Source organism: Paramisgurnus dabryanus, chromosome 15, assembly GCF_030506205.2.
Source record: "Paramisgurnus dabryanus chromosome 15, PD_genome_1.1, whole genome shotgun sequence".
Lineage (NCBI taxonomy): Eukaryota > Metazoa > Chordata > Actinopteri > Cypriniformes > Cobitidae > Paramisgurnus > Paramisgurnus dabryanus.
The window spans coordinates 24,934,002-25,049,360 of NC_133351.1; the positions used below are offsets into that span (position 1 = coordinate 24,934,002).

General features: G+C 39.2%; 1 protein-coding gene and 1 long non-coding RNA gene across 3 annotated transcripts; one reads left to right on the top strand and one right to left on the bottom strand.

The window, feature by feature from the left end:
- Positions 1–37,184: 37,184 nt before the first annotated feature.
- nrp2b (neuropilin 2b) lies at positions 37,185–113,422 on the bottom strand. 2 transcript variants are annotated; one of them, XM_065292865.2, is made up of 17 exons: positions 112,571–113,417; positions 105,243–105,417; positions 93,803–93,984; positions 86,432–86,659; positions 84,082–84,237; positions 82,942–83,111; positions 78,363–78,518; positions 67,352–67,496; positions 65,677–66,026; positions 64,957–65,101; positions 56,267–56,344; positions 55,496–55,639; positions 52,264–52,529; positions 51,905–52,001; positions 50,593–50,625; positions 42,978–43,040; positions 37,185–39,054 (listed from the first exon to the last, which is right to left on the bottom strand). In XM_065292865.2, the coding sequence occupies exons 1-17, from the start codon at positions 112,641–112,643 to the stop codon at positions 38,750–38,752; spliced, it is 2,766 nt and encodes a 921-aa protein (XP_065148937.1). In that variant the 5' UTR covers positions 112,644–113,417; the 3' UTR covers positions 37,185–38,749. The 2 variants fall into 2 exon arrangements, with proteins under 2 accessions (XP_065148937.1, XP_065148939.1); XM_065292867.2 differs by lacking the exons at positions 37,185–39,054; positions 42,978–43,040 and adding an exon at positions 43,279–47,602 and having other exon boundaries at positions 112,571–113,422.
- On the top strand, positions 40,313–42,634 carry LOC135782523 (uncharacterized). Its single transcript, XR_010545427.2, has 6 exons — positions 40,313–40,403; positions 40,849–40,961; positions 41,065–41,130; positions 41,231–41,337; positions 41,435–41,531; positions 41,612–42,634. It is a non-coding gene; the product is annotated as an uncharacterized lncRNA (long non-coding RNA).
- Positions 113,423–115,359: the final 1,937 nt, after the last annotated feature.

Consider the following 115,359-nt stretch of genomic DNA (forward strand, 5'->3'; position numbering starts at 1 on the left):
GGTGGCTGGAAGTAACTGTTCTCATCAGCAATGGGTGGAGCACGTCTCCCAAAAGAAACTGGCTCTTTTCACACATCTGCTCTGCTGGATAAACAGATAGTTTTCATGTGAGATTGAGAATGAACTATGAATTTGCCTGTCTTACTGCAATAGTACCACATGGGAAAAATTTAAGCAATTGGGATACAACAAATAGCTACACTTAAAATGCTAATTAACTGCCGAAAAGTGCTATGGTAGTGCTATATAAGGGTCCATGTTAATACTGTATTAGCTATTTTATTTATTTAATTTTTTTACACGAAGCCTGCCCTGCCTACCCTCAATGTTAAAAATGTACTGTACAGTCACTGTCTCATGGTACTTTCACAGATACCACACCAGTATAACTTATAGGGACACTGCACTTTTTTGAAAATATGCTTCTTTTCCAGCTTTTATAGAGTTAAACATTTGATTTTTACCATTTTGGAATCCATTCAGCTGATCTGCGGGTCTAGCAGTACCACTTTTAGCATAGCTTAGCATAATCCATTGAATCTGATTAGACCATTAGCATAGCGTTAAAAACAAATACGATACGGCCACGGTACTATTCAATGTGATACATTCTGATACGGCAAGCAAGGCAATATACTCAGATATTTCTTATATTGGGAATAGAATTTGATATACTGTACTTTTAGGGAAAGCTGTCATCAAAAACACACCACCATTTGCAAACCATACCAAAAAAATTAACTTGTGTGAACTTGCTTCAGAGTGAGTTAATAACCGAAGTGCAGACCCAAAAAATGCCATAACTGTAATACCCCTATTATTTGACAGCTGGACCAGGTTGGCACATATTTCACAGCACATTGCTAGTAAATCAGTCAACAAGTTGTAAAAATAAAACCTTGCCAGCAGCAAACCCTAGCAGCATTCTCCTTTGTAAGTTGCCTGACATATTCATACAATCCATATTATTTCTTTTTAAGAGCTTAATCCACATAGTATTCCAGTTTCAAAAATCTGTCACTGTGATGGGTGACTTTTTGTATCTTAATTCATCTTACATAAGGACTGTTTGCCTTTTGAACTATAATAATGATTGCTCTTTCAGTGCAATGGGCTCGACATTAGTATTGCTTATTTGTTACAATATCTTTGCTCAGTGAGCAAATGTATTTGGTATAAAAAGATGGTTTATTCATAAAAAAATAAGAGATAAAAGAGCATGTGGTCGTGACTTTTAAGACTGAAGCCAGCTGTTGTCAGTTGCCATAGAAACCGGAGGAGCGCACGAGGCTGGACGCTATAGCCACTGATCTATATAAATGACTGGATTGCTCATGACGTCACAAATGTGAAGCCACCGCCCGCCATGTTGGTATACCCAAACATTCTATAATTAACCCCAGAATTAACTATTATTTTACGTACACATATGTAAAGCGGGGGATATTAGATCATGTTTTTGAATGGAAGCTCGACGCCCTCTGCTTGTTGGGTATACCAAGATGGCCGCTCAAACTCTGCGCTGGCTTCACTTCATGCTGTTACGTTAAGCGTTCTATGCGCAGTCCAGTCATTTATATAGATCAGTGGCTATAGCGCATTAGTACTGACTTACTCTGATAGTGGCCTATTGTTTATGCTCGATTCGGATTTTACACAAATTATTTATCAGACCCAGGACCTGAAGTAACTAAACTAGGAGTGGAACCGACTGACCATTTAAAACAGGTCCTGTGCGGGTCTTGAAAATAGTCTTAGAAGAAATTCTAAGCTTACAAAGAAAAGTCAGATCACTGGCAGAGGTCATTTGACACCAACGTAGACATATTTTCGAATAAAGACATTGATTTTTATAAATATAACACTTAAAACTCTACTTACTGTCCCTTTAAGTAAGAGTAAATATTAACCATTACACTAAGCATTACTATGTACAGATGCTTGAATTCTTTCCTGGCTGCCAAATCCACACAGCGGTGATCCATGCTCACTGCCTCCCCTCGTCTTTTGGAAACCGAAATGGTTTAATTTTCCACAAGGTATTTGTTCCTAAGTTCAGTTTAGTCGCTAGCCAGACCGATAAACAAGCATAGACCAAAAGCTAACTTCGAGCCAGGCGTGTAACCGCAGCAACACGTGTGCATCTATTGAAACTGATGAAATGGCCTGCTGAGCCAATATAAAACATAGAGATAAATAATTAATTTGAATATAAACAAAAATCAGGCAGAAATCCAAGACATCCGTGGCGCATTTGAGCACTTTAAGAGGTTTTTCACCAGATTAACCAGTCAAATTATTTACAGTCGAAGTCCCCCGCTGTGCTGAAAAGAAGCTTGACACTTCATTTCCACATAAAATGCCAGCAGTTCCCCACAGGACAAACTCTTAAAAGACGGTCCGTTCATGTGTGTCACCCGTTCGTCAGGTCTGGCCAGCACCAGAATGGACTCTGTTGAGCAGACACCCCACCTTTCATCGCGAACCTCCAGCTGCTACCACAGCAACTCTGCGCAGCCCTTGTCAGTCACAGTGAGTGACAACCGATCCCCCCCCGCGTGACGTTGATTGGCAGTGCCCGCGTGGCTGATGGCGATAAAACTGGCTGGCTGCTGTTTGCTGCTGATGCACGCGCCCTTCGCGCGCTTCACCGCTGTCATTCCGCCCGCCAAAACCACGGCGCTATTGAATTCCGCCCGTTCATAATAACAATGCAATACACAGTGGGCCATCTCGTCTGTATTTATCCATCCGGTTGATTTGTTTATTTATCCCTTGACACCTTCGAAACGACTGTGATTTGAAACGTCCAGGGTGACATTTGAGGAGCACATTTCAGTATGTCAATATCAATAACTTTGCAATGACAACCGTGAGAGAGATTGGCGCTTTGAGCTTTATGTCAGTCTTCATTACTGTCTTGGTAATGAATATTTTCACATTGGGCCAGTGTAGTAGAGATATTGTTAACATTTAGACCTATTTATCCAAATTTTGGGTCATGTGACTGGTACTGTGGAATTAGGTCTAATTTTAATTATGAAATCCAGACTCTAAATTATCTTTAGGTTTATGTGTAAATGTTTTCATCTATGATGGCCTGTAATAGAGTGGCCACAGCTGTCACTGGCATCTCCCATCTTATAGGTCAAAATATGCTGGGATAGTCTCCAGCACTCCATGTATAAAAAATAGACGGATCTGTGAAATTATTTTAAAGATGGTTGAATGGGGACAAATACATTATCACTAAGTTTGAGATATGTGTTGCTACCAATTCTGCAAACATCTTCAAAGCTTACCACAGTTATTACAGATGAATAAAGCACAATGGCTTGTTTATTATAAGATTTAATTCCACAATATGAAGCATATCTGACAACAGCAATAAGCAACCATGTTTCATTACAGTTTGAGACCTAATGTCCTTTAACAATACCACAGGAAATACACCCAGACACTTTGCCATGCCTTCCACCTATGACCCATTCAGTCCCAGTAGGTTATACACAAAACATAAAGGAAGTCATGCATGTATGTCTAATCACAAGTTTTTGTCCCTCAATGAGTACAGACAGTGAGCCTATCTTTAGATCAGAAAGTCTATGGAGGATATTCCTATAGTGTTTGTATAATGTGCATGTCTCTCAGCACCACAAATGAACATTAAACAAACAAAACCTTGCATGAAACCGACAGGATTTCATTTAGACTCATGAGATACAAACAGCAGGACAGTGGTTGTGATGTCTAGATGCTGACACTTCCATTGTGTTCAAGATAGTTCCCAGCATGCTGTTGCTTTAAAGACAAGCGCCTGCCATTCTTCTTATATCTGTGTTTGGCTTGCTCACATCCTCTTTGAGCATAGTTCTAAAAATTTGACGTGACATAATTTCTCACGATTTTTCAATTTGCCTTAAAAACTCATGAAAAGCACGGAAGTGTTTTTCGCTCCAAGCTGAGCGTTCTCGCATTACACAGATCAAGGATGAGCTCTCCACATATCCGAATCCCAACCACATGAGGAAAATATCAAAAAGCGCTCTTGGATAAATGTAAAACAAAAGGACAGCTTCTACCCACACCATGCTTTTTCCTGGTGTACTCTTCATCTGTGACAAAGTGGCTACCAGTTTCTGTTTCCATAACAACCGTTACTGAGTGTCGATTACCTAAAAGAAAGAGAGATGAAAGAAGCTGCAGCCTTTTTTGCAGGTCATTTGATGTGACAATTCGACAGTTTAGAGTAGGTGACACAGCTAATAGTGTCTAGTCTAGAGATCTGATGCACTTTATAATGTATTTTGAAGGGTGCAACAGCAACTTAATTTTACGTCATTTTATACATAACAATCAATGCGAATCTCTCGCATTTTGATGCCTAAATAAATAACCATGGTTTTACTACAGTTAAAAAAACTATAGTTACCACAGATTAACTACTGCTACAAAAACACTCAAAGGCACAGATTGGTACAAAAGAGTGAATATTAGGACCTCAAAGGCACATGTTGGTACCAAAGGGTCATATTAGGACCTTGAAGGCACATGTTGGTACCAAAGGGTCATATTAGGACCTTGAAGGCACATGTTGGTACCAATGGTGATTAGGACATCGAAGGCACTTGTTGGTACCAAAGGGTGCATATTAGGACCTCGAAGGGACATCTTGGTACCAAAGGGTGCATATTAGGACCTCAAAGGCACATGTTGGTACCACAGAGTGCATATTAGGACCTCAAATGCACATGTTGGTACCAAATGGTGCATATTAGGACCTCAAAGGCACATGTTGGTAACAAAGGGTGCATATTAGAACCTTGAAGGCACATGTTGGTACCAAAGGGTGCATATTAGGACCTCAAAGGCACATGTTGGTACTAAAGGGTGCATATTAGGACCTCGAAGGCACTTGTTGATACCAAAGGGTGCATATTAGGACATTAAAGGCACATCTTGGTACCAAAGGGTGCATATAAGGACTTTTGAAGGCACATGTTGGTATCAAAGGGATCATATTAGGACCTCAATGGGACATGTTGGTACCAAATGGTGCATATTAGGACCTCAACAGGACATGTTGGTATCAAAAAGTGCATATTAGGACCATCTTGGTACCAAAGGGTGCATATTAGGACCTCAATGGCACAGCTTGGTACCAAAGGGTGCATATCAAGACCTCGAAGGCACAGATTGGTACCAAATGGTGCATATTAGGACCTCAACAGGACATGTTGGTACCAAAGAGTGCATATAAGGACCATCTTGGTACCAAAGAGTGCATATAAGGACCTCAAAGGCACAGCTTGGTACCAAAGGGGGCATATTAGGACCTCGCAGGCACATGTTGGTACCAATGGGTGCATATTAGGACCTCAAAGGCACAGATTGGTACCAAAGGGTGCATATTAGGACCTCGAAGGCACATGTTGGTACCAATGGGTGCATATTAGGACCTCAAAGGCACATTTTGGTATCAAAGGGTGCATATTAGGACCTCAAAGGCACATCTTGGTATCAAAGGGTGCATATTAGGACCTCGAAGGCACATGTTGGTACCACAGAGTGCATATTAGGACCTCAAAGGCACTTGTTGGTACCACAGAGTGCATATTAGGACCTCAAAGGCACATTTTGGTATCAAAGGGTGCATATTAGGACCTCGAAGGCACATGTTGTTACCACAGAGTGCATATTAGGACCTCAAAGGCACATGTTGGTACCACAGAGTGCATATTAGGACCTCAAAGGCACATGTTGGTACCACAGAGTGCATATTAGGACCTCAAAGGCACATGTTGGTACCACAGAGTGCATATTAGGACCTCAACAGGACATGTTGGTACCAAAGACTGCATATTAGGACCATCTTGGTACCAGAGGGTGCATATTAGGACCTCAACGGCACAGCTTGGTACCAAAGGGGGCATATTAGGACCTCGAAGGCACATGTTGGTAACAATGGGGCATATTAGGACCTCGAAGGCACATGTTGGTACCAAAGGGGGCATATTAGGACCTCAATGGCACAGCTTGGTACCAAAGGGTGCATATCAAGACCTCAAAGGCACATGTTGGTACCAATGGGTGCATATTAGGACCTCGAAGGCACATAATTTTGGTACCAAAGGGTGCATATTAGGACCTCAAAGGCACATGTTGGTACCAAATGGTGCATATTAGGACCTCAAAGGGACATGTTGGTACCAAAGAGTGCATATTAGGACCTCAACAGGACATGTTGGTACCAAAGGGTGCATATTAGGACCTCAAAGGGACATGTTGGTACCAAAGAGTGCATATTAGGACCTCAACAGGACATGTTCAGTGGCGGAGCCAGAGGGGTGTCCAGGGTGGCACTGGACACCCTTGACAGGTCACTGGCCACCCCGTGTGCCACCCCAAATTTAATGCGCTACTTTCACTTAATCCCTATGTTTATTTTCGACGTGCGGCAGCGCAGCACATTGTTAAAAACATTATGAATAGTAACCCTCCCTGCGGTCGCGGCGCAAACTCTTTATTTTTCAATCACTGCGCAAAGAGACTTGGATTACTCTGCTGATTTTGGACATACAGATATGATTTATACATCATTTAAAACGTTAAGGTGTCATTTTTTGTATGTCTATAAAAGCTGAATGTTGTGCTTTTCACAAAATTAAGAAAATATACATACTGCGCGTTCTGTTATCTCTCCATCGTGATGTCTTTTCAAAAACGCGTCAGAAAAATTACTGTAACTTAACGAATACTTTTCATACCATCAGAAGATAAATGTCATGTCTACATAATTGGAATCTCTTTAAAATGATGTAAGTGAAGTCGTACTTGCTAATACTACATGATTTCACCGTATATGCTGGAAGTGTGGTAATTTTCTTGTGGACTGAATAAAGTCTAAGATTGCCAATTCTGTTAACAACAAAACCCAGCACCATGTTTTCATTCTTGATGTGATATTTATAGGCTACTGTATGATTGTTAATTCGACTGGATTGGCACATTGAACTTGAAAGAGCGTTGCGCATATCTGATAGAGCGCGTGCACAGCAACAGCTTACGCCTTCATGCTCGCAACTTCGCGTCTTTTTGGTTTAAACGGACAAATGCTCATATGTCAAAATAGCTGTCTTGGTGATTTTCATACTAAACATTTGGTTACTGTACGTCTTAAACGAATAAACATTGTATTGCATTCGGTTTTAGCCTAACCTGTTGAAGTCTCTCTGTCATTAAAGTTAATTAAATATCAAAAGAAAAAAGAAAACTTTTGCATCTTCTGTATCTTCGTAAATAAACATCCTTGTGTAGAGCTCTGCTATTTGAAGTAAGTTTAAGGTTTATCATGGAGTTTAGATTTCCTGATCTTTTGCTTCATTCAAGGGATAGTTCACAAAATGAAAATAATTTTTACATCCTTATGTTCTTCTAAACCTGTACGAATTTCTTTTTTCTGATGAACACAAAAGAAGATATTTTAATAAATGATGGTATCCACACAGCTGTAACCATTGACTTCCATAGTAGGAATAAAAACAACATGATGGAATTCAATGGATATACCATTAATTGTGTGCTTACCATCATTTATCAAAATATCTTCTTTTGTATTTATTAAAATAAAATACAGGTTTAGAACAACATAAGGGTGAGTAAATGATGACAGAATTTTCATTTTTGGGTGAATCCCTTTTACAGACAGTAAATCAGATGTAAGAAATACAGTAGAAAGATTTTATTTAGATTGATTATGTTTACATCTAATGCGATCAAAAGATTAATTTATGCTTTCTTGATACATGGTTACACGTCATTTTCTTTTATGGACTATGGACCCCCTAAAGTAGCTTTGGCCACCCCCTGGCCACCCCATTAAAAAAATTCTAGTTCCGCCACTGGTACCAAAGGGTGCATATTAGGACCTCAAAGGGACATGTTGGTACCAAAGAGTGCATATTAGGACCTCAACAGGACATGTTGGTACCAAAGGGTGGATATTAGGACCTCAAAGGCACAGATTTGTACCAAAGAATGCAAATTTGTAACTCAAAGGTACATATTGGCACCAAATGTATACATATCTTTACCTAAATGGCACATATTAGGACCTTAAAAAGGGTAAAATATTTACCATTGACAGCTTGGGAACATTTTTTGATGATTTTCTCTGACAATGCTAACTTTAAAACCATGGTTTTGCCAATGGTAATTAATATGGCAAAAAACATGGTAACCACAAAAAACATGGCTCACACAGTAATTCATCCTCCAAAGTTCTTACTGTAATAAAACTATAAAAAGGAAAGAGATCTTTTTTGTCTTCTGAGACAGTCAAAATGAGTTGTGGATGATTTTATGGTCTGTGTCACCCGCGGCAAGGGTTACTTATAAAAAATCTGAGACCATGCTTGGCCACAAATGAGATTTAAGTGCACTAAAAATGAAAGAAGACTAAGAGTAATATGACAGACCGAGTAAAATTTCTCCTGTCTGCTTGCCCTTCCTCAGGCAGGGATTAACCAGCTTTAACAATATCCATATTCTATAATAAAGCCACCTGACTGAAGTGAAGAAAGCGTATCTCCAACCTTTTCTCTATCTCTCTAATGTCATTTCTCCTCAGGTGCACAGCATGTAGTCAAAAACTATGATTCATTTTAAATTAGATAAGCCCCCTGTGGACACGTATATTGACCTGTCTCATTTGTAGACACTCTGTGAACTTTCCCTGAACGGATTGAAAAATGCAAAGCAGGGATTTTTGGTAAGAGAGACATTTTATGTCCAAGTCGACATGTAAGGGTAATATCAAATAAACAGTACGAGGCTTTTATTATGCAGCAGTACATTTTTTTATTGGCACAAGGTTATATCCATCTCCTATAAGTGGAAGATGAAGAATAAGTCTGTTCACCTGTTAGTCCCATAAAGATAACTCAAGCATAATAAGGTTTATTAATAACCCAAAGAGCTACGCTCACAAACATAAATTGATTACTTTAATGCATTAAATATGAGAACATTTCCCATATTCTGTTGTTTGTTCGCTTGCATGAAGAATATTTATAGATGAAGTAGTGTCGCAGTGTTATGCTAAATGCAGTTGTTTGAGGACCGATGCATAAATGCTTATTTTCATTCGTTTCTGGGGAGCTCGACTGCAGAGTCCCAGTTGAGTGTTTTGCAGAGCTGCCAGACGTGGCGAGAAGTCGAGTTTCACACATGAACACCATCCAAACAATTAGTCGAGTCCCGCGAGAGTGACGTGTTTTTGCTGCATATTGTCTGACAAACAGGATGTCATGTGGTCAAAACTATCATGGGGGTGTTTGAAGTGATTGGGAAATTTCTTTAGGATAAGGAAACATTCTTTGCATTAAATTCCTGTTTACCAAGAGTATCACAAAGTCCCAACACGTGTGAAAGCATGGACACGGTTGCATCACGTGCCAAATCCTTGAAGGTTTCAGAGAAGTGTAGATGCTCAAATCCTTCCATTTACCTCGGGGTATGTCCTTAATCTCACCCGACCACCTGTGAGTCCATCAAACGCTTGTATAAGATCCAGTTTGACCTTGAGATTGCCATACAGTATATACACATCCTCATGTGTATAATCTCTGGTATTATGTTCAGTCTGGCACATCCAAAAAGAAACACGGAGCCAAACAAAGACACAGAACACTGTAGCCTTTTTCTTGGACATTTTGCTAAAAACGGATGTGCACTGGCCTCAGCAATTCTCCATAGGAAACAAATTACCTCAAAATCACAAACATGTCTGCTGGCAGCACAAGATCTGTTGAGTCAGTAGGTTGACTCAAAGACAGACACATGGCAGGACTGCAAAGCGTTCTGGCGAAACCTTGCTTTTAATGTTAGGCAGGATGCCTTCCTGATATAGCCGTCTGTAAAGAATAGTGGTTTAGCAGTATGAAAGAGACAGGTGCGTTGGCAAAGGGTTGGGAGGAGAGAGAGCAGATGGGGCTTTTTATCTGGCCTTATGTGCAGGCCGTGTCTTTGCGGACTTCAAGCCAGGCCACAGTTAACATAAAACGTTCTTCAGTTGGCTTCTTGAAAATTTGTTTTATGAAGAGGAGGTGAAAACGGCATGACTCTTTATCTTTTGTTCCAGGCATCCATAGCAGCGCTTCCACAAACTTGAAAATCCCTTTTATAGGGAACGCCATGTAAGGAGTGAGGAGAAAGGGGGGAGGAGATGCTGGAAGCGACAGAGCTGAAGAACTGACACGCCGGAACGGTGAATTATTCCCGCCATCCTGACTGGCCTGAGAAAAGTCTGCCGTCGTCTCTCTCGCTCATTCGCTCCCTTTATTTTCCGCAGACGCGTACCAGCCCTCTTTGGCCTGCAGATATAAATATTTAAAAAGCGACTGCATTGTGTCATCAATCTACGAGTCAGTTGCCACTAATGTGAGCTACATGCAGATTTGTATTTGCTAATGGACACCAAAACAGGCATGAAGCCTCAGGGTCTCTCACATATTCACACATACACTTTCTCTGTTTGGGTGTGCACACATACACACGCTGGGGAACATAAAGACGATCTGCTCTCAAATTAAGACCTGTAGCTCCATTGCTGTTAATCCTTCCACCCCCTCGATGGCATACGGTGCCAGCGTGCTGCGTAGACCTTAATAAATGTTTCGGCGGTGAGCTGCAGTGAAATGTAGAGCTCATAAGAAACCAAAGAGGCTAATAAGTCAGATGCCATGTGGATTTAGCGTACAGCACATGGAGCAATGGGATAGCAGTCGCATATAAGACGTGCCAAAGTAATTGTTCAAATTCATCAGAGATAGAGCGAGGACGCTTGTAAGAAAAAACAATAAATTGAAAAGAAGAATCTTAATTTTAGCAGATGTTATAAATATAAAACATAACGTGCCTATACGCGCATACAAAAAGTAATTATTTTCTCAGCCTAAATTTTAAAGCGAATTCACAGAGGATATTGGATCATTGAATTGTGATGATACTGCATGGTGTCTCTGTACTGTGAGAGTATTAAAGCCTTAGTGAGAAAGTAAAGGTATGAACTGTGAGGAGAGAAGATGCCCTCAAATAACTTGGAGATCAATGGGGAGTGTAAGCATGGATTTGTGCCTCCTGATCTTGGTGGAAGGACTGGAGGCAACTAATCTTTATGTCCATAGCAAGTTTTATGACACAGGGCTGACAAGAAGACTAGAAATATATTCTCTTAAAGGCATATGACCATTATTCAGTACATTTCTGCACTTTTTTTAAAGGTGCCAAAGAATGCATTCAAATGAAATTATAAATTGTTCTTTAATATTTACATAGAAGGTATGTAACTTTATTAAGTGAAAAAATGATGACCATTTACAACCCTAGGATTTGTCCTTTGAATAAAATGCTCTATTTTTGCCCTATTTGGAAGGGTCATGAATAATAATATTGAGCTCTGCTCTGATTGGCTCTGCTCTCTCTGAGGCTCATGCCAGAAGCTTACATTTTGGGGCGTACATCTCGACTCTTACATCACAGTTGTGTTATGTTGAGATTGGCCAGTTTTCCAGCGGTCTTTTTCTATGTCATTACCAGGGGTGCACATAACTGGTGCGCAGGCATCAGTGTCTCTTTAATTTAATGTTGGAAGACAAGGAGAACAGAGAGAAAATGTATGCCTTCCCTAAGAATTATGAAATCTGTTGGGGAAAGGATAGTGCGCCTTATTGAAGGTCCATATTATGTCCACCATCATTACCTTTGCATGATTATCACTTTCACTGTCATGACCATTGTCACCATTAGGGCTGTAACGATTCCTTGAGTAACTGGAATAATAATAATACAAAAAAATCTTTGTTAAGTCCATTTATTACAGACAGAGAACTGTGTTTCTCCATGAAACATCATTACTGACACACCCTTTATCACATGCGCACTGCAGGCTCGTAGGGATGTCACAGTACCAAAAATCTAGTAGTCGGTACCAATACCACAAAAAGTACACGGTACTCGGTACCTAAGTCGGTACCGCAGTGTGTAAAAAAAGAACAATTATACTTAAATATTTTTTTTTTATTAAAACATTTCAACATTATAGAAAACTTTTAAGAGCTTCTGTTTAGGTTGTCTGTGTTAATGTTTGTTGACTTTTCTCCTGACTCTCTTGGTGTACATCCTCCTCTGGCTGATACTGTTAAAAAGAGAGAGAATAAGAAATACATTTTATTTATTTAACATACTGTCTGACAATGACTAATAAATCAGCTAAAGCTACAGGTGCTAAGGTGCACTTAAAAACACACGCACGTGCACATACACATACTCTGAATGCAAGCATTAGTTTAATATCACTCACATTGTTGCAGGATGAAAATAGTTATTAAAAACCCTTAACATTTTAATACTTCATCCAGTGACATTAGGCTACATTTTGCTGACAGGATGACTAAATGGCGATGCATGGTAGCACATTTATAAAGTTGCAAATGCAGCGTCATTAACAAATAACTGACTTACACAAAATATTAACATCTAGCATAAAGTTAGCTGGTTACACATCATTAATGCCAGCTGCCTCAAACAAACATAATATAGGGTCTGGGTTTCAGTATAAAATTAAAGTTTTACAGTTTGTATATAATGTTAGTGTAAATTAAAACTTAACTAGAATTCTTTAAAGAGATTTGAGTGTCTGTCTTTCAAGAGCTTTGCCAATTCTATGTTTGATAGCGACAAACTACTTTAGAGAGATTCCCGTGTGCTTGTCTGAGGCGTTCTTCCTCTTCTTTAACTCTTGTGGAGCGTCAAATACACACGCGCGTATATGCTGCCCCCATCAGTCCCGGAAGAGTATTGCAACCTTGGTACCTCCGGTACCAGAGAAAGCAGGTACCGGCATGTTTAAAAAATTTTTGGTATCGACTTGGTACCGAAGTATCGGTTCTCGTGACATCCCTACAGGCTCGACTGGCTTGTGAGACAAGAGCCGCTTGTTCGTTTGTGTGTGTTTGTAACTTTGTGAGAGAGGTTATGTTAATCAATGGATCAGCACTATTTCAATTTGTTTTGAACTTGAATCTTGTTTTCTCACTGTAGTGAGCTTATAAAACCTTATCATATTTCCGAAGCGAAATTCAGGCATAAGTCGTGATATGGATTACAAAGCTTACAAAGAAAAGTCAGATCATTGTCAGAGGTCATTTGACACCATGAGAACATATTTATGAATAAAAATATTTTCTATTGTATATTAAGAATCGTTCTTTATAAAATAATTATCCGATTACTCGATTAATCAATGAAATAATCATACTTGATTACTAAAATAATCAATTAGCCCTACTCACCAACATTACTATCACCATCATGACCATTTTCACAAGCATCCCTATCATCATCATGAGTCATGACCATTGTCACCATCGTCACTCTCACCATCATGACCATTGTCCACGTTTCCTGTATCACGCCCAATTATTGGTTCAGTCATTGAGCACTGCCACATTACCGTCACCTTTCAGTCAATCCAGGCTGGATTAAGGATGTATGAAAGAAGGTGAGAGGATACTTTATCATTCATATCCAGCTGTATGCCCATCCTTTCATCCTCTGCTGGTATTTTCGCATCTACTGTATGAGTATGTGTGAGCGTTAGTTCATAAGACCTGTCCACCTCCAGTGCCACATTTCCACCTGCAAATCAAACAAATCTCACAGGAATGATATTCCACTTAAACCTCACTAGTCTGCTTGATATACAATTCACACAATAAACTCAGACCTGAATGACATTCTGACTCAAAGTGTTAGTTATTTCACAAACAGGAGCGCCAAAGGAAAAATCAATTCAAAAGGCTTCATATTCCCAGGCTTGCCTTCTGTGATACAATGCGAATGAGATTTCACATAGGCACCATTCGGTCAAAAGCGAGGTCACTGCTAAAGCTAAAACAATTCTGTTTTCCATTCATTTTCCCACCTATTGTCAGAAATGTTTCTCTCACCTCCAACTGAAATCTCAGAGGGGACAGGCCTAAGATCACAAAAACTGCCCCATAATAGAGCTAGTGTGGGAATAAGACAATATTATAGTTTCTATCATTATAGCTCCACCCCTCTGACATCAGACCTTTCTCATATATGATAACCAAAGATACACAATACGAAAAAGGAATTTTACCCAAAGGCACACTTGGAGGAATTCACAGAGAATGACTTGTGTCTGCCGATAGTGCTGTATATTTACAGCTTGAGTTCAAGTCACACCACTCGGCGGCCATGTTTGCAACACCTCCGAGCAGTTATGTCAGTTATGCAAGATTAAAGTCCTAACTAATTATTTTAGAGAAGACAGATATCTTTAAAATCGCATGTTAAAATCACAATTAAACAACATCTCAAATTGTGAATAAATTAGTGCTTGGCCAGTGCCTAACATGACTCTGTATTAAGCCCCTTCCCCAGAAAATCAATATGTGATTTGATGAATGATAATAAGATTTAAGAAAAATATTTGTGGTGAAAAGAATCACAATGTCCTTATTAAATATTCATACCACAACAGTTTTCGGCTAAAATACATGCGTAGCATTGTTACAACTGTTTAGTGATTTCACCCCATAGATTAAATGTGTTTAATGGAGTGCATACTGCTGGAGCTAATGGTATGTGAACATACATATGCTCCCACACACACGCACACACATCCTGTTGTTTGTGTTGCATGCATAGTTGTATCTTTTAATATAGGCCTTTATTCATCTAACTGAATTGATTTCAAGCGGCTTGCACTGGGCATACAAAAAGAGAAAGTGCTGGTCTCTGTCTTCAGATGTTTACTGAGGTGTCACTTTTTATTAGATGTGTTCTTGTTGTTATTGGACAGTTTAATGGAGCTACCAGTCGGCAGCCCTTACTCATCTCAATGGAAAGCTAACAAGACACAGTTAGCCAAGTTATTCTGTTCACACTGTCCTGAACAGCATATCAGAAACACATTTTTCATAATGACCTAATCCTTTACTAAATGGCATGGTGCATACAGTATATTGAGATTTTTTGCATATGAGACATGTTTTGCATATACAAATTTGCTATATTCTTTTCCTGCATGCCTATTAGACCAAATGATCAATGTTCCTCTTATTTTCTGTTGCTTTGCGATGTTTGACAGCTGCTGTTATTCAAAGGATTTTAATCTCTTCCTTGTTACTCATAATGACCAGACAGATTTTGCCGTATGATCCTCTTTGTCTGGCTGTCTGGGTCAACGCAATGGGTTGATTTACAAGATAAAATCCATCTTTGTGGTCCGTCTGTTCACGGTTGCTAGGCAGAAGCCATACTGGGTTACTCAAGCAGGCAAGACTTAGACTTAGGAGTTCAGAGATTTTTGCAGTCAAAAGGCCATAAGTTACTTCACATGCTTGGATGGGATCAAACATATATCAAAGCCAGCTTTAATCACGGGAAAGCCAACCGAAGAGTTTTGAGGAGGCTGAAGTTGCTGCCATGGATTGTAATATATAGTAGAGTGTGGGGGCTGAGTCTCACCTGCATAAACCATAACTGATGGATTTTGAGTGGATTATAACTCAAGGATTTTGATTTGCAGATGGTGACTAGCAAATCTTTCTTAGAGTGTAAAACAACATTCTACATGATCTTAAATGGAATCGTTCAATGCCGTGATGATACGATGATGTAACTGATTGGCATAATGATGATAGTGTTCTGATTTTGTTGCTACGCATTTTCGTTTTCCACTCAAAACAGAGCATCCATAGGTTTTTATGATATTAAGTGGCCGGTTGTATAAACAATTTAGGTTAGTCTTACAAGTTAGTCATCCGTTATTTTCTTCAAAACTGATCATGACTGTTTTTAAGTCATTTACACCGTCTTAACTTGCAGACTATGTTTAGGGAACTGAGATACTGCACATTGAAAAATCTAGCTGACGTAGTAGTTCATCTGTATACTTTTAGCCTATTGTTTTTGATTACTGGGAATTCTGAAATACTACTTGCTTCGCATACACATTTCACCTACTATATCTACATATCTCAACATATCTTAAAGCATCTTGTTTGGTATCTAGGTAAAGTTAAGGTTAGTTTAGTTAGTTAAGTTAGGTAAAGTTGGTTTAGTTAGGTTAATTTAGGTTAAGTTAGTTTAGTTTACTTAGTTAAGTTAGTTAAAGTTAATGAAGTTGGTTAGTTTAGGTTAAGTAAGTTTAGGTAGGTTAAATAAGTTTAGTCAGTTTAGGTAAAGTTAGTTTATTTAAGTAAAGTTAGATAAAGTTAATGTTTGGTTATGTTGGTTTAGTTGGTTTAGTTAGTTTAAGTTGGTTTAGTTAGTTAAATTGGTTTAGTTAGTTTACTTAGTCTAGTTAGTTAAGGTATGTTTGTTTATTACATTAAGTAACTAAATTAAACTAACTAACTTAAGTTAAATAAAGGTAGTTAAAGTTAAAGTTGGTTAGTTAAGTTTGTTTATTTTAGTTTGTTTAGTTAGTTAAGTTAGTTAAATTGGTCAGTTTAGGTTAAGTTATGTTAGATAAGGTTAAGTTAGTTTAGTTTAGTTAGTTAAGTTAGTTTAGTTTACTAAGTTAAAGTTAGTTAAGTTAGTTTAGGTTAATTTAGTTTAAGTTAGTTTAGTCAGTTAAGTTAGGTAAACTTAAAGTTAGTTTAGTTAGTTTATTTGGTTAGTTTAGTTTAAGTAAGTTTAGTTAGTTTAGATTAAGTTAGTTTGGTTAATTTAGGTTAAGTTACTTCAGTTAGTTTAGTTAGTTAACTTAGTTAAAGTTAGTCTAGTTAGTTATGTTTGTTAAGTTAGTTAAATTGGTAAATTGGATTAGTTAGTTTAGTTACTTAACAAACTAACCTTACCTTTACTAAGTTAATTGGTAAACTAGCTTAAACTTAACTTGACTAACATAACCTAACTAATCTAACTTAACCTAACTAAGCTAACTAAACTCATTAATCTGATCATGTGTACAATCATTTGTACCATGAGACATTTCTGACTTATTTAAAATAAATATAGAACCAAAAATATATTAATTTATTTTTGAAAATATGACACGTTGATGTAGATGAAACTAACCAACAGTATATCAAATGAATCAACCTTAGAAATATATGCAAACAACAGAATAATATTAATATAAAACTTAACTTATAATACTAAAACAGTGACAAGAAACTTCTGCTAGATACATACTTATATTTATTAAAGGTTTTAAATGCCATAATTTTAACCGTTACAGGCGTGCAATGAATCTCGAGATAGTCTAGGCCAGTGTTTTCCAATCCTGATCCTCGAGTACCCCCTTCCAGAAAGCTTTAGATGTCTCCTTATTTAAAACACCTGATTCAACTCATCAGCATCCTTTCAGAATGGTTCACATGTCTCCCTAAAAAGCTGATGAGTTAAATCAACCTTCTGGGAGGGGGTACTCAGGACCAGGATTAGGATACACTGGTCTAGGCTGTGAAGGATCCATTCATTCTATCCTTAACAACGCAGAGATATAAGGACACATTTTAAGACTTCATTTTATGCATCTTTCGAATTGGAAAAACCTTACTTACTAGCCTTCAGTCGCGCTGATGTCGGTCTTAGAATATGTCCTTAGAAGTTTTAGGACATAGCTCATTTCTACCTCAAATAAGTTTTTTAAGTATTTTTGCACATATGCAATTTACAGTACACACAGACATTTACTATAAGTGGTTTCATCTGACACAAACGTGTTGTTGCGGTTACACACCTGAACCAAAGTAAACTTCCGGTCTGTATTTATTTATTTCATTAGTCCATTATTCAGGAAGCTGTGAATATAAGAACTAAAGCAGAGTCTCCATTCTTAATTTTTACTTTAAATAGCATATTCCTAAGAAAATACATCTAAAACATGTAAAAATGACCTCAAATCGTTTGAATAATTCCCAGCACGACATATCAGCCAGAAACCCTAGCTATCATGTATCAGTCCTGGTGAGAAAGGAAACCCAGAGCTACATCTCAGAAGTCCTGCAGCACTAAGATCTCCACATTTCCACATGTTCTTACTGTACTCCAGTTTTATACAACAAAACCACATCTACGCACAGCGTGTACGATAAATCACTTTCCTCTCTATCTGAGCCACTGATGATGGCTTTCACAGACCGGCTGTTGGCATCTGCTCTTACCGTACTGAATACCCAGGAGCTTAATTAGCATTGGATCCACCTGGATCTCTCTGTGGAGCGAACATCTGAAACAAAAACAAATTCGTGTAGAAAAACAACCTGTTACTGCCTGCTGCTTTATCACACCGGAAAACACAAGAGGGAAGGAGCGAGATCATTGCACACATCTGGTGGTGTTTAATAATAGCTTTGTTTTACAGATCAGGATGGAGCTAAAGGACATGACGATGATATTCTGACTGCACCACACATACCACAGAATGTTAATTAATGGTGACTATACAGTGGGTCATTTGTAGTGTGAGCGAATGTGTAAGGGATTGGAAAAGGAGTGAATTTGTGTGTCCATCCAAAGTATGTGTGTACTGTCAGCGTTAACTCTTATAAACAACAGGGAGGAAATGAATTTTGTCTTGCAATAATCGGGCAGACTTCAAAGCCAGATTACCGGACGCTATAGCATTGTAGAGAGCTGTAAAGAGTCCATTCCCAAAATACATTGATCTCTCTCTCTTTCTTTCCTTCTCTCTCTCTCTATCTACAGAGGACAATTATGTTTGAAGAACAGACAGACGGATGGATGGACAACACTTTAATACTTGGGGGTCACTGTATGTGACATGGATTTGCATGTGCAAATTTGAAGGTAAGCATGCAAGTTAATGGGTTCATGTTCTTGATAGAAACATTCATACGCATGCATGCGATAGTCGGTGTATGCATGTGTGTGTGGGCTTTACTCTGAGCAGCTGAGGCTGTCAGTAATTCCTGCTCCAGGGAGGGTTGTTATTTGACAGTTTATAGGACCTTCCAGAGCTCCATTCCCTGCCTGAGATACCACCACAGAGACCAAGGCAGAGATGGAAAGAGGGCGAACCGAACCACAGAGCTCATATGCCATTACAGGCTCTATTACAATCATCTGACACACACACAGTGGTCCTCGCTAATATACTGTAGCTACCGAGGTGCGTGCATGAGCTATCATTATGTTTTACAAGCACACACCAACACAAACACTCATGCAATAGACACCACCTGCATGCACACATTCACAGAGGCTTGACTAATGTCTTCAATAGGCTGTGATTGATAAAACATGTCTCGCAGCGCTTACCCACTGAATGAACCTGAGAGCGTTAAGGAAAGGTAATGATACCCCTCTATACCCACTGGAACTGGCTAAGCCGCCCTCTGGGTAACGATAATGTTTTCCTCTTACGCTCCTATGGCCATGCCGAAGCAGTGGAATGTTAAAAATAAGCCCATTAAATGGAGGGGAAAGTGCTGGGTGAGGGGTCTGTGTGTGTGCACATGTACAATAATATGAGGGCTAAAATATAGGAATCCAAGATCAAAAATTTGCTGAACCTTCTTTCTCTGTGCATAACACTGCATTTGGCAGATGCTTTTATTTAAAATGACTTTCTGTAAAATCAACCTGTAAGTTTTATCGGTGAACTCATGACCTGTTGCATTGGTAATACTGTAAAAACAAAAGCCACTCTGGTCACTTAACTAACTTATGCCAAGGGAATGAACCGCCAGCCACAGAGCTCCTCGACCCTTGGCTATTCTTTCAAGCTGGTTTTAACACAGTGAAGGCCTTTTAAATATCTATAAAACTAAATTGTGTGTCACTGGAGGCATATACAAGAAATCAATATACTCTACTGTCAAAGCTTTTACAGGGACTGTACATTAGAAGCAATTAATGAAATGCATTTTGATACCATTAGCAACACTAAACTGCATTAGCATGCATAAGTTATTATGGTTTTAATATATTGTTGAATGCATTAACAACAAACATTTCATTGTGCAACAGTGACCCATGTGAAATCCAGGCTGAAGTCTCATAATTTATTTATGAGATTGGAATTTCACATTATTTTTAATTTGTTATGAACTTACGCAGTCAATATTAAGATATCAAGGTTATATTTTCACAGAATGTTCTTTACATTATATAGGATGATCCTATGTAGAAAAAAGCAAATCACAGGGTTAGCGACTTTTCAGACCCCTTTTTCAAAAAGCGACTAGCGACAAATCTAGTGACTTTTTCTGGCGTTGTTGGAGACTTTTTGAGACTTTGACATAAAAGCATGCATCATTAACTCTTCACAACGCTCACAGGCGGCCTAGTCCTCGCGCAGCAAAGCATAGTCTCTCCTAGCTGCAGTCAGGGTAGGAAATGTTGTTCATCTCTCCGCGTTCATACGGGAAAATAAATAATTGTGCATTCGGAAGCCGGATCTGGCTGATCCCGCGATGGCTTACATTTATGGTGGGATGTAAATGTAAAATTATCTTTGAAAAAAATAATTACTGTACAAAAATAAATGTATTTGAGTGAGCTGAGCAGCAGCACATTCAGAACAGACCAACTCAACAGAGTCTGTGTACCTACAAAACAACATTTTACATCAATTATCAGTATCCTCATATGTTTTCAAACTGGACTGTTTAGAAATATAAACATGGATATATACACGTTTCATTTTATGAGAACAGAAGCAGAAATACGAACAAGAAAAAAGTGAATTAAGTGTTTTAAAAAAAGAAAACTTATTTCAAGGTTTTTATTCTCACCCCATTGGCAGATATTTTGGTTGTTTTAAGCACAAATTCACTTAAATTATATATATTTTTTTCTCTAAAAACTAGACTTATTTTCTTATTTCTATTGAAAACAAGACAAATACTAAGTAAGGAAGTCATTTTTTGCAGTGTAGTAAGAATGCAAATACGACGTGATGACGTCACTGTTATGCTATTGACGCAATGACGTAATCTAGCAACATTAAGGGTGGTGCACACCAAAGCTTTTACGCCTACGGGCTGAACGCTGAGAGTTGAAAAATATTCAAACTTGGCTTAAAAGCTCCGCTCGTCAATGTCAGTTCTCACATGGCCGTCCAATCAAAGTGGAATATGGGCGGGACATTACCACAGCAATCAACCAGCTCACAGCTGAAGAATCAGAGCTACCAAAGCACTCAGCTGAGGAAAGCTGGCACTCAGCTGAAACACAGCTGGCATTTGGCGTCCTCCAGGCGTTTAAAGGTTTTGGTGTGCACAACTCCTAAGCGACTTTCCAAGCAAGCTTTAGCTACTTTACATTGAAAATAGTTGGCAACACTGAGACAGAGTGATATAGCCAATTAGTAGGGGATGATTAGTACGCCAACGGCTAAGTTTTGCCAGGATGCCAGGGCACACCCCTGCTTTTTTTGAAGGACATCCTGGGATTTTTAACAACCACGGAGAGTCAGGACTATGGTTTAACATCTCATCCAAAGCACAGTGCTTTTTTGACAGTATAGTGTCCCCATCACTTGACTGGGGTGTTAGGACCCACACAGACCACAGGGTGAGCACCCCCTGCTGGTCTAACTAACACCTCTACCAGCAGCAACCTGGTTTTCCCAGGTGGTCTCCCATCCAAGTACTGACTAGGCTCAGCCCTGCTTAGCTTCAGTGGGCAATTTGTCTGGGCTACAGGGTGATATGGCTTCTGGCTTAATTTGTTATAGTGTACTTAAGTGTATGAGCTAGCAAGGAAAATAAAATATTTGCTGGAGGGTGTTAAATACAACCCATGAAAATTAGTTATAGTTATAGTCAATGTTTTCAAAATCATATCGGCGGGAGAACTGCGGTTTGGTGAGCTACAGGTACGTTTTTATTTAACTTGTTGATATCATCATGAATGGAAATGTGAAGTTGTTTAAAGGGATAGTTTGGCCAAAAATGATATTAAACCCATGATTTACTCACCCCCAAGCTGTCCGAGTTGCATATGTCCATCGTTTTTCAGACAAACACATTTTTGGATATTTTAGAAAATGTTTTAGATCTTTCAGTTGATTAAATGTAATGTTACGGGGTCCACCCATAGTCCACGACCTTCAAGTCCAAAAAAAGTGCATCCATCCTTCACAAATTAAATCCAAACGGCTCCAGGATGATAAACAAAGGTCTTCTGAGGGTAATCCGCGCGGTGTTGTTGTAGAAATATCCATATTTAAAACTTTATTAACGAAAATAACTACCTTCCGGTAGCGCCGCCATCTTAGTCGCGTCCGCATTCAGGATGAGAGCTTACGCAGCCTATGGAGGCTACTCTACTGCTGCTCTGTGCCCCCGCCCTCCGAATCTCTCATACGTCACTAAGAAAAGTGCGTACACTACGCTAATACTCTCTCCTGAATGCGGACGCGACTAAGATGGCGGCGCTACCGGAAGGTAGTTATTTTCGTTAATAAAGTTTTAAATATGGATATTTCTTCAACAACACCGCACGGATTACCCTCAGAAGACCTTTGTTTATCATCCTGGAGCCGTTTGGATTTAATTTGTGAAGGATGGACGCACTTTTTTTGGACTTGAAGGTCGTGGACTATGGGTGGACCCCATAACATTACATTTAATCAACTGAAAGATCTAAAACTTTTTATAAAATATCCGAAAATGTGTTTGTCTGAAAAACGATGGACATATGTAACTCGGACAGTTTGGGGGTGAGTAAATCATGGGTTTAATATCATTTTTGGCCGAACTATCCCTTTAACAGTCAAATCTACCAGAAGATTAACTTCTCTGTCTCTTTTGTCGCGTGACAGATTGACAGGTTAGAATGTGTTGTCAGTCAGGTTAACATTGAAAGCCGAATACATTGTCCAGTTCTTGCACCTGTGAATATGAATAAAAATCTATATTTATGATTCAAATATATAAACTTCCGTTATTATTATTTACATGGCTAAAACTCGTGAACAGCGGAGCTGCTCAATAGTAGGCTAGGCTATAAGTGGTTGAACTTGAGCAAGCCACGTGACCAGAGAGAGCAACGAACAGTTGATGTATAGACGGGAAGGCGTCGATGCTACATAATTACTGCTAAAGTCTTCTTGCATTTTTCTGTTAATGTATTGAGTTTTGTGTTTGAAGGGATCAATTTTAAACCATTAAAACTCTGCATACACACGTGCAATAACACAAAAGCAGCTTTCAGCAGCTTTTAACAACACCACACACACAGAGTTCTTATAGCTCCTATTAGTCATCAGTCAAAAGTTTGCATTTCAAAAGACAATCATTTCTCTATTAGTTCTTTTTAGAAAATAATTGGCTATTTTTCTTTACAGATTGAAATATGTTTCCGCTTCCTTCCAGCCATTTTGACTTCAGCTTGCTCTTTTCTTCCTCCACTGAAGAAGCATATTGATGTCCAAGCCAACACACTCAAGGTAACACTAACAAAACAAAACAATACATTATTCATGCTGCAATTAAATAGCTGATCTAAATGTTCACACGCAAGCAGCCCGATCTTCATTGTTCGGCTGCAGTTTTTTTTCACACGCACACAGATACACACATACACAAACATTGTCATTTTTCCCAGTGAGATATGAATTTGATTATCTGCTGAATAGATAATAAGCACCAACGATGATTTATAACATCATTATCGATGAAGGCACTTTTACAGCATCAATATAAACATATTTCATAAAGTTCATTCTCCCACGACAACCAAACCCAAAACTTTCCCCAACAATAGAAAACAATCAAAACATCCCGAATAATTACTTTCAAAACGATCATTGTGAAGAAAGAGCTGGAGAATGATTTTCAGTGAGATGTAATTTGATTTCCGTGGAGGCGGGTGAGTCAGATAGACTTTCGGAGCATGTCAGGAAGAAGACTGCAAAAAGCCAACTTTAATTTTCCAACAGTTATATGACTGGGCATTTTAACCTACCTTCATTTACATACGGAGGAATAATAACCCAGAGATGCAGGGCTACAGAATCAATGTGACGTGCGGTGTTAATTTCACCCTGGCTATGAAACATAATTGCTGCACAAAGGGAAATACGAGATGGATGAAGCCCCGTCTGATCTCAGCAGTAATTTGCATGCTGTTGCCAAATACCTCGACGGCGGCAGACTGTGCAGCGAGACGCGGCTAAAACCAGCTTTCATCAACCCAAACATCCCACTTATGGCGTTTTAAACAACCTTAATGGCAAACAGCGCCAACTGTCTCCTCGCTCCGAGGGGACGCAGGTCTGCCCAGGAGAAAATTGCATCGTTGCTTTCGTATAGCTCACGTGATGTCTTTATGTTTTATTGAAGTATTTACTTGAATCCTAAAACTCATTATACTGTAAGCATGAATGATAGAAACAAGTGAGATGGGTGTTGACACAATAAGATTAGAGAGCTATAATATTATAGTGTAGCTTTTTAGTCTTTGATGAGTTTAGGTTTGCATTGAAATTTCTTACTTTGCTATCTGCAGTCTTTGCTGTGTGTGATTCATAGCGGTCTTTTATTTTTGGACTTGTAAAACTGGAGCATAAAGCTTAGTTTGCTCTCTATTTAACCTCATATGAGAAACATATAATGCAATACCATTTGATTTATCTTTTCTAGGTGTCTCTCTTGAGTGTAGGTTTTTGAAAAAAATTCTTTGTTCCTTTATTTTGTTAAAATTTATGACTGTAAATTAGTTTTTTAAATAGATATTTACACAAGCTAGAGCTAAACTATGCAGTGTTGATATGATTCAGAAGCTGTGAAACTCTAGCTGCAGCATATTGAGAGCAAACCCAAAGGAATTTGATTGCTTACCATAACATTTTCATAGCTTATGATACTGTATGGAGTTGTGTTTTTAAAGCATCAACTTAACCTCGGCTAAGATGATTCTCCTGAAATTGCTTGGGAGAAATAGAAACAAACGAGAAATGACCTGTTAATCTGTTAAAAACAAACAGCACCTCCGTCAAAAATAAGATGAGGATATTAACTGAAGCTTCAAATCCGCTAATTCCAGTTCATTATTAAAAAACTAGTTAAACACCAGGTCGTTTTTTAGCAAAGTCCTCAAAGTGCGTGACAGATGATCTACTGTAAAATGTCAGTGAATTACATTTCAAATTTACCTTGTGGTTAGGGTTGCCAATTTTCTCACTCTAAAAAATATGGGACAAAAGATGGCCTTCCGTTGCCATTTGTCAAATGATAGCTTATCTCTTAATTAAATATTAATTTATAACTTTTATGCCTTGCCAACATACAGTAGGTTTATTAATAGATTAGTAAATTTTCTTAAAAAAAAAAAAAAATCCAGATAATTTCCTCACCACCATGTCGTCCAAAATGTTGATGTCTTTCTTTGTTCAGTCGAGAAGAAATTATTTTTTTTGAGGAAAACATTCAAGGATTTTTCTCATTTTAATAGACTTTAATGGACCCCAACACTTAAGAGTTTTAATGCAGTTTAATATTGCAGTTTTAACGCAGCTTCAAAAGACTCTAAACGATCCCAAACGAGGCATAAGGGTCTTATCTAGCAAAACAATTGTCATTTTTGGCACAAAAAAAAAATGCACTTTTAATCCACAACTTCTCTTCTTCTTCCAGCTCTGTGATGAGCCATCGCGACCTAACGTAAATGCGTAGTGACGTAGGGAGGTCACGTGTTACATATATGAAACGCACATTTGCTGACCATTCTAAACAATAAACTGACACAAAGACATTAATTAGTATCAGTCCACATACAACAATGTCAGAACGGTCCTCTTTCTTCACACTTGTAAACACTGGGGTGTAGTTTTGCATACGTCATCCGTGACCTCTTGACGTGATGACATATTATGTGAGGTCGCGCTGATGCATCACAGGACCGGGGGAAGACGAGAATTTGTGGTTCGTGCATATTTTTAATTTTTTAACTTGCCAAAAATGACAATCTGTTTCGCTAGATAAGACCCTTATGTCTCGTTTGGGATAGTTTAGAGTCCGTTTAAACTGCAATTGTAAACTGCATCAAAATTGTTAAGTGTTGGGGTCTATTAAAGTCCATTAAAATGAAAACAAAAAATCCTGGAATGTTTTCCTAAAAAAAAACATAATTTCTTTTTGACTCAACAAAGAAAGACATCAACATTTTGGATGACATGGTGGTGAGTAAATTATCTTGAATTTTTTATTTATTTACTAATCCTTTAACACAGTCCTTTAATTGAACCATTGCCTTTAATATCAAAACATTTGTGACTCCCCTTCATGTTAATCTCACATGTGACAAACTACTGTAAAACGAACATAGATTCTGTAAGCTAGTAAGTCAGTAAACATCAAATACTTTAATGAAATTGCCTAATGCAATGTTGTTTGGTCACGAGCAACTTCACGACCGTCAGCGTTTACCACAGAAAACAACAAAATACGGACTGTGTATATGAACGACGTGGATTGTTTACAAATACAACACTGAGCTCGCCGCGCACCACACAGGTAACTTCCGCTTTCTCAACGAATTTACCGGCATTTTGATACTGATGTGTGAATGATGTCTTACTGGTAAAAAGACGGAATGTATCTGCGTGTGTGAACAGCACATTTTAGGTTTTACTGGTAAATTACTGTGTGAAAGAGGCGATTGAAAGGTGTCTGCGATCCTTCTCAATTGTCGTGATCAACAATACTGATGTTGCTGCTTGTGGCGGCGTAAGAACTGACAGATGGATGACATCAAAGTACCGCGAGAACATTTCCATAGCAGTCTCCTGTGTATGAGTTCTCGAATTGCTGGCAACCCTACTTGTGGTCCCTTGTGAGTACTCGGTCCTGAACACAACCTGAATGTGGCAGTCACATGCATCACAGCGCCTCCCAATGAGTGTTTTTTTTTTACATTCTAACTTTAATCATTTGCAATGTTTTTAGTTGCTTCTTTAGTGATTTTGCAACTGTTTACTAGGTGTTGTCCAAAGAAGTGGATTTTTTTAGAAATGGAGGTTTTTGCCTCAACAAATGAAATGATTAAAGTGACATTAAGTGAAAATCAGGCATTTTAATTACTGACTAATTACCTTTTCATTGACATTAAAGTGAAATTAGTGAGCCCACTGAACCCTGGATTTGGATAAATTGAATTAACACTTTGGTACTAAATAGCACTAAAAGCTTGTAATGAAATGGGGAACCATTTTTAGTGCTATATACTGTAGCACCTGTAAAGCACCTATATAAAGAACCATCCGGGGGTGATATAGCATCACTATGGCACCAGATATGGTTCTATATAGCACAATATGGTTCTATACAGGTGCTACATAGAAATGATTAAAATGGTTCCCCTATGATTATGAGCCAGTGAACCACTTTTAGTGATATTTAGCAAAGTTTGTTTTTAGAGTGTAAAATGTAGAAATGTGTAAAGACATCTTTAATAATACTTTTGTGCATACATTTTCTATAAATATCTTTCAGTTTGCGCTCTATTTATTGTCATTGACGTCTAGGATGAAAAAAATGGCTGTTTATACATTAATAATTGAAATATTAAAGAGATGTCATCAGTGATTTTCTTTTTTATGGGTGTGCTTATAAACAAGCACATAGTTGGGCAGAAGCTCAGTGTAGCTCTCATACCATACAAAGGGACCGAAGGAAAGCCTCCCTTCTTAACAACATTCTGAAACATGATCAAATAGAAGATATGGAAAGCAGGTGTGGAATCTATTCACAAAAATTTGAAACAGTCCATCTCCTTTTCATCACATTTTCCAGTCCAGATGAATTCAGGGCAATAAGAGTCAAAGTATTGCCTTTTAAAGGCACAAACCCTTACAATCATGGAGGATATAAAATTGCTCTTAAATGGAAGGTTTTGCTTTGCCATGTTTTGTTAAATATTTTTGCCGTCACAGTTAGTCCTAAAGTGATAGTTCACTCAAAAATAATCATTTACTTATGCCCATGTTGTTACAAACCTGTGTAATTTCCCTGTTCAGCTGAACACACAGGAAGTTATTTTCAGAAATGTTTGTAACCAAAACGTTTTTGATCACCATTGACTTGTATTTTTTCCTACTATTAGAGTCAGGTGCTTCATTACAAATTTCTTCCTTTGTGCTAAGGAGAACTATGAAATTTATACAGGTTTGTAACAACATGAGTGTGAGTAAATGATGACAGAATTTTCATTTTTAGGTGAACTATCCCTTAAAATATACAAAAGCTATCATCATCTGTCCTATATAAATCATTTATACTGGCCTTCACAGACCACAACTCTCCTGTCCCCTATTGAAACTCACTACACAGCGATGATAATAGCAAATCATGTTAAAGTTACAGTACCACAAACATGTATTGTACTAGACAGACAAACTTCGGTCTCTTGTCACTTTTGCTTGCCTCCAGGCATCTGTCACTGGGAAGATGTTTGAATCCCCTAAAATGCCTTTATGATTTGACACATCTTCTGCCAGCCTGTAAAAAACACTTGTTCCTATCAGCATTTTATATCAACCAGACCCCTAAGAGCATTTTTGATACTTTACTTTTGGCATTTGGCATTAAGACAACACAACTGCTTAGCTGTAACTACAGTTTTATTACAAGCAAAGATGTTTTGAAAATGATTTGCATCTTGTTATCCTGACCGGTAACGTTACATGCTGGTATGAAAATCAAGAACAAATTATATAAGAATTGTATATGTGGCAGGAAAAATCAATGGAAAAAGGTTTTTTACCCAGACCACTAAAATATACCAGATATATACAGAACACAAACCAGACTGAAATCTATACTTACACTATAAGTGAACCATCTCATCCCACTTTCAATAATTTTGTTGTTTATAGAAAGATGCTACTGTGTTGGGAGGGATATCTAGGAAACAATCTATAATGTTTTACAATCTTGTAGTACAATTGATATTTTAATGTATTTCATGTGTACTTTATTTTATAATAGGGGAGAACTGGGGTGAAAGTAACGCGCGACGAAAGTAACAAAGTGATTTTCTCATGCAGAGCCCTGACTACATTTTTATTCCAAACAATGAAAGCAAATCTTGACCGAGCTGACAAATATCACATTATTCCATCATTTCCCGCGTGTAGGTCCGGAAAGCTGCTTTCGACCATGGTAAGTAAATTCCTAAAGCAGTATTTTTTTTCTCTAATAACAATGTTTCTTGTTTCATGTGTTACAGTACTGATCAATCTACAGGTTATTTAGTGCTCTTACAAATCCTGATGTTTGCCTTCTCAGAGTTTTTCAAAATAAAAGTAAATCAGGGTTTAAATGTCAGGAGTTCACTTGTTACTTTTGTCCCACTGCTAATACTGTTGCATTATGGTAAACATTTATATTATGGTCATTTAATTCATTTTTCATAGTGTTCATACTCTTAAAAAATGTTTTATTCTCAATAATTCAAATTGTACTGACAGGTTGCTTTTTGAAACATTTGATGAAACTGTAGCGACCTACAATTAAGACTGAAGAGACATTCACCAAGGGACTGTACCTTTAAGGAAGGGGTGGTAGATAATGAAGAGTTCCGGTTTTCGGTTGTGTGTTGTTGTTTTGATATCACTCGCTGTACTGTGTGATAGTAGTATTGAAGTGGATAGTAAAGCTGACTCAACGCATCTCCGTCTCTTGTCTCCTCATTTACTACACTCCACAAAACTATAATTTATTTATTTTTTGCAAAGATAAGCGACAAAATATGTTTGCAGTAACATTTTAACAAGGTCATAGTCATATAGGCTATATTTACTAAAATCAAGTGTAACACAAAAACGTGTATCACTGTATACGTATACATTTGTTATCGTATTGGCGTTTCATCCACACAGATCCGGCGTTTTAGGAGACTGAAACCGCTATTTTTTGAAACCGGGTCCTAAAGTGGATAAATCTGAAATGGACACCCTTGCGGTTTCGTGTGTACAGCCAATCCGTATATTTTGTGAAGTGAAACGTCATCACATCACGTGTCGGCAGCATCACACGTAACAGCAACAACAATAATGGCGGACTACATGATTGTGTTTGTGCTACAGAAGCTACTAAAGCCTACTAGCTTTATTACAGCAAAATCTATTGCTTCTATGCAATTGTGGTGAGCAACAAGCGATAATGGACAACACCATACGCCACATGCTCTTAGATCCACCACGGAAGACAACCAGGAGAAAGACTCCGCTCTTGCTCTTGAAGTTGTTGCGTTCGCCATCTTTCTTCTTCTTGGTTCGTATACAGCGCGCAAGGTTATGCGCATGCTTAAAGTCTTCTTCTCCGTGTATGCTGCCGACACGTGATGTGATGACGTTTTCACTTCACAAAATATACGGATTGGCTGTACACACGAAACCGCAAGGGTGTCGATTTCAGATTTATCCACTTTAGGACCCGGTTTCAAAAAATAGCGGTTTCAGTCTCCCAAAACGCCGGATCCGACAGACAATAAAAAATTTATACGTATACAGTGTTGCGCGTCTCCGTGTGGACAGCCCCTCAGAAGCTCAAACAAATCTGAAACAAAGTGATTTGACAAAAAAAGACAAAATCTGAAGAAAATGTTTTAAAACATATCGGGGTGGTTTCCCGGACAGGGATTAGACAAGTCCTAGACTTAAATAAATGTAAGAGCTGTCCAAACTGAAAACGACTTGCACGGACATATCTTAAAATACATCAATGCCCTTTGTTTTGCCTGAAAATGCACAGAAGTAATGTTTTTAGTAAGGCATGTTTGTTAAAACTAGTTATGTTTTCTTATTAAACTAAGGCCTAGTCCTGGCTTAAACTAAACCCTGTCTGGGAAGCCACCCCATCATGAAGTTATTTGCCTGTTATATCAACTTCACAGACCATCACAAAAACCATCACACTCTTTACTCTTTACATGGTTTAACTGGATAAGCCTCTACAAACATTAACCATGGTTTTACTACAGTAAAAAACACTATACTATACTTAAACCATAGTTACCACAAAATAATCATGGTTTCACTAGAAAAAATTTGGATAAATCCATGGTTTTGCCAGGGATAATCAATACACCAATACATGATGGTTACTTCCAAAAAACATGGTTAATTTTTTTAGGGGAGATCAGAACAATTTTGCTGCTTGCTCAGAAATAAAAAGTGCAAAAATTGTCACTGGTAGAGTACCTTTTTAAAAGGTACCTTTTAGGTACAAAAGTGTACTTTTTTAAAGGTACCGCCCCAGTGACAATTTATGTAACTTTTTCTATCTTTGTTCTGCGAGTGAAGCTTGCTCAGAATGAACTATAAAGAAAAACAGCCCCTCCCAGTAAAAAAGTGCTGAGGGTCCTTGTACATACAAAATCAACAGAAACCAAAACCAGAGCTCCCTTAACAAACCCAAATATTATCGGAGAAACCACAAAACTGAGTAAGCAAAGACTTCTGTAACATTTAGACTTAATTCTGCACCACACGTTTTTATTGCTGATAGATGCTGAATTGCATCACTGCTAATGAGGAAAGATAGCAGGCATCCACATGTCAGCACATTCCTGAACAAGCCACATGACTGACGGTTTATGATATTATTTGGTTTGCGGGCTGTCAGAATCCACAAGAAAATAATTATGTGCAAGCATCATTTATCAATTCAACATCAAACAGGCAAACAAACAAACAAACAAACGTGCTCTTGTATCTTCATTGATCCCAGATCAGATGGGACCACTGTTCAGCCGTGATCCACAGCAAGCTGCTCTAAACATTAGAGCTATGAATGTATACACAACCAGATATCTCATTTGTTATGTTGCTTTCTGCATCTGTGCTCATTATTTAGTATGTTTATATTAAAAGTGAAAGACAAGACCACAACAGTATGTTTAAAGGAAAGCACTGAGCGATGGAGAAGTATTATTGTTGAATTTCTCTCCATGTATGGACTGAATGTGTTTAATTGGATTGTGTGTGGTCCAGTCTGAATGGCTCTCTATAAACTGACAGTGTTTTGAAAACGGTGGCGCTCCACTCACCACCGTCTCCCCGCAGCACAGCTGCTCAGCGGTGTCAGGCGCTGAATTAAGACTGCTACCAGATTTCAATGGATCGCCTGAGACGAGCTGAACTCATATGGGACTAAAATGGACTTGATGTGGAATTCACACCACCATTATTTGAGATTTTCCTGCAGGATTGATCAGAATTGAAACTCGGTTGAGCTGGAGTAGAAATAATAGGCCATATGTAAAGGACAGACAGACAGACAAAAGGATAGACAGCCAGACAGAAGGACACATATACCAACAGATTAATAGATTGATAACTAGACTGACAGATAGGTAGAGAGACAGATTACAGTTTTTTCTCAGTTGCTTTGAAGCATTTCTAATCTCAAAAGTAAAATTTGCAAAATAGTATGTGCATTTCTCAACCAACAGATACATACAGCAGGGAAAATAAGTATTTGATACATCAGCATTTTCAATGGCTATTGACACAAAATTTCCACCAGACATCAAGCCAAATATTGAATTCATACAAAGAAATCAAAACATTTAAGTATACAAGTTGAGTCATAATAAATAAAGTGAAGTAACACAGGGAACATTTTTTAAACAGACTTTTTTAATACTTTGCAGTAGGGACGCACCGATACCGATTCGGGTATCGGCCTCAATACCACATTTTCTAAAGTACTCGTTAAAAGTCAGGGTTCCTACAGGTTTCTTCAAGTTAAATTCAAGTCTTTTTAAGACCTTTTTAAGACCATTTGTATAAAAAATTAATACCCATTTCACGTCCCTACCAGCAAAGAAAAACTAAAATACTTAAACTTGTGTTCATTTATTTTTCCGATGTGAAATGGGTAAAAAGACGATAAGCCAAGCAAGTGTGAAAAATTTTTTTCAGTAGGCCACAAGAAAGTTTGCCAAACACTGTTAAGTTGTTAAGGAATTTCTGAGATTTTCTTTGATTTTTCCTGCTTCTCCTTTGCCTGTTGCTGTGTTGTGTTGCAGTCTATGGTTGTGGTGATCTTCATTTACTGAAGGTATCACGTGTTCGCAGTATTTTGTACTGTGACCCGGGACTGTGTTGCGTTCTCAATTATTGGATCCGCCACTCTTTATTGATACTACTTTATTAAACAAACAGAGATGCAAACACATGTATGTTCAAAAAAGAGAAAGGTAATCTAAGCCCTCACACCCAGGCAAATATCCAGATACTTAGGCTACATTGCCACAAACCCCTGCCATCCCTACCAACCTAGGTATATAGAGAAAAATGAAATTCGAAAATCAAAAGACGCCGACATTAATTTGGAATATTCAATTTCATTTTTTATGTTAAACCAAAACTCTTATTGAACTATCTAGCACTTCTTCTTGCTTTACTCCTTCTTCCTCTTCTTCCTGGCCACCTCCTGCAACGTATCCAGGGCCTTCCATCTGGCTGCATTCATTTATATTAATTTCACATTATATTTCATAAATCCAACCATAAATGAACAAAGCTGACAATGTTTGTCAAAGCATCACAAAACACTTTACTGTTTTTGCACTGACATATGAAGCAATACTTGTGTAGATGACCCCTTTTATCAAACTCTTTTGAATACAATAATATGTATAGTATATTAATGATAGAAAGTGCAGGTCTAGAGATTATAAATGTAATCGGTGTGTTATGTTTTATGTAGTTTTCTTTCCTTTTTTAGATAGAGCAGAAGCAGTAAAAGTGCCTCTTTTAATTCCTCTCTTGCAGATTAAAAGAGCTTTATCCACTTATTATTTTAGATTCAAAAGTAACAAGTCTACTTGCTGTCCCAGTGACTGGTGACTTTATATTAGAGCTTTGCGTTTTTTATATCTAGAGTCAGCTTGAGCTTTGCTCGTGCAATGGGCTTAATTAACATTCACATTGCTTTTTTGCTAACATCTTTGTGATCTTTGAGCAAACTTTTTAGATATAAAAAGATGGTTCATTAATAATAACATTATTAAACAAAGGGACGGAGAAAGAAAGTGCAGCGCGTGGTCGTGACTTTCAAACCAAGCCAGTTGTTATCGCAATAGAAACGGAGGCACGCAGCTTGAAACTGCACGTGAACATTAGCGCTGACTGACTCTGATCACGGCCGTTTTCCTATCGACTCGGGTTTTACACATAATGTTAAAAACCTCTATGCATACAACTCTGCTCAAGTTCAGAAACATGTGACGCTGAACTCGCTTCATGTCGCACCCAATTCATCGAGAAACAGAGAGCATGTGAACGTACAGCAGACTCATCGGGAGAGACACGATGTGCTCGCAACCAAAATGCCATTAATAATAAAAAGGCGCAGGCGCCGAAAAGCGATGTGTTTGCATCCCTGATTTAATCAAAATGTGGTTGACAAAGAAACTTTTAAGGAAAAATACAATATGGAGAAGTTACATACAGCACAATTGTTAAGTACCAGATATCAAAATTTAAGACTTTTTAAAGTCTTTTTAAGGTATTATTTCCAAATTCATAAATTCAATGCTTTTAAGGCTTTTTAAGACCCCGCGGGAACCCTGTGGAATCGATACCACGGTCTGAGAAATGTCTATGTTTGAGCAGCATGTAAGGGGTTAATGCCTCTTGTGTTGTCCAAAGAGGCAGAGTTTACAACAAACTGGAAAACTAGTACTTTGTTTTTTTGTTAAATTATATAACTAAAGCTGTTACCTGTAAATTTAAATCATGTTTTTTTATTAAGTAGCCTACTCCGTATCGGCAAGTACTGAAATGCAAGTACTCGTATTCCAAAAAAGTGGTATCGGTGCGTCCCTACTTTGTAGAAAAGCCTTTGTTGGTGATTACAGCTTCTAGACACGTCTTGTATAGACCAGTCGTCTGCATTGTTCAGGAGTGATTATGAGGTTCCTTGGGCCACTTTTATAAACTTTGATCTTCAGTTCTCTCCATAGATTTTTTATGGGATTTAGGTCAGGTGATTGACTGGGCCATTCAAGCAACTTGATTTTCTTTATTTGAAACCACTTTATTGTTTCCTTGGCCTTGTGTTTAGGATCATTGTCTTGCTGAAATGTCCACCCTCTTTTCATTTTCAGCTTTCTGGTAGATGGCAGCTAGCCTAGAAATCTAGACGCACCCTAGCGGCCGCAAAATATATTTGCTGCCAGGGTTTGGTCTAGGCACTCACAATACACTTAACCGGTCCAAAAACCAAAATTTGGTCAGGCCAATCACATCGTGTGTAGCGTCTGTGGGGCGGGCTTAACATGATGACGACAGAGCTGCAACGGTTCCTACTTGAAAACAGAGAATGGCTGCTGCTGCTGGCGAACAGCTATCTTTTGAAGCGGCTTTGGTCGCGATTCTGGAGGACTTAGACTTATGTTTTTCTTTGAGAGAAGAGCAAATAAACCCTACTGAAGTCCTTTTTAAGCAAGAAAGATGTGTTTGGAGTTTTGCCGACTGGTTACGGTAACTACGTCACCACCTTCGTTGCTCTGATCCGTCATAGCGCTATCCTATTGCGTGCAGAGGCATTTTGAGGGACAACCTTATATCCCGCCCCTTGCATTGACCCGTTTGTGTGAAGAGTTGCCAGACCTTACATCTTGATGTAGGTCTGGCTAACCAGGCTAGATGGCAGCAGATTTTTATCCAGAATGTCCTAGTACATTTCTCCATTCATCCTGCCTTTAATAATATGAAGTCTGCCAGAACCCCTTGCTGAAAGCACCCTCAAACTTAACTGTTTGGTATGGTTTTCTTGGGGTGGTGGGAAGTGCCATTTCTTCTTGAGAGAGTTCTTTGCTTCTACCCATCATGAAGTCTTTCCTGTGTCCCTCCTGGGTAAGGAGAATCCATAATGATAGGCCGTCAATTAGGACTAAAGCAGCTGATATCAAATAGTACTGATGGGCGCAGGGTTTCTTCTCAATACTGACAGATTGAGGTGATCTCCTGGCTTTCTATGCCATTTTGCATCTTGTTCTCTTCATGTGTTCAATACTTATTCCCTGTGTCGTTTCATTATATTTATTATGACTCAACTTGTATACTTAAATGTTCTGATATCTTTGTAAGAATTCAATATTTGGCTTGATGCTACATCTGGTAGAAATTTTGTGTTAATAGCCCACTTAGAAATCCCCTTACTGATAAAAATGCTGATGTGTCAAATACTTATTTTCCCTGCTGTAGCTAGATGTATAGACAGACAGACAGATGGACCGTCCAATAAAAAGACAGACAGAAGGCAGACAGATGAATAGACAGACAGACAGACAGACAGACAGACAGAGAGATACATAGCTAGATATATAAACAGACAGGCAGATGTACCATCAGATAAATAGACAGACAGGCAGGCAAACAGACAGACAGATTGACCATCTTATTAATAGACAGGCAGGCAGGCAAATAGCTAGATATATAGACAGACAGATAGACCATCCAACAGACAGACAGGCATGCAGTCAAAAAGCTAGATATATACACAGATAGATGGACCATCTGACAGAAAGACAGGCAGGCAGATAGAGAAATAAACAGACAGACAAATACATAACTAGATATATAAACAGACAGGCAGGCAGGCAGACAACTAGCTAGATATAGACAGACACACATACAGATGGAATATCCGACAGACACGCAGGCAGGCATGCAGTCAAATAGCTAGATATATAGACAGACAGACAGATAGATGGACCATCTGACAGAAAGACAGGCAGGCAGATAGATAAATAAATAGACAGACAGACAAATACATAACTAGATATATAAACAGACAGACAGACAGATAAATAGACAGACAGATACATAACTATATATATATATATATATATATATATATATATATATATATATATATACATATATATATATATATATATATATACATACAGACGGACCATCCGATAAATAAGACAGACAGACAGGCAGATGAACAGCCTGATAGATCAACAAATTGTTAGACTGACAGATTGACAGACAGATAAATTGATAGATTGATGGACGGACTGATAGATCGACAAATTGATAGATAGACAGTTAATGATGAATTTAGGACATACTGTTACATACATACACACATTTTTAATCTGAATACATGAATAATTTGAATAAATAATTTCACACCAATCTCTAATAACTGTTATTCAGACTTTATTAAATAATAATAATAATAATAACAATAAAAAAGAACTTTTTCTGTACAAAGTCTACAAACAACATTTTTTTAATGTTCTGACCAGTGCCGGAATCTCCATCTCTTTTGGTGTTGGCCTCCTGTCCCAGACAGACGAGGTAATACTATCACAGCTCTGCAGCAAAGCCTAAACAGGGCCAGAGCTCCAAGGCACTTGGAATAGAATCAACAAGAGTCCAATGAAAACAGAGCTGAATAAACACTCTCTCTTTCTTTATGTCTCTCTCTCTTCCCCAACAACTGAGCAATCCATATCTGTGACTGCTTTCTGCACCTCCTAATAAGACAAGCCCCTTACCCATAAGTCAACGGGACTCCCAGTGTGGCTCCAGGGAGCGAGAGGCCGGTCTGAGGTACAATAAGGAAATTCACGCATATTTCCCATACGTGCTTAGTTGTTCTAGCGGCCTTTTCATCTCGAAGCGAAAACATTGTCAAATTTTCACCTTACTCCCAGGTTTACGCCAAACCTGCTCTTGTTAGCCTTCATTTTCAACAGCCCAAAATAAACTGTGGAGTAAACAGACAGGTGAAACGAAAGAAAAAGCGTAAGGCCTGGTTCCTCCGGGACCCCAGTGGCTTTAAACCCAAGAACTGGTGTTTCGAAATGGCTCTCCTCCAAAATAGTTTGCTTAAGGCTTGATTGTTTGTACATGAAAGTGGCTCGGGGATTTTCCAACTCCTTCACCAAAGTAGCTCAGCCAGCTTGAAGAGTGAATTGAAGATGCTTTACTCAGTGGCTCTGATTCCTTAGCAATCCATAGGTTGCAATAAAATTCAAAATTGTCAGCACAGTGTCTTTCGCTCTATGCTCGTAAATCAAACAGTCCAAAATAAAAAACTGAAAATAGGAGACACAAAAAGGCAATCCTGATACTTCAATCTAACTTACTCTGTAAAGGATTTTTTATGAATGTAAAACACTGTTTTCTTGTCAACTAATGGCCACAACAAAAACATTCTGCTACAAACAGACTGAACGCAAGTATAAAACATTCATAAGAGGCGCTTGACACTTTAGAAACGGTTGCTGAACAGACAATAATAGGATGGGAACTTAAGCAATCAGCAAAAAGACACGAGTCTAAACTAAACCAAACGTCCACGATATTCTAGGCCACAGGGTTCACGAAATGGAGGCCGAGACTTCACAAGCGTTCTGTGTTCTAGTCCTAGTACCTCTCTCTTCTAACTTCCATTAAGCTTTATTAGACTGTATTTTTTCTTTACAAATCTATAACAATAAACATTTCTTTGAAGTTCTTTTATGAAGGAGGAAAGTCATTAGATTGATATGTGTTGATTTTTCACACTCCGCAAGGGAATCTGGTTTGAATCCGTCTGTTCCCCGGTGATCCTTCAACAATCGCGGTCAGATTATGCCCCGCTATAGCGCCATGAGGTCCATTCACAGTTTGGGATTGAGCCGGCACCTATCAAAAGGAGTCATAAGGGGCCAACGGAGAACGCACACAGTCACATCAGTCTCTCCTGATCGGTTTCCATCAGGCCTCGGAGCAGCAGCGTTGCTGGTTGATCTTGACCTTGTGCTTGATGCCATCGTACAGCTCAAAGTTGTAGTTCTCCAGCGTGGTCGTGCTGCGGGACGAGAGGCCGTTATAGGAGCAGGTGCAGTAAAGAAGGAGTCCGGCACACACCGCACCCAGCAAAACGCCAAGGGAACTCATGACGATGATGGTCACCAGGATTGGATCCAGAGAGTACAGCCAGGCATTGTCTTTCTCGGAGATCCGCGTCACTGGAGGTTCTCGTGAGGGGTTGGGTGTGGTCCAGGCAGGGAATGGGAAACCTTAAAACAAGAAAAACAAAATAAATTTTAATTAAGAAACATTGTGGTCTAAATAAATTACATATATTTAGTAAATGCTTTTTTCTTTTTCACACAAATTTGACTGTCTTTCACTGCAAAACCCTCTAAGTGCACACACGCCTTTTGGCAAAAATCTTAAATTCTACAAAAATTTTAAAAGTCAACGTGTAAAAATGAAGCTGCACCACACATTAGGGGGTGCTATGATCAAAGTGATGGCCAAGTTCAGGTTGTATTCAGGTCAAAGTACTCACAAAAAAGTTTGAAAATGATCAACATTCGTTTCGTGCACTTCATATGCACTTTGCTGAAAATGGATGTGGCGTTTAGCGGATTCTGCCTGTATTTCTCAATGGCCTGGGGCCAGGATTAGGCGGATCTGAAGCAGTGTTATTTGATGAACATGTAATACGTGCCGAAAGCATTTGGTTAATATCATTATCCCATTTTTCACTAATGTGGTGTTTAGGGGCTTTTGCATCTGAGCTCCTCATATACATATATATCAACAAACACTGCTTGTTTGCCAAGCATTCGCATTTGTGTATTTTTGAACAGAAGGTCTAAACATGCCTAATCCAAAATGTGTTCATGGGTGTCGAAACATATATGTGGGTGGGACAACAAGACCCACCCACTTTATAAGACTTTTCTCTAATTTAGTGCATATAGCGCCATCAGTGAAATCCATACCACACTGTCAGAAATAGGGGTACAGTAGGGGTCCATTTCTGTCCCCCAAGGTACAATCAACACAAAAGTACCCCATAGGGCTCATTATTGGACCTCAAGGTACATGTTTGTACCTTTTTGAGGGTCAAAAAGGTACATATTTGTTCCCAAGCATTAAAAGGTACATATTTGTACCATTTCTTTTAAAGGATAAGGTACAATGTTAAGAGACAGCCTCTTGACATTTTTTTTTATTTGTTGTTCTAGACAACTGCTGTAAATCTGGTCAGTAACGTAAATAACTATTGTGTCAATTTTTGTTTCCTTTAGTTGGACACATGGGTATTGAAGTAGTATTAGTTTTCTTCTGTTCAATGACAGTGTATTTAATTTTAAATTAAAATTTTAAATTTTAATGAACAAAAAGTTAATTTCACTTAATAAAAACTTTGATATGAATTCAAAAACTGCAATTGATTAACCATTATTTAAATATTTAATATTTTATAAATACTGAATAACTAAATCCCTCACACACACCGAAAAAAACCCCGCGCTTTTATTTTGACACGCGCCCATCCCCCCACATCTCACAGTCGGAGTCAGTTTCACAGAGCAGCGCAGGAGGACGACAGACACATAAAGAACATTAACAGGTAAGCACTGGAAACTCATTCATCATCTTTAAAACATTTTAAACTTTAAAAATGTGTTGTTTGTCGTGGCTCTTCATTTTAATACTGATTCGGTTACGGTTATTTGTGTAAAGTTGTATACGACGAGTCAACGCGATATTGACACAGCACTATTGCCTCAGACTCCTTAGACTCATTTTTATGAGCAGGTTAATGTGCATTAAGTATACCACAGTTCTGTAAGTGGAGAAATAATTCATATTTATGTGTGTTTTCTCACAGTTTAGTTTGAATCTCTCTCAGTCAGTCAGGGGGGAGATTAACTGACAGACTGTATAACGTTACACGTCTTACCAAGAAACCTTTTAACGTTACAACATTTATTAATTTATTTATTATGTTGTTTGAGTACACCACAGTTCTGTAAGTGGAAAATTAATTTATATTTATGTGTGTTTTCTCACAGTTTAGCACAAATGTTTCCCGTGGAAGTTTGAATCTCTCTCAGTCAGGGGGGAGATTGACTGACAGACTGTCTACTCGCCACCAAACAGTAATTTACCCTGAAACCTTTTACAGGTAACGTTACCACATTTATTATTTTATTTATTATGTTGTTTGAGTACACCACAGTTCTGTAAGTGGAAAAATAATTCATATTTATGTGTGTTTTCTCTCTCAGTAAGGACTAACGTTAACTGACTGTCTGTCTGCTCTCAACCAAACAGTCATTCAGGACCTTGTAAAGGTAACATTACCACATTTATTATGTATTTATTATGTTGTTTGAGTACACCACAGTTCTGTAAGTGGAAAATTAATTCATATTTATGTGTGTTTTCTCACAGTTTAGCGCAAACGTTTCCTGCGCAAGTTTGAATCTCTCAGTCAGGGGGGAGATTGACTGACAGACTGTCTACTCGCCACCAGTCAGTTACACAGAAACCTTTTAAAGGTAACTTTACCACATTTATTTATTTATTATGTTGTTTGAGTACACCACAGTTATGTAAGTGGAAAATTAATTCATATTTATGTGTGTTTTCTCACAGTTTAGCACAAACGTTTCCCGCGCAAGTTTGGATCTTTACCATTGAGGGTGGCTGACTGATTTCTACCAACCATCATTCACACGCAAAAACTTTAAAGGTACCACATTTATTTATTTTGTGAGTATACCACAGTTCTGTCAGTGGAAAATGTATTCATATTTTTGTGTTTTCTCACAGATAAGTATGAACGTGCCCAGAGCAGTTTTCGATCTTTACCATTAAGGTGGCTGACTGACTATCCTCTACCACCCGTCATTAACACAACAAAAACTAAAGAAATGTAACTCCATATGGACCTATTCATTTACTCATTATGCTGTGAGTACACCACAGTTTTATCAGGGAAAAAATGTATATTTGTGTGTTTTTCACTGCTTGGCAAGGACAGATGTGGCCCTGTTAAAAATGTTTAAATGTCGTTTGGTTTAAGGAACAGCACACTGATTTTGTTTTAAAATATTCCTGTTTGGACAGTCTGTTAAAGTCATAAAGCAGGGGTGGGGAACCCTGGTCCTGGAGGGCCACTGTCCTGCAGAGTATAGTTCCAACCCTAATTAAACACACCTGAAAAATCTAATTCAAGTCTTCAGGATTACTTGAAAATGAAATTCAGGTGTGTTTGATTAGGGTTGGAACTAAACTCTGCAGGACAGTGGCCCTCCAGGACCCAGGGTTCCCCACTCCTGTCATAAAGGAATACATGATATATTTCATAAGTAAAGTGTAAATGTAATATTAGTTTTTAATGTTGTGAATTTGGACTGAACAGCACACTTCTGTTTTATATCTAAACCTTTTGTAAAATAAATGATTGTTGAATAAACTCACTGTGTATTTTATCTTTTCTGTTATCATTTTTTTTACTAATGTTTAAAATGTACCTTTACGCTAACCGATTGGCTAAACCAACACAAATATATTGAGTCATATGCAATTTTAATTTAAAGTTTACAGTACTTAGATTGAGATATATGTATAAGTTTTAAAACCATAATCAATGAGTGTACCCTGTCAAAGCCAATTTTGTACCCTTTTTGAAGGGTCCATATTTGTACTGTTAAATAAAGGTACAAAATTGTCACCAGAGGTACAAAACTGGTCTCTTAAGGTACAAATCACAAGGGTACAAATTTGTACCCTCTGCCAAGGGTACAAAAACTGTACCCTTGAGGGTACAGCCCCAGTGACAAGCCATTGTACCCCTAAAGGTACATTTATGTCCTTTCTTTTCTGAGAGTGCACTTGAGGAATGCCCTAATAAATTAAACTCTGTAAAGAGTTTTAGCTACAGCCTTGACTTCCACACTGCTGCTTTCTCAAATCCATTCCACTTGCCTCATTTTAAACTTGTGTTTTCGAAAAATGTGCCTACTTTTGCCTGCCATGCACTCCAGGCCACGACAGAACAAGGTAAACAAAGTTTTTAGGATATTAAAGTTTAATTAAAATGCATCCGAATACAAGAAACTGGCATCTACTACAGTAATTTTTTTGGACCCACCCACATTTTTTTGGATCATACAAGCTTGATAAATAGATTTACCTTGACCAATTCGTTCTCCGCCATGGAACAGACGATTGTTTCCAAGGTCTTCTGGCCTTCGCTCTGTTTGGAAGACAAACACAACCCAAATAAAACACCTCATTATTTTCAGTCGAGGCTACAGTACATTAAACAGGTTTTTTATGTGCATTTTTGCTCAAAAAACAATATCAATGTACAAAGTGTGACTTGCAAAATGGTTAAGAGAAATCACACCATTTGATTTGCATACAAATAGCTGTAGATTTAAAAGTGTAGATGCAAGCGACATTATTAAATCATTTAAAAAAACTCACTGCAGTTTGTAGAAAAATATCACTTTATTGTAACATTCCATACAACATTTCCAAGACCATGAAATTCAGGCTAAAATATACCTCATACTGTATCTATTAAAACATTCAGCTGCATTGTAAATGAAACAGGAGCTAATATTCATGGTTCGGGTCAAAGCCCTGAATTCACAAAAGCTAAAAAGTGCACACGACCAGAAATTCATCAGAAGTCATACAGATGCAAATGAAGCATAATGTCAACATAATGAACATCAAAAATGTGACCAATCTGAGTCATGACATTTCTGAAACTTATACAATATACAACCAGAGGCATCCAAACGTGCCTTTTCTTATTCTCTTAATGCGGTGAAAGCAAATGCGGTTTGTGCAGATACTAACAGAGCCGGGCTCTTGGACATCATCTTGGCCAGAGTGCTTCTGCTAATTCATATTTTGTGAGGGACGGCAACAGAAAAGTGCTTACAACAGACTTCAGAAAATGTAATTTGGTGCATTACCTAATTAGAAATATCAGTCGATTTAAAAATATATTATAATCAGCTGACTCATTGATTTTTTAGCAACTCAGCCTAAAAAGTGAATTAAAAACAAAATGTCAATGTCCTGGGTTAAATCATTCATTCCCACCAAAAAATAAAGCACAGGATCCTGATCACTTAGTCTGAATTAAATATATTAATAATCATACAGGCATAATGAACAACCAGGATACATCTTGCTCAAGATGAACCACAACAAGTGTGCGAGGATAATCGGTCAAGACAAGACAAGACAATTCAGACACTAGCGTTGATATACATTCAGCTGTATGCCACAGAAACTCATAGAAATCCGTCGCATATTCTTAAATTCTACCTTAAACATGAGGGAGAAATAAGCGAGACCACGACATAATGAAGAACGTGACTCGATCCTTCAAAAAACGCAATCTTTTTAGAATATTTAATGTCGATATTCCTGAACACGTTCTCTTGTATAGAGGATTAGGTGGGACGGGTGGAGACAATGCGGCATGATAGGCCTACCAGGTCAGGTGTCTCTCTAGCTGTCTGCTGAGATCTTTCATGTGCTTTTGTAATTCAAACAAACCCTTCAGACCCTAGATCTAGCAGAGAAGGTTTATATTTGGAGCAGGATTTTCTTTGATCTCGCCTTCACATTCTTTCGTGAAGAGCAGATAAACGGGGGAGAAAGGGCCGGGATGTCCATGATGGGGGATTATTTTCACCTATTGCCAGATGGAGGACAAAACAAGATATTGGGATTTACTTTCTTCTTCTTTCATCTCTGTCGCTTTAGATGAAGCCAAAATCTGACAGATGCTTTCGGTAATGGACAAAGCCTACTTGTGTGTAAAAGGAAAATATACTTTGTCAGGGAAATTTCCATTCTGTGTTCTTATGGTGCCTATTTCGTATGTTTGTTAACTCTTTCACCGCCAGCATTTTAAAAAAAAGTTGCCAGCCAGCGCCAGCGTTTTTCATGATTTTCACCAAAGTTTAATGCCTTACAGAAAATGTTCTTCTTTAAATATATAAACAAACAATATACCAAATGAAAGAACAGACCCTCTGCTTTCAAACAAAAAAAACCGTTTCATCCTACCTTTAGTGGTTCTTTTGCAATCAGCTTTTGAATATGGGTAGGTTTTTGCAAAAACACCATATTTTGAGCAAAAAGCAGAGATAATTCCATTTTTATGACGGATTTTTCATAGAGATCCCATTCAGAGCGATCTTTAAAACAGACACGGACACGCAGCAGCTTGCCATAGGGCAATACTTCCGGTTTTAAAAAGTTGCGGAAGGGCGCCACCTGGTGGATAATAGCGATATTGCGGAAAGACGGAAAATCTCGTCATTGGCGGGGAAGCGTTTTCTCTTAATTGACGAGATATCTCGTCAATGGCGAGGAAAGAGTTAAGTAAAGAGGACAACATTGAACAGTATGTACCCAGACAAAACATCTCAGACCGTGGCATGTTTTGCTTTTTAAAGGTACATTACTGCGTTTCAAGTAGCATATGAAAGATGAATCTAGTACTATTTTGAAGTACATTGAAATATAATGTTTTCGTACATTACAATAAAAAGAAAAAATATGCAGCAAGATTGTCATATGCATATAATGCAAATAAAACACAAATTAAAGTTTTGCAAGAATTCATTCATCTACAGATTCATTACATGGTTTAGTGACCAGTGCACATACTTCAACATGTACAGTTACACCAAAGTATTCGGACAATTTTCGACACTTTTCGGCATTAAATGGTACTAGCATGTTTGTGCTATATTTAAAAAAATATTTAATAAAACAAGGATTTTGATATATTTTTAAGTGTGACTTAAGTAATGTAACGAATTATAAATGAAACGAATTATAAAAAATTATAAGTGTCCAAATACTCGGTGGTTACCACCTGTCGCTTTCTAAATCAGTAAAATATCAAAAAGCTTTAAAGCAAAATAAAAGAGTTGGTTATGAATTCAGTAAGACATCAGCAGGTGTACTAAGTGACTTTTTATCAGGTGGACGGAGAAATGGGCTGTAGCTATAAATGTGAAGTTTGGAGGTATAGGGCCAATGTGCCGACTCAACTCCATCCCTGCAGCAAAATCAACGAGCCAAGTGCTTTAGCACCGTATGACATTTGGCACAATCACAAAGCTTTCCTCTCTCTTTAACAAGACTGCATGTGTGTATTCAAAATCTCAGGGGGGATAGTACACAAATACACACACTGCTTAAATATTTTATATAACTATAAAAATAAAGCTGACTGCATCACAATGCAAGGCTGTAACCACACTTGAACATTGAATGGGGAGGGCTAAACATTCAGGGGATGGGTATGTATATTAAAAAAAGAAATTGGCCATGTTTGATAATTGGGGAGTGGGACGTGTCCCCCTTAATGTTTATTGTGGTTACGGCCCTATGCAGATCTATCAATCCTTATTCTTAAATGAATTCACTTGAGTTGAATATGAAACGATTAAATAATAAACATGAACAGTAATCGGCTTAAATCAGCCCAATGCCACTGAAGCGTCTTAAGGCCAGTGTTGTGTAGGTTAGTCAGCCATCAGAAGAGTAGGCTGGCTAAGGCAGGGTCATGTGACCTTTGCATAAAAACATACTGTAGCCAAATCTCCCGCTGACTTTCAGAAAAGTAGAGTTTATATATAGACACATATTGACAGATAATCAAATGCATTCTCAGAAAAGGAGAACAGCGTTCGAAATGCTTTTAAGAAGCTTCCTTCGTTTCATTTAATGGCGAGGAGGAGATCAAACAGGTCGTTCAAACATCCGCCTGAAGAATAAAGACCAAATCCATTTCTCTAAAGGTCCCTTACTGTTCTAAAGCTCTGAAAGAAAGATAAAAAGACCCGTCCTTAAAGGAGAGCACTTCGCAGTATATTACGTGTTTTACATAATGGAGACTCTATCTTTCCACACATACAGTATTATGTGAATAACAGGGGATTTGTGACATTTCTCCCCAATTTTTTGACACTCATGCTTCGTCTCTTTGAATATTCCTGTCACACGTCAGTTCCTCGAGTCTTAAGTCTTTATGTGTGCACATCAGATGCAGTACACATGCAAGTTTCCTCTCTCTCAATCTCTCAAGCTTTCCTCAAAATTTGGCAATGCTCCTGAGTTCTCTTGACTGTACAATAGGATTGGCCCTGAACAGGAGATTAGAGCTTTGCACAGTAAGGTTCCCATCCTGCTTTTCTTTCCACAGAGCTGGAGGAAAGTAGGTGCAGAGTGCCTGTCAGTCAGGATTTTGTCTGGATGTCCCATTGCATGGCACATCTTCTTTCTCACAGCCCTAAATCTCCACAAAAGAATCAAAGAGAAACCCAGAAGTTGATAACTTATATACGTCTGGTGCTCTCCGCTCACTTCCGTCGGTTTGGCATCTTCGTCACCAGAAACACAATTCAAGTCTTTAAGGTGCACAACTTGTGTCTATATAACAGCAGTAGGAAACAGCGTTTGTTCAGCACTGAGAACAGGGCTCCTCTTTTTCTAACCGAATAGTTAACATGGGCTCCACCCCGGATCCAGCGAGGGCCCCGGGGCCGTTCCCCACGTACTGTCCCGTGAACGTGCTCTGGTAGGACACAGAGTGCTGGCTCTTCTTGGCCGCCAGGTGGTAGCGATGGCAACACAGCACCATGACCAACGTGACGCAGCCCAGGAGGAAAAGGGCGCCACCTCCGGCTATTACGTAATACCAGTAGGTGGGCATGGGCTGCAGGGACACAGTGGTGTCAACAGTAGGGTCACTCCAGCCAGGTAAGGCTTCCCCTGGTGGAGGGAGAGACACAGAAGAATTGGCTTGGGGTAGAGAGGCATGCAGACTGCATAGCGTCAAGCCATCTTGGTTTTTACTTTGTGATTTTGCTCTAACTTGGTGCCGCATACAAACAAAACAGACACAGACACGCAGATGCACATGCATGTTGCCTGTCCACAGCCCCTTTGCGTGTTTCGTGTGTGAGCCAATAGGTGCGACTACGTCTTTTTGGTGCAGCTATGTGTTTTATGGGGCGTGAACAGATGCTGTATGATGTAGAGCTCAGATACTTAAATTAAACTACAGTGGTCCTCACAGAATTTTGCTTGCAACCAAATGTGAGTGCCGTAAGTATATGTGTGTACATTCTGTAGTGTTTCTTTCTGTTTTCTTGCATGCATGGATCTCTGCCAGCTTCATCTGCCTCAAGCCAAAACTTCCATAAACCTCAACCCATCAGTGCATGGAAACTGCTCACCCGACACACGTGTATACACACATGATCACTTCTCATTTACCCACTGTCGCATCTTTCTCTCGTCTCTTTGTAAACACGCAATCTAGGAATACTAAGTCCACCTTTGGGAAATGAATCTTGCGCGTTTGCGCAGGGAATAGTTTCAGCTTTAATTTGGAGAAAGGACGGTGGTTACTAAAGGAATATATAACTACTGGGCTGGAGCGCAATGTGTGTGGTTCACCACAATCATTTAAAACAAAGTGTATGGGGGACTATTTCACTGCAGCTGCCTGAATCTTATTGGCCACGATCATGCAGCTGTCTGGAATAAACATTAACCATCCATAGCGGCACAGCAGGTCACATACACCACCGGTGCAATGCTCAGAGAATCTGAGAAATTTTAGTGTTTTGCTGTTTTCATTTTAATTTAATTGCATTTAATGATTTTGTCAGAATAACTGTGTAGTGCCACATAAGTGGAAAATATACTATAGAGCTCGAAAATGGGAGAGACATATCAGAGTAGTTGGTCTTGGAAAAAAAATGCATTTAATTAAACATTGTATCTAAGTCTAGTTTGGGACATTGATTAAATCGTCTAAGAGTATGTTTACACAACCACAAAGAAGCCTGTATTACGCATGCCAGGCCAGCAGCTGGTGATGCCACATGATGTCTAAACACATAATACACATGTGTCACCGTTTTCAGAAATTTGCGTTTTTGCTGTTTACACAGAGGCAATAATGGTATTGTTTGCAAAAACGTTGAACCTTGTTTCCAAAAGTTCGCATTTTCAGGCTCCCAAATTGTTGTTGTCATGTAAATGAACGTACAAAACTAAGAAAACTAAGTTTTAGATAAAAACTATGTCATCTACTCTAAACAAACCATAAAACTCCAGGGGAGCAACGTGACATACTATTTTCTCAAAAACATCTGCAGTGGCCAGTTGCATAATCATAGCAACTTAGTTAAGACTGTGTCTTAAAGGAATATTCAATTTTCTTAAAAGAAAAATCCAGATAATTTACTAACCACCATGTCATCCAAACTGTTGATGTCTTTCTTTGTTCAGTCGAGAAGAAATTATGTTTTTTGAGGAAAACATTGCAGGATTTTTCTCATTTTAATGGACTTTAATAGACACCAACATTTAATACTTAACTCAACACTTAACAGTTTTTTTCAACGGAGTTTCAAAGGACTCTAAACGATCCCAAACGAGGCATAAGGGTCTTATCTAGCGAAAAGATTGTCATTTTTGAAAAGAAAAATAACTTCTCGTTTATAGATCCGGTCGTGATGGCGCAGCGTGACCCCACGCAATACGTCATGACGTCAAGAGGTCACAGAGGACGAATGCGAAACTCCGCCCCAGTGTTTACAAGTGTGTTGAAAGAGGACCGTTCCTACGTTGTTGTATGTCAACTGATACTAATTAATGTCTTTGTGTCAGTTTATTGTTTACAATGGTCCGCAAATGTGCGTTTTATATATGTAACACGTGACATCTCTACGTCACTACGCATTTATGTTAGGTCACGCTGGACCGGACCTAGACGAGAAGTTGTGGTTTAAAAGAGCATATTTTTTATTTTTATTGTCAAAAATGACAATAGTTTTGCTAGATAAGACCCTTATGCCTCGTTTGGGATTGTTTATAGTCCTTTGAAACTCCGTTGAAAAAGACTGTTACATTAAGTGTTGAGTTAAGTATTAAATGTTGGGCTCTATTAAAGTCCATTAAAATGAGAAAAATCCTGCAATGTTTTCCTCAAAAAAAATTATTTCTTTTTGACTGAACAAAGAAAGACATCAACATTTTGGATGACATGGTGGTGAGTAAATTATCTGGATTTTTCTTTTAAGAAAATGGAATATTCCTTTAAGAACTAATCTGACAAACTAGCAATTAGTTAGGACTAAACAGTCTTACTTTTCGGCTTCAAATTAGACTAATATACCTTTTTAACTGACTTCAAAAAGCTTAAAGAAAAAATAGAGATAACTTTGTAAGACTAGTCTAAGCAGTTTATGCAATCAGCCACTGATTTGAGATCCAGAATACTTAATATTCATTGAATAGTTCAAGTGGAAACGTACAAGATCTCATGTGATTTTCCTTTGGTACAATGCAATTTATGTGGCGTAATATGCCTACTGAATCAATATGTCACATCTGTTGACGTTTAGCATGATGGCGACACCATATGAAACAGCACACGTTGTGAAGATGCATGCTGGGATATAGCCCATGCTCCAAATATCTATATGGCAGTAATGATAGTGATGAAATGGTTTGACATTGAAGCACCAACATCACTGAACTCACAACTCGACACACAGAACTGCAATAGCTTCGCTTCTTTATCGTCGCAAACTTGGAAATAAATGCCACAGAAACCTTGTGTTGTGTAAAATGTGACTTTAAATATATAGTGATTATCAAGAGCCCTTCAGAGGATGCAAGCTGCTAGGCAACAAGCAGGAAGCACAAATATTGGCACAGTAAATGACAATATGTAAGTTACTCACCAGTCATTTCAGGAGGGAAAGCTGCGAAGGGTTCTGAAATATAAGAAAAAAAATAATAAGTTGAGTGAAATACAATTTGGCACAACGGAAATATATCTACATAAATAACACAGGTCCAGATGGATTTCTGACGCGCGTGACTGAGTGTGATGAATATTATATTAGAAAAGTCAACTCCATATGAAAAACTTTATCGCTGAAGTAAAACTCAGCCAGTTAATTAGACCGCCCACTTTTTCCAGACCCCGCCCTCCAAAAATATGTCGGCCAATCTGAATACTCAAATGACTGACAGGCAGTCCTCAGATTAGTTAAACAATAACTGATTTTGCTTCTTTTTTGTTATTTTACCAGTCTGGGACTCAGGATACCAATTTTTTAACTTCTGCATACTATTACACAAAAATCACTTACAGCGCCTTTAACTACAACAATAAAACTATAAGTAAAACTCTCCTCCCCAGAAAACCCTTCAGCTTTTTCTAAATGCGATTATTTTCTGAAATGACGAAGGCAGGCACATAAAGATGAAAAAGAGAAGATAGGAAAATCAGAGAGAGACAGAGTGGATAAAGAACGGGATTGGGCTGTGTGTCATCTGGCAAACTGCTCTGTACTCACAATGCCAAAGAAACTGAATGCCAGTTGAAAATGTTTGGAATGCAGTCGATTTTAAAGGGAACACATTGGAGAAACAGGGGACAGATTTGGCAGCGGCGCAAGGACTGGCGCGCACAAATCCGAACAGCTTTAATTGATAAGAGAAGTCCCAAACCCGAGGCTTGTGACAGAAGTGTGTACGTGAGCGAACGTATGACAGCTCTTGATTCAGCGTAACATTATGACTATTTTTGTGGATCAATGTATAAATACAGGTTAACTATACTGTATGTGTTACATACAGTAAAGTGAAGGATTTTGAGTGATGGGTGTCGCAAAAAGCCGCAGTGTTGGGAGACGGAGCCATAGCTCTAGAAAGCTCTGTTTACAAATAGGAGCGGAGATGGAAAGAAAACTAATGAAACATAGATTGGGATCAGAGCCCACAGGGCGAGTGTGGCCTAGTTTTCATCTTTTTGTGCGAGCCAACACTTGAAGAGTGCTTTTCGTTCGATTAATTTAGTTAATGGCTTTGAATGGATATAGATGGCTGGTAAAATATAGCGGTGGGCAGGGAATGTGTCAGTATGGTCAGAATGATGCCAAGGTTTTCTGCTATACCTGCCAATTGTGTTTGAATTGAAATCATTTACAGGTGACACGGTGACAGAGATCAATAGAGATCAAGAGAGACCCAGATGTTAATACTTACGTGTACACTGCTCGAGCTCTGTGCTGGTGCTCATATGGATGTTGTCGACCCAGATGTACCCTTGACTGCCACGCTCAAACAAGCCTTCAATGACGACCTGGCAAATAAAAGAAAAAAGTAAGAGATTTAAGGGTTGTAAGTTAAAATCCACACAATATCCATTATAATATTAACTGTACTGCTCTTAGTTTATTTTTATTTGAGCGATGCTTACTATAGGGGGTTGCTTACTGGCTCCAACCCCAAGTGTCCATGATATGTTTCTAGGTATAACTTAGGCCACTTATTTTTTGACCTCAACAAGCTGCATATTTATTTAAAGGATCATTCATGTCTGTTACACAAACAGTTGCTTGTACCTGATACTCTTTAGGGGATTGGGGCAGGATGGTGCGGCCCTCTCTCCACATGGGCCCCTGGTCTCCTTTCAGCGCCCAGAGCAGGGTCTCTTCCTGTTCATCATCACGAAGCAGCACTCGCAGGCTATCCTGACCTTCTCCTCGCAGTTGGTAATAGAAGAGCAAACACACTGGACGACGCTCGGGTCCCACCGCCGGACTCAATAACCGTGCATGGTGCGGCTCTGACTTTGGACCCGCCTCCACATACAGAAAGTTCCCAAAATCTGTGTTGAGAAGGATTAGGATGCAAATGAAAAGGTGTGCTGTACATGTAAATGCTTTAACACACTTTCTAACAACTAATAAAAGTGATGAATATAATGATATGCATTGAACTGAAGTGCTGACTGGAAAAACCCTCTGGCTTTCAAAACAAAGCAATCAAATTTTATAGTGACAATGTATTTTGCAAGTACAGCATGTTTCTTTATTGACATCTTTTGTTGGTCCTGTAACAGATTCCTGTCAAACAAATATAATATTAATCCTATTCCTAACCAAGTCTCGGTATTGGGCTGGGTCATTCATTAGTCCATATCCTACTACACGCAATTTTCTATTAAAAATTAAGGGGCGGTTTCCCAGACAGGGTTTAGATTAATCCAGGACTAGGCCTTAGTTATCCATGACATTTATGTAATTTTTACAAACATTCCTTACCAAGAAACCAGTGGTGGCTCGTGACTGCTTATACCAGGTGCGCAAATTCAAAATATGTGTTCGGAGTGTCATGTGTGTTGCTTGTGTTTTCAAAATATGTGTTTGTTGCATCATGCGAACCATGTGCATCACGTGTTTTGTCAAAATAAGTGCCTGCTGCACACGCGTCAAAACTGTTTATGATAAAAGAGATGCTCACATTCACAAAATACACGCAAGACACTCCCTAACAGTAAACTTTGATTACACATGAGATTATGCGAGTATCTGGCAAACGCGAGCGTCTCTTTTATCATAAACCCTTTAGACACGTCTGCAGCAGGCACTTATTTTGACAAGGCATGTGATGCACATAGGATTGCTCAATGCGCAGAACACATATTTTGAAATTAAGAACTACACACATGACGGGCTACATACATGTTGTGACGAATTTCGCAATGAGCGCCCTCGAAAAAAGAAGTCACCGGCCGCCACTGCAAGAAACATTACTGGTATGCATCTTGAGATAAAACAATGACACTGATATATTTTAAGATATGTCGGTGCAAGCTTCTTTCAGTTAAGACAGCTCAAACAAGCCCTGTCTGGGAAACTGCCCCTAAAAATGTTGTGATTGGCTGAGATTAAGTGGATTGACATCACAGTCATGCTTGGTTGGGACAGTATGCAACCCTACTATAAAATCAGATATAAAATATGTTAACCTGGGGTCCGTTTCCCGAAAACAACTATGGTCGCAAGTTCTGTCATTCCTGATATAGTTCAATGGTAATAACGAAAATAGTTAGCTAACGATGCTTTTGGGAAATGCAGGTTGATATAAATCTTATTTCAGGACCATCAAGAATGTAAATGAACATGTCCTTCTCCAACTAAGTTAAATCACAGGAAGTTAAATTTAATTTAGCTTCCCTTTTCTACTCTACTACATTAATTTGAGGATTCTGGTACATTCTTTATGTTTTCCGAATGATAAATAAACAATCAGGTGTGCTAGATTTCCGAGAAAGGTGTAGAAAATCCATTCTGACATAAAAATGAAAAAGAAGAGAAGACCGGAAAAGACCTCCAGAGAGGAGAAGACAGGAGGAGGCTGGCAAACACTTTATGAGTGATCTGACTGGACAGCATAGCACCAGAAATCATCATCATTATTCACGCTGCCTCATCTATAGCACGAATGCGGCGATTCCTGCTTCCAACTTCCTCTGATGTATAGAAAGAAAGCACAGAAATTTCATTCTGCTTGTCCTACTTTGACACATTTACTATTCTGAGCTCACTGAAAATACAGCACCGCAATCAGATCGGCCTGTTGTTGGTTTTCCTGTAGGAAAGGCCCATTTAAATAATGCATAAGAATTTCCTCTGTTTGATGCTGGGTATACATACAAGAAAATTAATTACGCTTTCTGCAGCTTGGAGACTGCTTAGAATAGGTTGAGGTATCTGGAGGGAAAAAGAAAACCTACTTCTGGGATTATTGTTTTTAAGTGGAGCCTTATACATCTAGAGTTAATTAGTCTGCCTGCATATTAACCATATCTCGTCCCCTTCCCATTTCCTGGGAAGTACACTGGGGTACAAACATTTTCCAAGCGTTTTTCCAGAAGCCATGGGATCTATGATGCTGGATCATTTTACAAGATTTACCCCGGCTGTAAAGTGAATGAATTTAGCAGATCTAGTCCAGGTGAGTTAAAACATACTCAAAATTGTTGCACTTTGCAAATGCAATTGCTCAATTCTGGTGTACACCATTATTGTGCGTTCTGGTGTAAAAGTACTGCAATTAACGTTCGGACCCCACATCTTGAGACAACTTTCCCAGTTGTCCTCTCCTGATACCCATGTATGTTTCAGATTGTAAGGTCTCTGAACAATTAGTTTGAAAGGTTGAGGAACGTGCAATGAATGAATTGGTGTTAAATAGAGAGTGTGTGAAGAAATGGAAAAGACTTGATCTTGGGGCTCGAGGGTGCATTTGGTTTGGGAATAGTTAAAACAGGAAAGAATTTTTTCCTCTTTATTCCTGGATTTCTCTTTAAAACCTTACATATGGAAAACAGAACAAGCCTGTTATAACAACCTCCCAAGGCAAGAAAGCAGCAAGGACACGGTGAACTGTACTGTGGGAAGCACTTGTCGTTTTGTTTCAGACAGGCTTTGTAAAGGTCAGGTAAGCTCAGGGATGTAGGAATGAACTAACTTCCACAAGAGGAATGATGGTGGAGAGAAAGTGACGGATAGTATTCCCAGATTGCAGCTTTCACATTAATTACGCACCAGAAATGAGATGGGTGGATGGATTATAAGACATTATGTGTGTGTGTTTAGAAAGAGGCCAAGGGCAATTGAAGGTCTGGAAATGTCTGCATAAGCATCAACTGATTACAAGGCTTTTCTAGACGTTCTGTAAGCTTTCCCAATGCCTTTCCCAAATGTTCCCAAATTTGTGTTTCCATTAATATTTTGAAGAGGTTATTTTTGTTTAACCATGTTAAATCTACTATAAAGCTGAACTTACTGTCAGATCCCAGTGTCAGGTCCAGGCTAGGACTAGATGAACTGTACAAAGCCCACTTTAGATCAGACATGGGGTCATGGGTCCATCCACACATGCTCTGTTCAAAGTCACACAGGCCTCCAAGAGATGAGAAAGTTGTGGGAGCTAGAGAAACAGAGAGAAAGACAGTAAAATTACATGCTTAAGCTTTTCCATAATGCACAGCTTCACATGAATCCATATACGAATGTTCACTGTATGTGCACATAGATTCATTTGTACAGATTCCTGCCTCTTTGTATGTGATAGATTGGGCGCGCTGCTGCTGGTGTTGTGTTAACATGCGGACAGAGCCGGCACATCCTCATCTACATGGAGCGCTGCACCTCGGCAGTCAGCGAGCCTCCGTCAATGATCCATTCAGCAGCACGCCGCTATGCTAGTTAGCATAATGTTAGCACTCATGCTGCGAGCCTCTACTCATCTGAACATAAGTGTGTACAAATGGAGGGGTGGGAACGTGATATTAGAGCTCTGGGAGGGAAAGAGTATGTCTGCAATTGCACAGCAGATTACTGTCAATAAAAGTGTTTGTGCAATATGCTAAAATGTTTGTTTATATACACAAACATTAATTTTGTAATAGAGATTCGTATTATTTAGTGCTAAGCTGAGTCAAGTATATGCATTTATCTGATTGGGTGTGCTGATTGCTTTCGTGTGGCAAAAACTCGTTCCTGTTTCGTTCACTGCAGTTATATATCTGACTTGCAAGGTGTTTCGATTGGTTACCTGGCATTTTGTGGGCGGTACTTGTCTCCTCCTGAATTGGCAGAGTGGGCGTGGGAGTGTCTGGAATAGTTGTAGACTCTAATAGGAAATAAAACGCCATTTTAGAAACAAGAATGATGTACACACAAAGTTTAAATAATAAAACACCAAATCCAACATTCGCTCCCTGAATTGTTACTGATGGACACATTTACTAGACATCTCTCTCTCTCTCACATAATGTATCGTGCAAGCAAACACACAAAGGCAAAATACACACAATCACAAAAACTGTATCCCAATTAAGCATCCAAAACCACCAGCACATTTGCACACAACCCATATTAAAAATGTATGCTTGGAGCGCATCGCAGACACTGCATTAACAATAACAGAAGTATTACAAAACCACATCTGGAAAGTATTCTGGGCGTCTGAAAACAATTTACTGTTGAAGGTTCTAATTGGAGAGGGAAGGGGAGAGAAAGAGAGAGCGAGAGAGATAGAAAGAGAGAGAATATACTCTTTGGGTTACTGTATATTGTGTAGAATAAATGGTTCACCACTGCTGCCATTACACTTCAGACCGCTGCTGTTAATGTAAATTTAACCCACAATGCATTTTAAAGTTCAACCACTGCTGCTATTTTCCATGATTCTCTCTCTCTTTCTCTCTCATCGATGATCAAGCTACCATCTGAGAGTTTTTGTCCGAAATGAAACAAACCAGACATCAACAAAACTTTCAGTATTGCTGATTACGGCGCTCCTCCGTGGTTTCCGCCGTGATAATTTGTTATGACAGAAAATGTTAATTCAGCCGTTTCGTCTCTCTTGGTTTCTCCGCGGGGAATCGAGCCAATGAAGATTTAGAGACAACAAGGCGTAAATGAGCAATGATTGTCAGCTCTTAAACTCATTAATGTCATTACTCTTAACAATTCCCGGTTTAATTGGCAAATACGTGAGTGGCGTAACACTAATCATGTAGACACTTCAGTGCAACATAAAAAGGAGAGGCCTACTGTAATATTGATAAGTTATTAATTTCTATAAGCGGGTGGGTACATGAAAGAGATGCACCAGCTGGCTGCTTCTGACATTAAACTCGATTAATTTTTGCCCTTTACAAATGCAATTAACCTCACAGGAAGTCCTAGATGTACGGAACTAAGAGCCTTCCCTTTCTGTGGTAAAAGCGGGCGGTTAACCCCCATACATGTTACCTGGAATCTAATGTGGAGGATTTATTTTAAAGATGTGCTAACAGGGCGGTCAAGCTGTGCTGAATTTGTCGACACAAGAGCGTAATCACGTAAGAGTCTCAGCTGAATAAACAGCTACTGTCTGAGAAATACAACGGTTTGTCCAGGAAAGTTCCCAAAGACCTGACACAACTGAGAAAAACCACTCAACCACAGACAAGTCAGTTCTTTTGGCAGTTGTTTTGCTAGCTACCATTTGCTTGAATGCACTCTCAGAAATAAAGGTACAAAAGCTGTTATCGGGGCAGTACCCATTCGCCTTTGTGTCTAAAGGGTGCATATTAGTACTTTAAAGATACATATTGGTACCTCAGTAGTACATATCTATACCTAAATGGTACATATTAGGAACTTTTAAAAGGTTACCATCCCAGTGACAACTCGTTTCTGACAGTGTGGGAAACAACTTAAATATTATGCACTGTAAAAAAGTTAGTTCACCTTAAGAAAGCAAGTTACCTGATTGCTATACTAAAAAAAAATAATTTTGAGCTATTTCAATTTGAAAATTTTAGTGGAAACAACTATTTTCACACAACTTTTGGAGTTAAGTTGAATTAACTAAAATCTTTAAAGCAAACAGGAAACTTAATTTATTGTAGTATGGCACTATATACTACTACTGGTTTCTCCCACTACTTAAAGCTTCCCACCATGGATCCGGACAAAACAGTAAAAGATTTTTCCACAAAAATCCCAGTATGCCTCAAGGTTTTATTAACGCACCCAAATTGATCAGTATCCCAGAACTCTCTGGGCGTCGTCAGAGATTTTCTCCACAGCCTGATAACACATTAAGGCCACGAAATGTTTCAAAGTCTTAAAGAAATACCAGACGTATAGTAGCAAGGCCTTGTTTTGTGGTAACCCTCCCTCACCTGATGGATTTACTTCTTTTAAACCTTTGCATTCAAAGCGTATAGTCAAGTTAAGCCTGTTCCACCCCTTAGCAGGGTCGAACACTGGCAATCTCTGACTCAGCATCTTCTTAGCAAGACAGGAAAATATTCAATTATATAGAAAGCTTCGCAGTAAATTTGGGCAGATAGACAAGCAGTACGGTACCTCAGTGCCTGAGTGAGATCCTGAGCGGATGCAATGTTATGAGGAAAACAAAGCTGATCTGTTTTTGTGATTTGTGAAAACCAACAATCAGAGAATAGGAATCAGATCAGATAAGAAATGGTGAATGTGCTAATGAAAAGCTCATGCAAGGATACGAAATTAAAACATTTGCTTGTTTAAGTACACAACCACGCAAAATTAAACAGCAAACTTGCTTTCTGAAACACACGAACACTGACGTTTATTCACATGCAACCTAATTAAACATTTTAAACTTGAAACAAGGTTTTTTGGCCTCTAGAATTAAATAACAAAGGCAGCCCTGAATTAATTAAAGCTTTTGTCTCTGTGTCTTTTATATACAGAGTTACAACAGAAGGTTTATCGTGTTATCGCTGAGTTAGTGAATTCCGCAAAAACAACTCACTCTGGGTTCAGGCGGGTCTGTTTGCTTGGCCCTTGATAAGGACTTTTCTCCCGAGCTCAGTTAAACCAACAAATCATCTCCAGGTGATGGATATAAAAGAGGCTCAGCGTGCCCAGAAATATTCAGTATTTATATTCACATCAGATGTCCTCAGAGAACCTTGCTTCAAACAACAGCGCTGATTTCCAAAAAACAATCCTTATTCGGAGATGTGCCGCAAAAAAAACCCAGTAAGGCGAAGAGTGAATCTGTCACAAATATTTTAAAATGTGCTTCTGCTACCTAAAGAAGGTCATTTCAAGGTTCAGACTTTAAAATCAAACCTGGGCTACCAATTTCAAATTATCCGCCAGATATTTCTCCTATGGGCCACGATGAAATGAGGTATATGAGATTTACAGTAGGATGAAACTACTGTAAATGGTAAAAGCAGAAGTTGGCATGCATTTTAACGGAGGGCATGAAAGACATGTGCTGTATGGGAAAAGAGGCGGAAAGGAGCGGAGCTCAGCGTAAATATTTACACTGGGAGGATATGATGAATGACATGTGGGCTGTGTGTAAGCGTTGGTTTGCGGGGTTATGCTAAACAGAAACATGTGGATAACAACTTCAAAGGGCAATTTCACTTGGAAGAAGAGAGTCGATTTCTTTCGGTTTAAAATGCATACATCCCGATAGAGAGAGAAAGACTCAGCCACTCTTTTTTTAGTGAAAGGTCGGGTCACAGAGCAAAGAGGAGACCAACCCTTTCCATCAAAGATGGGAAGAAGACACACACAAAAATTTCCATCACATCTCCAGCTCCCCATGTAAACAAGAAGAATAAACCTTTGTGTCTGAAACCACACCCACTGTGCATTTGACAGACAGAGGCCCCGCCCACACCTGTGAGGATTATGAGTGTGCCTTCCATAAGATGAGTTCTCACTTTCTAAGAGGCTGTTTACACTTGGCATTAACATGCGTTTTCGTTGATCGCATCACAAGTGGACGACGTTAATGCCAGGTGTAAACGGTGTTCAAAACGTTTTGAACGCGTCCACTTTCGACCACTTTCAACCACATCCAGAGGGAGTCGAAACCACTTTCGATCGGATCGCTTTGGAGTTGCGGAACGCAATGTGGTTGAATGTGTTCGAACAGCCACACGCGACCGCCTTCTCTCCGCCCATTTATCTAATCTGAGGTATTCAACACTAATTTTACGTCTTTTTTTGACTTCTGCCGTGAACATACGGTGAACAGCGCTATTTTTAGCCTTTCATTGATAAAACTACTGCGGGTGTTCTCCGTAGTTTCGTTTTGAAAGCGTGAAAGTTGCGCGATCCTATTTCATCAATTGCGCTGAAAATTCAAAGAAAGCTCCAACAAATAAACGTACAAAACACTGTGCAGCATGTATACTTGCTAAACAAGCAGCGGGCTCCGACATTATATAAGTCTAATGAACTCATAATTACTCCCGCTCGCATTTGAATGACAGCAGAGAGACTCGCCCACGGTCTCACAGACCACCCCCTCACAGTATTCAGGACAGATGCGGTCGAAAGTGCACAAAAGAGACGGATTTAAATACCAGGTGTAAACGTAATGTGTCTCTCTCGTCCACTTGTGATCCGATCGATAAAAACACATCTTAAAACCAAGTGTAAACAACCCCTAAGTTGTGTGGCATTCTTGTTCATTTTGAGCACATTTTTGTGCTATAGGTAAGGGCAGCTATTCATTTCAGAACTGAATTAAAGCTGACAGCTAATGTCCATGTAAGCAAAATTCACACATGCACAGCTATTATCTACTTGCACAGGACAGGACTGAACCATCAAACTGTCAGACAAGGTTATGATTCCAAAACATACAGTATTTAAAATCTAACAATAATAATGCTATATTCTATTTGCATGCTCAAAGATGCATAATCCCTCAGGTCCTGAATATCTACTGGCTTGAAAATGCTCACAAAGAAAGAAAGTCTTAACAAGCCCAGTTTAAAGGGTTACCCTGGTTGCAAAAGTGCCTACCTCTAGATCCTGCAATTTTGAGACAGGCTGCCCCCAGTAGAGGTCACTGTCTCTCTCTCTCTCTCTCTTTCAATATCTCTCTGTTTTCCCAGAGGCAGGCACCTCTGTCTTGATGTGGAGCTCAGTCCGGTAATGAATAATAGACAAGGGTGTCTGATTGAAATATCTAAAGTGCCTCTGTGTGTCTTTCACGGTCCTGCTCGCACAAGGTCTGTCTGCCACGCCTCTTTTCATTTATTTATCAATTCATTATTTCTCTTCACGTGTCCCTCACTTCGGATTTCCTTCTGGAGTGGAACAAAATCGTAGCCACAGCTCAAAATGACAGGAGCTCTGGCACATGACCTTGGAATTTGTGATAACTGTTTTTGTGTAGCCTACTGGAGCAATTAGTGCATAATACTTGCACATTTAGTTCAGGAAACGGGGTCAGTGGTGATTATACAAACATACAGTATTTGACCACCAAAAAGCATTGTATAAATTGTGTCTTTATATTATAACACACGGTTTTGTGTGCGTGTTGGGTCAGCGGATGCCCATGAACGCTGTGGCAGATGTTTGATTGGCGTAAACATCTCAGTGCACTGGAGTGAGACTGATGTAGCCCTGTGAATATTTAACATCTCACTCTCTCCAAAAATCCCCACGGCCCCTCGAAACCAGAACAACAGCAGACCGGCCCCTGCATCACTCGCACCACAGCTGCAAACAACCACAAAAAGTACAGTCGCTGCAGTGTACTTTAGGCAGCTGAATAAGGACGATCTCATTCAGAATTTCGTTCTGTATGTTTTTTGTTGTCAAACGGCTCCTTTGAGGAACATTGCTGGTAGTGATCACCGTGGATGTGCGAAACAGATGTTAAGGAAACAAATGAGCCATTGTGATGTCGTGCTTACAGAAAAAAAAAGAAAGATCGGGATAACAGTATCTCAGCTTGATTTGAGAACGTTCCTAAAAACTTAAATAATGCGGTTAATTTCTTTCAAATTACTCTTAAAGGGATAGTTCACACAAAAATGAAAATGTTGTCATCATTTACCCTCATGTTGTTACAAACCTGTATTTTTTGTTCTGATGAACACAAGGGAAAATATTTTGAGGAATGTTTGTAACCAACAATCAGAAGCCCCATTGACATCCATAGTAGGAAAAAAGAATATACAGGAGAAATTTATACAGGTTTTGTAACAACTTTAAGGTGAGTAAATGATGACATAGTGAATTATCCCTCTAAATACTTTACTTCCTCTAAAATTGTACATTTTTTAACAAAATCCTTTTGTTTATTTCCATGCTTAAACCAGATTTCCATAATTTTGAACCCCACATGTGATAACAAATGAAAGAATGTGTCATTATAAAAGTATGTTTATGTGTGGTTTCTATGTAGCGTGTCTCAAGGTCTGTTTGTCATTAGATTTAGTGGGAAGATTAAAAACTGGCATTATAGTTTCGACAGTGAGTGGGGTATATTGAGCCTCCTGCGTTTCCAACATCTGGTGCGCAGTTGTACTCAGTAGAGCCTTACTACGCTGTCATCGCGACCTCTCGCATTCCCCCAGCAGCTCACGCAAACGTAACCGCATGTGTACACAAATACAATCACCCGGCAATCGTTTTTTCCTTATTCATTTACATGCTTCCTTTGATCATTCGGTGATTTCTTCCATCTTGTATGTTTATCTTGATTTTAGTCTCTCCGTCTCTCTCTTGATCTTTCACTCTCATTCATTTACGGCCCACAGGCGACGTTAACCTGTGCCAGTATCACACTGACACATGAAGCTTTCATGCCAGATCACATCTTCTGCCTGCAAAGTGCCACCAAATAACCCTGAGCTAGCATCAGTTCTCCATCTTAGTCTTCATCTCTCTTTCTTTTTTTTAGCTAATAAAGCTGGGCACTTAGCCCCGAGGCTTCCCCTGGCCTCCACCCACACTTTCCTTTCTGCCTCCTTCTAGGAACTCCTCTAATGCTCCTTAGCCTCTGGCGCTCCTGAAGACACAGAGCTATGAGGACAGCCTGTCGATCACTGCCCCACAGCCTTGTGCTTTATGGAGCATGGGACCGTTCCACAGGGAGCAGCCATGTGTCCGATCGGCTGATCGTCATGCTGTGACAGGTGAAGGATTCAGTACGAGATATTAAGGACATCGGGGACAAAAACAGTTCTAAGTAAAATGGAGCTGACAAACAGAGAAACGCTCTGCTTTTTTGCTAGCTACAGTATGTAGCCGTGGGCAATGTGTTTAGATTCAAGTGTAAAATGGATAGGTCTGAAACCCTAAAATGTATTGGATAGTACAAACTTGAAGCAGTTGTAAAATAACTTACAGTATACACACCTGTTAGCACTTCATTTAAAAAAAAAACTCATAAAACTGTATTTTAATATACAATATAAAATGTGACCCAGGACCACAAAACCAGTCATAAGTCGCACGGGTACAGCCAAAAATATATGGGTCAACATTTTTTTATGACAGAAATAGTTGAAAAATTAGGTAAAGATCATGTTCCATGAATATATTTTATAAATTGCCTACCATAAATATATATAAAAATGTATTTATCATTAGTAATATGGACTTAATTTAGACAACTTTAAAGGCGATTTTCTCATTTTAATTTTTGCACCCAACATTTTTTTAAATTGTTGTGTCTCAGCCAAATATTGTCCTATCCTAACAAAACATACATCAATGGAAAGCTCATTTGTATTCAGCTTTCAAATGAAGTATACTGTATATCTCAAAAATGACCCTATGACATCCAGGGTCTATATGCATTTACAGTATCACAAGTTTAGAAACACAAATGAACAGTGTTGGGGGTAACGCATTACAAGTAAAGTGCATTACGTAATAATATTACTTTTCTGAAGTAACAAGTAATGTAATGCATAACTTTTTAAATGTACACATTAATATTTGAGTTACTTTTTAAAAAAATGAATTAGATAAAAAAAATTATGTACTGATTTAAACTAAACATAGTCACATTATGCACTCTATGCGTATACGCCTGTGTGGGAACAGTTTGAGTCAGAAACTGAGATGGCAGGCATTTTCGACATTTTTGTGATGAAATATTTAATTTCTGAATGCAAAACTTTTCAGTAATAAAAAACACCTGCAAGGCCTGAAAGAGATCAAGCCTCAGCCAAGAAAAAGTAATGCAAAAGTAACTAAAAAGTAACATAAGCATTACTTTCCATGAAAAGTAACTAAGTAACGCAATTAGTTACTTTTTTGGGAGTAATGCATTACTTTTAAAAGTAACTTTCCCCAACACTGCAAATGAAATGTTTCTTATTATCTTAAAAATCTTTGATTTTGAAAGTGTATGATTTAATGATCATTTTAAATGGATGACTTGGAACAAATAATGGAGAAAAACAGCCAATAAGAGCCAACAACAAGTGAACTCATTCAATACTGTTTCCAAGAAAAGTTTCCAAGGGTTAGACACCAAGAAGCTGCTTGCTTGATAAAATGCCAAGAGTACGATTTTGCAAATTCTAGAGAATAGTTGACTACTTTGAAGGCGCAAGAAAAAAACTAGTTTTGATTTACAGTACTTTGGATGCTTTTAGTTACCTCAATCCCTTACAATTTTGTAATTCACTAATTCTCAATTTTTTATATGTGGAAAAATATGATTGAGTGTTTCTAAACTTTTGAACAGTACTATATATCATTACAGTTTTAAAGATAATACTATATGTTTTATGAATCTGTCCACAGATCCCCTGCAAGACCTTTACTGCCCCCCAGGGGTCCATGGTTAAATTCAACAGCCAATGAAGTCATTAATGGCCCTCTGTCATCAGGACAACGCTCCCCGTTAAACCGGCGGTCTTGGTTATGTCTAACAACTGTTAGTATAAGTATGGTAAAACATTATACTATGTAACATCTTACCCGGCAAGTCACAACCCAGAACTTCCAGTCTCATTCCGATACCAGCAGGTGACCATCTCTCCGGATAGACCCTTATATACTGGGCCACGATCTCATCGAAGCGGCGGATCTCTGGAGTGTCATAGTGCGTGTTTCCCTCAAAAATCTAGAGGAGAAGGATCACAAAAGTACTTTAGCAGAGCTGAGTGATTGAAAGTGAACAGTTAATAGATATTCTCCAGATTTCTGTCTCTGACAGAGCTCCGCAGCTCCGGTTTTAATTAACGCGACTGTGGCTGATTTCACTGGAATGTTATCAAAGCTCACACAGTATAATTGAATTCTGCTCTCGGAGTGGAAGATTGGGAATCTAGAAGTGAAAAACTCAGTTGCGAAGACGGAAGAGGAAGGAATAAAATGAGTCTGGTAATAATCAGATTTTGGTGAACTGTTTATTCAAAAACCCACAATCTTTGAATTTGCTTGATTGGTTAATTAACTTTATTCTTCTCGTGTTATGTTCTTCATTTAGAGCCTTTCATGCTGAAAAAAGCAGAGCAAATCATATTTAAGATGGCCATGTTGTGTTTGTTTTTTGCTGGTTCAAGGTGGTCTAATCAACCTGACTAAGATGCTCTACCAAAATCAGGTTGACCGGCTGGTAGTATTTAAAATGGCTTTGAGCTGGCTTTATTTGTTCTGATTCTCTTTAACTTTTACTTCAGATATAAATGTACAAACCTTTGGTAGATTGGTCTTAGGATCGATGATGTAGCTCCAGTCCTTTCCGTTCAAGCTATGAGACAGTTTATACTTCCGCACAAAGGCCCGGTTCTCTGCGCTGGTGCTGCCATCCACCCCACGAGCCCCTTGCGTAATGATACCCCGTACGGTTTTGGGAACCGTCAAGTCCACCTGCAGCCACTCCTCTCCGGCCACGGGCTGCGCGGGGCTGGGGAACCACCCGGAACGACTGGCCACCAGCCGGGCTGCACCTGTGGCCCCGTGGATGTCCCTCATGGATGAAGCGGAGATCTGGGAATCCGGCAGGAGACCGGAGAGCATTCCCTGCATCTCCGAGCATGGCGCATCTGAACAGAACGTTAAACAGGAGGATGAGTAATGGTGATGCTAAGAGAAATTGACATTTTAAGGCTGGAGAGATCAATGTTTTATGTTGTTATGTCATAAGTGCGGCATGGGGAGTAAATAATAAATAAACAAGAGCTTGTGTGGTTGTGTTTGTATGTGCATATCCCCTTGAGTGGGTGCTTTCGTGTGGGATTTATTACAGGAAGAGTTTCGCGTTCCGGTTCTGCAATTGCTCACCTCTATAGAGTTAAAAGCAAACCCACTCAGCCCAAAACACCTCATCACCCGGCGCAAAAGCAAAGCTACCAGAAATAAATGATTGATTTTGGCTTATGGCTTGAACACAGAACAAAACAAAACAAAAAAAAGAAAACAAGCTTAAGCATCTGGTTGGAGCACATCCTAACAATCTCTCTTACATTACACCCAGAGGTACGCCCACACTCCGAGACAAAAAGCAGTAAAACAGAGATTAGGGTTAACGGTACAGCTTGATCTATGGCTTCGCGGGCATCTTTATGGCCCTGGCACTGCCGGATATCCCGCGAGCCCATCATCACTCTTTCAGGGTAAAGACAGGAAGGGCAGCCCATGCTTCGCTGAAAGCGGGTTGTTCCGGGCTGGGTGCCCGAGGGACAATTGGGCCCCCGAGGCCGCAGCAGGTCTAATAAGAAGGCCAATGGCGTTTCATACATTGTTTGTGTCAGTGTTGAAAAAGGCCCCATCTCTAAAAGCATATTTGTCTTGCTCAGTGTCTACAAAAATAGGAGCGAATCACTGTTTAATAACGTAATGATGGAGTGTGATGTGTTTGATAGCATCAGTGCAAGCAGTTCACCTCCCTTGTCCACTGCAGGACACGCTAACAGAATTAGATGCCTGCTATCTCCCCATCTCCATAAATAGCCAAACTCAATCAGGACCATAAAGAGAGCTAATAAACAGATCTGAGTTCGCTTGACAGGGACACAGTGGGAGTCTGGTACAATATTTGTCACGTACATTATGTGTTACCCTGCTGAGTGTACGAGCGATCAGATTAGAGAGAAAACTTTTTGGAGTCACTTTTGTACCTTTATTATAATAGGCTCTAGCAAACTTAACAAATTAAGTTAAACCATTTCATAAATTTAATTTAAATAGTAGGTTGAATTGCAAAACCAAATTGGTTGGAGAAGGCAATGCTATACAGGACCTTAGTGGGCCTCTCCTAATCACAGGGCCCAGGGGCGAAATATCCGGCTGTCCTCCCTGATGGCGGCCCTGTATTTAAGGGATGTTTACGATAATGTGTGAACTCAGAGAAAGTGTGAGTTTTACTGACCCGTGATTTGACAGCCATAAAGTTCGAAGCGCAAAGCGATTCCATTCTTCCACGTCTGCGGTCGAATGCGGACAAACCGAGCTAAGACAGGCTGAGGGATCCGGTTCAGGACCACCTCTGAGGGGTCTGCATTAGCATGAAAAACCTGCGAAGAGAAAGAGAGAGATTTATGAGTATTCAGGACGTGGTTTGGCAAAGACCTCTCGTTTGGCAAAAACAAACGGAGCCCACAAACAAACACAAATTCTCACACAGTGAGAGGTTCTTTACTGGGGTCAAGTGAGATTTTCACTTTAATCGCTGTAAAAATACACACACACCCACCCTGCATACACAGATGCATTCGCTTAGGTCATAAATTAAATGCTGTTTCCTCTAGGATGAGTAAGAGACCACAGATATTAGACAGTGTGAGAATGTTTGAAGAATCAATTGTCACTCAAGAGCTTAAATGTCTTTGTGTAAACACATAAAATCAGACGTGGCCATGTTTTTGGGCGTGCTCCAGAGGGAACTTTTATTGCTTGCTGCTCTCATTATGTTTTATTTATGCAGTCAACTTTGTCTCAGATTCCTTTGGAGAAATAAAAAGAAAAAAGAAACTAATCGTGAATAAAGATATCATAAATACACGTTAAAATCCAGAATAAAGTCTTGTTGATGATTTATTAGTAACCCCTTGTGTTTCGCTGTTTACAGGACTATGCAGGTCAGATCGATAATTTTCCAGTAGGCGACTGCCAAAGGATCACACAGATGTGTCATGTGCTTCAAGCACTGCGTCTTGGGATGGTGAGGAGGATGGACAAGATGACAAGCTTTGATAGCATCTCCACCTCTCCTCCTTCCCCAGACTTGTAAGTGAGTGTCAGAGACTTTGTCTCCAGAGACAGGAACTGGGAAAGAGGAGAAGGACCAGAAGAGGACAAGTCTCGCTCTACTGAACATAAACCAAGCCCGGACCCCAAGGACCTGACCTGTCTCTTGATCCAATGACATCCGGGCCAGCTGGCCTGGGTCAGATCTGCGCTAGCCTTGCTTTCGAAGTCCAGGAAGAGATTAAACACACGGAAATATGAGGAGAAGCAAGAAAAATGACACACTTGACACTCGGTAAATCGCCCGATAATTAAATAAAAGAAAGGAAAACTCTGAACCGATGACCTGTGGTTATTAATCATTGTATATATGGTTAGTTAAAAGCCATTTAGGGCCAGAGGGCGAAATGAGAGAGCAAAGAAAAGGTGAAGCAGAAATGTGAGTGTGAGAACAGAGAGATGTTTTAGAGGAAACAAGACGCAAGTAAAGCTGATGTCAGCAGGAAGTTGCCACATGCATCACTGAAATCTGCTTTTGTTTAATAACCTCATGATGGAGTGTGTGACCTTGCCCTATCTCTCCCTGTGAAGTTCTTCAGCACAGCACAGCATGTGAGAGTCGAGCAGTTTGTGTGTGTTTGTGTCTGAGACAACTGGGATCGAGCAGTGTGTAATATATCACATATTTTGGTGTATGGGAGAGTCCTATTTCTCACGATTCAGTGACATGCATGACACACACCCAGCGCTTAAAAAACCAACCAAATTCAGAGGTCTGTGAGATGTTTCCAGCCCATGCCCTTGGTCAAGAGGGACATTTATTAACATTAAATGCATATGCAAATATTTTAGGTACTACATGAATGTTACCTAAAATATTTGTAAAAGAGAGGTCTGCTATCACTTTTGTAAGAATTTGGGTGTTTTTGTCTTGTAGACTTTAAACCAGATGAAAAAAAAACCTGAAAAATACACTCTTAAAAATAATGGTGCTACAGAAGAACCTTCTTTTTTGGCTGTAAGGTAACTTCTGAAGAACCTTTCTGCTTTACAAGAGGTTCTTTAGATTATACAAATTTAATAAATAAATTAATCTTTTAAAAACTTTTGACTAATACTCTAATATTAATTAATATTGAAAAAAATTTGCCCATTTTTTATTTTTTTATTCAAACATATTGAACTTTTAAAAGTTGAAAAATAAGGACCACCCTACTGGGCACAGACTCCGTCGAATAGCACCCTCAGAACCACCTTAAAATGCATGCAACCTAGCAATCATACCTTACATTTTATGAATAATTAAAAATCTACATTTCATACACTGTTACTTATTAACTGGGAGGTTGTCAGCTATGGCTTCCGATTGGCCATCCTGGTTAATCCAGACCAGCAGGAAACTGAGTCCATTAAAACAAACCAGCAGATGTGTATCACCTATAATTTGGATCAGAAGGCCTACTGGTCATTATGGGTGAAATTTCAAACACAAGGGAAGAGTATTAACCACGAAAATGCCAAAATGATCAAAAAATGTGTGGATGAATCCAAAAAGGCATAACAGGTTTGAACATTCCTATTATTGTGGGGACTTTAGGGAACAGGCTGAGATGAGATTGAAGTACTGTGATTTCCCTCTGGTCCTCTAGGACAGAGGAAGTGGAGGAAGTGGAGAAGTAAGAGCAATGACAGAAATGGCATAAGGTCTTGGGCTTTGACAGAAGCTTTCAATCTATAAAGGGAGGTGGAGTCAAATTCTCGGAGGCACATTTCAGTCGACCATCCACTCCAAACACGCAACTTGTGAGCAAAAATGATCTTTGGTGAGTAAATAAAGGATGTCAGTCGAATTGTAAGAACAATGATGTGACTGTTGCTGTGACGGTTGCAATTCAAATACATGCAAATCGTCTAAAAAAAACAAACATTTGTTGCAACTCACGCAACCTCTAACAAACTTTACCTCGGTAAAACATTTTTGCATGAAGCGTTGTTTTGAATTGCCCATAGTTTTTCTCTCTGGAGTAGCATGTGCCATCATATGTGTGAAATATTGCATGAATATGAATAACAAAATCACAATGAATCTCATGAATCACAATAGGTTTGTGTTGTTAAGACAGGTGCTGTGAAGTAATTTAATTCAATGAAACAAAACTATTTTCTAAAAGAAAAGTTAATGACCCCTAAGAAATATGTGACCCTATCCAGGCTAAAGTCTCATAATCCAAAAATGAGATTAGGAGCATCAAAGTTTGCTTTCAATGATTGATTTCACATCTTTGACATGATCTTACTCAGATTCAAAGATATCAATGTTATATATATGTAAAACGATTTTATGTCTAAAACAGTAAATCACAACTCTCTTTTTACAGTCAGGGTCACATATACAATTTCTAAATTGGGTCCTGGTTATAACCCCCACTGGTCTCTCTCTCTCTCTCTCTCTCTCTCTCTCTCTCTCTCTCTCACACACACACACACATACACACCTGCTAATGTTGTCTTTGCATCTCTATGCTTCATTTGCTCCTGACTGGCATTGTGTTGACAGAGAAACAGGTGCTGGTAATGACAGAATCCCACATTGAAACAGTAGAAGTGCAGTCATGTCTACTTTCACGGGCCACCTCCCGTTCCCTGATACAGTACAAGTCCACCTCGCATGGCCCTCGCTCACTCTCTCTCCTTCTTTTTCTATCACAGCATGTTCACTATGCAGTCTGGGCGTAATCTGTGATTGATGCATGCTCAGGCTGTGCATGTGTGCCCACAGTTATCACGAATGGATATTTTACATCAACCATGAATTATGTATTTGCATGCAGTACTTATATCACGTTGCCTATGGCACTGCTCCTAGTCTTTTTCAGGAGGGATTCGAATACAGTATGTGTTGTCCTAAATATTTGAATACTATATCACTTATCAAAAGACTTCTTTTGCATCTTGTGCTTTGCTTGTGAGAATACAAGTACGCTATAAATAACTCTACTTTTATTAAAGGGCCGTCTGGATTTAGTTTATTAAAACATAACTGTTAAGGTCTTTCCATTTCCAAATCATTTACTACAATAAAGAGAAGCTGACTTCAGAGTTACAGTGTGTGCGCACGGGACAGTTAAAAATTGTGTTTGCAAAAAGTAGATTCCCATTAGCCAATGGTGGAATTACTGACCCCCTGTTAAGTCTATTACCAATCATTTTGCATTGTTTTTTATTAAAAATATCACTGTTACACATATCACTGCAAATCTGCCACTGCCAACATCTTCACATTAGACACCTACAGCATCAGAAGTCCATAACATCTACAACAACCAAACCAGCCCTGTTTGGAGACACAGAGAGAGAGGGTCGCAGGCAGGGCAATAGCTGCGAGGCAGTCTGCTCTTTTCCTTTCAGTGAGCACTTATCTCATTCATTCACTTGGTCTTTCCCATACTTCATGCCATATTTGAGAAATGACTCTTGTGAGGAAAGTGTTTCCTCTTGAATATTAACTATGAACTCTTAACTGAGCTGGTGGCAGAGAAGTATTGGATACAAATTTAAACATATCTTGTATTTCCCTTAAAAATATAACCATGTTTTTGATGTATTGATTACCATTGGTAAAAAAATGGCTGGGGAATGATTATTTTATGAATTTGAAGTGTTTTACAAGAGAATGAAAATGCAGCGCTCAAGTAAATCTTACAGTCGGTAACTTTATCTGCGCAGCTGGACTGCATAGAATAGATGCATTTTATTGCGTGACCCACTGATAACGTGAGACGAAACTGTTTTGACCTTGTGGCGCGATCAGTTTGGACTGCATGGCACCAAGAATAATGTAAACACTGTTTGTTATGTCTTAAGTGAGTGCAAGCAGACCAGACAAACCCTTACGGACAACAACCGTGGTTTTACAACAAAAAAAATATGAATGTGCAAATTTAGGACGGATAAACGAAATTTAATGTCATTTGTTTATTCTGTTTACACGTCAAAAGTTCAAAGAATTGTTTGATCAGAATCATAGACTGTAAAAAATATGGACATAGTGTCAATGACGTCACACACAGGTTTGTGAAGATTTTTTTTTAAACCAATATTTGGTGGAAAATGTCATCGCCATCTTGGCATCGCGTCACAGCGCATCACTTGAGGATAACCGAAAATGGGCAAAAAGGACGTGGGTCAAGCTAAAGTGACTGGATACTGAAACTACGCACGCCTAGCTTGATGGTAGTGACAGCAGGGGCAGTTCAGACGTTCCTCAAGTGGCCACACCCTTAATTGTGCAGAACTTTAAGGCTTTTTTATACAAGTTAAACAGATGAATTACAAAAAAAAATCACCCAAATTAGCTATACAGACCAAATCTCAGGCAAAAATGTATACTTATCATAAAAAAAACAATAAAGAAACCGCACCCCTAACCCCAACGTCACAGGGGCAAAGGCAAATCATACAAAAATGTACGAGTGTGGTCGTACAAATTAATACGAATTAGCCACCTCGTAACATACATATTCAATGAGGTGGAAGAAGATTAACAGCAACGTAAATTATAAAAATCTAGTTGAGAATTTGTTATATTATACAACGAGAAACTTGTCAGCACAAAAAACGTTCAAGAGGTAAAATGCGGGCCCCAGCGCTGGCCAACTGGGCTTTCTGGCAAGGAGTGCCAAAAAATGGATATAAATAATTCAAATGTCCACAGCACAGGAGCCCACTGCTAAAAAAAACGAACGCCATGCCCAAAGCAAAACCTTTAAGGTTAGAATCTGAAGACACAGCAGCCTTGGTAACCCAGACTCACCCATGTGAGAAGTTGTTACTCTTAATATAATCGACTGAGAGAAAGAAAAAGAACTAAATTGTGGTCATATAGATGCCTGGCTGCTGCGGCAGGGTTATGGAAAGCCGCATGGCCACGGCAGGGTCACGGGAGATGAAGGAGGTTGTGTGACAGATAGGACAGATCTATGTTCCCCTGTCCCTCCATCTTTCTGTATTCGGTCTTTCATTCTGCCCATCATTCTCTCCCTCCATCTCTGGCTGCTTTGCATTGGCTTTCTTCCATACAGTTTTCCCTCAAAGTGATGGGGCCGCTGGGAAATGTGGTCAGCAATCACAGTTCTGCTCGAGTCATTACTCTCTCCACCCCATTCTAGCCTTCTCCTGCTCTCTCCCACACCTCCACGCCCCAGATGAAGATGTTGACAGAGCAGCCTGGCTTCAGTTGGCTGCAGGCCAGTGTGGGCTGAGAGAGAGAGAGAATGAGAGAGCGAGAGAGAGACAGAGAGAGGGGAGGGGGCTAGCATGGCCTGATATGGCAAATTGTGCTAAAAACACTTTTATTCATCATCGTTTCAGCATTCTGGACATAAGCACACGTTGGCAACCCAGAGAATTGTCTTTATCGATTGGTGATTGGTTATTTGGGCATTTTCCCATATTCATAGTAATAGGAGTGCTCAATGTTTGGTAAAAACCCAACCCAAAAAGGATACATAATGTAAAGAACATTCTGTAAAAATATAACTTTGATATCTTTAATATTGACTAATATTGAGTCAAGGTCATATCAAAAATTTAAATCAATGATTGAAATCAAACTTTCATGCTCCTAGTCTTAAAACATTATGTGATGTTTTATGTTAAAGGGAAACACTACTTTTGTTTTAATCATTTGATTTTTACCATGTTGGAATCCATTCAGCCGAACTTTGGGTCTGGCAGTACCATTTTTAGCATAGCTTAGCATAATCCATTGAATCTGATTAGACCATTTAGCATTGCGCTGAAAAAAAAAAATAACCAAATAATAACCGTTATAACCAAGAACTTTGCTGCCGTAACGCCAGGTGCTGCGTAATATCATTGCGCCTCCTGCAGCCATGTTACGGCAGCAAAGTCCTTGATTATTACGCCAGAATGAGAGTAATAATCTGAACTTTTAATTTTCCATCTTTCTTAGTGCATGATGTAACTACAGAAGAGTCAAGTTTTAAATAGGAAAAATTTCCAAACTCTTTGGTTATTTTTGAGCACGATGCTAATGGTCTAATCAGATTCAATGGATTATGCTAAGCTATGCTAAAAGTGATACCGCCAGACCCGGAGATCGGCTGAATGGATTCAAAAACAGTAAAAAACAAATGTTTAACTCTAGGGGAGCTGGAAAATGTGCATATTTTCAAAAAATATGTCCTTTTAAACTTTTAAATAATGTATTATTATTAATATAAAACAACATCTCTTTAAAAAGCTGATATGCTGATAACAATGCAGAAAGAGCACAGACACACGTCTCTTTAACTGAACTTGGAAGTCAAATCAGAACTCAAAATAATTGGAAAAACAGATGATACATTTTATGAACCTCAAAGGTGCAAATGTTCCCTCTGAAACCGCACTCTGTCAAAGTGAATGACAGCCATATATACACTGCTACACTACAATCGGCTAACTGTACTTATGTTTGTATGGACAGATCTGTAACACATTCCTCTTCTCTATGACATCAGAAAAATTCAAACCTCAAGTGAACAGTTCAAAAGCACAGAGGATTGTGTCTGGGGTCTTTCTGGGGTCTAACATTATACAAAACGCTCCATTTAACGCACAGGAGATGGACGGAACTGCCAGGCTGCTGTTTTTATGTCCAGCCCCATGTCATCTCCCAAGACGACACTCACTTTTGTTTCGCCTTACTGTTAATACACATACCATATGCTCCTTCTCTCTATATAAACCCCTTAAGAGTGTCTTGATGGCATTGTTAAACAAGCAAGGAATTTACCAGACCTTCGTAAGTATGAAGTCAATGCTTGAGTTTGGTTAAAACTGTCACACTGTCATTAATAGCAGGTGTGGGACCCTATGAGAGACTGGCTTATTTTCCCCTCCAGTGGAAAGGGATTGAGACCTTTTGACATGACTGCAATTTGACATTTTTGAAAAAAGTCCTGTCATGATGTTGATGACTTTATCAGATACATTCTGAGAGGGGAAAAAGAATGTAGTTTTGGGACTGGGTGTGTGTGCACATGTTTTTGTGGGTGTGCATGTATATGCCATGTTTCTAATGAAACAGAGATTTTCAAAGGACTCGTTGTATTAAGCCTATTGAGTTGCCTAACTAGACAGCATTTAAAGGGGACAGAGAATGAAAAACCATTTTTACCTTGTCTTTGTTGAATAATGGTAGTCTACCCGCATTCACGAACATACAAAAAGTGCTAGACATGCTAAACAACTCAAGTCTCATAGAAATTCCTCTTTTAGAAATGTCAGCCAGAAAACGGCCCAATCTGAAAAACTGATGCTTATGACATCACAGGCATCTCACTGCCCCTCCACTTTAAAATAATTGGCTAAATTTTTTGAATGGCAGCAAAGTCAGCCAATCAGAAATGAGATTGCAAGTTAAGCCAGTAGGGGGAGCCAAATAGGTGCAAAACCACTTTAAAATCTTTTAGAGTTTAAAATCTCCCACCCTAATAGAGCTATCTGAGAGAGGTTTTTAGGAAGCTTCTAAGGCATTACAGACCCAAACAAAAACTTTTTTGTCTACATGTCACATCACAGAACAAGGATAAATACCCCGTTCAATCATTCTATGTCACCTTTAAAGGCATCATAACCACTGTCCTGGACAAAAACACAAAAAATACTTGAAACTGTGTTTTTGTAGTCATTATTTGTAAGCAATGCAATAATAGTTTAAACTGTTAAATGTGACAAGACTTCAATGTGACTGCTTTGGTAAAACTTTACAATAAGGTTCCATTGGTTAATATGAGATTTTTGCTGTCTTCTAAGATGCATCATCACATTCACATTTGTTTTTACCCAGAATAAAAAAAGATGATTAAAAATATATTTATATTTTTCTTAATACTAGAAAACATCAAGATGTTTCTAACTTCTAAACAGACTATTTAAAGTATATCTTCTATGTAGAAAAGCTATTTGTGTAAGATATTTTCTAATTAAGTTACAATGCTCCCTAAATGTCCACGAGCAACCCCAAAACATTTAAATGCACAGCAAGGTATACTTATTTGACTCATATGCGTACACAGGCATTCAACGCATGCTTATTGCGACAAACTGCAAAACCTTTCCTGGACTACACTCTCCATAAAAAGGTACCAAAATTGTCACTGGGACAGTGGCTTTTGGAAATTACCCAATATGTACTACAGTATATTGGTATAGATATGTACCTTTGATGTACCAATACGGGAATGATGTGTACCATTAAGGGAACCAGTATGCACCTTTTAGGTACAAAAGTGTACTTTTTGAAAAGGTACCACCCCAGTGACAATTTTTTTACCTTTTCTTTAAGAGTCTACATACTACAACACTCCTGTATCCACATGTGCGACCTAACAAAAACCAGGCAGTGCACGTACGGTACCCGAATACTATTCTGATGACAAATTTGCATTGTACAGTGTATTCTGACCTTTGCGTATAAAAAGTGAAGTATAGTCCCAGGCCTTTAAAAGGTAGCTGCCCGTGAACCAGCAGTCAGCACAGCTCACTGAGGTATAAACCTGAGATGGTGTTCATGTGATCTTATCAGAGCTGATTTAGCTTTGGCTGAATGAATGGTCTGGAGGTAATTTGGCACAGGAGCGACAGAACCACCACAGAGACTGAAAGAAGAAATTAAGCTCAACACTGCTGATGTCACACTTTACAAACCACACACACACGTACAATGAGACTATCAACCCACATCCTAAATTTATCTCTTCAGCACACACACACACAAAATCTATCAGTGTCCTCTGGACCAGAGACTCACACACCTCCATCATTGGAGACTGATGGCAGCGTTAGTGGTGCTACAGTATCAATCTAAACCATCACCACACGTCCCTAAAAATAATAACCTGTCTGTTTACATGGCGCATGGATGCAAAATACAGTATAACTGTATTGCAGATTTACATATTTATTTAAATGCTGACATGCATTTCCGGTTAATCTATATTACAGTTTTTGGCGATATTAAAAAAGCCATGCCTCAAAGCAACCAGACAGACAATCTATCTGCTGGGCTGAGGCATCGTGCATCTCATAGCTGCCAACGTAGAAATATTTCTAGATAACTGCCAACAAAAATATTTTAAGATAACTGCCAACATAAAATACATTTCTTGCAGGCATTCGAATATTATTAAATAGTACAGTTCCCAAATAGACACTGATTGGTCACGGCTCCCATAGCGTGCGTATCTTTCATTCCAGTAAGACTTCTTAACAAAGCTTAGCTTAACTGAAACTAAAGCTGTAAATACACAGCGCACATTAAGGGAGGACCAAGCTCAGAGATTAAAGCTAGATGCTATTCCAGCAGGGGGTAAAGATCCTAACAGCAGTTGGCGGTGCTCAGGGTCATCCTGTATCTGGGCGTCTGCTAATGTTTTTTTCAGCTTCTTTCAAAATCATCATGCTAGCATTAGTTTTCAGATGTTTCCCTGTCAAGCAATCAATTCCAAACAGGATTTCCAAGGGTTTGGATAATAAAAAGATGAAAGGTGTGTACCACACAGGAGGTGTGGCCCAATGCCTTTAAATGTATTTTACACAGGCCTTTATTAATCATTTATATGTAAATTACTCTGTTCTCTGCCCTTTCTTCATTACTCTGCTATACAAGTTTTTTTTTGTTAATTTGTCCCGAATAGTTCCCCATTTTGCCTGAAAAATAAGTTGCTGTACTGGATTCTGTTGTATAGGTGCTTGACCAGCTGGTGAGCCAGTATTAACTATGTTGTTAAGAAGCAAACTTTGCTGGTAAAGCTGGTTGACTAGTGTGGTTGATGACAAAATGATGATGACCTCATCAGGGTCCCTAACCGACCAAAGTCTCAACACAATATTACAGTCTAAAAACAGATCAAATAAAATCACAGATGTCACCTTTATGTCATCTTAGTTTTTTTCTGTAGTCTTTTCTCAAAGCTGATAAACATCTCAATCAGAGTTTTACACATGCAGCTCTTCCTGTCATGCACAGATGTGTGTGTGACAAAACTTCACACATCTCTGATAAATAACCAGCACAGGAAGGGTGAGAACAAACCAACAGCTTCATCTCTCTCTATTTCTCACTCTTTTTCTGATTATCTCCTCAACCCACACATTCCCAAACGTGCCATTTCCAGTGATCCTACCTTGTGGTTCTTGCCATAGCGGTAGATCATCCAGTCCTCTCCGTTGGTGCTGACCTCCAGCTTAAAGGTGGTGACAAAGTAAGACTTATGTGTCTCTTTGGAGACCGCCCCCTGAGTGGCAATGCCCGTTAAGACCTTCAGGAAATGCAGGTCCACCTAAGAAATAGGAAAGAGACATGTTGGATAAAAATATATTTTCTTTTTTTCAGTCACAAAATGTTTCTGTAGCCTTATTGGTAGAGCGCTGCGTTAGCGGCATAAACATTGTGGGTTCGATTAATAGTGAACTGATAAAAAAAAGTATACCTTAAAGTTGGGGTCTAAGGCTATTTCATGCATTCTCACTTATTAACACAGTTTAAGAGTTGAATTTCTCATGCTAAACATAGGCAAAGTGTCAAAAAAGTAGTTTAACGTGTGACAGAGTATGCACTTCGCCAAGGTTTGTACAAGCTTTGGAAAGTTTTTTTGAACATGAAAGATTAATACGTAACAATCTCGCTTTTTGGGGCGGTTTCCCGGACAGGGCTTAAGTGTAGTCCAAGACTAAAATGCTTGTTTGAGTTGTCTTAACAGAAAACAGCTTGCACTGACATATCTTAAAAAGTAAATCAGTGCCATTGTTTTGTCTCAAGATGCACACCAGTATTGTTTTTGTGAGGTATGTTTGTAAAAACTACTTAAAGGCGGGGTGCATGATCTCTGAAAGCCAATGTTGACATTTGAAATCATCTAAACAAACACGCCCCTACACCAATAGAATCTGGACCTTCTTTTGATAGACCCGCCCAAGGCCGCCTTAATGCACGGGCTTACCTGGGCTGAAGCCCAGGGGCCTCTCAAGTTCAGGGGCCTCCCAAGTTCACGTTCATATTGTTTTGTAACTCGTCAGGTTATCTGTCAATCACTCTAACTGCACGTTACATGGGTGCTGACTGGTCCGTGGTAACTTAACGTGAAATAAAATATCAGACGTAACATATTTTTCTATTCCGCATAATGTGCGCGTTTTCAACTTGGCATTCCTACATGTTAGACTGAGTGTGACAGAGAAACGGGAAATAATCCACCAACAAATGAAAGAGTAATTTCTGAAATTTCATAATAAGCACTGAGGTGCAGGTCTCTCTCCCTTTCGCGTGCGCGCTCGCTCTCTGTGCTCGTGCAGCTGTCTTGAGTCTCTGGCATGCAGAAGTCTCTCCAACTGTGCGCAAGATACTGTGCTGCCAAATAAAGAAAAGAGTACCCGAAGATATTAATGCTGTTCGTTGTTATAAAGTTTAAGTTTACTCGCGTTTATATCAGTGACGCGTGCGCAGCTGTTGCGATGTAGTTTGACGCGATGTTAGCTTACAGTACATCTGTTGGTTTAGAAAGACGACGCAATGGTAAATGTGCAAGTCAGAGCGCGACAAGACCATCTCAAATGATCATCCCCTGATCGCACCATTCATATTTATAATCTCCTTATCTAAAGATCTTATATACAGGTATGTTCCCTTCTGTTCTGTTTTGTAAATATTCATATGTGTTCGTTTTACATGCGTAATATGCATAAATACTAAATACAATGCATAATATATTTTCAATAGCCTACAAAATAAATAACTGATTAAAAAACAAGATTCTGTCTATAAGACTTATCTTTTGTTAACATTAATGCATTTTCACTTTAAAACTAACTTTAACTCCTTATATTTTTAAAACTGTGCTGAGCATTTAGTTAGTTAGTGGCAATTTTCTGCAAATTTGTATATTCCAAAAACTATATAAACATAAAGCTTATAAACATATATACTCTCACACATTTTGGTTTTATTTTCACCACAAGTTGCTGTGTGTGGTTGTTAAATAAAGTGTCTTTTGTTTATGCTGATGTGGGCTCAGTGATATGTTAATAATGATATTATGGTGTTTTCTGGGTCAAAGAGGGAAAACTCACTGTTGGATGTATTGAAAGAAACTAATGCATTTTGTGATGTAGATTACCTAGATATTACACTTTTTTTTAAATAAGACTATAAATTGAGGGTATGGGGGGCCTCCAAAACCTCTCAGCCCCAGGGCCTCACATTAGGTTAAGGCGGCCCTGGACCCGCCCCACAAATATGCAACCCAGGCAACGATGTCTGTTAGTAAACACGCCCCTTACTGCTGATTGGCTACAAGTGTTTTGGTACTCGACCTCACTTCCTAGTCCTGGATTAACCTAAAACTTGTCCGGGAAACTTTCCCTATATCTTTAATAGGCAATTTCAGTGCAGGAAGTACAGTGGAAGTCCATATATGGGCACTTTAATTGGAAAAGTGCCCGCACACACCAACCAAGAGCTGACTCGAAATCACCTCCATCAAAAAAGTTTGTTGTTTGTGAGGGAAATTTCAGCTTGTTTAGCTTCCTAAAGAAAACAGCATTATGACAACAATGCATATAGTTTGTTTATCCAGGGTAGCAGCAAAATTGTGCATGTGTGTTTGTTTAAAGCTGGATTTTTGAATCAGCAAATACCAAATATTAAAATAATGTAAATTCTGGCTGTGACTGCATCACATCACGCAGGAGTTTCCAGACAAACTGCTAACCTTCTAACATTTTTAATTACTTATGCGTAACCCCAAGTAAATAATATCAATACAGTGATGCTTTTATTAGAAAACACCGCTATAAACTGAACAATGAGTAAGTGGTGGGCAAGAGATAGGAGAGGAAGAAATGGGAGGGCGGTGTGACGGGAATAAAACATAAAGCAAGAGAGAAAGAGCTGTGGGAATACGAAGCTTCTCAGAACATGGGCGGCACCGAAGGTGTTATCAGGGGTTTAAGATCAATCACCTCAGCTCTGATCGATACTAACCACCTTCATTCAACTCCCTCCGCACAGATTATCGCCCATCCTTGCTCACTGTACCCTGCCCCCCATGATGATGATGATGATGATGATGATTACGGTATGAGAGCTGCCTCTCTGCTGCCCCGCCTCGACTGCAGCGAGGTCTATAATCAGGCATTCAGCTCGCGTCCTAGAGGAGGGCTGTTACCCATGATCCTCGGCGCTCGCCGCTCAGCGGCATGTCATCCGAACACAAGCGGGAAAACTGCAGCGTTTGTTATCTGTCAGAAAGACAGGTGTGGCTTTCACGCACAGATACAAGCACGCACACACACACACTACCATCTGTAAAGCTGCTTAGGGCCATGGAGAAACACACCTAGACAAAAAATCAATAGAACCCTGGACTGCTGCTAACTATTTATTCCTAGGAAAGGACCCTCATCAATCAACTGGCTGTTACCATCAGAGCGGGCTGTGCATCATCAACCCCTGTGCCGAGAAGGGGGGGGGGATGATGCAGCCTAGCACGTCCCAGCATGAGTAATAAAGATACATGAAGAGAAATATAGAGAAACATAAAGACTGTATCACTGGGAAATGCCACACAAGCAGAATGAGTGTTAAAAATGTCTGGGTTTAACACATATAAACATCTATCATCTAATGCTGATAGGTGCAGAAAAGAGATTTTAATAAATCATTTGATTCAATACAGAACTTGTGCATGCGGTGATGCACCTACAATATAATAAAATGATGAGCTAGTTTCTTTAGAAAGAGGAAAGTGGTTATGTTAAAGCACTCACGTGAATAATTCAGTATTAAAACAGCTTCTTGTGTGAGTTACGGTGTTTATCACTTTAAACAATGGATATAACTTTACACAGATTCTAATCAATAGGCATCATTGATGTGAGGGAGGTTACAGTATGTGTTTTATTTTCTATCTCTGATGTAAAAAATTTAATTGGTTTTTGGAAGACGTTTGTAGTTCTGAAAGTTGCAGTACGTTCTCATCGTAGTGCTCTTAAAGGGATAGTTCACCCAAAATTGAAAATGTATTACAAAATAATTAATATAGGTTTGTAATGACTTTTCATTTTTGAGTGAACTATCCCTTTAAATATCTGCCTTTTATAATTTATACTTAACACCTCTCACATGATAAATGAATATCAATGGTGCAATAATTTACAGTAAATTGCACGTATACAACAAAAACAAGCCCTGTCGCTCTAAATCAACAGACACACAACAGAACAGAGGTATCTTGATAAAGTACAGTCCTCGGGCATGTTGGCATTTACGACAGCTGTTTGTCAAGATAGATGTTTGGACCGTGGACTCTGAGAGTGAGGATGAGATGTTAGGTGTTAACACAACAAAACAACCGTGAGCTTTACCACAGGCTTACAAGTCAGCAGTGTCCTGACACCAATACAACAAAGCACTAAATGTAATATCAGAAGTAATGAGTCCTGGACACAAACAGAATCCACAAACCACTTGAGGATCTAAACTGCTTAAAAAGTGTAAACACCAACTGTACAAAATTCACAACACAGACAATAACTCACAAAGCTTTAAATGTGACTATTATAAAGACTATCCCTTAGGAATAACAACAATAACTGAATCCTGCCTTTATTTATTTTTATGTAGACACACTGAAAATGAGAAAATAAGACTGAGAAAATGAGATAGAAATGAGTGCTTATGAAAGAGAAAGCGAGAGAGAACCTCACCTGTATGTATTCTTTGTTGCTGTCCTCATTGGGCGTCCAGGCGTTGTCATGGTAGTTAAGTCGAGCCTGTTTTGGAGACCAGTGGCCATCATAAAAGCTGGATGAAGCAGAGATCTGGTCTTCACTGATCTGGCCTGACTCCATGCCAAGAGGATTACTGCAGTGAAAGTCTAAGGAAAAGGTTAAGAGAGAATTCTCAATTACAATTCATTTCTCGAATTTGATATAAGAGAGTCACGCAAGTAAATAGCGTGATAGCAGAGCCGGGAAATACTTTTTTTTGAAAATGTGCTTATTTTCCATCTCCCTTAGAATTAAACAATTTATTTTTACCATATTGGAATCCATTTAGCTGATCTTTGGGTCTGGCTGTACCCCTTTTAGCATAGCTTAGCATAATCTATTGAATCTGATTAGACCATTAGCATTGCGCTAAAAAATAACCAAAGAGTTTCAATATTTTTCCTATTTAAAACTTGACTCTTCTGTAGTTACATCGTGTACTAAGACCGACAGAAAATTAAAAGCAGCGCCTGAAAGTAGTCCTCTTGGTTACTTTTAAATAGCAGGGGACTATTTTCGGGCACTGCATAATACTATTGCGCCTCCTACAGCAATGTTACAAGTCCTTGATCATTACACCAGTTTTACACCAGCCATTCCTGCCAAGAAAATCGCAACTTTTAATTTTCCGTCGTTCTTAGTACACCATGTAACTACAGAAGAGTCAAGTTTTACATAGGAACAGTATCGAACTCTCTGGTTATTTTTTTGCGCGAAGCTAAATGGTCTAATCCGATTTAATAGATTATGCTAAGCTATGCTTAAAGTGTTAGCGCCAAAATGGATTCCAAAACGATAAAAATCTAATGTTTAACTCCAGGGGGGCTGGAAAATGAGCATATGTTAAAAAAAGTGGAATGTCCCTTTAAGTTCAGTCAGTTCAATTCAATGCTGTCATGTAACTCATGTCCATTTTTATGTGCCAACTAGAATGATATCGTTCCTTAGTGTAACTACCAATGGGTATCTTGACTACAATTTAACTACTTGAAATGAGCTTTTACAGCTATAGATTTAAAGCTTCACCAATACTGTATGACACCCAAGGGGCAAGAATAAGGAAGTAAGGCCACTTACTGTCATTGACCTCCTTCGCTGTCATGTTGTAGCGGGCGGAGAAGCCATCTTTGGCTACGGCCATGTCGGTATGGAAGGACAGAGACAGGATACCTGTGGACGACCGTATTTCAGAGGGGATTTTGGTACCACAATGGCGTCCAATCAGAGGTCCCACTGGAAAACACATATTATAAAAATATCAAACAGATGGAGACAGAAAACTATATATCAACAACAAAATGCCTGACAATTTTCTCTGTATGACATGATAATATAACACAGCCTGGATACAGTCTGGCTTTAATATATGAAATCCTTCACTGACAAACTTAAGCCCTGATGGATTCAATATGCATGTGTACTGGAGATCAGATGAGATATGGGAAATGGTTTCTCAGTGTTTGGATGTAAACTGGCCCCTCTGAAGATTACAATGGTTATTCTTTATATATGCTTACAGCCTGTACAACATCACCTCTCTGAATCCTAAACGTTTGTCTGTCAACAGATGTATGTGATTTAGTTTGGTCAGGCTGTAATGTTGTAGAGGGGCCACTATCTCACAGTAATGAATCCATCTTCTACTTTCTCTCACACACACAGGGGTCTGGATGGGTGAAATAGCTTTGTATCAATCATGCACATTGATTTTCTTCTCATTTGGAGAGGAAAGGACTTTGATACAGCAAGTGCGTTGAATGGCTTGTTAAAATAACTTATTGTCACTCTTGATAATGTTGATGATAATATGAGGTGGCTATAGCAAACTGCTTTGATCAGGGTATGTATATGTGTACTGCTTTATTCTGGATACTTAGTGGTAAATCTCAAAAATATGTCCAGGAGATGTTCTCTCCAAAAATTAAAAGACAAATAATAAGAAATATAATTCTACAGTTGCATTTTATGCAATTGGCAGACATTTTTATCTTAGTGACTAACAGTGCATTGAAGATTACTCATGGGATTTAGCTTTGCGTCATGTGAATTTTACGCTTCATTTAAATATTTTTAACTTGCGCGGAAGACGCGTTTGACACAAATATAGCACAGGTTCGCTGCAATCGTGTTGCGCAATTCGCGCAATCTGTTCTGCACAAATTTGCGTCTATTTGCGTCTTTGTATCAACTTTGTATGTAATCTACTCGCCCAAATACCTAAATTCGCTTCTGGTGTGTACACACCAAATGCGAAGCATTGCATTCCTTGCTCTAGATTCCTCGTGGGATTCAAGTTCCTGCGATGCAAATTTTCTGCTTGGGATGAATATTTTCAACTTGCACAGAAGACGTGTTTTAGGCTATTATACTGTTGCGCATGTTCATGGCAACCGCGCCGCCGAATTCGCATCATTTGCATGGCCCACACAAATTTGCGTCTTTGCATTGACTTTAGTTCAAATAGTTCAATTCACATCTGGTTGTGTACGCAGCATTGTAGCTTGCCATCGAACATGGGAGATCCTTCCTTTACCCCATTGTAAAATCCAGTAAAAATGGTTTCTATCTGGTCCAAGCCAATAAGAATGGTAACTAATCCAGGCTGGACTCGATGTTTGATTGGCTGGACTACCATCTAGTGGACTTGGTATTGACTGAGTAAACCAAGCTGATCTGGGTGTTTACTTTTGTAAACACCTTTGATGTACTGTTATGCTTCATAGTCTGCAGTTATTGTGCATCTGATTAAAAGCAGAAGAGGCGGAGGACCACCCTTCCATATGCAGTATTAGGGTTGAAGCATTAATAAGACAGCTGGGGGAAAGAGACTACTGCACTACGCCCTACTCCAGACAGGGATTAAATCCTATTGCAGTGTTATTCACGCCTCATTTTCGCTTTGCTGATAAAGGTTACCATGGTTGCTCTTACCCCCATCCTTTTTCTCCTCCACCCATCTGCGTGGAAGAATATGGGTACCATGGCTTTTTGGCCCGCCTGATGGAGATAAGGCAACGAGAAGCCCTGGGCTCCGCTTTTATCTGCCAACGCTCTGCACTAAAATAGCTCCAGCGGCAGCCGCAGTAACAGCACAACAGCGATGAGTTTTAAACCCAACACAGTGGGCAATGGACAGGTTGTGCATGTCACAGGGTAGGTGTAAACAGTTGTATAGACTGGTGGACAAACTAACCAGATGGCTCGGACAGTAATGGTATGTGGATTTAAAATCATTAGGTGAACAAATTATGTATGGCAGACATACAACATACTGATCTCAAAGCAGACAATGAGGTCACAGGGAAATGGGAAATGCAATCCTCTTAAAGTCACGGGTGGTCTGGACTTTGGAATACCGCAGTCCTAATCCGAATCCCAACTATAAATCCACACGGAATTCTTCAGGATTACGAACGTCTAAACTCACCCTGCGGCAGGCCGTCCCACACCTCCAGCCAATCGTACTTGCACTCGCTCTCCGAGCCCTGCAGAGGGTCGTTTTCAAGGTCGAAGGTCAGAAAGGTGAGCGTGACGTCCATGTGAGGTGGAACGATGATGATGAAGGTGCATTCCAGATTGTGGGGATATTTGTCAGGAAAGCCGGGCGACTCTATCACACCCGACGGACTGGTGAAGTTCCTGGAACAGTCAGAGCCTGTGGAGAGACAAATGGAAAAAATGAAAAGTGCGGAAAAAGCACACTGGGGGGGTGCTAACCATGAACTGTCAGTGGTTTAATATAAATAACATGCAGTGTTATTTCATCACATTTGGTGCCTGAATAAACTGGATTGTGGGTGGTTAGTGAATAAAACGCTTATTGGGCTAAAGCTGTTTAGGGAATTCGTTTCACAGTTTTGTGTATGTGCAAGACATGAGGAGACTCGTATGAGAAAGAAATTTGTATTGACCAGAACGTTCAGAAAGTGCACTTATTTTGGAGTGGTGGTAAAAGCACATTACTTTCCTTTACTCCTTACTCGAATCATTCTCGGACGGAGGAGACACACTTGGTTAGATTTCTGAGAAAAAAATATTGATGTTTGCGAAAATAGGAACATTCATCAAAGCGAAGCATCTAAATCTTTACAGAAAAATCCTTCATCTGCAAAGTGCTGAATAAGAGTGATTTCCATTCCCTGGAGCTGCTGTCAATATTCATTTACCATAAGAGTCTGAAACAGCAGTGTTTATGGTTCCTCATACTGAATGTTTGGATATGAAAGTCTAATGAAGTAACATTGACTTGTGGGACTGTTGTTCCAAACTCTAATGAACAAGAAATAAGATATTTTGACAAATAATAGTAAGCACAGTTCACGGTACCCATTGAATTCCTTCGTATGTGTTTTTCCTACTATGGAAGTCAATGGTTACTACCAGCTGTGTGCTTACCATCATTTCTCAAAATATCTTCTTTTGTGTTCATCAGTAAAAAGAAATTCATACAGGTCTAGAACACCATGAGAAAGAACTGGGCGAACTATCCCTTTAAGGTGGTAAAGTAAACCTGTGTAGCATTGTGCTGGATTTCAGCCTGGCTATTTGTATAATAAACGCTCCTGTTTTCTGTATGCTAACACATGCACAGTCATGCTTCACCTTGGCCATAGCAAACATGTCCTACCGATCAAGTCACCAGCAGCCTTCGACACAACACACACCACATTAACATGTAATGCCATCTCTTCAGTCACTGCACTCATACTAATGCACAGACGTGTGCACACTCATTAACACACACACATGGGGTATGCAAATTACATCTCATGATATCCTATCTGTAATCTTATTGGTCCTGTTTTAAAGGACTAATATTTAACAAAAATAAAAGTGCAGAAGACAGGGATGTTGAGGGAAAGCAAAAGGAAGAGAAAGATTGAGAAGATGTTGACAGGGTTTAGGAAAAGGTGGAGTGGGCTCAGTAAGGGGATCAGAGAACAAACGCTCAGTGATCCATGCTTAACTTTTCAATAACGCAAACGCTTTAACTATTTGAGATTCAGCCGAGCAGCTGCGTGGGAATTCGTGCAGACGGGAAGCGACAACTGCGTCTCACGAACACACTCGTCCTCAAATCGCCAATATATATTGAAACATTTATTTACTGTATATATTAATAAAATTTATTGTAAAGATTTTGCGTAAGGGCTGTATAAAAACATGACTGATCTGATCTGAAGTTACCTGGTTGCCTTAAAATTTAATTCAACAGAAATATTAAAAACGTTGTGTAAACATGTTATATATAATTTTTTTTGAATAACTAAAATGTTAAGGCAACCAGGTAACTTACTTTTTTAAGTTGAACCAACTTTTTATTACAGTGTACCTGACAGTCATTGTCTAGCATACTATAAATGTTTTACAATGCTAGTCTTTATTTCTTAATAGGATTATTATTAATGATAACATCATTATTAATAATACTTTAATAAATTTAGATTATGCATTACGAATTATTCCCAATTTATTTGAGAACAAATCAATGAATAAATTAATAGGGCATATACTGTTTATATAATAGTTTAAGGTGACACATCATGGCTAGCATATAGAGTAGTTTGCTAATAAATTATTTAGTTACAAACAGCCAGTAAAACACAAACACACACAATCCATGCGAGCCGCCTCTTCTTCCATAGAAGAAATATCCTTACATAAATAGTCCCGTTGCAAAATGAATAGCGATCTATTTAAAGCGCTCGAGTCACAAACAGAGCAGTGTACTTTCTGAGGCCCTTAATGACAGGTCACTGACCCCGTGAGGGACGGGTTCGAGCCTGTCCCTGAGACTCAGGAGACACACAGACACATGCAAGTGGTCTCATGCACCCAAGCGATTCTAGGATTTCAGCCTGCGGGAACTGAGCTCTTAAGGAGATTGAATGATGTTGTGGTTTAGTGGTAATTTAGTTTTGCTTTGAGTGCCAAAGGTTGCAAGCTCAGTATTAAAACGTATGCATATCAAAACAGAAGTGAATTTGATTGCATTTTGTTTTAGTGATTGTATAAAAAAGGAAGTAACTTGGAAACAATTATTTTTTAGGGAGGCTGACGTAATCACACAAATTTGGGTGCTGACAGCCGAATTAATGAAAAATGTTTAAGGGAGAGCTGAGATGATAGACAAGAAGGCCTGAACCTCCCCTAAATGGGGTGTGGGATCGCCTCTGTTCATGCAACACCTCAATGTGGGCAGCACAGAGGAAATCTGGCCCTGTCTGGCACCCTGGCAGCTGATATACAAAGAGACAGCAGGACCGGTTAATGTTACACTGTCTGCACTAATACAGCACACTACATCTGTTCAAGGCCTTTGTGTGTTTGCTTGTGTATGTGTGCGACTCACATCCTTGGTCAAACAGTCATGCATGTACACCAGCACCTGCTTGTTCACGTCTAACAATTCAATGCTTTTCTCACTCATACAGACGCAAACTATATATATATTTTTTCAGCGATGATATAAATAACTCATCATCATTACACGTGTCTGTATGGCTGAAATGCCTAAACAATTCCTAGCACGTCTTTGCATAACACAATGATGCAGCAGTCTTATCCCTGTCAAAACTGACAGCCCCCAAATAACACCCTAATTACCAGCTCTAAAAGACCCAAAATATAGCAGAAATGCAATTAAAAAAGTTTACATCTCACAAAAAAGAAAGTTTAGGTCTTTACGGTGACTTCTGTGACTTTTATTGTGCAACAAATATCATTTATACTGTAACAAAATACATTAAAGTGGATAGTTATTTATGCGACTTAACAGAGACTTATGTGTAAAATAACAAATGCAATGTTATCTCACTTCTATCTAGGAAAACAATTTAGTTTTTCATTTTTTGTTGGGTTTTGTCATTGCATTTACTTTTGCTCTGACCCCTTATACATTAAAACCGTGCAAACACACAACCAAAAGCACCCAGACTGGGTGTGCTGGTTTACACACATTACTGGGTCAAATTCGCAGTGGAGCCATTCTGCTTTATTATGGCCAGCTATATAGTCTGGCTCTGTCTGTGTGTGTATACAGCCGAGTATATATTTGTGCTTCTGAGACTCTTTGAGTCCCGCGCTGACCCCTTCATACTTAGCTACCTCAGACGGGCAGACAGTTTGCAGGCTCCCCGCTGAGCCTCTACTGTACTGGGTTACAGTGTGTATGCATGAGTGACCCTGACAGCATCAGCGTTTTTGTTCTCTCTTATTATTTCCCGTTTGTAAGCATGGTAAAAACAGGCAGTATACAGACGGAAAGCCATGGCTGGGTCATGCGTTGGGGGCCAGCGGCTGGATTGGCGAACGTGGTTGGGTTCGTCTGTGTCCGGAGGGGAAATGGAAGGGGGGTTGTTTTTAAGCAGCGTTGCTGGGTAGAATACGAATGTTTGTCATGGATGAGTGAACAGAGAGATTATTATTGTGTATGTGGGAGGTGTGCTTGATTGATTATGTCTATGCTTTCATACCATACATGCAAGTAATAATGTAGATGTTAGTCTGTGAAGATTTGTGGCATGACAGCAGTGTGTTCATATGAACGTTGGATGTTTCAATATTTGTGTGAGCATGTACAGTATGATATTTCGTTTAAGTTTACATTAGTAGATTTTCCTTATTGTGTCCTGCAGTAAAAATGTATTAAAGTCATAAGAGTCTAATAAACATAGAAATTTAAATAAAAAAGCAGAAAAGTTAAACACTCAGATGTTTACAGTCATAAGAATTTGGGTGGAAAGTCGTATTTTTCGTTTAAAAAAAAGTTTCCCCCTAAAATAGGCTTATTTTCTTAATATATAAGCAAGACATATCTTGTTTTGGTATGAAATGTGACCTAAATTTTACAATTTTTTTTTGAATTTTTTCAAAAAACATTTAGTGTAGCTGTGATCTGATTGGTGCATGTAGAAAAACATCTCGAGGGCAGTATCATCTATTAGGTTTTAACACGCATTTACTTTCATATTAGCATCGCTATAGCTGCTAAAGCCCAGAGTATTGTCTGTTTTTTTACTTGTCTGCAGTTGTACGTGCATGGTCTTGCAAAGAATAGTTTATTTGACTCGTGCATGTACACAGACATTCGACGCATGGGCATTGGGACAAAATGCAATTCATCCCCTGGGCTACATACTACTTTGATACAACATTTTCCTGCAGACACAATGCATGCAAGGGTTTCAAAAATAAATCTAGCTGTGCGCATACAGCATGCACGCACTGTTCTGTTAACGAAAATTGTGTCATGCGCACTGTACGCGGACCCTCGCATACGTGTAAAAAATGGACCATCCTAAACTGTGGCGACTGAATCACTAGGTTTTAAGCAGCACGGTTATGAAAATTAATGGGTTACTATGAATGAGGATAAGAGGTAACACAATGAGAACAGTCACTGTGTTACTTCTGACCACATGAACACAAATGTCTGTTTTGGGGGTGTTTCCTACTACGCACATTCATTCTGCAAGTCATGGTCAAAGCTCCATATACTGTAGCTACAGATATAACACATAATTTTGTTGTCAAGGGCAGGGGTTGAAATCCCAGAGCTTAGTGGTACAGGTAGTTGTTGGGCGGCTCAAGGGCGACTAGATAGTGATTTCCTGTTTGCAGCAGGAGGTGGGGAATTGATGCAGTGTTTCTTGCCAGCAGGCTGTGCAGCATAAGGCGGACACACCTTCAGGCTGTGTATTTACCCAAGATTCCTATCAGCGCTAGAGAACACTACTCTGACCACGCCAGGACACGTCCACTACTCACACCAATATAAATAAACAACACTCGGGGTCTCTCCGTTTCAAGCTCTGATGTTGTTGTGTAGAATTTTTCTTCTTTTAAATTCTATTTCTTTCATCGTATTTTTTATTTCTTTTTTGAGAAAAAGTCCATGCTAATGTAAATTTATTAATATATAAATATTATTTTAATATAAATATTTATTAATATATTTATTTAAAAATAATAATAATATTTAAAGTTAATGTTTAACGCACTCCAAGGAAGTTCCAAGGAAAATAAATAACCGGCAAATGTATAATTATAAGTTTTGGCAATTTGCGATGCTGTGCTCTTTATCCATGTCGTTCATTCACACGAAAAACGACAGATTTATTATTTTTCAAAATCGAATGAACTCCAAAGATTGGTTAGCAGTCACACAGAACTTTAAAAGTTAAACATTTAATGGCTTAGCATATTTGACACCCTGTATGTCCATCATTGTGTCTAACCATGTGTGTTACCAATGAGCATGTGGGTTATGTGGGTGATGTCTCGAGGTGTCGACTCGCGATTGAACGAATCCTCATACACCACCGAATCACATTGGCGCGCATACTTTCTCAAGTTCATTACAGTCCAAAAATTCCTTTGTCTTTGTGCTTGAACCAGCATGCATCCACACACACACTCCTACACATTTTCACACGCATCCTCTGAGTATAATGAGATCTTGTTAATGCCATGGCAACTGCCAGCTTCCACACGCCGACGGGTCTCATCATTATTGCTTGTTTATGATTAAAAAAACCCGGCGACCTGCCGTCGTGATAGCGTTCATCACCGTCTCAGTTTGTACCTCTGCTCTGTGTTGGCCAGGTTGCTATGGAGCTCTCACACTATCAGATCACACTCAAGGGATTGTGGGGTGGCATGTCATCACTTCCTCCTCGACTCCCCGCATCTTTTCACGCTAAAGTGTTCGCTGATATCTCTTAGTGCCGGTTGTCCACACTAATGAGTGAGCTTGGGTTTTCATCTGCCTGGTAGATCTCATTAAACACTCTCTATTGTGTTTCGGTCTCCCAGAACCACTAAATGTCACTTCCTCTCTGGCCTATACCCTGAAATTCCCCCCCAACTTCATGACAGCTGCTCCAACTCTATATCCTAGTTTACTACTATGGGGAGCTAAGAGAAAAGAGCATCACACATGTTGGGTTAGTAACCCCATCTGCCCGGTCGCTGGCCTCAGGGGACGATATATCAGGGGCCAATTAAAGAGGCATTCCCGGAATACTTTAGGAAGGTTGAAAAAGGAACAAGCGACGGTCTCTGTGCTGTTTATTTTGCCCGCCAGCGGCCGCCTTGATCTGAATTTGTGATGGTGAATTGCAAACAGACTCCGTGAAGGGGACAGAAATTGTATAGTGTTAAAATGCACCAAGAGGTGGTAACAGTTAAGCGGGAGGCGTTTACAAATACAATAAAGACTAAGAGATATAAGATGCATTTCACGAATGCAAGAAATACTTTAGACATAATGATCTATTCCAATTCCACATTTCCCCCCCTGTCAATAAAAACATTTGAAACTCGTCATAAACGGCAATAGTGTCTTCCTGCTGCTGAACTCTCCAATCCGAGCATTTCCCTCCAAAGTGAATCTACACCTTTCAACCAAGTAATAAAAATAGTAGGCTGTCAATGACACCACACACTGACCAATTGGGACCCTTCCCTCCGATTTACAAAAGCCAATCAACACTTCTCAGGCAGGTGAGATTTGACACATTGCAGTCCGAGTAGATAAAAGAAGAGGTGAGGCACATGTTTCCTGTGTGAAGGGGAAAATTTGTAATACGTGTTAAGGGAGACAGCTCCATCAACACAGAAATCATACGTCTCTGATCTTTGCAGGCTCAGTGGACCGCTCTTTGCTTTAAACGTTGTGTGTTAGTACAAGCCCAAGAACAGAGGATTCTTTCTTCAAACACCCTGGAAGATTGGCAAGGCTTTGACACCGTGTTGTTTATGATGAATTACATCCAGCTGGGTAGCACACGCTTACCTGTCTTATAGATTTCATAGCGCAGCGAGAAGCCCGCCCCCTGGTGGGCGTAGTCGGAGACAAATTTGATGTGCAAAACAGGGCCTGAGGAGATGATCGCAGGGGGGGCGATATTGCTGCAGTGTCTCCCCAACAGATCTGCCGTCTCGGAGTTTCCATCCCGGATCTCGATGAAGTCGTACCTATGAGAAGACCAAATGCAGAGATGAGCTACACGTCCGTTATCTTCTGAAAGGAACACGCACCACTTATATTTGCATATAAACAATAAAACGCACACCAAAATTGTGGATATTTTCGATCGAAAATTAAAGACATACTTTGAGTTTTGGCAGTAGCAAGTCTTATTTGAAGGTTTTGGATAGATGGCATAATAAGTCCTTGACATAATGAGTTTTGTCTTGAATTGTTTTTAAGTCTCTGGATATGAACTGCCTTGTTAGGGAACATTAATGCACAATGGGATTGTGATTAAAAAGAGTTTGATCTCAATTAACTACGGAAATGATGTCAATTATACACACCTAACACGTTCTGGCTGGCTGAACAAAAATAGATTCTTTCCATTAAAGACCTTTCAAACTTGACCCTAATGACAAGTAATTAAAACTGCAAAACGCTTTTATTCAAAGAGGCACAGACAATAAGAAATACAAAGACAGGTGTATTATCTGCTCTCTTTGATAGCATAACACACGAATAAGAGTTTCTTTTTAAAATACAATAACAAAGAATAAAACCTGAGTCCGGCTGGCAGCCACTGAGATGTAAAAAGTGCTGCTACTTAGCACAGTGTTGTCGTGTTAATAAGGCTTAGTTTTATGAAGCTGTACTTGTAGAATCGTGCTTGACACCAAAGCGTGACGCCACAAGGCACGCTGTGCCTCATTTAACCTCTTTTTCGAAAAGCCTATGGGCTCTTAGAGCATCTGTAGCCGAGGATCATGGTCTTAAACACTCCTGCAACTTGCGAGACAAACGCTCAGACAAAGAAATCAATGAGCCTCGAGTAGGAGAGACGATGTTCCCTTTGCTCTGACATATTCATTGAGCGTGATGTATTCCCGCAGAGAAAAAGGTTTCTTTCCTACTTAATGGAGTTTCAGTTGTAATTTGTTTAAGTATCATCTTGTTTATTTCTAACATTTGCTAGGAGAAAAAACTATTGGCATACAATAAAAGTATAGAGTTATACAATGAATGTGGATAGCATAGATATTTCAGTCATCAATCATAAAATCTCTTATTATTTGATTTTCCATTTTAATTGATAGTTTAAATCCACCCCAAATTAAAATTTTAGCAAATATGGGCCACCATTGGCTTACATAGTTTGAAAAAATATACTAGTCAACATTTGAGGTGGATCAAAAAGTTCATCAAAGTTGTATTAAGACAAGAACAGGTATTGTTCAAGACTTTCAAAAAAGGTTTTAATCAACTTTAAATGTTGACTAGTGTAATTCAATTGAAGTCAATGGTGCCCCAGATATTCATTTGTGTTGAGCAAAACAAAGAAATTTATACTGTACATATTTGGAACAACTTGAGGGTGTGTGAATGATGGCAATATTTTCATTTTGGGTGAACTGTACCAAATTTAAGCAGAGTTTGGGGCAATGTTGTATAAAAGTGTAAACTCTGCACTAAAAAACTCAACGCAATAAATTTTTTATACTGGCCCGGTCGGGCCAGTGGTTCAGGTTTTCACTTGCCCTGCCAAAATGTTCACTGGCCCCAATAAATAAATGTCAGTGTCTGTCACATATTTAAAAATAATAATTCAAAAGTCAAATATAATTGTGTACATATACAACAGACGTGTTCCAACGAAAAAAGGCTCCTAACTTTTCTGCTTTACCTGTAAACTGACAGCAAACTGTTCAAAATATTGCATCGTTTCTTTCATCGTGATTCACCCAAGTAAATGTCTGCTTCCAAGATGTTAAATTATATCTATTGCCCGATCGGGCAAGTGACAATACTTTTTACTGGACAGAACGTCTCTCACACTTGCCCCAGGCCACCGGGCAGTCCTTTATGTTGAGCCCTGAAGTGTTCAATTCAGTAGGCTATGTGTATATGAAAGATGCATGTATGTATAAACATCCTGATTCATTGGTTTTGTGAAAAAGAGCTGGACTGTTTATTTTAAGAAGAATAGTGATGTATATCTCGGGTGCCAAAAGAGCCAAGCACTCTCCAATCAAACATTTATACAACACTCCTCTGTGCTATCACCTGATCTCACACTGTCTGTCATTCACTTTCCTCAACATGACAGTAAACTCTGTGATAATGGATGAAAACATGACAGACAGTGAGAGAGACATCATTTTACATACTGTAGACAATGGCAACTGCTTTCAACTACTTATAACACAGGGTTGCTTCACTATCGTCTAGGACATCTCATCCATTGTTTTAATACTAGAGGAGATTTTCCATATTTCAACGTCAGTCCTGATCCTGGTACAGGCCTGCAGACATCAATAGATTAAAAAAAACATTGCATTTGGCTGATGAGGACCACCTAAAATGTCCTCGCAAATGTTTTTAAGTTGTTTACAATGTGCATAAAGCAAAAACACACACACAAGCATCTGTTCTGCTATAAATAAATTACATAAAAAAAAAACTTTTAGGTGCTTTGATTTGAGTTTTTCTTTCCGTCTCTTTATCTGAGGCTGTTAAACTGGCTGATTCATCACCGTCTCTATTTAACTAAGATATAAACCCCGCTACAAAAGCCCATTCACCTATCACTGAGAACACATGCTGTGCAGGGCCATTACAGTCACATGAGCAGCAAAAATCAACACAAACACTGGCTTGTGTTTGCTGCCGCAGATGCAAAAGTAATTAGATTTTCATGGATCTTAGTACTGAATAGTGTTTGGAGTGAAAAAGCTGAAAACGTAAATGTACACTAAAACATTTTGGTCAATGGCTGATTTCCTTTTCTTTTAATTTTGCTTTATTTCACTTTTACTTTGCACCAGTCAGTGCAAAGGGAAACAGGCTTTGTCACCCATGTTTTTTTTACCAAGGTAGTTAAGTATGCAAAAGTTCCTTGCTGATTTCGGATGATGAGCCATTTATTTTTGATGACACAAAACTTTGGCACCAAAATACTGTAAATCAATTTTTATAAGGTGAAATTTGGCATTTCTGAGTTACTAAGATCATAAAAAACCTGACAGAGATAGACTTAAAATAATTTGGGCTCAACCACTAAAGTATGGGGTTTGGGGGCGGAGCTCCATGTTTGCCTGAGCAATGTAAGTTATAAATCCTTATTCAATTAATAGTTTTTCAGTGAAAATGTGTTTATTTATTGAATATTTTTGTTTTAATAACATATAAAACCACACACTTTTGCCTCGAGCCCTGTTGACTTCTGACCCGGCTATTTATGTCACTGTTTTAACAGGCATTTTAAGAGCTTGATTTGAACTACCTCGTATCTTTAGCTTCCAATAAAAGATGGGCAGATACTCTGGCAAATATCCAAAAACGTATGCAAGTCTAAAAAATAAACATCTGCAGATACGCTCCACTCCAGGGATTCTCATCCTTTGAGCAAAAGTAAGTAATCATGGGTTTTGCATAAAAACCTCAGTTTTACCCAGCGGAAGTATTAAACTACTTAAACTGGCTCTAAAATATTAACTGCTTGTTTGAGAGAATTCCCAGAACACGCTCAGATCGGCCATTTGCTCGGCCGTAAAACCAAACGGCAGAGAACGAAAAGAATGGGGGTTGATGTTGCCTTCTGAAATTTCTGAGAAAATTATAAAAGTACAGCATGTCATTTATCAAATCGAAAAAAAAAAAGATCTGAAGTATTCCTTTATAAACCAACTTCACTGAACACATGCCCTGTAAGCCTAGCAACCCTATAATGGTCATAACACTCATAACAGCCATGTGATACGTCCCGCCTGACCCCCTGAGTCCAGTCCACCTTCACACCATCCATTGATTCTTCATTACAAGAGGAAAACGCACATTGATCAGAAGAACCCTTGGGGAGAGCAACAGAGTGATGATATCATCCTGTACTGTTCGCCTCGCTCGAGAGGATATCTAGCTGTGTGGTCAAATGTGTTCATTTGTCAAATCTGTCACGGAAAAAAACACACGCCGAAAAACTGCTGTGTAAAACTATTTCCTTAAGAGAACCTCATGTCAAACATCAGCAACTAAGAGGCCAGTGCCTACACGCTGAGTTAACATAGTTTCACTGCCATCCCTTGTGAGGGTACAGCAGGAACAAAGGCAGATGTCTCCGCCTCCAGCTGGAAACGGTGGGGTGTCACAGGGTCTGTGATCGCAGCTCTGCATGTAGCCGAAGTTGAGAGGCTAAAAATGCTCTCGGGTTATCGTCAGTTCGGATCTCCCCCTTTATAGAAGACAAAACCTCAATGTCACAGAGCACCAGTGTTGATGGCAACTGAACGACTGGTCGACTGATAAGTCTAAAAAAGGCCTGCGTGGTTGAGATGGCATCGGATTCGCCTGACCCTGATCGAATGTGCATTTAGTAAGGGATAATGTATAGGCAACAGGCTGTCTGTACATTATCACGCTTATTACAGTGCTATTTACCTCATAAGTAAGGTAAGAAACATTAAATATTGATTTGAAATATTTCATTTGCTCATTTCTAATGAATGCAGACCTTCCACACGGAAACCTATTTATTTTTGATGTTAAGATAAGATAATAAGTTCCAATGTTATGAACACACGATTTGGTTTAATCGTTTGTAAATATAATGTCATATATGTTATATTAAAAGACATATATCACATTTTTGTGTAATATTAAACTGTAACTGATTTGCAGCATCTGGGTTACAGTGTTTTATTAGTTTTGAATTTTGCCAGTGTTATCTTGGAATTTTCCAACCTGCAAATGTCGCGACTGGCCAATCAGAATCGAGCATTCCAACGAACTGTGTAATAACTTAAGATGTTCTTGCATTCAAAAACAACTACAAAGATTCTCAAGACAGAATGAATATCAAGGTTTTTACTGTGCAAACTGTATGGCAGCAAAGTGCACACCATTCGTGAGATGCCAACAATGGACAGGTCACATTTCTTGAGAACTACAAATAAGACTATTCAACCTTAAAAAATAAGTCTGGTTGTATGGCTTCAAATAGAACCTTCAACATCCACAGAACCTTTTTGATGCACAAAGTTATTTTTTAAGGTTTTGCAGACCATAAAAAGGTAAGAAAGCATTGGCCCTTTGACTTAAAGGTCCTTTGGGAAACCAAAATGTTTTTTCTATGGCTTCACTTGAAAAAAAAAACCTTTATTTTCAAGAGTAAAGGTTAGAGAAAACTTAACCCAACTATATTCAATTCAAGTTATGTGGGGTACTGTGTATTGTTATAATTTACTAGGTGAAATAATTTCTAAATTTATAATAGTATATAAATGTAAAGCATAAATTCCTTATTGTTATGACCTCAAGCATATGCATTTTTGTGCATTAATATCATGATTAGATAATATCAAAAACGTGAATACTGTGCCTGTGGGAAGAGAAGGCGAGTGTAAAGAGCACGGATGGAGAAATAGATAAGGATGAAAGTGATAGAGAGAACCATGTGTTTAACCTGCTCAACCTTATTTCTATATCCATGTCAGCTCTGCTGATTGCATTACAGATATATCATAATAAATCAACCCATGCTTACTATATTTATTCCACAATAATCTATTTATAACTTTTAGGAGCGGGACACATTTGATGCTGTGCCAAGGAGACGTGCAACAATCTGGTGAATCAGAATGCAGTCGGTATGACAGTTCATGCAATGATCTCTCTTGTGTAAACTCTGAGCCGTTACAGTACCTGTAAACTCCAATACATCAACTTGTCTTGAATTGCATCTGGTCTTTGTCATCTACCTGCTGTGGCAGAGAGCAATGGAAGGGATTCCATCACATTATCTGGCACTACTAGAGGAAAAATCCTATGCCCCCCCTCCTCTTTTTCCGACTCATCTGGTGCGCCTTTGTGGACTAAAGGCTCCATTCCAAAACCTAGCAAGGTGCTTACAGTACTGTATGTAGGCAGCATTTACGGCATGCTCCTGACTGTTTAATAAGAAAATCAGCCTGTCTAGTTTGAGATAGCTCACTTGGTGTTTAGCAGAGAACCAATGTCTCTGTGCATTCCTTTAGTAAGCCCACATTCAACGCTATCTATGGTGTGGTCTCTGCAGAGCATTGTAAATGCTGTTGAGGGAGCGTTTGCAGTAGCAGTGTGGTCGGACTATCAACACTGTTTACTTCATCTAAGTCTGATGAGAGAGAGGGGGGAATGTAAAATAAAGCGAAGCTGAGAACGGGCCGTGCTTTGGGAGATGACTCATTTTAATCAGACCGAATGAACGAGTGCAAGTGAAGAAAGAGACAGAGATGGAAAGTAAGACAGAGGACAGAGTAGGACAGTAAAGAAGAGAGAGAGAGACATTGTATTTTAGATGCAGGTCTAAATTCGTTTTAATTGTATTCTCACTAGGCTTCTTAAAGGGACACTCCACCTTTTTTTGAAAATATGCTCATATGCTTTGGTTATTTTTGAGCGCAAATGCTAAACGGTCTAATCAAATTTAATGGATTGTGCTAAGCTATGCTAAAAGTGGTACCGCTGGACCCGGAGATCGGCTGAATGGATTCCAAAACGATAAAAATCAAATGTTTAAATCTAGGGGAGCTGGAAAATTAGCATATTTTCAAAAAAGTGGAGTGTCCCTTTAAAGGGACAGTTAACCCAAAAATAAAAAAAAATTCATATTCTCCACACATTTTTCCAAATCCAAATGATGGACCACAAAAGTAGATCACTCATCATTTGTGACCCTGGAACACAAAACCAATCTTAATTCGCATGGGTATATTTGGATCAACAGCCAACAATACATTGCATGGGTCAAAATTGACAATGTTTCTTTTATGCCAAAAATCATTAAGATAAGATCATGTTTTAAAAAGGGTAATTTTTCAATTTTTTTTTTTTGCACCCTTAAACAAAGTTATATTTCGGCCAAATATTGTCCTAACAAACCATACATCAATGGAAAGCTTATTTATTCAACTTTCAAAATCTCTTTTTTTATTGACCCTTATGACTGTTTTTTTTTGTCCAGGGTCACATTTACCTTCGTTGCTTTATACATGCAAGTCTAGGCGAGTCAAAACAGTGGAAATGGAAGAAGTAAGAGAATATGACAGACAACATGGGTGTGGTGGCAGAGAGACAGACTAAACTTCATGAGGAAACCCAAACGTCCAGCCAGTTTTTAGCATGTGTGAACATAAACATTTGTCAGTCAGTACTGGGAGGTTTGTCTGGATATGATCTTCGAGATGCATAATCATATTTGACAGAGAAAGTGCTTCAGGTTAAATAAATTAAGTATGGTGCTTAAGCTGTCGATGGAGCCAGTTCGTGTCCAATAAAAAGATACTGAGCTGTTACTACATCACCTTAGATCAAATAAATAGTGCTGTTCAAGTGTCTTAACCACAATATGTGTTGAGGATAACATCTTATAACAAATACAGGATCATTACATGCTGTAAACATCCGCTAAAAGAACAAGGAGTAGATAAAGGTTTGTTAAGAATTTGCATTATATCCTATGAGAAATTACTAGCATTAGACTACAGTTTTCATGCTAGTCTAACTTGCAGAACCATGCTGTTCACCAGCTAGTGATGAATACTGTCTACCATGTTCACCCTGGTAAATAAAACGAAAGACTCTCAAAGTACATCTAACTATTGCTTTGCCATGTATTTGAGTTTAATGGCCCATTCTTTGTGAAGGTGGGCTTGAATGCTTGTATAGTCTACACTAGTGCATGGTGATACTGGAGCTGCTCAGCGTCTGTTATTATCCCTCCGTGAGTCCCGGCAACACAACTAAACGATCTGTCCACCTCACAAAAACTTTGTTTTAAAATCTCTCCAGCATGACATCTGTCTTTTTGAGAATTGTTTTCTCTGCTGAAGCTAATGGAAAAAACACAACTGTATACTTGTACAAATGGCTGCTGTGTTTGTTTGTTTGTGCTAATGGATATATCATTTTATGACTTGTTTATTAAAGACTTGTGTTTACTGTGCAACAACAAATTAGGATCGTGTTGGATTCCAAAATAACTCGATACTCCCAAATTTGACAGCCTGGCCGAGGGAAAAACATCTTAATTTTATTTTCCTGTTGTACTGTAGAGTAAAGATTGACGTATAATTAGTATATTTGTAAGGCACACAGATCAGAATTCACAGCTGTAAAAGTAGCTGTACCTAGAGTGAAATCATAGGCTGTAAATAACTGGCTGAGACGTTTACAGGGCTTCAAAGCGAGACAGAGAGAGAGAGAGAGAGAGAGAGAGAGAGAGAGAGAGCACAGGTTCAAGGGGGCGATCAGCTGAGCCTATATTGCTGTAGTCACCCTTATCAGCATAGTTGCCAAGGTCTTATAGCTCAATTTAAACCCAATTTTCCTCTCACCGCAAAAACAATCCATACAAACGAAAGGTAGCTATGATCAGCTTACATTCTCCTTCACTACTGCAATACGTGGTCTCTCTTGATCCTGTGAGCTTAAGGCAAGCATAACTATCACTACTGCTCATACTTAGGGTTAGGGATTTAAACAAACCCCCAAGTATTAAACTTTGACTTGTAACTCCTCCCACACTACTGAGGCTATAGAAATAAATCAAACCTCAAATATCTGACTTGTTGAGGAGAGGCTGCCAGTACTTTCTAAACAAATCCCATAGGGTTCCTTAAAAGATGGAACCTAAGCCATATCTGACTGTGCACTAAAAATATAAATGACAATTGGGGCAGTGGGCTAATTTGGCTAACTACAACAACTTCATATAAATGTCCTGGCTACCATCCAAACATGGCAGTGACTTTTTGCACAGGCACAGAAAAGTCATGTTTTTGGCAGAGATGCACCGATATAAAATTTTTCACAGATACCAATAGCCGATTAGTCTGACTTATATCTGCCGATACTGATGTCGATAGTTTGGTGGTTATATTAACTTGCATTTACTAAATTCTGAAGATTACATTAAATATTATTTATTCATGTAATGACCATTAATAAGGGATGCACCGATACCACTTTTTTGGAATAGAGTACGAGAACAAGTACTTGCATTTCAGTACTTGCCGATACCGATACCGAGTACTTAATAAAAAAACATGAATTAAATTTACAGGTACAGGTACCATATAATTTAATAAAAAGTTGTAAACTCTGCCTCTTTGGACAACACAAGGCATTAACCCCTTACACGCCGCTCAAACCGTGGTATCGATTCCCGGTATCGGGGGACTTTTAACGAGTACGAGCACTTTAGAAAATGTGGTATCGAGGCCGATACCCGATACCAGTATCGGTGCATCCCTACCATTAATATTGAACATTAAACTAGTGATGTTTCTTTACATTTTCTTTTCACAGACAGTCCTTCCAGACAAACGCTGAGTTTTATCTTGTGGCACGTTTTCTTAAAAAATGTGATGGGATATGCAGGATATTTATGAAATGAAATCATGCAAGCCCTGCATATTTTGCGCACGGAAATCTGCAATTTATGATGCAAAAGTGCGCCGTATTTGAAAAATTCGTAAATATATGTGGACTTTGGCTGATTATGCATTAAATCATGCGATCGCATAATCACGTTTTTCTGGAAGGACTGCACAGAGCTCAAATTCGGCCATATATCGGCCATAACTATTAGCTGTTTTTAAACTGTCAGCCGAAAGCTGATTATTACAGATTATTGGCCGATATATCGGTGCATCTCTAGTTATTAGTCTAAGGTTGTTAGCCCAAGAATTACTAGCAACAATATTAAGCAATATTGAACTCTGTTTACTAATGCAAGTAAAAAATTTGCAGTCAGAGGCAAGCATGCAATAAGATGTGTGATGTAATTCACTGTGCAACATCTTCTACTATACAAGCAGAGACAGAGGAAGAATAAAGACAAAAATAACAACAGTACTGTCCCATGCACAAACCACCAAGGAAGGAGCAAAGTGGGGAAATGAAACATATATCAAGCCTTCCTGTCTCCTCCTTTTGATCTCTCTATCTCTCTCTGTCTCTCTGTCTCTCTCTCTCTTTCTCTCTCTCTCTCTCTCTCTGTGTTGCCTTTCTCGCTGGAAGTGCTCAGAGGTGACTTTCAACAAAAGCTTGTAAAAAAATGAATGCTTTAAATCAACAAAGGAATGTCAAAAGCCCTCCTAAAAATCTCTCTTTAAAAACACTTCTATGTATAATTAATAGATCCAAAATGTTAATAAATGCCGAAAGGACAGAGGGCAACACTCAGTGAGAAGCTTGAAGTGGCAGGTTGTGGCAGACTTTGTGGCTCTGCCGAGAAGGGTTTGTAAAGCACGACTCACAAACGTCAAAGTCTTCAGTTGTGATTGCTAATTCCCCCTGAATTTGTCCTATTTTACTCAAGCTGTGAAAGTTAACAAAACTTTGACGGCATCATCCTGTATATTTCTGTGTAACATGTGCCATGCATTTCTTGAACACGTTCCATGCATTTCTGCTGCTGTCCAACAGAGGGAGGAATGGGGACAGCTGCCAGTGAAATACATGCTTTGAGCTTAAGCCTGCACATGATTCCCAGAAACGCGTGTCAAAGCTTTGTTTATTGGATATTTAATTAAAGTGAAGAGCGTTTGTAATGTTGACTCTAGAGCCAGACTCGGAAAAGCATTATGGGAAGGCTCCCAATAATCACTAGGCGAGACTGGAAATTTCGGCAGTCTTTTCCAAATCTTATCGCTTGAGAAAAAGGCATTATGAGTTATAGCAGAATTAATTTGTTCATTAAAAAAAGGCATGATTGCCCTGGGTATATGAAACACAGCCTTATTAGAGCGATTAATTTGCTGTTCTCCTTCACTTTCCATCTGCTTTGAGGTCTGGGACCCATAGCCAAAAACAGACATCCTCAACTGTGTCAGAGTTAATATAACTCACCTTTGATATATTGACTGTTATATGTACTGTAGGAAGCTTTAGATCAGGGTTCTCCAAACTTTTTGTGAGGAAGGGCTACCACAATAGATAAATCCTGAGAACTACTTTTTTGATATAGTCTCTGATTGATATATAACATTCTTGTTTTATCATTGTTTAAAATGTTAACATACATAAATCCAAGTTTATATAAAAATATGTAATAAATAAATATTAAAACTGAGCCTGTGCTTTGGCAGGCGACTCTGTGTGGGTAACCACGGGCACTATTGTCGGAGACCACTGCTTTAGAAGGATGCTTTTTTAACACATTATTTGTAGTGCATGGTTTGTTGTACAGTATGTACACATGTTAGTATCATACTGTATTACTAACCTGCAGTCGAGTTTTTCCAGTTCAAAGTGAGGGTTAAAGTTTAGGACGATACGCTGAGATGGCTCGGGGGCTGTGATGATCCATCTACAGTTCTGATGGGGTGGATACTCCAGAGGGTAACCGGGCGTAGTGATGTAGCCGGCGTCACTGGCATCCAATTGCCCACCACATGTCTCTGTGGAAATGCAAGGTGAAAAGGTGAGATGCATGAAAAGATAAGATCCCGCACACTACCTATACATGCAAGGATTATTTATTAATGAAAACGTTTCGGTCCACTGACCTTCATCAGGCTTACATACAATGTTTTAAATACAATTCCCACTAATAAGCGCCGATCCTAGCATTACTTCTTCACATGCATGGATTTATATATACAATAAGAGGTCATTAAACCTTACATTACATAAATCAATTAAACCCAGGGGTAATAAAATATTGCAATATAATTCACATCTTAGCAAAGGTTTTCAATATCAACTCCTTAAGTCAAACAAACACTCAAAAGTACAAAGAGGGACACATAAGATGAGTCGCAACATTTGTGATTCACGCAAATGATTCAATCATAAGGCTTCAATATGATCCAATCCCTTTGTTTCGCATCAGCACAAACTGATCAATCAGCTGCCATACACTGTTATATACAACATTTAGCAAACAACTGTATCATTGGCAAGCAATCTGCAAACATTAGGACACAATCTGCATCACTATCAGTCTTTCTTTATAAAAACTGCTCTATTACACAGGAAGCGTGTCCACATGAGGTTAAAGGTCAACCCGATGCTGTGAGGAGTCCAGTGTTCATCCACAAAGATGCCTTATTGTGAGGGGAAAAAATGAACAGACAGTGCTCTCTTCCTCTCTCCCGTGCCTGTGTTTACCATTTTCTTCCAGGACAACCCCTGAGCTCCCAAAGCTCAAATAATTGATATTGCTTTCATTAATTATTGCTCTCATCGTAGTATGGAGGCACAGCTGTTTAACCTTCAGTAGAGCGTTATGATGTCAGCGTGCACCGCACACACATGTTCACGGAAAGGATGCGCATGAATGTTTAAGGTATGGAGATGCTGAAAGATTCACTTCACATTCATCATAGCCAAATAACTCAACTTGTCTGGCGAATGGGACACTTTTTGTTCCAAAACTTAGCGGTTAAACCAACAATGAAGCAGCACCGGCGAACATTTGCCAACACGGATTGTGCCTTTACTTGAAATTCAATATAAATGCACCGCAACCAACATGCACAGAGTTGACTTTTCAACGTCACATGTAGTGGCCCACTGGGGACGCTGGGAAGGAGTTCAGAGAAAATGAAACTTTGATTGACAGTTTGAGGTCTGTGGCGGTTTCCACGCCACTTTCTGTGAACAATTACAACTCATCTGTATTGCACGCTTGATCTCTCACTCCTTCACTCTTTCTCACCGATGGAAAACAAGACACATGCACCCTCTTACACCTTCACTATTCACGCTGCATTCAAATGCACACTAGCTGTAACTAAAATGTATCCTATTTCTGAAACCCACTCACCTATGCTCTAACATGATTCAATGTCAAATATTTAAAAACTGGGAGCGACACCAGGTGCCCGCAACGCAGCAGAATTTCAAGTGGTGACATTTGGAAACCTATCTCGACAGCGTGGTGTGTACAGTACTATATTGGATTTAAAACCCAGCTGGCCTCCACTTATATGCACAGCTAGGAACAGGAAACAAGGTCCACTTCAGGAAATAATAATAAATCAAGTGCCATTAAACAAGAAAAAATAATGCAATCTCGACTAAAATAACAAATCTAGCTCTGAACAGCCAATCAGCAGCTCAATTTAAAGGTTCGCCTGTGTGCTGTTGGCACTATAAAACACTGAAACACACACTCCTGCAAGCTGAAACTGAACGATCACGACATCTCAACACTTTCTCATATGGTTTGGGTTGGTTCGGTTGTGTTTGTGTGTGTGTGTGTGTGTGCGGTGTGGGCTGACGGGTCTCATTAGAAGGTGTTCTGCTGCTCTAAACTCTGGGCCTTCACAGAACCGGTCTGACAGTGCAGAGATCTATTTCCGCTCCGAGGAGAGAGAGAGAGAGAGAGAGAGAGAGAGAGAGAGAGAGAAAGAGAGAGAGACAGGTACTGCAGTACTGCTGTGTTGCTGTGTGAGGTGGCCTCATGAATTATTGTGTCTGTGCTCCTAAAGGAGCCTATCCATCTACAGTCTCTGCCACATGTTATCACAGCAGTATGCAGCCCTGGTGAATGGGCCAAAGTCAACACCCTGTGTGTGTGCGTGTGTGCAATTTGGTTTTGTTTGCCAATTGTTTGCCAATTTGATGGTCTTGTAAACGATTTAAGGCTGTAGTATAGTCACGTTTTTACCAGTATGCGAGGGTCAATGTACAGTGCGCGTGATGCAAATTTGGTCATCAGAAATTTGTACGCGTAGGTTGTACATGCATACAAGAGTTAGAAGGCCAAGAAAGATGTTGCATATGTGCATGCGTGTGTAAAGCTAGCCTACGGCATTGCCTGACGTGCACCTCTCCCAATATGTAACATTGCATCAATGCTACGCCGACCCCAAAGCGTCTGCTAGAACCCCTCCCATCAGGTCAAAAAGATCTGTGTTGCATTTCCTCATACAGATTTCCGTTTACGACAGTAAAAGCAAAGATGGGCCAAGTTGAGATGTGATGTGTGGTCTTCTTAAATAACATACATAAGCTTCTTATTCTTCATTTATGGGTTTAATGGGCTAGATGCTCCTTCTTCGGCTGTTGCTCTGCTATTGAGGGTTACACGCGTGGATACTGCCTACTAGCGGTCTTGCATGTGTAATTGCACGTCGACACAAAAAAACGACGCAGAAATATGAATGAAAATCCACATGTAGCCTACAGCGTCGAGGCTATGGCTTAGGCCATACGCAGAAGTATAATGAACCTTTAACGCGTATAAGTCAAATAAACCATGCTTTGCAAGGCTGTGCGTTCGAGCGTGCACGTAGGCTAAACGTACACGTAAAAAAAAACATACTACACTCCAGCCTTTACAGTGCAGCAAACATGGATGGAAGTTACGAATTTTGCTAAATTAACTTTATTAAAAGGTAAATTGTCTGCGTAACTGATGCAAAGTTTTTTTTTATGTAAACAAGTAACAAACAAGCAATGTTTTATTCCACACAATAACATGGTTCAGCTTTTTAACAGATTTTAATCCAAATACGAATTCTGAAAAAAACACTTCATTTTTATGTTATGTGTTGTATGGAAGCCTTTACAAATGTTTCCAGGAAAGGGAAAATCATTAGTCATTACAAAATAAACCACGATTTTACAAAACAGCATTTAATGTGTTTTCCAGTGAACTTTTTATTTCGGTCTTGGGAGATTAAAGAATGATAAACTGTCTAAAGTCGAGCTCATGGCATAGCAACAGGATTGGAGTGTTTTCCCACTGAACAAGCTTTATGGTTGAGATAACACACAGTCCAGACTAAAGCAGAACATCACTGTTCTCATCAGTGCTCGATAGAAACCAAATCTTCTACTTTCACAAACAGAACTCATTCGATTCACAAAATCAAATTTCGACCAACCAATCAATAGCTTTGATTGTTGCACGCGTCAATACCACCTCCCATCCTCCCTTACACACAAATACTCACTATTCCACACACAACCCAAGTCAGCTTGCTGTTTTGCTGAGTGCACACAACAACCGCCACAGATCTCAGTCTGTCAGAGCTTCCGGGTGTCGGCACTTTGTCAAGCGAGCAACCCAGCGCCTATTTGCTCCACGGATACTAGACGTATCTCCCCGCCTCACTTCTTGCAAGATTGAGGATGCTGCCGGTGGGTAGGTCCGCCGCCGGCCCCCTCGCTTTAGGACCATAAGTAACTGTAAACGGTGCTGAGCAGGTGGGTGGGGGAATGAGAATAGAGCTGCATTATTTATGTGTTTCTTGGTTGTTTTGAATTTCATCCTGATAGCACTGTTTCAGCACTTTTCCATTCGAGAGTGAGTGAACGAGTGCCTGTGCGTTTGCTGGCACGAATACAAATATCTGACCTTCTTTTAGTTGATTTACAGGCCCATTTTCTGCTGAGAGAGTGCTAATATTTCCCATTACAAGAGATGGCAAAGGGAAAAAACGGTGCAACAGACTGAGCAGACATGACAACAAACTGCAATAATTTACATAATGGCTGTTGTTTGCGGCAATTCCGTACATTTATCCCATTCAGGCTGATTACAAATTACAAAAACATATGTGGTCTAATTGTCCTGTCATTCAAACGGAGGCATTTGTTTCTGCTTAAACTGTGAGGTTCAGTGGTTCACTGGGTTACTGATGCCATGAGCAAGGCAGTATGGTTCACAAGAACCACGGAGACGTGGCGTATTTTACACTGGGCACTGAGATACAAGTGATTACTCAGCAGGTATGGTATGCATCGGCCTGGTTTTCTCTGTGGTGTTGGTATCAAACCTTCAGATTGTGGTACACTGAGTTCCTTACACACACAGCTTGCCAATCCTAACATCTGTCTTTCATCAGAGTCAACAGAACACAAGGCTCGAAGGAGGAGCTGCTGTACAAAATCTCTCTCTCTCACACACACACACACACACACACACACACGTACATACACAAGGTGTGGACCTAACAGACAAAGATAATTACATTCATATGTAAAAAAAAATCCCAGCTCAAATTAACAAACTTTGCAAAAAACCAAAGCTATGCACATGGAACAAAATAAGCTTGAGGGCAACGAACAGAAGAAAACGAACATGACAAATGGGCTTCACAGGGATCTGATGAAACTTTAAAGAGATCCCATTGACTCCGTACGTACACCACAGAAAACAACCAGTGCCAGGAGAGAATTGCTCACATATTCCCCCAGAAATTTAGCACACACTCAGCGGCCTCAATCGTGAGGCTGACGTGCTGCACCCTTGTGAGGGCAGACTACCCGTCGAGTCTGCTCCGGTGGTCTGTGCTTTCTCTGGAGCGTGGTGATGGCTGGCGAGGCTCTGCAGGTGGTCAGGTGTGTCTGCACAGCTGCGTAAGCATGTAATCAATCGCAGCATCGCCTCCAGGCGCAGGTGGACAACATGCGTTCTAAACTCGTACCAGTAGGCACACCAGGAAAATATGGTGTCGCATGTGGACACGTTTCCTCAGACCTGCAGATTCACATGCTTAACGCAGGCTGCTGCCGGAGAGGAGCTGGAAAAAATATCTTCAGCTGACTGGCAGAAGTCAATACGGTTTCTCATTTTCATTGAGTGAACATCAGCTGATGAATAGCAGATATTTAATCACAGTGATGAGACTCTAAGAGCTCTGCCACTCTGTCTTATTACATTTTGTCTACACCAGAATAAAAGGCTTCATCCATTCTATCATGTAGCATGTGCTTTATCAGCTGCTGGGTCCAGCTCACTTTAGCAGGGCTTGAGCGGTAGATATTAGCCCAGCAGTAGATATTTAAGCCGTTGTCTCTCTCTCTCTCTCTCTCTCTCTCCCTCTCTCGCTCGCTCTCTCTCTAAACTATTCATCCATCTGATCCAGCCGTCTGAAGCTTAACTGGACTAATTAAGGCGCTGTTGTTGTGTTGGAGAGATAGTTGGGTTTTTAGATGAACCCCTGTGGAGATCTTCCTCTTGGATCAGGTGCAGATCACCATGTGGATATGTTGTGTCTGGCAACACTGCCATCCACATTTTGTTTTAAAATAAAGCTTAATGTAGCCCGGAAGAACCTCACTAGAGAAAATATCATGAGCACATACAATATAGAGACGAAACCACTAATACAACAAAGAAACCGACTAAATAACTAGCCTTCTGATATCAGATCACACGTTTTATGTTACATTGTTTAAGTATTTGCATTATCAGGTATCAATGAAAAACTAATCAGGTTTTGGTTTTGTGTAATTAAAGTAAACTAATAAAATAAACTAATAAAATAAAACAAAAAAATGTTGAAAAGAAAATTATCTATGCATCTCTAATGCGTATTACATGATGAAAACTTTTAACATAATACAAATTTTGCACAAATAAAAACGTATTCAGTCAGTACATAAATCATCATCTTTAAAAAGAAGACAGGAACAACAAATTACAGTTTTTTATTCATTAAAGTCCTATCTAAAATATTGTGTCAAAACTACCATATCACTTTAACCAGCTCAATACTGTAACGTTTGTGCTTAACCAAGGTGTTTATTTAAAGATTGATAAAAGTTTGCGCTTTCATCACTGGTTTAGTGAGGTTTATTAGTCAGAGTTTTCTTCGAGTCAAGAAAACGTATTTACCTGAATATTAGGAAAAACAGCCTTTACGATCGAGAAAATATCCCAAAAAAGACTAATCAAATATTTAATACAATTACGCAAACACATAAAGATGCGTAAACACAAACAGGTTAAAGTCTTTTTAGGTATGTGTGTGTGTTAACTGTTTGGAGTGATATTCCTTATGAGAGTCCCTGAAGGCGCTTCAACTGCCCGCGGCGGCACAAATACAGTCGTCAAGACTAAATAACCATGACACGAGGCACAATGACAGAAAATCACCAGTAAATGACCGGTTATGAGTAACTTATGTAGTCTGTACTGCAAAACTGTTTCATAAATGGGGGTAAAAAATAAAATAAAATATATTTCCTAGATAGTCCGTTAATGAAAGCTCCTTAAAGAGAATTCTACTGCAAATTTCTCCGGATTGTTTGTGGGAAAATATATTAGGGTCAGTTTATAAAAATAAATGTTGTAGCCCCTGTAGACGAATGAAAATGTAAAGAAGTATTGAAATAAGAGGGATGTGGATCCATCATGACATGGGTGGTTAGTCTGAGCTCGTGCCCAGCGCGCGTCTCCTTTGGCGGGGATGAGAGACTGTCCGTTTCGCTGAGCTCTACTCATAATCAGACTAAAACCTGTTTAAATATTGACAAACGACACGTTGGAGCCTAATTTTGATGTTGGTTTATACGCTTATTTTGTTTGTATCGTTCTTTTTCTTTATTTTTTAAACTAACGTTAATTTATCTTGAATTGAAATGTGAGACATTGCTGTTTGGTGTTTCAAATCTAAAGTAGGCTACGATAACCTACTGTATTGCACTTTAGATTTTTAGATTGACTAAAAAAGGACACAAAGAATAGTCTAAAATGACACTAGGATGAATATATCCAAAATCTGGACTAATTTTAAAATCACAAACTGAGGGCTACAATTGGTAAAATGTGCAGATTCAGAGAAAACTAAACAAATAAAACAAAAAACTTACCTTCTGCTCCATAAACAACTGCTGATAAACATACGACAATTAAAGATCCACAGAGCTGTGTGAATAAATCCATCTTTTTAGGGTGAATGTCACCCAGCGTGTGAAGGCAAAATACTGAGGGCTTCAAGTTCCTCAGATGTTGTTTAAAATGATTTTGTCCACAAATGTATCCACTGAGACTCGAGTCTGATCACAATGTCTTGTTTTCTCGACACGCTTCAAAATGTGTAATTTCAACCCAGACTTGGTTGCTTAACATCTCCGAAACATTGTCTTTCAAATCCTTAACAAAAGCAACAGCCACGGAAACCAAACAAAAAAACTTAAATAAAACGAAACAACTTTCTTTTCGTGCACAAAAGTTCACACAGAAAGTATATTTTTGATAACCGCCTGAGCGCGTTGCCACTGCCTTGATTTCCTCAGCTTTAGAAGCGCGGACTGAGTACGCGCGGCTTGCGCTCGTCTTCAAAATCCAACTGACATGAAGCGTCTTCCCTCACAATCCACTACCAAATGCTCTGTCTCACACTTAAAAACTGCCAGAAAGCTACAGCTGGGATCAGATCTTCCGTGAAGCGAATCCGTAAGTGAAGTCTTGTGATAGAGATCCCGGGCTCCGTCTCTACGCTGCTCGTTTGGCACTGCGCGTCTCCGCGTCTGAGCGCGGCAGCAGCAGCATGTGGATGTAATAGCATTAAGGACGGGCGCAGCTATCGCATTACAGTCAGCACCTCGGCCCGCCTCTCCAGTCTCTGATTAAAGACGAGCCACTCGCTTCAGTCCTGCAGTTAAGCTATAAAAAGGCGAGGAGAGAGAAACAGCCCACAGCCACGCGGGCTGGTCTAACGCTCGTGGCTGTGTGAAACCACAAGCTGGAGTTGCATGAAAGTGGTGAACTGATAACAATAATAGATATAGCAAAAACAACAGAAGGAAACTGTTGCAATTACAGTAATTATAAGCCATTACATTGACTCTTTGATGCATGTTGATGTTTAAAACAGAGCAGTTGTGCAGCGCGCCCTTTAGTTGACTTTAACTTTAAAAGTCACGATTAAAGGGTCTGCTTAATGTAAATAAATGTAAAAGTGAAAACGGGTTTTGAGCCACGGATTAGTACGCGTTAAGTAATGTGTGTGTGGGGCACTGAATTAATTCAAGCGTTCCTCTGCAAACCAAGAAAGATCAATAAGGATATGAGAGTCAAATACAGAGCAAAAATGTAAATGTTCCTTAAAACAGATCTTTGACAGGAACAAAAGATGTTTGTTTCTCCTTCCTCATAACTGATGCACTGTTGCCCACACGCATCACAGTTTAAAAATAATAAAAGGCAGAAGTTTGTGGTCAGATCTTTGGAATACTTAGAAAAGAAGGGAAATCAAAATTGAGAAGTCTAGCTCCCTGTAATTCACAACCCGAGCATGTGTAAACACAAATGCAAATATGATAGAAATGGGGCTTTGGGGTGCATTGCTAGGGTAGCATTCAGAGAAAACAAACCTCACAAACCACACCATACATCAAAGCTTCAATATCCATTCGAGGAACCGAATATCTTAGCTCTGTTTGTATGCATAGATCTCTTCTGATCCACCCAATGCGGGCAAATGAGGGCCCCATACGCCCCCTATAACTAAAGTGTCCTTAATGACACAGCATTACCCTGCAGAGCCCAAAATAACTTTTGCTTTAACCATCTTGCAGACGCTCAGCATACGTTCTGCACTGAAACAGCAGGCGGGCAGAGGAACCACAGGGAAGTTTTTTCTCTGTTTGATGCCTTGTTTCAGGTCGCGTTTTATTGAAGTCAGATGACTGGTCATGTGTCGTGACTCGTGTCATACGTCGTGTGACAATGCTTACAGTCACATTCACATGCTCCACTGTCTTCCGGAAAATGGGAACAGAAAATATACAATATATGCTTTCCCAATACTGGACTGGAAGTCGATGAGATCAGCTTGACATCACAATGACAGCCCACCTTATCTCTTGGAGATAGATTTTGTGCCTGTCAACGGTAATACTTGATAAAGGTTGCGCTTTTACAGCGTCTTCAGACCAGTCCTACTGTTTCACTTATCATGGCCTAGGTCAGAGTTTGGATAGGGAGGGCTGGTCCCGGATCAGTGCAAAATAACAGCTCCCCTTCGAGGTGTTGACAGGCCTGGCCCATGCTGTCCGCACACACCTCGACCCACAGCAGACCTGTGATCGTCCATCTTAAAACCTAATGGCAGCCTGAAGAACAGTTGAGCCTCTGTATGTGGGATCGGGGCTATCCGCACTCCTATTCTCACGGGTAAAGTGTTAAATGTGCGTGTGTGTAAGCTCCGAGGTCAGAAAGAGGAAAGTCCCTGCAGATGTCACAGATCTGACTCCACTTCAAGATGTGCCCGAGCCAAAAAGCAGTCGATGCTGACACATCCGCTTGTTTACAACTACTACTGCTGCTTTTACTTCTGGACGTATTGCATAGATTTACACCCAGATCCAATTACTTTTGCTAAGCAAAGCCCTGAAGCTAAATAACGCGGCACAGCTGGAATGGGCAACCGCTTGCAGTCCGCGTCAAACTTGAATGAGAAACACTTAAAGTGGGGCAGACAGGTTTTTGGTGATAGACAGGGCTGGAGTGGAAGCAGAGAATTTGTTTACTACGGATATAAGCATATACATACAGCTATCAGTGATCAGTGTTTACAGTGGTCTCTTATCAACACAGGTTTGCTTATTTCACCTAAGGGGACCACATGATCACTCATTGAGTGTTTTAAGTTTAT

Coding starts and splice junctions, on each gene's coding strand:
- nrp2b (XM_065292865.2), bottom strand. CDS start 112,643: ATGGATTTATTCACACAGCTCTGTGGATCTTTAATTGTCGTATGTTTA. Junction 66,027..67,351: donor TTATGGCTGTCAAATCACGG/GTCAGTAAAACT, acceptor CGTTCTGTTCAG/ATGCGCCATGCTCGGAGATG. Junction 39,055..42,977: donor CGGAGAACGAATTGGTCAAG/GTAAATCTATTT, acceptor TCTTGTTTTAAG/GTTTCCCATTCCCTGCCTGG.